The following is a 144,179-nucleotide window of genomic DNA, read 5'->3' on the forward strand; positions in this document are numbered from 1 at the left end:
AGCGCATTTCCAAAATGCCACAAGAAACTATCAAAAAATAAATAAAAAGTACTTAATTTACTCATATTTGGAGTCAGTATGAATAAATCGTACCCACTGACTGTGCAGCTAATTTTTTTTCCTCAGCGGAGCATGCGAGACAAAAACAAACATGGCAGACTTGCTGAAGTTTGATGACACGGAGATGTAAAGAAATTCAACTTTGCTGTCGGAAAAAATGATAAATAGAATTTTGTGAATATTTGTAGTGGCCCAAGCGGGCCATCATTTTATAAATTGTACTGGCCTGTAGTGGCCTGACAGTGGCCATATCACCTCCAGGCCAGCGGGCAAATGGCAATGCCAAACCCTGAGTGGGTGGTTTGTGTCTGGGTTCATAGCTACAGCACCCTACCAGAATGTTATTCTTGATTTGCAGGTTCCGTTTGACATAACCTCTTGAAAATGAAAATTGCCTTACTTTAGGACTGACATGCCCCCAAACATCAATTAGGGAATTGTTAGTGCAGAATTTTGTAATATTTACATTATATTCATGGTCCACCTAACTGGCAGAAATTCGAATCAACCATTCATCAGGAACACATATAAAGCTCCCAACACCCATGAAAATTGGGTCCTTTGCTTTAAATTCTCTTGTATTATTTGAAAATTGATCCAGCAACTTTTTGTTCTTCACAGCTACACCCATGAACAATTATAAAAATTAACTAGGACGTTGGCCCATGGGGAACCACTGGTTTTAGATGTGGTCATGTGTACTGTATACGGAGGACAGCTGATTTTTTTTGGAGAAAATTTGTTTACAGTTGTGCTACATTTTTTTAAGTATTAACATAGAAAATATTCTTGGCTTTTATGAAAGTCTTTATTGAAGGTTTAATCTGTTTCCAGTTGTGCTAAATTTTCTAAAATGAAATTTTGTCATCAATAAGCTTTTCTGAAGCTGCTTAACCAGTACAATATTCCATGTAAAGAAATTACGAATAACTGAAGATTTATATTTGCATTTCGACAGTGTTCACATTAGATCAATTTTTTATTATTATTTATTTATTTATTTTTGGTGTGTGTGTGAGACACAATTCTGCTGTTTTGTCCAGAGTGTGAACATGTTAATTGTGGGTTTGGGGTCACATACATACAGAAAATGTCCAGATTTGAATCTGCTGTCTGGGATGTTAGAGGATGGACAGACTGATGAATTCTGTCAGATCTGTAGCAACCTCAACAGCTTTTATTTTGAAATGCAGGCTCTTATTGTGGAAGTACGACATAAACTTGCGTTCAAAAATGACCGATTTCTCTAAAAAAAAAAAAAAAAAAAAAAAAACTCCAATTACTTTGCTGTTTCACGACTTGAATCCTCAAGAAAAAAATAAATAAGTATGTCGGAGGAAAGTCAGCTCTTTCTGGGTTTGACGCTCAGGAGGATACACAAACGCACAAAGGCCACTTGCTCCGGATGCATAAACACACAAAGGCCACTTGCTCCGGAAACACAAACATGTTTGACTACAGTAGCAGCCACACCGCACTGGCTAACATTTGAACCGCGAAATACAACTCTGTGAGACTAAATGCTGCTAAAACAATGCTCCAACGCAGCTTACTTGTGAAAAGTTATTCCATTGCTTGCTAGACGTCTGTTCTTGCATTCCAACGCTGTATATGACGCTGGCATTTTTTAATCGCACCGCCTACAGAGTCTGCGCATGGCGCAAGCATGGACCTGAATAAATAGAGAGGACATATCGCGCCTTAATGCGTACATTTTTCTACGCCATCTTGGAAGAGGAATTACCACGGTTCTGTGACCGACCACTGTACTGACAACAACACTAAGCTCCACAAAGTTTATTTCATAAACTTTATTAGAACAAGAAGAACAGAAGAATACAATGACACTTTTCAGTATATATAGCAAAAAAAAAAAAAAGATATAATAGCAAAAAACATGATAAACACACCTCCAAAAGGGAAAAAAAATAGCATTATATCCGTTGCAGTAGCAAAGCATCAAATTGATAATGGTGATAAATAAAAAAGAAAAACTAAACATCTGAAAAATTCCTAAATAAATAAAATCAAACAAATACCCCACTGTACTTCTTCTTTGTCTTTCGGCTCTTCCCGTTAGGGGTCGCCACATCAGATCAGTCTTTTCCATCTCACCCTGTCCTCTGTATCTTCCTCTGTCACACCAACCACCTGCATGTCCTCTCTCAGCACATCCATGAACCTCCTCTTTGGTCTCCCTCTTCTCCTCCTGCCTGGTGGCTCCATCCTCAGCATCCTTCTCCCTATATACCCTGGGTCCCTCCTCTGCACATGTCCAAACCATCTCAATCTTGCCTCTCTGACTTTGTCTCCAAACCATCCCACCTGAGCTGTTCCTCTGATATGTTCATTCCTAATCTTGTCCATTCTTGTCACTCCCAAAGAGCATCTCAACATCTTCAGCTCTGCCACCTCCAGCTCTGCCTCCTGTCTTTTTGTTAGTGCCACTGTCTCTAAACCATACAACATAGCTGGTCTCACTACTGTTTTGTAAACTTTCCCCTTCACCCTTGCTGATATTCTTCAGTCACAAATCACTCCTGCCACCTTTCTCCACCCACTCCACCCTGCCTGCACTCTCTTCTTCACCTCTCTACCACACTCTCCATTACTTTGAACAGTTGACCCCAAATATTTAAACTCATCTACTTTCACCACTTCTACTCCTTGTAACTGCACTATTCCACTGGGCTCCCTCTCATTCACACACATGTACTCAGTCTTGCTTCTACTGACTTTCATTCCCCTTCTCTCCAAAGCATATCTCCACTTCTCCAGACTAGACTCAACTTGCTCTCTACTCTCACTACAGGTCACAATGTCATCTACAAACATCATAGTCCATGGGGACTCCTGTCTGATCTCATCCGTCAACCTGTCCATCACCACTGCAAACAAGAAAGGACTCAGAGCTGATCCTTGGTGTAATCCCACCTCCACCTTGAATGAGTCTGTCATTCCGACTGCGCATCTCACCGCTGTCACACTATTCTTGTACATGTCCTGCACTACCCTAACATACTTCTCTGCCACTCCAGAATTCCTCATACAATTGTTGTGGAAGTGTAGGAACACGGACCCACAACAGGGGCGCAATGAACGGACAATGGAGGAAGATAAATAACAAGTTTTACTATTGTGAAACAAGCACAATAATTACAACAATCACAATTTGGGGCCGAATCCGCTGGTGTCGTGTGGGCAGGCTCGAAGGTAGGAGACGCCCGTCTCAGTAGAACCGGAACCACCCAGATCTCCTCTGCCACCGAACCCTGGAGATGCTGGAACCGCCAAGTCCCGAATTCCCAGGTGGCCACTGCCTCCGCTCGTCGGATCCGGTACTGCTGGCAGGAGAGAGCACACACACAGGTGGGATGCGAGCACCCGATAATGGAGAGGGGAGAAGCCGCCTCCACCTCTTGTCAATGTACAACAGGAAGGTGAGTACTTATCCAAGCAATAAGCTCCTAGTAGTCAACACTCCTGAAAAGGCTTTACAAATGATTAGTCAGTTTACACTAAATGTGCATGCGGAGATTACTACCTCAGTCGTAGACGATATCTCGGCACTGAGGTGGAGACGCCGTCCTCCTGATATACCCTGGTGCTGAGTTGAAACAGCTGTGTCCCATAATGGGTGACAGCTGTCACCTTGGCTGCTCTCACCAGGTGGCGACGCCCTCTGGTGGTGGTGGGCCAGCAGTACCTCCTCTTCAGCGGCCCACACATAACAGGACCCCCCCCTCAACGGGCGCCTCCTGGCGCACGACCGGGCTTCCCCGGATGGCGACGGTAAAAGTCGGCCAGGAGGGCCGGGTCCAGGATGAAGCTCCTCTTCACCCAGGAGCGTTCCTCGGGGCCGTACCCCTCCCAGTCCACCAGGTACTGAAGACCCCGGCCCATTCGACGGACATCGAGGAGCCGACGCACGGTCCATGCCGGTTCCCCGTCGATGATCCGGGCAGGAGGTGGTGCCGGACCCGGGGTGCAGAGGGGTGAGGTGTGATGGGGCTTTATCTGGGAGACGTGGAATACTGGGTGAATCCGCAGCGAGGCCGGCAACCGAAGCCTCACTGCGGCGGGATTGATGATCTTGAGGATCGTGAAGGGGCCGATGTATCGGTCCTGGAGCTTGGGGGAGTCCACTTGAAGGGGAATGTCCTTGGTGGATAACCACACCTCCTGCCCAGGACGATATGCGGGAGCCGGGGCCCGCCGCCGGTCTGCATGTGTCTTCGCCCTCGTCCGGGCCTTCAACAAGGCAGAGCGGGCGGTACGCCACACCCGACGGCACTTCCGTAGGTGGGCCTGGACCGAGGGCACACCGACCTCTCCCTCGACCACCGGAAACAAGGGGGGCTGATACCCCAAGCACACCTCAAACGGGGAGAGGCCGGTGGCAGATGACACTTGGCTGTTGTGAGCGTACTCGATCCAGGCCAGGTGGGTACTCCAGGCCGTCGGGTGCGCGGCTGTCACACAGCGTAGAGTCTGCTCCAAGTCCTGGTTCGCCCGCTCTGCTTGCCCGTTGGTCTGGGGATGATACCCAGACGAGAGGCTGACCGTGGCCCCCAGTTCCCGGCAGAAGCTCCTCCAGACATGTGAGGTGAACTGGGGACCGCGATCGGAGACGATGTCTGATGGTATACCATGCAGACGGACGACGTGGTGGACCAGGAGGTCCGCTGTCTCCTGGGCCGTCGGAAGCTTCGGGAGGGCCACGAAGTGGGCCGCCTTGGAGAACCGGTCCACTATCGTGAAGACGACGGTGTTTCCCTGGGACGGCGGGAGACCCGTGACGAAGTCCAGGCCGATGTGGGACCAGGGGCGATGAGGCACGGGCAGTGGCTGTAGCTGCCCTGAGGTCTTCTGGTGATTGGCCTTGCCCCTGGCGCAGGTGGTACAAGCCTGGACGTAGTCCCGGACGTCGGTCTCCAGGGATGCCCACCAGAAGCGTTGCCGGACGACTGCCACGGTCCTTCGCACCCCTGGGTGACAGGAGAGCTTAGAACCGTGACAGAAGTCTAGGACTGCGGCCCTGGCCTCTGGTGGGACGTATAGTTTGTTCTTTGGTCCGTTTCCGGGGTCCGGGACACGGGTCAGGGCCTCCCGGACGGTCTTCTCCACGTCCCAGGTGAGGGCGGCCACGATAGCGGACTCCGGGATGATGGGATCCGGGGGATCCGACGGTTCCGTTCTGACCTCCTCTTCGTGCACCCGGGACAATGCATCCGATCGCTGGTTCTTGGTCCCGGGGCGGTAGGTAATCCGGAAGTCAAAACGGCCAAAGAACAATGACCAGCGGGCTTGCCTGGGGTTCAGACGCTTAGCGGTCCTGATGTACTCCAGGTTCCGATGGTCAGTGAAAACCGTGAATGGCACGGCTGTTCCCTCCAACAGATGTCTCCACTCTTCGAGGGCCTCTTTCACAGCAAGGAGTTCCCGATTGCCGACGTCATAGTTCCGTTCAGCGGGGGTCAACCTGCGGGAAAAATAGGCACACGGGTGAAGGACCTTATCGGTCTTCCCGCTCTGGGAGAGCACCGCTCCTATCCCTGAGTCCGAGGCATCCACTTCAACCACTAACTGGCGGCTAGGATCGGGCTGCACCAGAACTGGTGCAGACGAGAAGCGCCGTTTCAACTCCTTGAACGCGGCCTCGCACCGGTCCGACCAGGTGAAGGGAACTTTTGGAGAGGTCAGGGCTGTCAGGGGGCTAACTACCTGACTGTAGCCCTTAATGAACCTCCTGTAGAAATTCGCAAAGCCGAGGAACTGTTGCAGCTTCCTACGGCTAGTGGGTTGGGGCCAATCTCTCACCGCCGCAACCTTGGCCGGATCCGGGGCGACGGAGTTAGAGGAGATGATAAACCCCAGGAAGGACAAAGAAGTGCGGTGGAACTCACACTTCTCGCCCTTCACAAACAGACGGTTCTCCAACAACCGCTGCAGGACCTGACGGACATGCCGGACATGAGTCTCAGGATCCGGGGAAAAGATGAGTATATCGTCTAGATATACGAAGACAAACCGGTGCAGGAAGTCCCGCAAGACATCGTTTACCAACGCTTGGAAGGTCGCGGGAGCATTAGTGAGACCGAACGGCATGACCAGGTACTCAAAATGACCTAAGGGGGTGTTGAATGCCGTCTTCCATTCGTCTCCCTTCCGAATCCGAACCAAATGATACGCATTCCTAAGATCCAGCTTGGTGAACATCTTGGCTCCATGCAGGGGGGTGAACACCGAATCTAACAAGGGCAACGGGTATCGATTGCGAACCGTGATCTCGTTCAACCCCCTATAATCAATGCATGGACGAAGCCCGCCATCCTTTTACCCACAAAAAAGAAACCTGCGCCCATCGGTGAGGTGGAATTCCAGATCAACCCGGCAGCTAATGAGTCCCGGATGTAGGTCTCCATGGATTCGCGTTCCGGCCGTGAGAGGTTGTACAGCCTACTGGACGGAAACTCACTGCCTGGAACCAAATCAATGGCACAATCATACGGGCGGTGGGGAGGTAGCGTGAGGGCCAGATCCTTGCTGAACACGTCAGCGAGGTCATGGTACTCCGCTGGCACCGCCTTCAGATTGGGCGGGACTCGGACCTCCTCCTTAGCTTGGGAGCCAGGAGGAACCGAGGAACCGAGACACTCCCGATGGCAGGTTTCGCTCCACTGTACCACTACCCCGGACGGCCAATCAATCCGGGGATTGTGCTTCAGCATCCATGGAAACCCTAAAACCACACGGGAGGTGGCCTGAGTCACGAAGAACTCGATCACCTCCCGGTGGTTACCTGACACCACCAGAGTTACTGGAGGTGTCTTGTGCGTGATTGGTGGGAGTAGGGAGCCATCTAGTGCCCGAACCTGCACAGGCGAGGTAAGAGCCACCAGAGGGAGCCCTATCTCCCTGGCCCATCTGCTGTCAAGCAGATTCCCCTCAGAGCCCGTGTCCACCAGTGCTGGGGCCTTCAGGGTAGAATCCTCATACAGGATCGTGACTGGGAGTCGTGTAGCAATGTGGGTGTGTCCCACGTGCATGTTTTGGCCCACCCCTGGCCCAGTCTCTAGGGGCGGGCGTTGGAGTTTAACCGCTCGGGGCAGTCGTTTGCCATATGCTCACTCGAGCCACAAACATAACAAGCTCCGTGGGCCCGCCTCCTTTGTGCTCCAGGTGCCCTAAATGTTGCCCTGCTCGTGTCCATAGCTTCGTCAGCAGGGGGAGCCGTAAGCGCACGGAGCGCCGGAACAGAGGAGCGTGGGGACGGCGGAACTCGACCGGACCCGGAAGGGAGAGGGACGACCCGTGCCTGGCCACGCCCTTCGCCTCGCTCCCGGCGACGTTCTTCTAACCGGTTGTCAAGCCGTATGACCAGATCAATGAGCCCATCTAAATCCCGCGGTTCGTCTTTAGCCACCAGGTGCTCTTTTAGGACCAGAGACAATCCATTTACAAAGGCAGCGCGGAGGGCAGTGCTATTCCAGCCGGATCTCGCTGCCGCGATGCGGAAGGCGACTGCATAGGCAGCTGCGCTCCGACGTCCCTGTCGTATGGACAGTAATGCGGTTGAAGCGGACTCTCCTCTGTTGGGATGATCGAACACCGTTCTGAGCTCCCGTACAAACCCGTCGTATGACTGAAGGAGCCGTGAGTTCTGCTCCCAGAGCGCTGTAGCCCAAGCGCGTGCCTCCCCGCGAAGCAGATTTATCACATAAGCTACCCTGCTAGCATCAGCTGCGTACATCACGGGACGCTGAGCGAAGACGAGCGAACATTGCATAAGGAAGTCCGCGCACGTCTCCACACAGCCGTCGTACGGTTCTGGAGGGCTTATGTATGCTTCTGGGGACGGAGGAAGGGACCGTTGAACGACCAGAGGAACGTTACTTTCGCGCGCAGGGTCCTCAGGAGGGAGAGCCGCAGCGGCGCCCGAAGGGCACGCTTCCACTTGTGCGGCGAGAGCCTCCACCCTGCGGTTCAGGAGTACGTGCTGCTCGGTCATCAAGTCGATCCGAGAGGTGAAAGCGGTGAGGATCCGCTGCAACTCACCGAGTACCCCTCCCGAAGCCTCCGCCGCGCCTTGGTCTTCCATTGGCCGTTCAACAGCCGGTTGACGCCCCTCGGAGTCCATGACGCTGGCCGAGATATCCTGTTGTGGAAGTGTAGGAACACGGACCCACAACAGGGGCGCAATGAACGGACAATGGAGGAAGATAAATAACAAGTTTTACTATTGTGAAACAAGCACAATAATTACAACAATCACAATTTGGGGCCGAATCCGCTGGTGTCGTGTGGGCAGGCTCGAAGGTAGGAGACGCCCGTCTCAGTAGAACCGGAACCACCCAGATCTCCTCTGCCACCGAACCCTGGAGATGCTGGAACCGCCAAGTCCCGAATTCCCAGGTGGCCACTGCCTCCGCTCGTCGGATCCGGTACTGCTGGCAGGAGAGAGCACACACACAGGTGGGATGCGAGCACCCGATAATGGAGAGGGGAGAAGCCGCCTCCACCTCTTGTCAATGTACAACAGGAAGGTGAGTACTTATCCAAGCAATAAGCTCCTAGTAGTCAACACTCCTGAAAAGGCTTTACAAATGATTAGTCAGTTTACACTAAATGTGCATGCGGAGATTACTACCTCAGTCGTAGACGATATCTCGGCACTGAGGTGGAGACGCCGTCCTCCTGATATACCCTGGTGCTGAGTTGAAACAGCTGTGTCCCATAATGGGTGACAGCTGTCACCTTGGCTGCTCTCACCAGGTGGCGACGCCCTCTGGTGGTGGTGGGCCAGCAGTACCTCCTCTTCAGCGGCCCACACATAACAACAATGCCACAACTCTTCTCTTGGCACCCTATCATAAGCTTTTTCTAAGTCCACAAACACACAATGTAACTCTTTCTGTCCTTCTCTGTACTTTTCCAATAGTATTCTCAGAGCAAACATTGCATCTGTAGTGCTCTTTCTCGGCATGAAACCATATTGCTGCTCACAGATCTTCACCTGTTTTCTAAGCCTAGCTTCTACTACTCTTTCCCATAACTTCATGCTGTGGCTGATCAGCTTTATGCCTCTGTAGTTACTGCAGCTCTGCACATCACCCTTGTTCTTGAAAATAGGAACCAGCACACTTCGTCTCCACTCCTCAGGCATCCTCTCACTTTCCAAGATTTTATTAAACAATCTGGTTAGAAACTCTACTGCCATCTCTCCTAGACATTTCCATGCCTCCATTGGAATGTCATCTGGACCAACTGCCTTTCCACTCTTCATCCTCTTCATAGCAGCCCTCACTTCTTCCTTGCTAATCTCTTTTACTTCCTGATTTACTCTCACCACATCATCCAGCCTTTTCTCTCGCTCATTTTCTTTATTCATCAACTCTTCAAAATATTCCCTCCACCTTCTCAGCACACACTCCTCACTTGTCAGCACATTACCATGTGCATCTTTTACCACCCTAACCTGCTGCACATCCTTTCCAGCTCTGTCCCTTTGTCTGGCCAATCGGTACAAGTCCTTTTCTCCTTCCTTACTATTCAACTTCTTGTACAGCTCGCAATATGCCTTTTCCTTTGCTTTTGCCACTTCTCTTCTCGCCTTATGCCGCATCTCCTTGTACTCCTGTCTACTTTCTTCATCTCTCCGACTATCCCAACAAAGATAAAAAAAAATAACCAAAGTAAATAATAACATTGAAAAGATAAACAGATACAAGGGGCTACAACAAGTAGTATTCACATACAAGAATACAGAATTGATCAACTTGGGCAGTTTCAACATTTTTCATACATTTCAATAAAAAGTTTGTTTTTAGTGCAGATTTTGACATATGAGATTTATGTATATACGATCCACAAACTAGAACCCGTCTGATTTATTTATTGCAGAAAACTCACCATCTGGTGGCTGTGGCAAATACTACTAAACTCTAAACCAGTCCTTCAGCAAGGTTGGGGGGGGGGGGGGGGGTGTTTAATGTGACTTTTACAAAAGGCTTTCAACATCATTCTTTAAAAAAAAGCACCATAGACACTTCTTTCATTCAGACATTCATTTTCTATATTCCAATCAAGGGTAATGGGAATACTGGAGCCTATCCTGGCGGTCACTGTACGAGAGGTGGGTTACACCATGGACCCGCCAGTCTACTGCAAGGCCACAAATACATTCACACCTACTACGGTCATTTTACAGTCACCAGTTCACCTAATCTACATGTCTTTGGATGCTGGAGGAAGCCAAAGCCTCTGGAGGGAACCCAAGCAAACTTCACACACACAAGTCATATTATTAAGATATGTGCAATAAAATACTCAGAAATGACAGGCAAAGTCCTCCACAACAACTAGCATACATAGCAGCAGATTTGTGCAACCAGGATTCTGAGCTGGGCTCAAGACAACACATGAGCTATCACTCAAAGTGACTATGCCCCAATTACGCATAACTTTATGTCTTAAAATGTCTTCAACTAATGAGTTATATTAAAAAAGAAATGCCCTGTACACTTGTTGTGGAGGGGGAAACTAGAAATAGACACCAAAACTGTGGGTTTTTTTTTTTTTTTTTTTTTTTTTTTTTGTAGCAGGGTGTAAATACATGTATCTTTGCTCTAAACATTGGCATTTTAACATGGGCTTCTATAGCCATCTGCTCTTTTGCTGGAAACAGCCTCAAGCAGCCATTCAAGGACCTGCGCCTTTTTCTTCTCCTGGCTGTGAGCTTGGGTAGGGTTAAACCACTTGGTGACTGTGAATCAACATTAATACTATGAATTAAACTTGTGCAACAAGAATAAAATGCTTTTATGTACTCTAGTCTATTTTATTCTGGTTTAGTTCTTTTTATTCTCTAAATGTTTTACATCTCTGTGACTTACTCTGGTATTTATTTGTATTTATTTATTGTTTTGTTTTTTTTGTTGTTTGTTTGTCTGTTTGTTTTGTTTTACTAAGGACCACATCGGAGATAAGGATTATTTATTTAATTATTTATTTATTTTAGCTTTCATGCGTTATCCTGTTTAATGTTTTTTATTTGTATGATTCTTTTTTCGTGTTTGTCAATAAAGTTTTTTTACAAAAATTCTGCGAATGACGTCTGGTCTCTCTAGCGTTTTGCAGCTTTAATGCGCATGTGCTCAAAGTGCTGCTACTTCCCGATAGTGTTTGATTCTTTCTACTGATTTACAGCGTTAATCGTTAAAAACTAAAATTATCTCCAACGTTAATCGCATAGATCGAGTGAAATCGAAACGGCATCTTTAAAGGTAATGATCGAAATCGATTTTTAAAAGAAACATAAAAAGTACTGGTCGTTAGCTAAAAATGTCTGAGTTACAGAAAAACAGTAGTTACATATTTTATGTATAAGTTCATAAAGTTCTCGAAACAGGATTTAATTTCTAAAGGATTTGAACAGAAATGTGTTTTTTTTGTAGTTATTAATAGTTTTGGTTGTGTGTTTAATGCGCAAATGCAAAGTGATTTAGTTTGAAACGGGATGCTGCATTAACTCTTGATAGACTCATTTAGTTTAAATTACATTCATACTAATTTAATCTTTTACTTTCAACGGAGAATTGTTCCTCCTTTTAAAGGACACGCACGTGCACAGAATCCATAACAACTCAGTTTTTACTGCTAGAGGTCATGTGATGATATACATTTATTCATCTGTGTACATTGTGTAAGAATATGTCAGTCAAAATAAACCGCTAAGCGCTCCTGTTGTGGTTACGTCACTCTGAGCAAACGTCCCAGCTGTTGAATGGAATGTAGACAAACTGCTGCTAACCTTAAGAACAGTTTTCAAAAGTTTCCAAAACTGTAACTTTGTATCACGATGACTTGTTTTTAAAGTGATAACTGTGTTCATTTTAATGCAGTTATGTTTTTAAAAAATAAAGAGTTGGGGATGAATTGTGTCATCTCCATACGGATCACTGAACCGGGCGGTGTGCCATGCTCGTGCATATCCTCCAGCTGATACAAAGTCCATATCTTCTGAAAATAACTTCTTCTAGACTTTTTCCTAATGTAAGAAATTCAGCTGAATTTTCAGTCAGCCTGTAAAAACAGCCTGTCATGGCGGAGTTTCAGATACACTTACACACAGCCAGGTTAAAAGAACGTAGTAGTCCTTCGGTACAGAGAGCAGACTCGGCACACATCTGCATCTGAAATCCAACAGACTCTCAAAAAAATGAAAAGTTTGGAGTGAAGTGTGTCATCTGCTCTCAGTGCGGAGCACTGAACTGGGAGGTATGCATGAGGCTCGTGCACATCTGTAGTCTGTTAGGAAGTCCTGAAGCTCCAGAAAGGAACATATTCCCAACTTTTTCCAAGCATCTGCTCACAGGTCCACTAATCCAAATGACTGATGTCGTATGAATGATCAATAGTTTCATGATCTGATGTTCTAACGTTCTTTTCTCTATCTGGTGGCTATTGTGCTTGGATACTGATCTGATATGGTAGCAAACTGGAAGTGGCGTTGGCACAACCGAATCAGTTTTTCCCCCACGCTGTTTTAGATCATATCATGTGACCATTCAAAATGGTGGCGCCCTTTGGTTCTGGGGTCCTCCATAGGTTGGATATAGTGAAGCTAGAGTGTGCACTCCCTATACTGCTAACGTAACGCTGCCTTGACTACACAGGGGCACGGCCACCGTGGATGTGCAATGTAGCATGAGTGTTGAGTGAACAAGATTTATCCCACTACGTACATAAATGTCATTTTTCCAAGACAAAACCAACCTTTACTCATTGGAGAAATGAGTTAAAACTTTATGTCTTTATCATTCATTGATTCCAATAATGCTTCAAAATTAGTTTCTTTTATAGACAAATTTGATCTATAAATGTTCAGTTGCCCTATTTTTTATTTTCTTTTATTATAGGTAAATAAAACACAGTAAGCCCCTTATGTTCTTTTACTTTTTAATTTTATGTTTGCAGCTATTTCAAGATTTTGTACAGTACCTATTTTATTTGTATTTGATGCATTAAAAAACCCCAAAATGGGCTTACATGGACCATAAAAGCCATACCTACCTGTTTTTGGTTTGCTTTTTACTTAAAATAATAATGTTAGAACAAAAGAGTTCAATTTCTTACCTTTCTGGCAGAAATAGCGGGCCTTTGGGATCATAACACCCGGGCATAACACTGACGCGGAAACACACTTGTGACTTGATCATCGTTAAACAAGCATGGTGCATCATGCAATGTAAATAAATCCACAAATAAATTCTTATGATGTTGTCGTCCCAAGATCCTAATGACATGAAATTTCCAGATTGGCACAAAATAATGCTCAAAGCACCCTCTGTAGTTAACCGTGAGATTAAAGGGAGTGAATGCAAACATGCATTCAAGTAAAATCCAATCCAAGTAAAATCTATCCAGATAAAAGTAAAATATGTTTGAAAACATGACACCACTGTGCAGTAAATTGTCAATTCAAACATCCCTTTTTGCCCTCTTTGGCAATGGCAGCATATGCTCCTTGACGACACACAGCTAGACATGACTCCGCCCTCTAGCTTTGCTATATCCAACTCTATGGGGTCCTCATGGCGGATGAGGTGAATACTGATCTGGCGCGAAAGCAAGCTGGAAGTGACGTTTCTGCGACCGAATCAGGCGGATGCCACATGTGACTATTCAAAATGGCAGCACCCTCATTCAAATTGGCGGTGCCCTTCGGTTCTAGGGATCCTCATGGCAGATGAGATGGATGGCCGAGGAAGATTTTTTTTATTTTTTGGGCATCACCCGATAATTTTGATAATAAAATAAACACATTCACTAAATAATATTTATAGTCTTAAAAGGTTACTGAATGTGGCAGTCACCGTTGTATTTGATTCATGAATGTTATTACCAGATTGATCATTTTCAAAGTTTAAGGGTAATTACCGGCAGAATTTGGTGCATTGTTTTAATATTTTTATGTGACTTGTTCTTTCAGTTTGTTGTTTTTTGGTAAAACATCTGTTTTACAGAAAAGCAGTGTAATCTGCCCTGTGTTTGTTGTCTGCAGACCTTCCAAAGTCTTCAGTTTTAGCACAGAAATGGTAAAATCTTTTCTAAAAATTGTGAAATGCTGCATTTTTGGACAAGAAGATGCGCCTATAAGCTTTTACATTGCTAAAACAAAAGGTGTCTTAAGACGGTCTCCCGTTGGAGATTTTTGCTTTTCCGATTCTAAAAATAAGGAAATCAGGTCAGACTGTCCACAAGAGTGGTCTGATGTATGTCAATGTCATACATGATTATGCACCAGGTTACTGCAAATTATAAGTGACAGTGAAAGCAGCATCATGTCCGTACAATGGTACTGTGTACAGTCTATGTGCTAATGTCTGTGGTTACAAAGCTAAAATGTATTTATCATCGGAAAACTGAAGAATGTGGCATGCTTTTTCTGAGACTGTAGATGTGTATTATACTTCCAGAGGAGATTGGGCAGTTAGTCTGTGAACTTTGAACACACACACAGAGACACACTCACTGCTCCGCTGAGCTCTGCTGAAAGCACTCTGCTCCAAAACAGAAAATAATCTGCATTTTAACATAGCATCAAAGTGATTGGGCAGCCAAATCCAAATTCAAGCAGAAACGATTTATTATGAGATGTACTAATGAAATAAAATTGAAAAGCAGCCAGTAAAATTAAAGTAAAAGATGCACATCGCCCCATCTACACAGACGACATTGATTTTTCACTTCTGTGGATGATTGGCTGTTTTATTATTTTTATTTATTTGTTTGTTTATTTATTGTAAGCCACTAAAGTAAACAATTGGGTACCAGAAACCTGCATTTGTCATTAGCCAATTGCTGTTGAGCAGATCTGCTTATTGTATTTAAAGGCCATTGGGGTGGGGGCGGAGGTGCTGCAGCCTATCCCAGTGGCCATTTGGGAAGAGGTGGGGTACACACTGGACAGGACAGCAGTCCGTCACGGGGCTGACACTTATAGACATACTCAAACTGTTGATGTGAATGGTTCCATCCATCCATCCATTTTTTTCCGCTTTATCCGGAGTCGGGTCGCGGGGGCAGCAGCTCAAGCAAAGCCGCCCAGACCTCGCGATCCACACACACCTCCCCCAGCTCCTCCGGGGGAACCCCAAGGCTTTCCCAAGCCAGCCGAGAGATGTAGTCCCTCCAGCGTGTCCTGGGTCTTCCCCGGGGCCTCCTCCCAATGGGACGTGCCCTGAACACCTCTCCAGCGAGGTGTCCAGGGGGCATCCGGAAAAGATGCCCGAGCCACCTCAACTGACTGCTTTCGATGTGGAGGAGCAGCGGCTCGACTCCGAGCTCCTCACCCTATCTCTAAGGGAGCGCCCAGCCACCCTGCGGAGGAAACTCATCTCGGCTGCTTGTACTCGCGATCTCGTTCTTTCGGTCATGAGCCAAATCTCATGACCATAGGTGAGGATCGGAACGTAGATCGATCGGTAAATCGAGAGCTTTGCCCCCCTACTCAGCTCTCTCTTCACCATGACGGCCCGATACAGCGACCGCATCACTGCAGATATTGCACCGATCCGTCTATCTATCTCACGCTCCATCCGTCCCTCACTCGTGAACAAGACCCCGAGATACTCCTCCACTTGAGGCAAGGACACTCCACCGACCTGAAGAGGGCAAAGCACATTTTTCAGGTCGAGAACCATGGCCCCGGATTTGGAGGTGCTGATTTTTATTCCGGACGCTTCACACTCGGCTGCAAACCGCTGTAGTGCACGCTGAAGGTCCTGATTTGATGAAGCCAACACAACCACATCATCCGCAAACAGCAGAAACGAGATTCTGTGGTTCCCAAACCAGACCCCCTCTACACCCTGGCTGCGCCTAGAAATTCTGTCCATAAAAATAATGAACAGAACCGGTGACAAAGGGCAGCCCTGGCGGAGGCCAACGTGCACTGGAAACAGGTTTGACTTACTACTGGAAATGCGAACCAAGCTCCTGCTGCGGTCGTAAAGGGACCGGATAGCCCTTAGCACAGGACCCTGGACCCTGTACTCCCGGAGCACCCCCCACAGGGTGCCCCGAGGGACACGGTTGAACGCCTTCTCCAGATCCACAAAACACATGTGGACTGGTTGGGCGAACTCCCATGAACCCTCGAGCACCCGATGGAGCGTGTAGAGCTGGTCCAGTGTGCCGCGACCAGGACGAAAACCACACTGCTCCTCCTGAATCCGAGGTTCGACCATCAGTCGAATTCTCCTCTCCAGTACTCTGGAATAGACCTCACCAGGGAGGCTGAGGAGTGTGATCCCCCTATAGTTGGAACACACCCTCCGGTCCCCCTTCTTAAACAGAGGGACCACCACCCCGGTCTGCCAATCCAGAGGCACAGTCCCTGATCGCCATGTGATGCTGCAGAGGCGTGTCAGCCAAGACAGTCCCACAACATCCAGAGACTTACGAGGGTAGGCTGAAAAGTTCTAAGGCTCACCAAGAAGGAGAAATGCCATTTCAATAAAACTTGTCATGCATTAAGTTCAACTGTTCCTATGAGTAACTGTGTTATTTTCTTCCAGGTTGTGAGGTAGTTTGTGGTTCATAGCCAAGTTTGAATGTTCGTGGTAGAGGGAAATGGCAAAAATGAACAAAATCTGGCATCGCGGTGTGATTAAGTACCTGCATAAGAAGGGGTTAAAGCCCAAGGACATTCATGCAGATATGGTTGCTACATTAGGGGATGAAGCTCCCTCCATATCTACAGTGCAGAAGTGGGCAGCTGAATTTAAGAGGGGCAGAGAGAGCCTTGAAGATGACCCAAGGTCTGGGCGGCCTGCAACAGCCACAACCCAGAAAAACATTGACCTTGTTCATGAAATGGTGATGGACGACAGATGATCGACGATTAATAAGCTAGCAGATGCTGTGGGAATATCCCGTGAGAGAATTGAACACATTCTGCATGAAGAAGCTATATCGAAGGCAAACTTGGCACAATTTGAAGAGGATCCAGCCAATTACATGGAACGTTTTCTTACCCAGGATGAGTGTTGGGTTCACCACTTTGAACCAGAGACAAAAAAACAATCAATGCAGTGGAAACACCCAAGGTCACCACCTCCAAAGAAGGCCAAGGTTGTTTAATCTGCAGGGAAGGTAATGGTTTCAGTTTTCTGGGATGCCAAGGGCATTGTGTTCGTGGACTATCTTGAAAAGGGACAAACCATAAGTGGACAGTACTATTCTAACCTACTGAGACAGTTACGCGAGGCTATCAAAAAGAAGCGACCAGGAAAGCTGACGAAAGGGGTGCTGTTCCATCAAGACAATGCCCCAGCTCACAAGTCAACAGTGGCCTTGGCCATTATCCACGAGTGTGGATTTGAACTGGTAGATCACCCACCATACTCCCCTGACTTGGCACCCTCGGACTTTCATCTGTTCCCAAACCTGAAAAAAAATTTGGCTCGGAAGCACTATCGGAGCAATGATGAGGTGATGGCTGCCGTTGAGGACTATTTTGACTCTCAAGATGAAAGCTTCTATGCCAAGGGAATCGAAGCACTCAAGCACCACTGGAAGAAGTGTGTGGAGTTACAGGGAGACTATGTAGAAAAATAACCCTGAATTTGTTCAATTCAACAACTGCATCATAGTCAGCCTTAGAACTTTTCAGCCTACCCTCGTAAGGTACTCAGGACGGATTTCATCCACCCCAGGAGCCTTGTCACCGAGGAGCTTTCTAACCACCTCGGTGACTTCGGCCTGGGTAATGGATGAGTCTCCCTCTGAGTCCCCAGTCTCTGCTTCCTCTTCGGAAGACGTGACGATGGGATTGAGGAGATCCTCGAAGTATTCCTTCCACCGCCCGACAACATCCCCAGTCAGGGTCAACAGCTCCCCACCCGCACTGTAAACAGTGCCGGTGGAGAGCTGCTTCTGCCTCCTGAGGCGCCGGATAGTTTGCCAGAATCTCTTCGAGGCTGACCGATAGTCCTCCTCCAATGTGGAGGAGGTGAATGGTTAATTAAAATTTTAATTACTATATTAATCAGTGTACCAAAATCTTGCATGTGAAAAGTGACTGAATGTTCCCTTGAATATTGGTGACATAATGTAGCAAAAAACAAACAAACAAAAAAACACCCCTAAAAACAAAACATGTCTACCCCTTTTGTAAGTTATACAAGTAAAAAATACAATATATTACTTCAGTTGGTGGTCCAATCAAAGTATCTCTTACATTGTTTTAACCTAATGAAGACTAATCTGGATTAACATGATAGGCACAAACTCTAAACCAGAGCTAATCATTCCGTTTCACATATAATTATTTTGTGTGTTTCCTCTGGATTGTCAGACACATTGCAGCCTTTATTGACTCGGGATCCTGGTCTGAGACAACAGAACGAGACCTTGAGGTATGTTTTACCTGTTGGAATTCTGTAAAAATATTGAAATGATCTCTGCATGCTTTTCTTTCATTTTCTTTGTCTTGCAGTCTCATATATGGAAACATCCAGCAGGATCAATCACCGAGAAGGTAAAGATGGTGCACGCCATCTGGTTTTACCACAGTCATACACATACATTTTATTTACTTACAGTGGGGAAAATAAGTATTTGATCCCCTGTCAATTTTGCAGGTTTTCCCACCTACAAAGAATGGAGAGGTCTGTAATTTTTATCATAGGTACACTTCAACTGTGAGAGACAGAATCTAAAAAAATCCAGAAAATCACATTGTATGATTTTTAAATAATTAATTTGCATTTTATTGCATAAAATAATTATTTGACCCCCTACCAACCAGCAAGAATTCTGGCTCTCACAGAGCTGTTAGTTTTTCTTTAAGAAGCCCTCTTATTCTGCACTCTTTACCTGTATTAATTGCACCTGTCTGAACTTGTTACCTGTATAAAAGACACCTGTTCACACACTCAATCAATCACACTCCAACCTGTCCACCATAGCCAAGACCAAAGAGCTGTCTGAGGACACCAGGGACAAAACTGTAGACTTGCACAAGGCTGGGATGGACTACAGGACAACAGGCAAGCAGTTTGGAATAAGACAACTGTTATGATTATTTATTAGAAAGTGGAAGAAACACAAGATGACTGTCAATGTCCCTCGGTCTGGGATTCCATGCATGATTTCACTTTGTGGGGTAAGGATGATTCTGAGAAAGCTCAGAACTACACAGGAGGACCTGTTCAATGACCTGAAGAGAGTTGGGACCACAGTCACAAAGATTACATTAGTAACACATGATGCTGTCATGGTTTAAAATCCTGCAGGGCAGCAAGATCCCCCCGCTCAAGCCAGCACATGTCCAGGCCCATTTGAAGTTCACCAGTGACCATCTGGATGATCCAGAGGAGGCATGGGAGAAGGTCATGTTGTCAGATGAGACCAAAATAGAGCTTTTTGGAATCAACTCCACTTACCATGTTTAGAGGATGAGAACAACCCAAAGAAAACATCCCAACCATGAAGCATGGGGGTGGAAACATCATACTCTGGGGGTGCTCTTCTGCAAAGGGGACAGGATGACTGCACCGTATTGAAGGGAAGATGGATGGGGTCATGTATTGCGAGATTTTGGCAAACAACCTCCTTCCCTCAGTAAGAGCATTGAAGATGGGTCATGGCTGGGTCTTCCAGCATGACAATGACCCCAATCACACAGCCAGGGCAACTAAGGAGGCGCTCCGTAAGAAGCATTTCAAGGTCCTGGAGTGGCCTGGCCAGTCTCCAGACCTGAACTCAATAGAAAATCTTTGGAGGGAGCTGAAACTCCAAACGTGAAAGATTTGGAGAAGATCTGTATAGAGGAGTGGACCAAAATCCCTGTTGCAGTGTGTGCAAACTTGGTCAAGAACTACAGGAAATGCCTGACCTCTGTAATGGCAGACAAATGTTTCTGTACCAGTTGTTAAGCTCTGTTTTTCTAGGGGGTCAAATACTTATTTATGCAATAAAATGCAAATTAATTATTTAAAAATCATACAATGTGGTTTACTGGATTTTTTTTTAGATTCTGTCTCTCACAGTTGAAGTGTACCTATGATAAAAATTACAGACCTCTCCATTCTTTGTAGGTGGGAAAACCTGCAAAACTGACAGGGGATCAAATACTTATTTTCCCCACTGTATCTAAACATTTATTAGTGGTTGCTGCCATGTGACTTGACTTGATTTGATGAGGAATGAAAGGTGAATGTGAATCAAAGAGGCATTATATTTCATGTTGTGGAAAGTTGTGGAATGGAGCACCTGGAAGGGAGAATATGGGGAGAACATGCAATCCCATGACCTTGTTGCCATGAAGCTAATCACTAACTCACTGTGCTACCCTATTCACCTTCATGAATATGCAATTTGGGATTTGACGTACTGAGTTGTGTCCCTGTATATTACATCTGGATAAAGATGTGCCTTGTACCTGCATCCAGGAACCTAAAACTGACTGATTTAAATTCATTGTGCACTTACAGCCATTAACACACACAGTACTCTCATTTACATGCTGCTTTCTACATCACATTGACACCCACTATCAGTTGCACATTTATTCTTACTAAATCAACCACAAAACTTTCTCCACTTCAAATTGCAAAAGCTTGGATTGCCCATGTAATTTATCTGGGATCATAATGAATCAAGCCCTCTGTGTGTTACAGCTGTCTTTGTAATTCATACCATGTTTATCTATTTTCATTCCACATTTGTTGGGTATTTTATGACATATACTGGTGCCGTGGCCAAGTGGTTAATGTGCTTGGTTTCAGATCAGAAGGCTCCAGGTTCAAATCCCACCCCTGCCACATTTCTCCATGTAACATGGAGTTGCATCAGGTAGGGCATCCGGCATAAAACCTGTGCCAATTCAACATGCAGATCCACCTTGGATTTGCTGTGGCGACCCCGAGTGCAAACCAAGGAGAAGCCAAAGGGACTTACTTACTGGTGCCCATGTTTTCTGTCTTTGTTTTTTTTTGGGGGGGGGGGGTGATATAATGAGGTTACTTCCCTTTGTGATGTAATTTTTTACCAAAGACCAGCGATGTGCTAACGACATTATGATGATAAGCAAATGCTAGAAGATGATTATGTTATGCATTACTGATAACATTTATCAGATGTTTGCAAGGATATATATATATATAAAAACTCTTTTGGCACAGATTAGGAAATAATATTAAGAAAAACACACCTGACATGTTCAAATGTTGTGTGCAGAAATATATGTTGTGCTTTTTCTAAAAAGCCATGAGGCAGGAAATTGGCATTAAGGGTGAAAATGGAACATTGAATTAAATCAAACATGCCAGTGGAAAATTCTGATAATTTGGGCTTTTCTATGACCCAAAGTTGAACTCTCAAGACCTGGTTACTTTCCAGAAAAGTGATCTCACCAAACCTGGGTACTTTCTGTGTACTGTTTTTATTGGTGTAAGATTTGCTATTTTTTGAAAAGACCACCCTTTGGGGTGGGGAAATTGCCTTTTTCACAGTATTTAAGATGACTTCAAATCAGTGTAAATTGAAGCTGTTCCAGTGTTTTTTGATGGCTCTGTGAGTTTTGTTTCTTTTGCTGGCATATAAAAACTTTTTCGGAATTTCTGGACACCTTTTATGAGATATTTTTTGAACAATTAAGCACAGCTAACTCTTCTGGTGATCAAGGACTCTGTCCAGTGTCTCCACGACACCTTCAGAAATAACATACATTTACCAGCCACTTTATTGGGTATGCCTTGCTAGTACCGGGTTGGACCCCATTAGGTGTACCTAATGAAGTCACAGACATTGATGCCAAATGTGCAGTGATGTGCAACAGCTTTTAATATTGTCACATTGTTTATCATAGGTGTGACCTAAATGTGTAGATTCATGTGCAAAACAAAAACATAGGGCCTTTAAAAAGTTAGAAAGCACAAGATTGCGACATTCGAGATTGGAGGTAGCGTAATGTATTTGGCATGACCATCCATCCTAACAACATGACCCACCAACCAAAGCTAGTTTTTGATGACAACACACTCGACACTCTGTAGCTTGGCTTCAGTCAGGTTGTCCATGTTGGTACAATAGTCTTCCCACGTTATGCGGAGGATAGTCCTCAGGCAACATTGGTGGAATTGCTCATGGGTCTTTAGATGGTGGTGGTAAGTGGTCCAGCTTTCAGATTCATACAACAGGGTGGCATGATGACAGCTTTGTAGACAAGGATTTTGTAGTACTGTGCCGAAGGTCTCTGTTGTTGAAATCATGTTTGCGTAGCTGGCCGAAGGCAGTTCCTCCACACTTGAGTTGGTCATCGATGTCAGCGTCTGATGATGCATGACTGCCCAGGAATGGAAATTGGGTCACACAAGACTCCCTCATTGTTCCTGATGTGTTTTTGAAAAAGAAAAATAAGTCTTGTATTAGGATAAGTGTAGTACATGCTCCTGAAGGTCAGTCACACACATTGCTTATGGTGACGCAATGTCTATTATATCTGTGGTGTATAGAAGGATGTTGCATCTGTTTTGTTGTTGTGCTAGAGCTACAGTAATAAACACAATGCACAAACTGTTAGCTTCATTCATTAGGTACAGTTAATACACGATTACAGAGAAAATAAAAGCCACATTACTTTTAATGCACTTAAAGCAAACCATTGTGAGAACCATCACCCAGTACCCAAACATATGATTTAATAAACACCCTAACTGAGGTTAGCCTATTACCTTGGCTGCTCCACCTCTTCATCCATTTATGGGTTCTTCATGACATTGGTAGAGTCAACACTGCCAACATGGCGATGGCCATTCTGTGATCTTTCCACTGTATCGATTCCATCAAAACAGTAACTTGTATTTGACTCATGCTCACAACTCCTATGCCTTATTTTCATGACTGTTGCTCTTAATTTTAATACCAATTTCCCTGTTTCCTTGCAGAAATGCAGCATCCATCAGTGATTAAAGAAGAAAATTTTCCTGAGGAGCAGGAGTGGTATCTAAGTCTTGACCAGAAGGACATTAAAAAGGAACAAGAGAAACTCTGGACACCTCAGGAGGGACAGCAACTTCATCAGCAGGCAGATATCAATAATATATTTTTGACTGCCGCCACTGTGAAAAGTGAAAATGATGAAAAAAAACCACACTCGTCACAGGTTTATCAAAGCCAGAATGATGAAAGCACAACGGCAGAACTTCCAGCCAGCACCTCAACTTCACACAGAACACTGACAGCACAAGCTGATGGAGTTGATTATGGAGGACTACCAGCCCGCCACTCAGGTCCGTGTAATAATTTACAACAACATATGGCTGGCAATAGTTCAGACAGTTCTGAAACAGAGACTGATGACAGTTACGAATGGAAACAGACTCCTGAGCTTTGCTCAGGTTTAAACTCTCTGAACAATAGTGATAGCTCTACTAGCAATAGTGGGTGTAACATTGCTGGAACACAATTTAATTATGATGAATCTGGAAAAGCATTTTTTCACATTAACTATTCAGAGCAACACAAAAGGATTCAAGCAAGTAAAAAACCATTTAGCAGCTGTACGCGTGGTAAAAGGAGGCGGCAAAAGGTCAGTTTGAAAACACACACAAGAATTCATACTGGAGAGAAACTATTTGGTTGCTGTGATTGTGGAAAAAGATTTGGTCTAAAGAAGAATCTTAACAAACACATGAGAATTCATATGGGTGAGAAACCATTTGGTTGTACTGAATGTGGTAAAAAATTTGGTCAAAACAGCACTCTCAATGACCACATGAGAATCCATACAGGAGAGAAGCCATTTGGGTGCTCCGAGTGTGGTAAAAGATTTGGAAGAAGAGACAATCTAACCGCACACATGAGAATTCATACCGGAGAGAAATCATTTGCCTGTCCTGAATGCGCTGAAAGATTTGGACGCAAAAACCATCTTATTGAACACATGAGAATGCATACAGGGGAAAAACCATTTTGTTGTTCTGAGTGTGGCAAGACATTTAGACAAAAGAGCCAACTGAAAACACACATGAGAATTCATACAGGTGAGAAACCATTTGACTGTTCTGAGTGTGGTGAAAGATTTGGAAGAAAGGACAATCTAAATGCACACATGAGAATTCATACAGGAGCTAAACCATTTAGCTGTTCTGAATGTGGTGAAAGATTTGGAAGAAACGACTACCTAAAAACACACACGAGAATGCACACAGGAGAGAAGCCATTTGGCTGTTTTACATGTGGCAAAACATTTCGACGAAAGAGCAGTTTTAACTCACACATGAAAATTCATGAAGAGAAACAACTTGGCTGCTCTGAGAGTAGTAAATGACTTGTACAAAGCAGCAGTGTTCCAGATGCAAGAATTCTTTTAGGTGAGAAACTGTTTCTAAAGCCAAATCTCACATTGCTGATTTCTTTCCCCCGACTGACGTCCTGATTTCAAAATTCAGAAAATTGTGTTGATTGTCCACAACAGTCATTTGGACTTCTGTGTCATAGTATACATGATTACACACCATTGGTATATTCTGTTAACATGGATAAAGTGAAGTCTTTGTTGCAGGATAACTGTGAAGCTTAAGAAGAAGAAATAGCTTTATTAATCCCAAAAGAAATTATTTAAATACCAGTGAAATTAATTCATTGGTGTTGACTCCTTCTGGAAACATATTCTCAAAAATTAGTTCCATTGACTTTCATCACACTTGCATCATCTCCAGAGATTACAGAGTGACTTGAAAAACATAAATTAAAGCCTTTTTTTTCCAAAGCATGGATTTACATATGCATTTCAGTTCCAAAGAATGTTATTTAAAAAACAGTAACAAATCATATAATGTTACTGTCACTGTCTTTAAAAGCTTTCATACAGTGCCTCCGGAAAGCATTCACGGCACTTCACTTTTTCCACATTTTGCTATGTTACAGTCTTTTTCCAAAATAGAGTAAATTCATTTTCCCTCAGAGTTCTGCTCACAACACCCCATAATGACATGAAAAAGGATTTTTTATTTTTTTTTTTGCAAATTTATTAAAAATAAAAATAGGTTTCTTTTTTGTTGGGAAGAAGGACGGGACCTTACGCTCCTGTATTGATTTTTGTGGGTTCAATGCGATCACCATGCGCAATAAGTACCCAGTACTTCTACAGGATTCCGCATTTCATTCCTTCTATGAGGCCTCCATCTTTACCAAACTTGATCTGCGCAACCCTTATCATTTGGTTAAGCCCCCGTCACACATAACAAGAATGTGTAGGAACCATGCCTGACATGGCAATCCGACGCTGTCAGGAGGAAAAGAGGCGTGGTCAGCAGTGTCAGAACGCATCCAGATTACCTCGTCCACACCTACTCGATGGCATCCAAAGCGCATGTAGGCAACAGGTGTATGACACAGACTGCTGTCAGACGGCCATAAAAGGCGCTGTAGACTGCCTGATGTCCAAATGTCTGGATGGCAAACACGAGACCAGAGTGGGAGGGAGCACTGTGTTCCTCACATGCATGTGCACGTGAGTGCGCAGCACGCATCTGCGTGGCGCTGAAATGATCATGGGAGGGAGCACTGTGTTCCTCACATGCACGTGCACGTGAGTGCGCAGCACGCGTCTATGCGTGGCACTGAAATGATCACTCAGCTGTGTGTGTGTGTGCATAACACTGCATGAGCCACTAAGCGTACCTGCGGGGCGCACATGTGCAACTGGACAGGTTCCGTGAAAGTTTGCTGGCAGTCAGCCATGCTGTCCCATGTGTCAGATGCAGCCTTTCCAGGGAACTTTAATTTCTCTTTTTGTGTTTTGGCTCACTTCAGCAGCACAATGCAACTCTGGACACTGTGATGGTTGGATTATCACATGGGATTTATTTTTGAAGCACACAGCAGCCGGGTGAGAGGATTTTAACCACAGGCTGTGGTTCGGCTCCACGTTCGCGCTGTGAAACACTCCTGGACCATTGTTGGAGGTGAGATTCATGTTTGTTAATGCTGTCACGGCCTGGTACACCAGTTTCATGTCATATCTCCTACAGAGTTAGAAGGTGATCATTTATTTCAGTGGTGAGATCTGTTCAGCTCCGAGCCTGATGCACTACTGCACACCACGGACAGGTGCAGCTGCCTGTGTTATATACAGATATGATGGAGACAATAGTTCACATTATTTATGTAGCCTATGGGAAGGAATGGACAAATATCTGTACTGTAAGGTCTATTGTGGATATAACAATCTCTACAGATTTGTGGCGGCGTGCGCACTGTGCTTTCAGTTTGATAGCCGCTGTTAACATTCACTGTGCATCATAATAATTATTATAATGATGAAGCGTGCCACCTACCTTTCAACTGTCCCTTTGCGCTCCAGGGGGTGGACATTATTATACGTGGCACATGGAGGTCATACCGGCTGGCTTTGCCTTGCCAGATCCATCTCGAGGTTCCCCCGTATACGCTCAAATCATTTCGGATCCCGTTCTGCCGCCATTGGAATATGTAAATTGCGGTCAGATGGTCCACAGACTGCACATGTACTGCCGTCGGATAGGTGTCCCATCTCGACGGTGCCCTGAGGGTTTTGAACATGTGCGTCACACTTGGGGCTACTGGCCAATTTTGACCAGCTATGTGGAATCTCGCAGATGGTTCTCAGAACATTTTGGAACTGAAGCTCGACACGTTTCGGATGTGCGCCGATTCGTCATTCTGACACCGTTCTGCATAATTCTGGCTATGTGTGATGGGGGTATTAGAGTCAAGGAGGGAAATCAGTGGAAGATTGCATTCAACACCCTTTTAGGTCATTTTGAATATCTTGTTATGCTCTTCAGTCTCACAAACGCTCCTGCCACGTTCCAGGCCCTGGTTAATGACGTTCTCCATGACTTTCTCAATCATTTTGTTTTCGTGTATTTAGATGACATCTTCATATTCTCCATAGATCTCCAGGAACATATCTGCCACATCCGTTTGGTGCTGAATTGTTCATTAGCAAACTCTCTGTTCTTGACAGCAGAAAAATCTGCTTTTCACCAGAAGTCCATTTTGTTCCTCAGTTACATCTTTTAATGCATTCAAATAAAACCTGACCCCTCTAAGATCAGTGCATTGTCCAATTGCCCCACTCCTACTAACATCAAACAACTTCAGCAGTTTTTAGGGTCCACCAATTTCTATCGCCGGTTTATCTGAAATATTAGTCAGGTGGCAGCACCCGTCCATAAACTAACCTCCTTCAAAACACCTTTTCACTGGACCTCTGAAGATGACCATGCCTTCCAGTCACTCAAACACCAGTTCACCACTGCACTCATACTCATACAGCCTGATCTGGGTCACCAGTTCATCATGGAGGTCGATGGCTTCAACATCAAAATCGGGGCTGTCCTTTCCCAGCGGGTTAAGGGCGATCAGTACTTGCACCCTTGTACTTTTTTCCCAGCGTCTGTCTCCCACTGAGCGGCATTATGATGTGGGGAACCAGGAACTCCTGGTGGTGAAGGAGGCATTCGAGGAGTGGAGACACTGGCTTGAAGCTAGGTCTGTTCCTTTTATTGTTTGGACTAATCACAAGAACTTGGTATATAAACAGTCTGCTAAACGTCTCAGTTCCAGACAGGCCAAGTGGTTGTTGTTGTTGTTGTTTTTTTTTTTTTTTTTTCAATCACTTACAGACCCATATCAAAAAACACCATACCAGATGCTCTTTCTTGTCAGTTTGCTCCTCAGAATCATACACTAGATCTGGATAGCATTCTTCCCTACCAGATGGTCATTGGGGCTCTCACCTAGGACATTGAGAGGGTCATCCAGGAGGCCCAGAAAAACTACCCTGATCTTGGAGGTGGACCTCCTGGGTGGCTCTTTGTACAGCCTGCTGCTGGACCCTCAGTTTGACAGTTCATCCACAATTCCAAGTTCACCTGTCATCTACTATTCAGAGAACCATCCATCTGCTCCAACAACAATTCTGGTGGCCCTCAGTCCAGGCAGATGTGCAGGACTACATCAAGGCTTGCACCATCTGGGCCAGAGGTAAGACTTCTCGCCAGCTGCCGTCCAGGCTTCTCCATCCCCTGCATACTCATGGTTTCCACGGGTCACACATCACTGGACTCTCCACCTCCAAGGGCATGAACACCATCCTCACTGTAGTGGACTGATTCTCCAAGGCAGCACACTTTGTGGCCCTGCCCAAGCTGCCATCTGCCCAGGAGACCACCAACCTCCTACTATACATGTGTTTTGGCTGCATGGCATCCCATTGGGCATTGTGTCGGACAGAGGACCCCACTTTACATCACAAGTCTGGAGGAAATTCTGCTCAGCGCTCGGTGCCTCAGTTATCCGCAGACCAGTGGCCAGGCAGAAAGCACTAATCAAGAACTGGAGTCCACCCTCAGGTGTGTTACGTCCTCACACCTGTCATCCTGGAGCATTCAGCTACCGTGGATGGAATACCCTTTTAATTCACAGGTGAGCTCTGCAACTGGACTTTCACCTTTTGAATGTTCATTGGGTTATTAACCTCTCTGTTCCAAGCTCAAGAGTCATATCTTTCAGTGCCATCTGTTCAGGCCCACCTACGGCAGTGTCGACAGGTGAGGAGGACTGCCCATTCTGCTCTGCTCCAGATGACGGACCAGACTACACGCAATGCAAACCAGGACCGACTACCAGGTGGGCCAGGAGGTGTGGCCCTAGGCCAAGGATGTTCCGCTCAAGGCAGAAGCTAGGAATGTGATGCCAAGGTATCTCGGGCCCTTGGTGATCAACTGTATCATCAACCCCACCATTGTCAGACTCCATCTGCCTCGGTCGCTTCAGATCCATCCTGTGTTCCATGCATCTCGGATGACGCCTGTCCAGACCAGCGCTCTGTTCTCTCCGGCCAATTCTCCCTCCTCCAACCCAGCTCATAGATGGCAATCCAGCGTGGACTGTGTGCCGGATTTTGGACGTGCAGTGCCGGGGGGAGTGCTGTTGTGCCGCCTTGGTGTCTACTCTGCTCCCCCTCCCTTCTGTGTTTCCAGGCGGCTACGTCATGGAGCTGATTGACTCACCTGTTTGCAATCAACACCAACTGTTATATACCCTGGTCCTGGCTCTCCACAATTGCCAGAAAAAAACTGGCCTCAGTTTGTTTCTCTGAATGACCCTCCATTTTTCCTTGCGACCCAGTCTGTCTCTGTGTTTTTGACAGCTGTGTTTCTTGTGACTTCAGCTTTCTAACCTCCTGTCAGTTCCATCACGACTGCCTGGTCCTGGTTCTGGTTTCACCCACCATCTGTTCCTGAAACTCAACCTCTTCAATCATTCTGGTCAAGTCAGCATCTCCCCGCTCTAGTGTCCTTCCACCAATTTATGCAATATGCAATTCCTCTGTTCATACAGTAAATTATTTGACTCCCTGCATTTGGGGTCCTAACATTGGTTTCTGGTCTAACTGTAACAGTCAACTGTGGAGGACCTTGTGTGTGTGTGTGTGTGTATATATATATATATATATATATATATATATATATATATATATATATATATATATATATAGACAGGTGTGTGCCTTTCCAAATCATGTCCAATCAACTGAATTTAGCCCCAGGTGGACTCCAATTAAGCTGTAGAAACATCTCAAGGATGATCAGTGAAAACAGGATGCACCTGAGCTCAATTTTAAATTTCATACCAAAGTGTGTGAATACTTATGTACATATGATTTCCTTGTTTGCATTTTTATTTTATTTTTTATAAATTTGTAAAAAAAAAAAAAAAAAAAGAACTTGTTTCACACGGTCAATATGGGGTATTGTGTGTAGAATTTTGAGGGGAAAAATGAATTTCATCCATTTTGGAATAAGGGTGTAACCTAACAAAATGTGGAAAAAGAGAAGTGCTGTGAATACTTTCTGGATGCTGTGTGTGTGTGTGTGTGTGTGTGTGTGTGTGTGTGTGTGTGTGTGTGTGTGTGTGTGTGTGTGTGTGTGTGTGTGTGTGTGTGTGTGTGTGTGTGTGTGTGTGTGTGTGTGTGTGTGTGTGTGTGTGTGTGTGTGTGTGTGTGTGTGTGTGTGTGTGTGTGTGTGTATGTACAACCCCTGGCAATAATTATGGAATCACCGGCCTCGGAGGATGTTCATTCAGTTGATTAATTTTGTAGAAAAAAAGCAGATCACAGACATGACACAAAACTAAAGTCATTTCAAATGGCAACTTTCTGGCTTTAAGAAACACTATAAGAAATCAGGAAAAATAATTGTGGCAGTCAGTAACGGTTACTTTTTTAGACCAAGCAGAGGGAAAAAACATGGACTCACTCAATTCTGAGGAATAAATTATGGAATCACCCTGTAAATTTTTATCCCCAAAACTAACACCTGCATCAAATCAGATCTGCTCGTTAGTCTGCATCTAAAAAGGAGTGATCACACCTTGGAGAGCTGTTGCACCAAGTGGACTGACATGAATCATGGCTCCAACACGAGAGATGTCAATTGAAACAAAGGAGAGGATTCTCAAAGTCTTAAAAGAGAGTAAATCATCACGCAATGTTGCAAAAGATGTTGGTTGTTCACAGTCAGCTGTGTCTAAACTCTGGACCAAATACAAACAACATGGGAAGGTTGTTAAAGGCAAACATACTGGTAGACCAAGGAAGACATCAAAGCGTCAAGACAGAAAACTTAAAGCAGTATGTCTCAAAAATTGAAAATGCACAACAAAACAAATGAGGAACGAATGGGAGGAAACTGGAGTCAACGTCTGTGACCGAACTGTAAGAAACCGCCTAAAGGAAATGGGATTTACATACAGAAAAGCTAAACAAAAGCCATCATTAACACCTAAACAGAAAAAAACAAGGTCACAATGGGCTAAGGAAAAGCAATCATGGACTGTGGATGACTGGATGAAAGTTATATTCAGTGATGAATCTTGAATCTGCATTGGGCAAGGTGATGATGCTGGAACTTTAGTTTGGTGCCGTTCCAATGACATTTATAAAGATGACTGCCTGAAGAGAACATGTAAATTTCCACAGTCATTGATGATATGGGGCTGCATGTCAGATAAAGGCACTGGGGAGATGGCTGTCATTACATCATCAATAAATGCACAAGTTTACGTTGATATTTTGGACACTTTTCTTATCCCATCAATTGAAAGGATGTTTGGGGATGATGAAATCATTTTTCAAGATGATAATGCATCTTGCCATAGAGCAAAAACTGTGAAAACATTCCTTGCAAAAAGACACATAGGGTCAATGTCATGGCCTGCAAATAGTCCGGATCTTAATCCAGTTGAAAATCTTTGGTGGAAGTTGAAGAAAATGGTCCATGACAAGGCTCCAACCTGCAAAGCTGATCTGGCAACAGCAATCAGAGAAAGTTGGAGCCAGATTGATGAAGAGTACTGTTTGTCACTCATTAAGTCCATGCCTCAGAGACTGCAAGCTGTTATAAAAGCCAGAGGTGGTGCAACAAAATACTAGTGATGTGTTGGAGCGTTCTTTTGTTTTTCATGATTCCATAATTTATTCCTCAGAATTGAGTGAGTACATATTTTTTTCCCTCTGCTTGGTCTAAAAAGTAACCATTACTGACTGCCACAATTTTTTTTCCTGATTTCTTATAGTGTTTCTTAAAGCCAGAAAGTTGCCATTTGAAATGACTTTAGTTTTGTGTCATGTCTGTGATCTGCTTTTTTTTCTACAAAATTAAACAACTGAATGAACATCCTCCGAGGCCGGTGATTCCATAATTTTTGCCAGGGGTTGTATATATACACTCAACAAAAATATAAACGCAACACTTTTGGTTTTGCTCCCATTTTGTATGAGATGAACTCAAAGATCTAAAACTTTTTCCACATACACAATATCACCATTTCCCTCAAATATTGTTCACAAACCAGTCTAAATCTGTGATAGTGAGCACTTCTCCTTTGCTGAGATAATCCATCCCACCTCACAGGTGTGCCATATCAAGATGCTGATTAGACACCATGATTAGTGCACAGGTGTGCCTTAGACTGTCCACAATAAAAGGCCACTCTGAAAGGTGCAGTTTTGTTTTATTGGGGGGGATACCAGTCAGTATCTGGTGTGACCACCATTTGCCTCATGCAGTGCAACACATCTCCTTCGCATAGAGTTGATCAGGTTGTCAATTGTGGCCTGTGGAATGTTGGTCCACTCCTCTTCAATGGCTGTGCGAAGTTGCTGGATATTGGCAGGAACTGGTACACGCTGTCGTATACGCCGGTCCAGAGCATCCCAAACATGCTCAATGGGTGACATGTCCGGTGAGTATGCCAGCCATGCAAGAACTGGGACATTTTCAGCTTCCAAGAATTGTGTACAGATCCTTGCAACATGGGGCCGTGCATTATCCTGCTGCAACATGAGGTGATGTTCTTGGATGTATGGCACAACAATGGGCCTCAGGATCTCGTCACGTATCTCTGTGCATTCAAAATGCCATCAATAAAATGCACCTGTGTTCTTCGTCCATAACAGACGGCTGCCCATACCATAACCCCACTGCCACCATGGGCCACTCGATCCACAACACTGACATCAGAAAACTACTCACCCACATGACACCACACACGCTGTCTGCCATCTGCCCTGAACAGTATGAACCGGGATTCATCCGTGAAGAGAACACCTCTCCAACGTGTCAAACGCCAGCGAATGTGAGCATTTGCCCACTCAAGTCGGTTACAACGACGAACTGGAATCAGGTCGAGACCCCGATGAGGACAACGAGCATGCAGATGAGCTTCCCTGAGACGGTTTCTGACAGTTTGTGCAGAAATTCTTTGGTTCTGCAAACCGATTGTTTCAGAAGCTGTGTCCGAGTGGCTGGTCTCAGACGATCTTGGAGGTGAACATGCTGGATGTGGAGGTCCTGGGCTGGTGTGGTTACACGTGGTCTGCGGTTGTGAGGCTGGTTGGATGTACTGCCAAATTCTCTGAAACGCCTTTGGAGATGGCTTATGGTAGAGACATGAACATTCAATACACGAGCAACAGCTCTGGTTGACATTCCTGCTGTCAGCATGCCAATTGCACGCTCCCTCAAATCTTGCGACATCTGTGGCATTGTGCTGTGTGATAAAACTGCACCTTTCAGAGTGGCCTTTTATTGTGGGCAGTCTAAGGCACACCTGTGCACTAATCATGGTGTCTAATCAGCATCTTGATATGGCACACCTGTGAGGTGGGATGGATTATCTCAGCAAAGGAGAAGTGCTCACTATCACAGATTTAGACTGGTTTGTGAACAATATTTGAGGGAAATGGTGATATTGTGTATGTGGAAAACGTTTTAGATCTTTGAGTTCATCTCAAACAAAATGGGAGCAAAACCAAAAGTGTTGCGTTTATATTTTTGTTGAGTGTATGTATATATATATATATATATATATATATATATATATATATATATATATATATATCTCCATCCATCCATCCATTTTCTTCCGCTTTATCCGGAGTCGGGTCGCGGGGGCAGCAGCTCAAGCAAAGCCGCCCAGACCTCCCGATCCACACACACCTCCCCCAGCTCCTCCGGGGGAACCCCAAGGTGTTCCCAAGCCAGCCGAGAGATGTAGTCCCTCCAGCACGTCCCCCTCCTCCAACCCAGATTAGTCCAACCCGATCCTATGAGCATCACACAGATTAAGGAGCGGTACATCCGGTTTAAAGACGTCCGCACAATGGTGGAGAGTGAGCCACGCTCCGGTCGGTCATCAACACGCTGAAATGACCAGATCATTTCCAAAGTGAACGCTGTGGTGATGTGGGACCGTTGTGTGACTATCCGAGAAATTGCGGAAGAGGTGGACATCAGCCCTTTTTTTGGAACATTCCACTGTGAAAGAAGATTTGGCCATGAAAAGAGCGGCGGTGAAAATCATACCGATGGCTTCGGCACGAAGCTGACAGCGGAGCAAAAGCGCCTTTGTGTTGAAGTCTCACAGGACATGCTGTGACATGCCCACCTCTTCCACAATTTCTCGGATAGTCACATGACTGAAAAGTCACCGAAAGCCACCTGAAATCCACCTGGCTGTCGGCCAGTTTCTGGCAAAATTTGATGCGGCGCTGCTCCAGTCGTTCCGTCTTTTTCCTTGGAATGAAAAAAATGCCGAGCGCACGACACACATCCCACACAAAGGCTGCTTACCAGAAAATGATGCAATTGACAGGCGTGAAAAAGTTCACGCATGCGCACAAAGGTTCAAGGTTTGCTCATGCAAGCACACGTGATTCAAATCCATCAGGTTTTTGGAAAAAATAAAAAGGTCCGATACGTTTCTAACAGACCTCGTATATGCTGGATTTTGAGCGGTTTGAGGTCATATTTCCTCACTGATCATGCACACTAGGGTTATGCAAATCTCAAATTTGTTAGCCTGGGGTTATAAATGATGAACTTTTACCTAAAACTCACAAAAATCACTTTGGTTTTGCCAGACCTTGAAAAAACCTCCCGCACCTAAGACAGTTTCATATTTCACATTAAAACACCTCGCGGCTCAAACACTCTTTATTATAACATGTCAGTTTTACATACAATACACATGAGGAATACATGAAAATGAGTACATATAGCATTTGTCATGTTTTTAATAGTGTTTCAGATTTGTGTATTAGTGTTAATAAATTTGCTGCTAAGATATTTGTCTGTTTTGCAAGTAGAACAAACCTCCTCCATCAACCTTACAGCTCTCTCAGCTACTATGAGTAGAGAAGCATTTCACAGCTTTGGGACACTTAAGTTTGGATATTGATGACAGCAGGACTTCATAATCTGTCTCTGAATAGTGTTGGTTAGAAAACCAGGCCCGCGACCATGTAGTTGCAATGAAATCGCAAGTTACCCTCAGCTGTTCTCGCCACATTGCAAGAAGGAAAAATGCAATAAGTGCTAAAATTCCTCGTGAGTTCCACCTGGCACTGTGAAGTGATGGCAGCTTGTGCCATTTGATGTGAGGCCATTTTTCCTCCATTTTGTAAAACTTGTATGCTTCACAAAGCTCAAAAAGGAATTTAAAATCATGTCTCCAGCCAAGGTTCTCATATTCTGGTATCATTTCTGTACCCATGTGTGCATTTTGCAAATCATCATACTGTTCCAAAATCTCATCAATAAACTCGTAGTTAATGTTAGGTGACCGTGACCGTATAGGAAAAAAGAAGTCCAACACGTCGCAGAACAAGATCAAGAATGTGGTGTTGGCAGCCGATGTATTGAGGTTCATCAAATCCCTTGTGTCGAAATGTTCTCTGAAGCCTGGCTACAACACCATTTTTGTGACCAGTATTGACTGCTGTTTTGTCAGAGATGATCATCTGAATACTGTTCCATGCATTGTACTCATTAAGCAGGTCCTATCTTGGTATATAGATGTCTGCAGTGGTTCTACTGTCACAAGCCAAAATGCCAAGTTGTAATGTTCTTCTGTCATTTTTCAAGTACACAACTTGGTACTCCTTATTGTCAATTTTTTTACCATCAAAATGCAAAAAAATTTCTCTTCAGAGATCAGTTCCATGAGGCGGTTCTTAACTTGTTCTGCATCTCTGATTGTTCGATGCCAGACAACAGACTGTGATGGTGTTGGGACACTAACTCCATCTTCAGCCAGACTTTGAAGGACCTGTGATGCTTTTCTGGTTGACAAAGAGTGTTTAGACACCAGTTTGGCAGCAGACTTTGTTGAGTGGCATGTTCATGTTTATCTATAAATGGACTGCATTTATATAGCACTTTTCCATCTGCATCAGACGCTCAAAGCACTTTACAATTATGCCTCACATTCACCCCAGTGTCAGGGTGCTGCCATACAAGGTGCTCACTACACACCGGGAGCAATAGGGGATTAAAAGCCTTGCCCAAGGGCCCTTAGTGATTTTCCAGTCAGGTGGGAATTTAAAACCATGATCTTCTGGACTCAAGCCCAACACATTAACCACTAGACCATCACCTCCCCCATCATCTATTTTACCTTTATTTTTTATTTCTTTTAATTATTGTTTAATAATATATTTTAGCAATATTTATTTGTATATATTTTCTTGTTAATTCTTTTCTTATTACGTTATTTTTAAATAGTATTGTGTAAACTCGTGTATTTTTAAAAGTGATGTGGTGCTAGGTGCGGGAGGTTTTTTCATGATCCAATGAAATAAACTTCAAAAAAGTGATCTATGGGTAAAAGTTCATCAAATGCAACATCAGGAAAATGAAAGTTTTGAAAAACGTTTTGTAGTCATAACCCTAATGCGCACTGAGTGAGAGAGCTGACAAAAAAATATTAAATGGTTAATTTTTCAGGCTCGTCAGTCTGGATTTATCTTGTGTGTGTGTTCGCGTGCATTTCCCTGTCATTCATGGGCAGCGTCAGCTAAATCTGTAGAAAAATGATATCACTGGAGAAATAAAACCTTTTGCTGGACTTTTTGTGGCTGGAAAACAACTGACAGCCATGAAAAATAAAAACAGATTTTAAAAAAAAAAACATTGTAGGGACTTAAAAATGGAGCCTGACTGTTGTCCTTTTCAGAAAACACAGTTTTTTTTTTTGTCTTCTTGGTGCTTTATGAGTCAACTTCTGGTTATACAATTCATGGAAAAATGAGCTTAATGTACCTATTTATATATTAAAATGTTTCACGTGAGGTGTTTCACGCAGGTGCTGTCAGGCACACTGCAGTGAGGGGAAAAAACATGCATAATCCAAACTGAATATACAGAAATATGGAAGAAGGATTAATTTAATTAGGATTAAACGTAGCTCTTTACTCCATGTATACTACACGATGCAGGACGCGGGATTAACCTGAAACTCGGCGCAATCCAAAAAATTCTCGCACGAGTGGAAAATCGGCTGGAAAAGGGCAAAAACTCGCACAGTGTAAGCCCAGCTTAAGTACTGAACGTCTGGCACCAGTAGATCATGGCAGTGTTCTGTTTATTTTGACACCAGTTATATCAGACGGTTATCTAATTACAACTTGGCTTTTTTTGAGAAAATGCCTTTTTTTTTTTACACAAATAAAAAAAGGCATATTTTACAAAAGCACATTTATCTGTAAACACTAACACACGACACACCTCACATTAACGTGTTGGTGTTTACATAGAATGAATGAGTCAACCAATCAGTATGAGTGGAGGCACATTTTACCCATAATCCTTTTCCATCTGTCTGTGTGTGTTATAAAACTTCAGAATTAGTGCATTATTCAACATTAAAAGATATATGTTATATTTTAACTTTGTACAAATGACAGAATTGACATTAATGGAGTTATTCAATCAGTATTAATTTTATTTATACACCAAACCATAAGTCAGCACTGCTTTATTTTCCAAGACCTCCACCTGACAGCAGTGCTGTTATTGAATCGAGAGTTGCGCTTCGCTGCTCCTCTCAGCTGCTTCTGTGCTGGAAGCCTTGTAGTAAACAGGACCTTCCAGCCGGTGGCACCGTGCACAAAGACAGAAGTGCTGACTGATTGTTTGGTCTGTAGACTCCTTTGATGCTCCCAGAAGCGATCGTGGTGTTAAAACTCAAAATCAGCTTGTTAGTAGTTTCAAGTGTATCAGAGACAATACTGGAATTTATTGGTTATCTGTAGCTTCTGATAAACGTTTTGGTGGTTTATCGGTTTAGCTTTATAAAAGATAACTTTTCAGTTAGCTCATTATCTGTTATCGAAGCAAATTTTTTGGTTAGCTGTGCCCACCACTGGCTGAGTTCAGTGTGTTTGTGGACTTAGAAAAAGCTTATGACAGGGTGCCCAGAGAAGAGTTGTGGTATTGTATGAGGAATTCTGGAGCAGCAGAGACGTATGTTAGGGTAGTGCAGGACATGTACAAGAATAGTGTGCCAGCGGTGAAATGCGCAGTATGACAGACTCGTTCAAGGTGGAGGTGCGATTACACCAAGGATCAGCTCTGAGTCCTTTCTTGTTTGCAGTGGTGATGGACAGGTTGACGGATGAGATCAGACAGGAGTCTCCATGGACTATGATGATTGCAAATAACATTGTGATCTGTAGTGAGAGTAGACAGCAAGTTGAGTCTAGTCCGGAGAGGTGAAGATATGCTCTGGAGAGCAGGGGAATGAAAGTCAGTAGGAGCAAGACTGAGTACATGTGTGTGAATGAGATGGAGCCCAGTGGAATAGTGTGGTCACAAGGAGTAGAAGTGGTGAAAGTAGATGAGTTTAAATACTTGGGGTCAACTGTCCAAAGTAATGGAGAGTGTGGTAAAGAGGTGAAGAAGAGAGTGCAGGCAGGGTGGAGTAGGTGGAGAAAGGTGGTAGGAGTGATTTGTGACCAAAGAATATCAGCAAGAGTGAAGGGGAAAGTTTACAAGACAGTAGTGAGACCAGCTATGTTGTACAGCTTAGAGACGGTGGCACTAACAAAAAGACAAGAGGCAGAGCTGAAGATGTTGAGTTTCTCTTTGGGAGTGACGACAATGGACAAGTTTAGGAATGAACATATCAGAGGGTCAGCTCAGGTGGGATGGTTTGGAGACAAAGTCAGAGAGGAGAGATTGAGATGGTTTGGACATGTGCACAGGAGGGGCCCAGGGTATATAGGGAGAAGGATGCTGAGGATGGAGCCACCAGGCAGGAGGAGAAGAGGGAGGCCGAAGAGAAGGTTTATGGATGTGCTGAGGGAGGACATGCAGGTGGTTGGTGTGACAGAGGAAGATACAGAGGACAGGGTGAGATGGAAACGATTGCTCTGCTGTGGCGACCCCTAACAGGAAGAGCCGAAAGACAAAGAAGAAAGAAGAAATGCTACAAGTTGTCATCGTGACAGCCGCGCTCCATGTCCACTTGTGCTGAATTGACACTGGAGCTTTCAAAAGCCCAGAATGAACCATCAGGTGCAGAAAAAGTAGAAGACAAAGCTCTCTGCCTGGTCTTTTCGGATTTGAACACACACAGACGTTCTGTTGAACTCTGCGGACATCAGTTGACAAGGAACTCATTTGTGCTTTATAATAGCGCTTTTTAAAATAAACTTTATTCATCAAACTCATGGCACACAGCCCCGATCACTGTGCACCCATTGGCTGTGGCATTTAAATGATATTGCTCTTTTTTTCCTGAGTTCGTGTCTAAACTCGCATTACTCTGGTCATGTGTCAGTGGATGATTTGCTATTGCCGTGCGCTGGGTGGCATGGAGTGCTGTGTGAGGTGTTTTTGCGTGGCCTGTTTGGTTGTGCATCTTCCCGGCTTTGGGACTTTCCTGCAGAAATCAGGTGCAGCTTCATAATTGCGATCCTTTGCAATCACGGCGGTTTGTGAGAGGATACTGAGCTGACCTTGGAGTCTTGGCGGCTGCTGAGCACCTCTTTGGCATCATGGGGCGTTTGCTGCGATTTCATGACCGCACAAGGGCTCCTGGAAGGACCTTGTTCCTGTGTAAAGAGGGTTTAACGTGATACATATTTAAAGAGCAACTACGATTTAATTAAAGTTAACATTACTTTATAGGCTATTTACAACCATGCATTATATTTAAGTTGTCACTGCGTTCAGCAGTGCCACTGTTATCCCCATTTACACACATCTTCATGTTCCAATTGGGTATCAGATTTTTAATCTATATTTATATATTTAGCCAAGAACGTACACAATGAGGTGTGAGAAAGTGGCGATGGGAGCCATTAGACATATGTAACTTCACTATTGATGGCTTTGAGACAGCCAGCAAGGTGCGACTTATGCGAGCGTAGTGGAGGGAAGGGAGTCAACCATTTTTGTATAGAACAACAGATGTAAACCCTTACTCATTTGTTTTGATTTGATTTTTTTTTGTTGTTGTTTTTGTTTTTGTTCAAAACAAATTAAATACATCTTATTTTTTTCTGAACGGACCAACTTTTGTAATACCAATTGTATTCCAGATTTCAAAAAGTGAAACGATACCTGTTTCTCTGTTATGTGTATTTACTAATATTAAAGCACAGTATTTAGGGTTTGTTTTATGTATGTGTGTGTATGTCGGTGGTTTTGTAAAATCACAGATTTCCCATGGTGGCCAAGTGGTTAATGCGCTTGGTTTCAGTTCAGAAGGCTCCGGGTTCAAATCCCACCCCTGCCACATTTCTCCATGTAATGTGGAGTTGTCAGGAAGGGCATCCGGCGTAAAACCTGTGCCAATTCAACATGCAGACCCACCTTGGATTTGCTGTGGCGACCCCAAGTGCAAACAAGGGAGCAGCCGAAGGGACTTACTTTACTGTGCTCCATAATTGGCTGCTAACATGAACAAGGGCATAATAATCAGGTTAGGAATTTTTCCACTAACAGTTGTCGTCACAGTACAGCCAGAGCACAGTGGATTAGTGGTTAGCACAGTTGCCTCACAGCAAGAAGGTCATGGCTTCGATTCCCACCTGTGGCCTTTATGTGTGGAGTTTGCATGTTCTCCCTGTGTTTGCGTGGGTTTCCTCTAGGTGCTCCAGTTTCCTCCCACATTTAAAAGACATGCAGGTTAGGTGGATTGGAAACTTTATAATTGTCGGGGTCTCAATATCAATGGGACTAACCTGGTTAAATTAAATAGAGCTGGGCCAACCTATACTCATTACATGCATTGCTTAGGACCCTATTAAAATATTAGAGACTCAATGGTGAAGCCTTTGATGTAAGTATCTATCATATCAACAATGAGAGTGAGGTGTTAGAACCGCGGTCAGATAAACATGTTCTCTCTCCACATTTGATGAGCAGGCAAATGGAACAGAGTAAACATACAGGGGGTTTTGACAGCTGGGACATGGGTGCTGAGGCTTCTTTTGGCGGACACACTCTTTTACCAAAACTTAGATTTAATAGCAAAAGCCAAGTGAAAATTGTGAACTCTGTCCCTGTTGCTATTGGTATCAAAGTTACGTGGCTTGCAGTGATGCCTCCCAGCAAGAAGATCATGGGATCGCTTCCCGCCCTTTCTGTGTGACCTTGCACGTTCTTCCACTGTCTTGTTTGGTTACTTCCCGGCACTCCGGTTACCTCCCACAAACATGCTTATTTAAAGTCTTTACCAAGGCAGTGTCTGTACATCTGGAGCTGGTTGCCGGACTGTTGCTGCCCACCGCTCCTATCGGCTGGATTGTGAATGTTGCAGCATCATTGCACTATGTGACCGTTTAATTTCACAGGTGTGAATCGACGTAAGCTAAAAATCTGTTTGCATAAAAAAATAAACAAGAACATGATTAGAAATTTTCCACAGGTTTGAATCATAATCATTCAGTATAATTGGTTGCACTGAAAAAAACTTTCTAACAGTGTTTTTAGAAGCGCATCAACAGCGAGGGAACTGGGTGCTAGTGTTCTGTGATTGATTGCTATCTGCAGCCACACCACTAGATGGTGTATAGAATTTTGTGTCACCTAGTGGTGATATTGCAGATTACGTTATATCATTGCCAGTCACAATTTTGCTTCCCTTCATGTTTTTGGTAATTGATAAAAAGGATATATGCGTCCATGACCTCTAGTGATTAGTAATACGAGGTCTGTCAATAAAGTAACGGCCCTTTTTATTTTTTTCAAAAACTATATGGATTTCATTCATGTTTTTACGTCAGACATGCTTGAACCCTCGTGCGCATGCGTGAGTTTTTCCACGCATGTCGGTGACGTCATTCGCCTGTGAGCACGCCTTGGGAAGGAGTGGTCCCGCCCCCTCATCGGATTTTCATTGTCTGGAAATTGCGGAATGAAAAGGACTTTTTTTTCCATCAGAATTTTTTCAGAAGCTGTTAGAGACTGGCACCTGGAAACCATTCGAAAAATTGATCTGGCTTTCGGTGAAAATTTTACGGGCTTCACAGAGAATAAGGACTGTTATTACAGCTTTAAGGACCGCTTTAAGGACCCCTTTAAGGACGCTCGGCGCTCCGAGCTGCGACAACGCGGCACAAGCCACCGGACCATTTCTAAACGGATGGCTCTGTGGATACGAGACCGTCGTGTGCTCTTTCTCTGGTTATCACAAGAGCTGGACGTCAGCCATTTTCCGGCAGATTTTACTTTTAACAAGAGATTTTGTCATGAAAAGCCACGCGGAGGCTTCGCGCGTAAAGACCGATTCGCTGATGAAGCAAGACAAAGGAACACCTCCATTTCGGCGTGTCAGAGGACAAGTTTGGACATGCCTATCTCGGCTTTCAATGCTTACCAGTCCAGTAAGTATCAGAGAAATTGTGGAGAGCTGGACATGTCCAAACTTGTCCTCTAACACGCCGAAACGGAGGTGTTCCTTTGTCTCGCTTCATCAGCGAATTGGTCTTTTAGCGCGAAGCCTCCGCACGGCTTTCCATGACAAAATCTCTTGTTAAAAGTGAAATCTGCCAGAAAATGGCTGATGTCCAGCTCTTGTGATAACCAGAGAAAGAGCACACGACGGTCTCGTATCCACAGAGCCATCCGTTTAGAAATGGTCAGGTGGCTTGTGCCGCGTCGTCGCAGCTCGGAGCGCGGCGCGCCGAGCGTCCTTAAAGGGGTCCTTAAAGCTGTAGTAACAGACCTTATTCTCTGTGAAGCCCGTAAAATTTTCACCGAAAGCCAGATAAATTTTTCGAATGATTTCCAGGTGCCAGACTCTAACAGCTTCTGAAAAAATTCTGATGGAAAAAAAAAAAGTCCTTTTCATTCCGCCATTTCCAGACAATGAAAATCCGACGAGGGGGCGGGACCACTCCTTCCCAAGGCGTGCTCACAGGCGAATGACGTCACCGACAGGCGTGGAAAAACTCACGCATGCGCACGAGGGTTCAAGCTTGTCTGACGTAAAAACATATGAATGAAATCCATATAGTTTTTGAAAAAAATAAAAAGGACCATTACTTTATTGACAGACCTTGTATGTATGATTCTGCATTTCACAAAAACAAGAGTTCTCAAAGTTGTTAGTCTGCAGTAGCAAGCAGCAGAGCCACTACTGATTCCCTTTTCCTTCAGTCTTCCAGCCACACTGCAATATGCAAAAAGCAGAGGAAGGGTGTCCCTTTTGGGCTACTGAATGAATTTGATGGTGAAACACGGCACCCTCCATGAGGGGTCCCACTTCCATTTAGCTATGAAGTGCTCATTCTGAGTTCATGAACACACATCACTTTGTTGTTGCAGGTAATTACACTCAAATGAAGAGATGGTTGTGAAAGCTATATTCTATTTCTGCCTGAAAATAAAATCACCGAAATCATCCACTCAGCTTTTAACATGGGAAATCTGATGTAATTAGAGTGACATGGCTGAACAAATTACAGCAGCCATCCCTATGAAGTTAAATTTGTCTCATTAATACCTGCAGTCTCATGGCTTGCTGCAACGTAATCCAGCGTTGCCGACATATTGGATATGTCTCTTCACAATAGGCTCGCACCTGAATCAACTGGAGTCAATGGAGAATGAGCAAATATGCCAGTGTTTTGTACTGCTTACGGTTGCAATAACCGGCACAGTATAGAAACCAGATCACGTGGGATTACCTTTCACAAATAAGATTGAACAATAATTTTGGTTATTTTATCATTTGTAATATTATGTCATCATAACAAACGGTACTTACGTGTAACGTTATTACAGCAGGAACTGGTACACTCTCTCATTAGCTGTGTTTCCATCTAACTAGTATTGCAACTCTTAAGCGAATTTTCGTTCATGCAGCAAAAGGAAGAGTGCATTTGTGTGCATTTCCATCAACTTGCTATGCGCTTTTGTGCAAAACAAAAGGGTTTCAAGGGTTTTAGCTCCCCAGCCCCAGTTGCAAGCCTAACAAAGTAGTTCTAAACCATGGAATGACCTGGAATTATATTGCTTTCTTTTCCTGGCCTTGAAAAAAAAGTTCATCTTTGTAACAAAACCTGGTGATGTCGTGTGTGTGTGTGTGTGTGTGTGTGTGTAGGTGATTCTTTAACTACGGGCACTATTGGCTTTGTAAATGTAATTTCCACCACACCATTGCCTTGCAATATAAAGTGCCTTGGGGTAACTGTTTGTTGTGATTTGGTGCTATATACATGTGCTCTGATGTCACTGTTAATCTCCATAGAAACTACCCAAACAATCTTTCATACAAACTGTTTAAAGGGACATTAGTGTTGTGGTGGAAATTACAGCAGTAGTGTGGGACAACTACATTTTGTTTAAAAAAATCACAACAGTTGTATGACATTGAATACCCCAATTATGTTTTGATTATTTTACTGATATTTTATTCAGAGATATTTTAAAACATTAGAAAAAAACGTTTCTTTACCATTCATTTTTATCATTGAAGATCAGAAGTCTGGGTGCGGGACAAGCACAAAACGGCAATATTTGCATATAATGATGCTGAAAAAAGGTGAAAAAGTCATCATAGACTACTAGAACAAATTTTTTAACACACTTTCATTGTAAAGATAACTATAAAAGTGTGAAATTTCCCCTTTTTTCTGTTTTTCATACAATATGATCAAAGGACATAATAAGTGCCCGTAGTCTAAGAATCACCCATGTGTGTGTGTGTGTGAGAGGGAGAGAGAAAAATAAATTCAAATAAGCAATCCAAACTTGTTTCTTTACGAAATTATAAAATTAATTCATTTATACATTTATCTATATGCCACACCATATGTATTTGTTAAAGAGCATAAGACAGTCTTTCAGCATGAAAGTACATATTTTGATGTATGACAGCATCCTATATCGTAACTGAATCTCTGTTGTTTCTAACAAACCAAACCTTGGGAAAATCGGGTAAAAATTCTGGTAGTTATGGATTATTGTAGTTGGGGATACACTGCCATCTGCTGGATGCCAGTGTTGCTTTGTGGGAATCGCGAGGTATTTGTTTGTGGATGTGTGTGCAGATTTGCGGTAAGAATATCTCAAAATTATGTAGCTGTAGCTGAGCAAAGCGATGAATGTGTGTGATCGCTGATCGACAAATGCTGAATCACACTTCACAAACACAGTTTTCAGTTTTGCAAATGCCTTTATTTTATTTTTATTTTTTTATTTTTTATTTTTTTTACAAATAAAAAAATACCATATTTGGGTGATTCTTAGACTCGGGCACTTATTATGTCCTTTCATCATATTGTATGAAAAACAGAAAAAAGGGGAGATTTCACACTTTTATAGTTATTTTTTACAATGAAAGTGTGTTAAGAAATTTGTTCTAGTAGTCTATGATGACTTTTTCACCTTTTGTCAGCATCATTATATGCAAATATTGCCGTTTTGTGCTTGTCCCACACCCAGACTTTTGATCTTCAATGATAAAAATGAATGGTAAAGAAATGTTTTTTCTAATGTTTTAAAATATCTCTGAATAAAATATCAGTAAAATAATCAAAACATAATTGGGGTATTCAATGTCATACAACTGTTGTGATTTTTTTAAAACAAAATGTAGTTGTCCCACACTATTGCCGTAATTTCCACCACAACACTGTAATGTCCCTTTAAACAGTTTGTATGAAAGATTGTTTGGGTAGTTTCTATGGAGATTAACAGTGACATCAGAGCACATGTATATAGCGCCAAATCACAACAAACAGTTGCCCCAAGGCGCTTTATATTGTAAGGCAATGGTGTGGTGGAAATTAAATTTACAAGGCCAATAGTGCCCGTAGTTAAAGAATCACCCATTTATAAATACACATTTAGTAAAAAAAAAAAACGCACAAGTTACAAATCGGAAATTTGTGTTTTTGGATCGCAAAATGTGCAAATCAAGGAATATTTGTTGATTATCCTCTGTGCTTTTGCAGGTATTAATGATACAAATTTAACTCCATACGCCCCCCCCCCCCTTCCCCCATGACTCTTGATTGGAGTAAGTGGGTATAGAAAATGAACAAATGAATTCCTTTGTTTAACTCCACCTTGAACCTGTGACTGGTGGATTTTTAAGTCTCGAGTTAAACTCTATTTTTATTCTCTTTCTTATGAATAGCTTTTATTTTATCTGTTTTATTCTTTTACTTGTTTTTAATTATGTATTTGATGTTTTTCATTTTTACTTATTTATTTTACATTTTATATTGAACTTTTCTGTGTGAGTCACTTTGAGGCAGCTTTTGTTGTGATTTGGCGCTTTATAAGCTGATTAAATTGAACTGAAGTTGAATTGGTGGTCCACAGACAAAAGTTGCATTTTGTACATTTTCTCCAGTCACAGCGTTGAGAGTTGTCAGGGGCATTATGGTGGTTTCACTCACTAGTCTCCCCACACTCATTTTTCAGGCCGACCTACTGCAGACAGATGTACTATATTGTTTGTATTTCTTAATGATTAATATAAATGAAGTTCAAGACATATATAGTGACTTGGAAATGTTGATGCGTCCATCCTCTGAGTTGTCTAAAGAAAAGTGCTTGTAAAGGTGATGATTTGTATTCACAATAAACCCTATAGTTAGTTTGTCAGATTACCAATGGGTTCTAAAAAGCTGTAATTCCTAAATGATTAATGCAATATTTTTGTTCAGCCCCTGGATTAAAGTTGAAAGTCTACACTACAAGCACATTTTGATTGTTTTATTTCAGCTCTGTTGCAATGGTGCAAAATTAACTAATGGGCTTTACTGTAATTATGCAGAACTTGAAAAATATTAAGATTTAGTCTTAAGTGTTGAACAACACTTCAAATTTTACTAGTTGAAACAGTAAAGTTTGAAGTCCCCAGATTCAAGCTTGAGGGTGATTCTTTAACTACAGGCACTATAGGCCTTGTAAATGTAATTTCCACCACACCATTGCCTTACAATATAAAGCGCCTTGGGGCAACTGTTTGTTGTGATTTGGCGCTATATACATATGCTCTGATGTCACTGTTTATCTCCATAGAAACTACCCAAACAATCTTTCATACAAACTGTTTAAAGGGACATTACAGTGTTGTGGTGGAAATTACGGCAATAGTGTGGGACAACTACATTTTGTTTAAAAAAATCACAACAGTTAAAAACATTAGAAAAAACGTTTCTTTACCATTCATTTTTATCATTGAAGATCAAAAGTCTGGGTGTGGGACAAGCACAAAACGGCAATATTTGCATATAATGATGCTGAAAAAAGGTGAAAAAATCATCATAGATTACTATAACAAATTTCTTAGCACACTTTCATTGTAAAGATAACTATAAAAGTGTGAAATTTCCCCTTTTTTCTGTTTTCATACAATATGATCAAAGGACATAATAAGTGCCTGTAGTCTAAGAATCACCCTTGAACACAGTTCACAGATTTGTCTTTTGCACTGGATAAGACTGTTATTCTTGGAATACATAAGTGTAGACACAAACGAGGCAGAACAGTTAACAGACTTTATTAAACAATCACCGTAGTGAAGTGGGTGCTGGTCCAGGATAGAGAGGTAGTCAGGAGGCAGAACAGCAGGTAACATCCAGTGTCGGCATTGCAACACTGGAGTCGGGATCATACAGCGTTGGTGGTGCTGAGTACAGTGAATACTGTGCACTTGGAGACTCTGCACTGATTCCTGAACACCTGCAGAAAATCAAAAACCAGAAAGAGAGAGAAAGCTGACCCACCACAGTCGCCACTCACTGAATCTTTAAATTTTCTGCTTTTGTCAACAAAATCGTGTAACATCCATATGGATTCCTGCACACGTGGAAATTGAGGGAAATTAAAATGTGGATACACTTGACTGGAAACTAAGATGTCTTTTCTCAAAATTTGATTCCTGACTCCCCCCCCCCCCCATCAAAATGTGATAAACCAGACTTCCGCTCACCCCCACCCATCCCAAGTGTAGATCTTGTCAAAATCAGATTGAGGACCTTGTGGCATCTTTTAAAAGAGCAGCGTAATCTGTTGCCTTAACTCTGTTGTGATAAAAATCAATATGTTTTATCCCACCTGTGTTCATTATACATTGATCCAAATCACAGACACGTGACACAGAACATTCATGATTATTTATGAGCGACACCATTCAGCTGCTATTCAACCAACCAGATCCATGATTTATTTTATTTTATTCTTTACGAATAATCAATCAATCAATCAATCAACTTTTTTCTTATATAGCGCCAAATCACAACAAACAGTTGCCCCAAGGCGCTCCATATTGTAAGGCAAGGCCATACAATAATTATGAAAAACCCCAACGGTCAAAACGACCCCCTATGAGCAAGCACTTGGCCACAGTGGGAAGGAAAAACTCCCTTTTAACAGGAAGAAACCTCCAGCAGAACCAGGCTCAGGGAGGGGCAGTCTTCTGCTGAGACTGGTTGGGGCTGAGGGAAAGAACCAGGAAAAAGACATGCCGAGAAGGGGGGCAGAGATCGATCACTAATGATTAAATGCAGAGTGATGCATACGGAGCAAAAAAAGAAAGAAACAGTGCATCATGGGAACCCCCCAGCAGTCTACGTCTAAAGCAACATAACCAAGGGATGGTCCAGGGTCACCCGATCCAGCCCTAACTATAAGCCTTAGCGAAAAGGAAAGTTTTAAGCCTAATCTTAAAAGTAGAGAGGGTATCTGTCTCCCTGATCTGAATTGGGAGCTGGTTCCACAGGAGAGGAGCCTGAAAGCTGAAGGCTCTGCCTCCCATTCTACTCTTACAAACCCTAGGAACTACAAGTAAGCCCGCAGTCTGAGAGCGAAGCGCTCTAATGGGGTAATATGGTACTACGAGGTCCCTAAGATAAGATGGGACCTGATTATTCAAAACCTTATAAGTAAGAAGAAGAATTTTAAATTCTATTCTAGAATTAACAGGAAGCCAATGAAGAGAGGCCAACACGGGTGAGATATGCTCTCTCTCCTGCTAGTCCCCGTCAGTACTCTAGCTGCAGCATTCTGAACCAACTGAAGGCTTTTTAGGGAACTTTTAGGACAACCTGATAATAATGAATTACAATAGTCCAGCCTAGAGGAAATAAATGCATGAATTAGTTTTTCAGCATCACTCTGAGACAAGACCTTTCTGATTTTAGAGATATTGCGTAAATGCAAAAAGGCAGTCCTACATATTTGTTTAATATGCGCTTTGAATGACATATCCTGATCAAAAATGACTCCAAGATTTCTCACAGTATTACTAGAGATCAGGGAAATGCCATCCAGAGTAACGATCTGGTTAGACACCATGCTTCTAAGATTTGTGGGGCCAAGTACAATAACTTCAGTTTTATCTGAGTTTAAAAGCAGGAAATTAGAGGTCATCCATGTCTTTATGTCTGTAAGACAATCCTGCAGTTTAGCTAATTGGTGTGTATCCTCTGGCTTCATGGATAGATAAAGCTGGGTATCATCTGCGTAACAATGAAAATTTAAGCAATACCGTCTAATAATACTGCCTAAGGGAAGCATGTATAAAGTGAATAAAATTGGTCCTAGCACAGAACCTTGTGGAACTCCATAATTAACTTTAGTCTGTGAAGAAGATTCCCCATTTACATGAACAAACTGTAATCTATTAGACAAATATGATTCAAACCACCGCAGCGCAGTGCCTTTAATACCTATGACATGCGCTAATCTCTGTAATAAAATTTTATGGTCAACAGTATCAAAAGCAGCACTGAGGTCCAACAGAACAAGCACAGAGATAAGTCCACTGTCCGAAGCCATAAGAAGATCATTTGTAACCTTCACTAATGCTGTTTCTGTACTATGATGAATTCTAAAACTTGACTGAAACTCTTCAAATAGACCATTCCTCTGCAGGTGATCAGTTAGCTGTTTTACAACTACCCTCTCAAGAATCTTTGAGAGAAAAGGAAGGTTGGAGATTGGCCTATAATTAGCTAAGATAGCTGGGTCAAGGGATGGCTTTTTAAGTAATGGTTTAATTACTGCCACCTTAAAGGCCTGTGGTACATAACCAACTAACAAAGATAGCTTGATCATATTTAAGATTGAAGCATTAAATAATGGTAGGACTTCCTTGAGCAGCCTGGCAGGAATGGGGTCTAATAAACATGTTGATGGTTTGGATGAAGTAACTAATGAAAATAACTCAGACAGAATAATCGGAGAGAAAGAGTCTAACCAAATACCGGCATCACTGAAAGCAGCCAAAGATAACGATACATCTTTGGGATGGTTATGAGTAATTTTTTCTCTAATAGTCAAAATTTTGTTAGCAAAGAAAGTCATGAAGTCATTACTAGTTAAAGTTAATGGAATACTCAGCTCAATAGAGCTCTGACTCTTTGTCAGCCTGGCTACAGTGCTGAAAAGAAACCTGGGGTTGTTCTTATTTTCTTCAATTAGTGATGAGTAGAAAGATGTCCTAGCTTTATGGAGGGCTTTTTTATAGAGCAACAAACTCTTTTTCCAGGCTAAGTGAAGATCTTCTAAATTAGTGAGACGCCATTTCCTCTCCAACTTACGGGTTATCTGCTTTAAGCTACGAGTTTGTGAGTTATACCACGGAGTCAGACACTTCTGATTTAAAGCTCTCTTTTTCAGAGGAGCTACAGCATCCAAAGTTGTCTTCAATGAGGATGTAAAACTATTGACGAGATACTCTAACTCCCTTACAGAGTTTAGGTAGCTACTCTGCTCTGTGTTGGTATATGACATTAGAGAACATAAAGAAGGAATCATATCCTTAAACCTAGTTACAGCGCTTTCTGAAAGACTTCTAGTGTAATGAAACTTATTCCCCACTGCAGGGTAGTCCATCAGGGTAAATGTAAATGTTATTAAAAAATGATCAGACAGAAGGGAGTTTTCAGGGAATACTGTTAAGTCTTCTATTTCCATACCATAAGTCAGAACAAGATCTAAAATATGATTAGATCTTGAAATAATTAGAAATAATTAATTTCAGAATAATTCATTCGGGAATATGAACATAGTGCACAAGATTTATAGAGGCCCGCAAAGCGAAACAGTGATCAGCTGATTCTGTGCTTATGAATAGACACGTGTCACTTTCCTGGATCACGATTGATGAGTCGGGAAAAAACCTGAATTTTCAGTTCGTGTGCAGCATAAGCTTCAACTTTTCTGCCTTGGACCACATTTCAAGGAATTTTTCAAGGAATCGACGCTCTTGACAGAGTTGTTCAGAGTTGGACCTGAAAAGAACAACTCAGTTAACACAGAAAATATTCACGCAGGAGACACTGAGTTTCTTTTCCTGATCAGGAGAGAGCAAACGAGCGTGACCCGTCGCCAACAACTGTCCTCGTCCGCTCTGAAGGGCCCCGCCCATCTGCTTCTCCTATTTATTGAAATAAAGTTACATACAAGCATATGGAAGGACAAAATAACAAAACACGTTAGCGACACAAAGTCTGGTCAAACATCGATATGAAATTGTTATGGCTTTAAGCCTCCAGTCTCACGAAGTAAACAGCGTAACCCTGAACTAATACACAGGTCACACCGCTCCCTGCTCAAGGCTGGACTGTTAATTAGAGACGCACATCTGCGCTTAGCAAAAACATAGCTTTAGCAAAACAGTCTGCACATTCACTAAGCCAAAGAGAAAATGTTCACTTTCTCGTGTGACAGTTTTAATGATTACTTGAACAGTTCAGTGTATATGATTGCTTTGACAATGAGTGATTAATTAAAAGAATAATGGTACATGAACCCTCACAAATGCATATATGTATATATGTAAAAAGAGAACAGAATCAAAGACAAGATCAAAGACAATAAGTACATCAAAGTAAAGGCATTAACAATCAAAGTAAAGACATTAATATTTGATAATAATATTGCTAATATATAGAAAACCCTGTCAGCTCTAATGGGAAAAATAATCAAGGTCTCTGTCATTCTGTGAAAAGGCTTATTACAGGAAACAACCCTGCATGAGCAGAACAAAGGACCGGCGATCGTTCAGTGTGTGAAACAGCCAGACAGGAAATAGCATTGTCAACTAGCAGACAGGCCAAGACGGAACCACATCAAAAGAGGCCAAAAGGCTTTGTTCGCATGTAATACACATTACACCTCGGCGGGTGTGGGACGTGAAAGAGCATTAGCACATGTATAAAACAAGAGTTCAGACATTAATATGCATGGTAAGCACATTATGTGAGCACAGGACATGTCTGCTGGAGAGGAGTCAGCTGAGGCTGCTTGTGGTGAATGTGTCCAGAAGGTGGAGCCAGAGGTGCCGCTAGGGATTTTGGGCCCCATAACAAGAAATCTTACTGGGCCACCCCCATATTGAATGGCAGAAGAGAGGCCTTTCTGCACAAGTGAGGCCCCTGATACAATTCTAATAACTGACAAAATAATATGGGGGGTGGCCCAGTAAGATTTCTTTTCACAGGGCCCAAAATCCATGGTGGCACCCCTGGTACCTGGTGAGGTGACACGTCGTGAGCCTGCAAGAGTTTAAAACTTGAAAGTATTGTGATCTGAGGACTGTCACCAGTGTCACCGACACTAATATGTTTGCCGTGGGGGGCTTTAGGTTATTATCAATAGAATGAAAATATATTGAACGATTACCATTAAAAATGTACTGAGAAAATTTTTTTTAAGAATTCTCTCTTGGCGTGGGCAGTCTGTGGTGGAGGTTTCGGAGAGGAAGATGTTGATAAAACTGCTCACCATCCATGACAACACCTCCCACCCCCTGCACGCCACACTGGTGTCCTGTCAGAGCACTTTCAGCCAAAGACTGAGGCCACCGAGGTGCACCACAGAATGCCAGAGTGGGTCCTTCCTACCTGTGGCAATCAGGCTGTATACAGGTGATTCTTTAACTACGGGCACTATTGGCCTTGTAAATGTAATTTCCACCACACCATTGCCTTACAATATAAAGCGCCTTGGGGTAACAGTTTGTTGTGATTTGGCGCTATATACATGTGCTCTGATGTCACTGTTAATCTCCATAGAAACTACCCAAACAATCTTTCATACAAACTGTTTAAAGGGACATTAGTGTTGTGGTGGAAATTACAGCAATAGTGTACATTTTGTTTAAAAAAATCACAACAGTTGTATGACATTGAATACCCCAATTATGTTTTATTTTACTGATATTTTATTCAGACATATTTTAAAACATTAGAAAAAATGTTTCTTTACCATTAATTTTTATCATTGAAGATCAGAAGTCTGGGTGTGGGACAAGCACAAACCGGCAATATTTGCATATAATGATGCTGAAAAAAGGTGAAAAAGTCATCATAGACTACTAGAACAAATTTCTTAACACACTTTCATTGTAAAGATAACTATAAAAGTGTGAACTTTCCCCTTTTTTCTGTTTTTCATACAATATGATCAAAGGACATAATAAGTGCCCGTAGTCTAAGAATCACCCACACAGTGAGGCAAATAAGTATTTGATCCACTGTCGATTTTGCAAGTTTTCCCACCTACAAAGAATGGAGAGGTCTTGTAATTTTTATCGTAGGTACACTTCAACTGTGAGAGACAGAATCTAAAAATAAATTCAGAAAATCACATTGTATGATTTTTAAATAATTAATTAGCATTTTATAGCATGAAATAGTAAGTATTTGACCACCTAACAACCAGCAAAAATTTTGGCTCACACAGACCTGTTAGTTTTTCTTTAAGAAGCCCTCCTATTCTGCACTCTTTACCTGTATTAATTGCACCTGTTTGAACTTGTTACCTGTATAAAAGACACCTGTTCACACACTCAATCAATCACACTCCAACCTGTCCACCATGGCCAAGACCAAAGAGCTGTCTAAGGACACCAGGGACAAAATTGTAGACCTGCACAAGGCTGGGATGGGCTACAGGACAACAGGCAAGCAGCTTGGTAGAAGACAACTGTTATGATTATTTATTAGAAAATTGAAGAAACACAAGATGACTATCAATCTCCCTCAGTCTGGGGCTCCATGCAAGATCTCATCTTGTGTGGTAAGAATGATTCTGAGAAATCAAATCAAATCAATTTCATTTATATAGCGCCAAATCACAACAAACAGTTGCCCCAAGGCGCTTCATATTGCAAGGCAAAGCCATACAATAATTACAGAAAAACCCCAACTGTCAAAACGACCCCCTGTGAGCAAGCACTTGGTGACAGTGGGGAGGAAAAACTCCCTTTTAACAGGAAGAAACCTCCAGCAGAACCAGGCTCAGGGAGGGGCAGTCTTCTGCTGGGACTGGTTGGGGCTGAGGGAGAGAACCAGGAAAAAGACATGCTGTGGAGGGGAGCAGAGATCAATCACTAATGATTAAATGCAGAGTGGTGCATACAGAGCAAAAAGAGAAAGAAACACTCAGTGCATCATGGGAACCCCCCAGCAGTCTAAGTCTATAGCAGCATAACTAAGGGATGGTTCAGGGTCACCTGATCCAGCCCTAACTATAAGCTTTAGCAAAAAGGAAAGTTTTAAGCCTAATCTTAAAAGTAGAGAGGGTGTCTGTCTCCCTGATCTGAATTGGGAGCTGGTTCTACAGGAGAGGAGCCTGAAAGCTGAAGGCTCTGCCTCCCATTCTACTCTTACAAACCCTAGGAACTACAAGTAAGCCTGCAGTCTGAGAGCGAAGCGCTCTATTGGGGTGATATGGTACTATGAGGTCCCTAAGATAAGATGGGACCTGATTATTCAAAACCTTATAAGTAAGAAGAAGAATTTTAAATTCTATTCTAGAATTAACAGGAAGCCAATGAAGAGAGGCCAATATGGGTGAGATATGCTCTCTCCTTCTAGTCCCCGTTAACTCTAGCTGCAGCATTTTGAATTAACTGAAGGCTTTTCAGGGAACTTTTAGGACAACCTGAAAATAATGAATTACAATAGTCCAGCCTAGAGGAAATAAATGCATGAATTAGTTTTTCAGCATCACTTTGAGACAAGACCTTTCTAATTTTAGAGATATTGCACAAATGCAAAAAAGCAGTCCTACATATTTGTTTAATATGCACATTGAATGAGATATCCTGATCAAAAATGACTCCAAGATTTCTCACAGTATTACTAGAGGTCAGGGTAATGCCATCCAGAGTAAGGATCTGGTTAGACACCATGTTTCTAAGATTTGTGGGGCCAAGTACAATAACTTCAGTTTTATCTGAGTTTAAAAGCAGGAAATTAGAGGTCATCCATGTCTTTATGTCTGTAAGACAATCCTGCAGTTTAGCTAATTCGTGTGTGTCCTCTGGCTTCATGGATAGATAAAGCTGAGTATCATCTGCGTAAACAATGAAAATTTAAGCAATGCTGTCTAATAATACTGCCTAAGGGAAGCATGTATAAAGTGAATAAAATTGCCCAGAACTACCTGGGAGAACCTGGTCAATGACCTGAAGAGAGCTGGGACCACAGTCACAAAGATTACATTAGTAACACATAATGCCGTCATGGTTTAAAATCCTGCAGGGCAGCGAGGTCCCCCTACTCAAGCCAGCACATGTCCAGGTCTGTTTGAAGTTCACCAGTGACCATCTGGATGATCCAAAGGAGGCATGGGAGAAGGCCGAGTGGTCAGATGAGACCTAAATAGAGCTTTTTGGAATCAACTCTACTTGCCGTGTTTGAAGGATGAGAACAACCCCAAGAACACCATCCCACCCATGAAGCATGGGGGTAGAAACATAATTTTTGGGGGTGCTTTTCTGCAAAGGGGAAAGGACGACTGCACCATATTGAAGGGAGGATGGGTGGGGTCATGTATCGTGGGAATTTGGCAAACAACCTGCTCCCTTCAGTAAGAGCATTGAAGATGGGTCGTGGCTGGGTCTTCCAGCATGACAGTGACCTGAACACACAGGCAGGGCAACTAAGGAGGGGCTTGGTAAGAAGCATTTCAAGGTCCTGGAGTGGTCTAGCCAGTCTCCATACCTGAACTCAATAGAAAAATCTTTGGAGGGAGCTGAAACTCCAAACCTGAAGGATCTGGAGAAGATCTGTATGGAGGAGTGGACCAAAATCCCTGCTGCAGTGTGTGAAAACTTGGTCAAGAACTACAGGAAACATCTGACCTCTGAAACGGCAAACAAATGTTTCTGTACCAAATAAGGTCTGTTTTTCTCTGTAGGGGGGGAAAACTGGCAAAATTCACAGTGCATCAAATACTTATTTTCTCCACTGTAACTCCTCCCCCTCCTTCTGCAGGATGAACACATAATGATCGGTTTTTCAGTTACTAAGAGCTATGAGCAATACTGTCAACATCTGTTGCAAGTGTCTTCAGTCATTTTGCATAAACATGTTGTACTCATTGATTTCACTGTAAAAAAATAGACAATGTTTACTGTTTCGGCACTGGCAAAAGAATTTCCTTCAAGATGAATAAAGTTCTACTTATTGTAATCCAGATCTCATCATCAAGTGACCTGCGCATTAAAAAAATCATTTTGATCATTTAAAATGTTTAAAAATCATGATTCCGTTACAGAATTTGTCATAGAAACAAATATATTATTATGTTTCAATGTGCTGTGTAAGACCTAAATATCAATGTTGTGAATATTGTTTGTACACTCCATGCTTCTCACAGGGCTTGTAGGCCAGTAATCTGAGTGTGTGGATCCACATTCTTCCACACATAATTCCAAATCTCAGAATGCTGACATCTTGTTATTTATGGTGTCACACTTTATGTAAGCGATGATGTGATACATCCTTATTATTAGCGTACCTTAATTGAGAGAGTGGCGACATGATGAGTTAGAAAAAAATGGTGACGTGACTCATGTTGCCATCTTGGTTCCAAAATAGCATTTGCTGTTAATCTGTCTGCATGGAAATCCAGCTATTTTATTTATTTATTTGCTGAAAATGAAAAGAAAGTTCTGTAAATTTGGGGTCGTGGTTGCTTTGAGTGACAGTGGCCAACCTAAACCCATTAAAAATCACTGATTATGCACTATGCTCTGTGTCTGATTATGTTAAACTGATTCCTCTTTGCCCTTGCCCTCTCTCAATCCCCCCCCCCCCCCCCCCCACACACACACCATCTTGAATAAGCGGTCGAAGATGTGTGTGTGTAAGAGATTCCTATTTATAGTGATTCTTCAAGGACACCAGTGCATGTACATGTCCTGCTTTAGACTTGTAAAATCTTGTACTTAGACATTTGCCCTTGTGTTGATTCAGACGAGTGTTTATGTGTGATAGGCCCAAATGAACCCACTGGGGCACATACAGACACGCAATGTGTAGCTAACCAGAAACGGTCAAAGCGAAATTATTTTTATCTTTTTAGCTGAGGCCTACACTTCTTAAATAAAGAATCTGAGCAATTTTTATCCTTATCACAGTCTCATTAAAAACACCAGTGTTGTGAAAGTAACTTTGACAAGTTACTTTTTTAGTTGCTTTATGCAGTTATTTCATTAGCATCTCTATTACTTTATTAGAATCTGCTGAAAACTTGCAACTAATAAGGTAACTAGTAATCTAACGTGGTTACTCTTAAGATTGAGCAATCAGCAAAGTAGAGCTGAAACAACTAATCGAGTTAATCGATTAAAATCGATTATTAAAATAGTTGTCAACTAATTTAGTCATTGATTAGTTGCTAAATAACTTTGCTTTACCGCAAATGTTTCGTTTCTTCCATATCAACTGAGCTTTGCTTTGAATCTTGAACCAATGAAGGAATGCTTCGAGCTGCTGCTTCGTTGGTTTCATTTGTTTTATTTTGCTTTATCTTAATTTTCCCCACTAAAACCCTAAAGAGCATATGTCTGTGAGGAATATTTACCTTTTTTATGTTAAACTGACCTGTTATGGTCTTCTGAAACAGTTGATAGATGTATTTTATGCTAACGCCGATGCTAACGTGTTAACATGTCTATGGCGTTTTCAGTGTTGAAGTTAGCATTAAGCTGCTGGCATTTCAGCATATTTGTGTATTTGTTTTCTGTATAATAATTAATGGCTCAGCATTTGTTGTTGTAAAAGAGTCAAGTGTATTACAAATTATAATTTTTTAAATTTATTTTTATTTATATATTACTAATAGCAACAATAAAAATGGTAATAACTAATAATGCTACAATACAATTTTAGAGAAAGAGACATGAGTCACATGTCATCGCGAAACGACCACATAGTTCACAAGTTATACAGAGAATGTTGCACATATAATGAGTCAGGCTACAGTTTTTGATTTAGGTTTTATGGTTAACTGGTTATACTAATTGCTCATTTGCAGCAACAAAAATACCTCTTTTTTTCACCATATATTTTATAACATTTATATGTTTCAATGTTGTTTTATGGCAACTCAGCACTTTGATAAAGCAATGCCATTTGAAATAATTATTTTTGTTCTTTATTATAAACTGTTTTATTCTTTATTATTTTATATTTCAACAGCCAAGGGACATTTGACAATTTGTTGATTTTCAAGTATTTTAAGTTTTCGAATAATGTTCTGTTGTTAAATAAAAAGATGGAAGGAGAGAAAAATTGTTTCCCTGGCACATTTAAAAAAAATTCCCCACTAATCCGATTAATCGATTAATCGTGTCAAAACCCCATCAGATTCAAATAATCGTTTGTTGCAGCCCTACAGCAAAGTAACTAATAGTTACTTTGCTGAGTGACTAATACTTTGCTGAGTACTAAATCTTAAAAATAACCAAATTAGATGATGAGTTACTTTATTAATTACATTCAGCAGCTGCTGACAAGTTGTCCACAGCTGCTAATGAAGTAACTGTATGAAGTAACTGTAAAATATAACTGTATGATTGCCTAGCTATGGTGGCTTTGTAGAACAGCTTTGTGTACTTTTTAGTAAATGCCTCCTTCTCTGTGTATTATTGTAGCGTCTGTGAGAAAGGCTTTCTTTTGTCCCCCATCAGGCCAAAATTATTGAAGTATTATATAAATATAATATAGAGAGAATGAAACATTATAACATTATTGTCGCCTGTCATCACTTTTAAGCACATTTTGACACTAAATAAGGTACGTGGTTATGTTTAAAATAATAAATTGTTAAGTATGGCCTCAACATTTTTATTAAGAAATGAGGGGGACTAACGGAAGTCTTACCCAGCTGACCTTGTAACACAAACACCTATTGTGCACAATATCGGACTAGCATTTCTCCTGTTACACCATATATCTCCCAAACTAACAACGGACAGACCGGGAGTGCGACGAGATTGTTTTTCCAATTCAGTGAATTACTGGGGCTGCTTCAGCGACAGTTCAAGGTGGAATGCGAGAGTCTCTTGTCATTCGATCACTGACCTACCCCCTGGACTAGAACTAAAACAGTTGTGAGAAGTGATGCAGCTCCTCCTGACCCTGTCACATGGACAGGCAGCTGTGGAACGTGGATTCTCAATCAACAGTGACCTGCTTGCTCTAAACCTAAAGAGTGATCTATGACACTGTCGCGCTTTCAGGACTGCCTACTGGTGACTTTGAGGTGACGCCAGGGCTACTGTAGTCATGCAGTCTTGCCTATGCAAGGTACAGAAGGCAGAACTAGAGAATGAAAAGAAACTGAGAAAGAGGGCTGCAGAAGAAAATAAGCTGAATGATGCAAAGAAGAAGCTAAAAAAAAACTGGAGCAGACTTACCAATCATTGACGAAAAATGACAACAAGCATGCTCTACAGGCTGAACAAAAGAGCAACTTCACACTGCTGGCAAACTCAAACGCCTTGAGGTAGAAAGCCAAAGAAGTGGAAGATGACATTAAGAAGCAGAAAGATGTCAGTGTGCTAGCTGCTTCTCTGCAAAGAGTGTGAGAACATCCTGAGATTGAAGTACATGTATATAACTGATGTGTCTCAGGTATGACGAACCCATTCCCTTGGCTTTGTATGGCCACAAATTGCCCTGCAACAATTTCCAAGTTAATACTGTTGGGAAAAAAATGTTCAAATTACTGTTGACAAAATGTTACAATTATTTTTGGAAAAATAAAATAAAAAGGTGAGGAAAGAATGGCTGTGTGGGGAGAACGTTTTAAAATTACATACTGTAAATATAATACATGTTTATCAGAATCAGAATCACCTTTTTTGTCATTGTAATTTACATTGCAACGAGGTTTGAGTGCAGCTCCAAAAGGTGCTTTTCTGAGGTGCGAATAATTATTAGCCAAATAAAAGATAACAACTAAAAATAAAATGTGGACAAAATATAAAATGTAAAATGAGAAATTATGTACAACTGTGGAATGATATTGCGTACAGATATTGCATGTCTTAGGGCCTCCAATTGCTGTTTATTGAAGATGTTTAAAGCATGAAATAGGTCAAAATTATTATCCTGGAATTTTTAACTTCCATCATTGAAAAATCAGGGAATTTTGTTCCCATAAAATTCTGGGAGCCCTGAACACAGTTTGAAACTGGAATTCCTTGTGTTATGTTTAACAGTTAAAGGACCTGTTGCATAAAATTTATAACAACTCGTGATGATATACTTGTATTAATTTGTGAACAGTCTGTATATCCCAGTCAAAACAAACAGCTATGGAGACTGATGAAAACAAAGTACTTATTTGTACTCCTTTTTCAAAGTATTTCCGACCACGCTTACATCACTCTGAGCAAACGTCCGAACGTACTGTTGAATAGAATGTAGACAAACAGCTGCTAACATTAAGAACGGAGCCACGGCTTTCCGTGTGAGACACAGCTTTGTGCACGCTCAGAAGTGTTGTTGATGCAGTAACTGTGAAAGGTGTAAGAAATAAGAAGAAATTCCCCAGGCGCCTAATGGCGACTTCTGCTCCTACTGGCAATTAGGATGGGTTAAATGCAGTAGACACATTTCATTGTGCAGGGAACATGTTCTTCTGTGCATATGACAATAAAATTCCTTTGAATCCTTTGAAATACATCTGTGTTCAGGCAGCCTGTAAAAACAGCGTTGTGGAGAGTTTCACGTGCATGTTCAATCAATCAATCAATTTTATTTATATAGCGCCAAATCACAACAAACAGTTGCCCCAAGGCGCTTTATATTGTAAGGCAAGGCCGTACAATAATTACGTAAAAACCCCAACGGTCAAAACGACCCCCTGTGAGCAAGCACTTGGCGACAGTGGGAAGGAAAAACTCCCTTTTAACAGGAAGAAACCTCCAGCAGAACCAGGCTCAGGGAGGGGCAGTCTTCTGCTAGGACTGGTTGGGGCTGAGGGAGAGAACCTGGAAAAAGACATGCTGTGGAGGGGAGCAGAGATCAATCACTAATGATTAAATGCAGAGTGGTGCATACAGAGCAAAAAGAGAAAGAAACACTCAGTGCACCATGGGAACCCCCCAGCAGTCTAAGTCTATAGCAGCATAACTAAGGGATGGTTCAGGGTCACCTGATCCAGCCCTAACTATAAGCTTTAGCAAAAAGGAAAGTTTTAAGCCTAATCTTAAAAGTAGAGAGGGTGTCTGTCTCCCTGATCTGAATTGGGAGCTGGTTCCACAGGAGAGGAGCCTGAAAGCTGAAGGCTCTGTCTCCCATTCTACTCTTACAAACCCTAGGAACTACAAGTAAGCTTGCAGTCTGAGAGCGAAGTGCTCTATTGGGGTGATATGGTACTATGAGGTCCCTAAGATAAGACGGGACCTGATTATTCAAAACCTTATAAGTAAGAAGAAGAATTTTAAATTCTATTCTAGAATTAACAGGAAGCCAATGAAGAGAGGCCAATATGGGTGAGATATGCTCTCTCCTTCTAGTCCCTGTTAGTACTCTAGCTGCAGCATTTTGAATTAACTGAAGGCTTTTCAGGGAACTTTTAGGACAACCTGATAATAATGAATTACAATAGTCCAGCCTAGAGGAAATAAATGCATGAATTAGTTTTTCAGCATCACTCTGAGACAAGACCTTTCTAATTTTAGAGATATTGCGTAAATGCAAAAAAGCAGTCCTACATATTTGTTTAATATGCGCATTGAATGACATATCCTGATCAAAAATGACTCCAAGATTTCTCACAGTATTACTAGAGGTCAGGGTAATGCCATCCAGAGTAAGGATCTGGTTAGACACCATGTTTCTAAGATTTGTGGGGCCAAGTACAATAACTTCAGTTTTATCTGAGTTTAAAAGCAGGAAATTAGAGGTCATCCATGTCTTTATGTCTGTAAGACAATCCTGCAGTTTAGCTAATTGGTGTGTGTCCTCTGGCTTCATGGATAGATAAAGCTGAGTATCATCTGCGTAACAATGAAAATTTAAGCAATGCCATCTAATAATACTGCCTAAGGTAAGCATGTATAAAGTGAATAAAATTGGTCCTAGCACAGAACCTTGTGGAACTCCATAATTAACCTTAGTCTGTGAAGAAGATTCCCCATTTACATGAACAAATTGTAATCTATTAGATAAATATGATTCAAACCACCGCAGCGCAGTGCCTTTAATACCTATGGCATGCTCTAATCTCTGTAATAAAATTTTATGGTCAACAGTATCAAAAGCAGCACTGAGGTCTAACAGAACAAGCACAGAGATGAGTCCACTGTCTGAGGCCATAAGAAGATCATTTGTAACCTTCACTAATGCTGTTTCTGTACTATGATGAATTCTAAAACCTGACTGAAACTCTTCAAATAGACCATTCCTCTGCAGATGATCAGTTAGCTGTTTTACAACTACCCTTTCAAGAATTTTTGAGAGAAAAGGAAGGTTGGAGATTGGCCTATAATTAGCTAAGATAGCTGGGTCAAGTGATGGCTTTTTAAGTAATGGTTTAATTACTGCCACCTTAAAAGCCTGTGGTACATAGCCAACTAATAAAGATAGATTGATCATATTTAAGATCGAAGCATTAAATAATGGTAGGGCTTCCTTGAGCAGCCTGGTAGGAATGGGGTCTAATAGACATGTTGATGGTTTGGATGAAGTAACTAATGAAAATAACTCAGACAGAACAATCGGAGAGAAAGAGTATAACCAAATACCGGCATCACTGAAAGCAGCCAAAGATAACGATATGTCTTTGGGATGGTTATGAGTACTTTTTTCTCTAATAGTTAAAATTTTATTAGCAAAGAAAGTCATGAAGTCATTACTAGTTAAAGTTAAAGGAATACTCGGCTCAGTAGAGCTCTGACTCTTTGTCAGCCTGGTTACAGTGCTGAAAAGAAACCTGGGGTTGTTCTTATTTTCTTCAATTAGTGATGAGTAGTAAGATGTCCTAGCTTTACGGAGGGCTTTTTTATAGAGCAACAGACTCTTTTTCCAGGCTAAGTGAAGATCTTCTAAATTAGTGAGACGCCATTTCCTCTCCAACTTACGGGTTATCTGCTTTAAGCTGCGAGTTTGTGAGTTATACCACGGAGTCAGGCACTTCTGATTTAAAGCTCTCTTTTTCAGAGGAGCTACAGCATCCAAAGTTGTCTTCAATGAGGATGTAAAACTATTGACGAGATACTCTATCTCACTTACAGAGTTTAGGTTCATAGAGGCAGTTCTGGATTAAAACAGGGTCATGCTCCCATACAGACAGTTGACTCTGTACACACCTGTATCCTAAATCCAACAGAGTTGAGAGCGAAGTGTTTGTCTCCTCTTTGGACAGAGCACTAAACCTGCCGGTGCGTGTGACAACCCAGTCTCACAGCAGTTAAAAGTCCTGAAGCTCCTGCAGATAACTGACTTTTTCCAAGCGTCTACTCACAGGTCTACTGGTCTGAAGGAATGCTGAGCATCACTTTTGTATGAATAGTCATTAGTTTTATGATGTGAACCTGCAACGTTTGTTTCATGCACTATGTTTGATATCGTGCTGTGTTGTTGAACGGCATGTTAAATAACATGCAACATGTCCTTTAAGCAGAAGAAAGACTGGCAGATAGTCAATTTGACAAGTCGAACTAATAAAGCAAATAGTGTCCCTTGCATATATTGTGATGAATATTAATGTGTCCAAATGTTTTCCCCCACAGTCTGCTGTTTCTATGGCCAGGCTGTGTTACACATTAATAACTTTCTTTATGTTCTCTATTTTTCATCAGACAAGATGGGTTCTAACACCAAACGGTGCCCTAATTGCCCCCAGGTCATGCCGTGTGCCACTAAGGTGTGTAAGGCCTGTGGGACAGAGCAGCCAAAGAAGGCCCGCCTGAAAAAGAGGCTGCAGGCCCTGGATGAGAAGAAAGAGGAGTGGCTTGGCAACCTTAAAAGAAATCATAACGAGGCGGCCATGTTGGATGAAGCCATCATTTTGGTGTGTACAATTAATTGTACTACTTTTAATAGGATGGAAACATTTGCATGGATCATTTCTGACTGAGTGATGATGTTATTGCTCTAAATTTTTGATGGCACATCATCTCCATAATTTATTTTCAAAATGCTTTATGATAGTTATGAAAACAGATTTCAACCATACCTTTTATATTATAGTTTTCAAAGGAATGCTATATGAAATGATAGTTAGGTTTGTTAGTGTTTCAGACACATGAAAAAGCAGCAGAGGTCATTTTCCTGTAAACGTTCTTAAGCCACCTTGACACTTGCACACATTTGATTCCCCCAATGCTGCGCAATTACTTGTGCCAATGCGACCGCTTTGTCGTGCTGGATGCCAGGCTTTGTCCCGTTTGACGTCACCTTATATAAAATAATCATTTTGTAGCCAATGATGCATTTGCTCTCAGAACTTGGCTGAAGAAACCATCTCTCATCACTCCCACAATCACAAAGAAATTTTCTGCAGCTACTCTTGTGCACGCCGTGCGATAGAGAACACATTTGGAATCATCTCAAAGGTAATTATTTATAATATTTATATTGTTATGGACTGGTAAAACAGTTGCATTGTCATGCCTTCTTATGTGTTAGATAATGTATCTGTAAAATTATGTTTATCATACAGTTGTGCTCAAAAGTTTACATACCCTGGCAGAATTTTTGCTTTTTTGGCCATTTTTTTAGAGAATATGAATGACAACACAAAATTTTTTTTTTCACTCATGGTTAGTGGATGGGTGAAGCCATTTATTGTCAAACAACTGTGTTTCCTCTTTTTAAATCATATTCAGCGGCAGCTTTACCATCAGAGAGCCTCGTCCAAAACTACCACAAAAGACTCCAAGCTGTCGTTGATGTTAAAGGGCCAATATACAGTATTAAGAACAGGGGTATGTAAACGTTTGATCAGGTTCATTTGGGTAGTTCTCTTGTCGTTTTGATTTAAAAAGAGGAAACACAGTTGTTTAATTAACAATAAATGGCTTCACCCAACGACTAACCATGAGTGGAAAAAAAAGTTTTTGTGTTGTCATTCATACTCTGTTAAAAATGGCCAAAAAAGCAAAAATTCTGCCAAGGTATGTAAACTTTTGAGCACAACTGTAGCTGTAACATGTTGTTCAGATGCACTATGCTGCGCTACACTGTGCTGCACTGCAGCAGTGAGACGTATTGACTTGCAGTGACACACAGTGTTTTCGTATAGGTTGGGAAATGTTCATGTCTAGTGCACAACATTAAGGAGTGCCAGAACAACAGTTTGAACATTTCAAAATTTTCTTTGTGAACCTGCACACAGCCATGCACAGCTCATGCGCAATTTACAATGGCTTTACTCACTGGCATGCCAGTGCAGAATCAAATTCGTGCAAGTATCAAGGTACCTTTACATATATTGAAACATGTGGTGTTGGAGCTGTGTGTATTTGTGCAGAATTTTCTTGTAGAAATGTAACTCCAGCCAGAAGTTTATACACACACACACACATTTAGAGCACTGAGCCTGCCAGGTGCACTGTTCAATCACAATCACTCCCCCCTGCCCATAGTTTGCAAACTATGGGCAGGGGGAGTGATTCACAGTCAGCCACCTCCCAGTCAATAGTCCAACTAGGGTGACCAGATGTCCCACTTTGTGGGAGCCAGTCCCACATTTCCATTACCTTTCAGAAATTGCGATGGAGTTTGACATTGTTATTGACAGTCAGGCTTCAGGTTTGACCTGCGTGTTTTATGATCTGACAAATGGGCCATTTGTCAGGTCAAAGTGGGACATCTGGTCACCCTAAAGGTGCCCTGACACTTGCACAACTTTGATCCGCACACTTGCACACACCTCGTTGTGACGATCCCACCCGCTGTGTTCCCAGCTGTATGCTGTGCTTTGTTCCACTGACTGCCACACGCTGTGTGCTGGATGCTGCGTATATAAAATAATTATTTCATTGCGGAGTAGTCATTTTCTCTTCAAGTTGGCTGCTGAAAGTGGCTCTAATCGCTTCCTGAATCACAGAGAACCACTCCAGTCAGAGGCGTTTGCGCGCACGCTAAACGAGCTGGAGAAAGCCTTTGGAGCCATCTAAAAAGGCAATTATTTGTCATGTTTACATTGTCATGGCTCGGTAAAACAGTTGCATGTTCTTTCCTTCTTGTGTGCAGCTGTAAAAGTACTTTTATGATAGATTTAACATCTTGTTATAATCGTTCAGACGAGCTGCGCTTTGATGCGGTTCGCTGATGCAACCGCTCGCTCTGTTCATTTCTTTACTCGACGTGATGAGCCATGTTGCACGACATTTATGCATGAAAAAGTTTTCGAACATTTCAAAATTCTCTTTGCACAGTTGCACGCGCCGGCGCTCCTCTCACGTTCAGTCTACAGCCATTAAAGACGAGTTTACTCTCCTGCATGACACAGGGCGTGTAAGTGCCTGCATCAAAGTTGTGCAAGTGTCAGCGCACCTTAAGTCCAACTCTCTAACCAGTAAACTACAGATGCTTGTGGGTTGATTTTAAGTTGGTTTACAATCACACAATAGAGGCCTAGGAATAGGTTGTGGTCCACCAAAGTAATGAAACAACCTATGTTATGTGCTTTTTAAAACCTATAGAATGTAGATCTGATAGACTATCACTGGCGACATTCCTTCCACCTTCCTCCCTGGAGGCCTAGTCCTGTAATTTATTTGCAATGTATTGAAATGCATTGATTTTCAATGTAATCATATTTATTGGGACATCAAATTCCAGCTGGAGCCTATTTTTTGCTGTTCACCAAATAGACAATTCTCTCTGGTTGTTACACTTTTTCTGGCCATAAGTGCATTCAGTTTCTCACAATATGATTACAGGAATATACATATATATATACGAGGTCTGTTAGAAAAGAAAACGGAGGTATTTTTCCTGTGCCGCTGCGCCGGCTGCGTCCCGACGTGCAGACCCGTCCGCACGTCTTTCATTAATAAAATCTCCTTTAACAGTGGAATGTCCGGATAAACTGCTGATCCCGACCTCTTCTGAAAGTTCTCTGTTCTCTCACGATGTCCTGGGTCAACAGAGACTTAAATTTGGAAGCTTTCAGCTCGAAACAGGCAGACAGTGGTGGCTCAGGTCGCGTCACGACGTCCCGCTCCGTGGGCAGTCCTTAAAGCGACAGCAACAGTCCATAATCTCTCATCAGCCGTTAAAATTTTCACAGAAAACCAGCTGAATTTCTCGAATGGTGTCCACTTCGATGTCCCTCACAGTTTTTGAAAAAATTTTGATCAAGCAAAGCGCCAGTCTCTCAGGAAGTTGTCAGACAAAGAGATTCTGACGGGAGGGGTGGACCACTCCTCACTCAAAGCCAGCCCACAGGCAAATGACGTAACCGACAGGAGTGAAAAAACTCACGCATGCGCACGAGGGTTCAAGGTTGTCTGATGTAATCGCACGTGATTCAAATCCATATAGTTTTTGGAAAAAATAAAAAGGTACATTAGTTTTATCACAGACCTCGTATATATATATAATTTTTGTTCTTTACAAATAAATGTCTTTGCAGCTTGAGAAGCTCCATGCTTTGGGCTACAAGCCACTCCTTCTTCTTCAGAAGGACCCACGAAAAGGGAGAAGGAAGCCACAGCTCCAGGCTCTCATGCCTAGGTGTGAGCTGGACGATATAGCCACAAAGCAGCTGTCAGAAATCACTGCTTCCTTTGAGCTACTTTGTACAGGTCAGATGTACAGTATCTTTCTTTTCAGTCACCATACAGTACAGATACTTTACTTTAAATGTACAGTTGATTGAAAGTTCTCCAAATTTTTTTCAGCACTGAGCACATAAAATGTTTTCTAGTTCCTTTTCTTATTTATAGCACTTGGTAACCTCAGTCAACAGGGCTATAGGTTGAAAAATGGCCGGAATTCTCCTGGCAGCACAGTGGCTTAGTGGTTAGCAGTGTTGCCTCACAGCAAGAAGGTCATGGGATTGATTCCCACCTGTGGCCTTTCTGTGTGGAGTTTGCATGTTCTCCCCGTGTTTGCGTGGGTTTCCTCCGAGTGCTCCGGTTTCCTCCCACATTTAAAGACATGCAGGTTAAGTGAATTGGAAACTTTATAATCGTCTAGGTCTCCCTTGGAAAAGAGATCTCGATCTCAATGGGACTAACCTGGTTAAATAAAGGATAAAAAATTAGTTGGCAGTAGAATTGTGTAAAAGCAATATAGCACTGGTGATGGTGGGTATACCCATGGTTGTTACCTGCACTACTCGGCCTCCAGACTCGTGGCTGTGGCCGAATAACACCCGTGAGTATATCCATTGCCAACCCCACTCTCACTTGTTCTATATTTAAATGAAGAGTGGTTGTATTGCTTGAGTGTTTTAAAATGGGCATAGAACATTTTTAACTTATTGTTTTAACACAACAGTAAACTTGAGTCTTAGTGATGTCTTGCTTGCTCCCAATTACTTCGCCATTAGTCTGGACACATTATTCACGCCTTAGCCAAAGTTATGTAAACTTGCATCTAGTCTGACAAATAACCTATAGCCCATTTTTGAACTGAGAAATATTCTGATCTGAAATTGTTGTGTGTGGGAATGTCAAATCACCTGCCTTTCTCAATTTTTATGTTACAGTTACAACTCAGCCTCACTTTTTCTTCAAATCCAACTTGTATAGGTTGGAAGCAGGTTGGAACCGTCATCACCATGAGCTTCACCCCCTATGAGAAGCAGGGCACCTCAGGGGAGGAGGCACCAGGAGGCCTGGTGAAGGAAGCGGGGCCAGAAGGCCTCATGAAGGATAAGGTGCCGGAAGAACGTGTTGTGGAGGTGGTGCCGGGAGGTCTGGTGAAGGAGGAGGGGCCGGAGGGCTTCATGGAGGATGTGGGGCCGGAAGGCCGTGTTGTGGGGGTGGTGCCGGGAGGCATGGTGAAGGAGACGTGGCCGGAAGGCGTCATGGAGAAGGCGAGGCTGGAAGGCCTTGATGTGGGAGAACCCAGTCAACTGCTTCCTCTACCTAAGAAAGGTAACTCTCACAGCTAACTCTTAAAACTCTTAAAGGAACACTACGCATGCCCAGTTTTACACTGTTAGCTCTGGTTAGTGTAATCAACTGAAAGTCTATGGGGCCGTTAGCAAATAGCTCTCCTTCTTGGCTATGGGAGCTTAATGCTAACGGGCCCATATACTTCAGTTATTGTGGTAAGCTAGGCTAATAACGTCAAACTAAGTATTGCACACAGAGAAGAGAATGTTATGGATTTTCTTAAATAACACAGCCACACTTAAAATAAATTAATTTCCCAAAACACTGGTATCCTCTCTTAAAGCAACATTATGCATTCTTTGGTTAGGATGCTTCAACACAGAGCCCTACAGGTGCCCACAACTGCAGAGGGAAGGGCTAAAGAACAACAACTTGTCCGGAAAGCCCTCACAGTATGTGGGTACCCACGATGGTCCCTGGACAAAGTGCAGAAGTCCCAGAGAACAAAGAGACCAGATAGACAGGAGACGGAGACAAGAAGAAGAGGAGTGTCTCTCCCTTATTTAGCAGAAGTAGGGGAAAAACTACAGAGGATCTTCAGACAGCACAAAATCCCAGTTTACTTTAAACCGGTTAACACCTTGAGACAGAAATTAGTTCACCCTAAGGACAGGATCCCTAGTTACAAACAGAGCAATGTAGTGTATTCTATCAGATGTCAGGAAAACTGTAACGAACACTACATAGGTGAGACTAAGCAACCTTTACACAAAAGGCTATACCAGCACCGCAGAGAGGGCGCCAGTGGACCTCAGTCTGCAGTTCATCTCCACCTTAAAGACACTAACCACACGTTTGAGGACAAGGAAGTTAAAATATTAGCCAGAGAGAAGAAATGGTTTGAGAGAGGGGTCAAGGAGGCATTCTTTGTGAAACGTTTGAAACCTAGCCTTAACCGGGGAGGGGGTCTGAGACACGCTTTATCCCCTGTTTACAATGGGGTACTCAGGTCAAAGCAGTTTCAGTCTTTTGTTCATGGTAATGAGTCATTCACGTCATCAGCAGAGTCATCAAGGGAGCCATCAGGAGAGGGACAGCTGTCCTGTCATTAGGAGGGTGTTAACTAGAGCACAATAGGTGCTAATTCGAGCTATTGTTTAGTCAGCAGCCTATAGCAGTCTGCCTCTCGGTAGGAGGGGTCTGGTTAGGTTTAAAACTCCAGCTTTTGTGACTTCTTGATTATTCTTCTCTACAAGAGTCAAGACAGAAGTCAGACCACCAGAGCAAGAATTTTAGCTGAGGAAGCTTCTGCGATTTGAAGCGAAACGTCCTCGCGTCAAGCAACCCAGTCCAGTCGAAGATTCAAGCTTCTCTACTATTCTCTGGTTACTTAGCTCATTTTGCTGTCTACCGCACAGTTAGATTAGTGTGTATGTACCATTTTTTTTGTTTCCTATTTGCATGCAACAACCCAGCCTGATACCACTTATTTGCCTCATTCAATGGAAACCAGAATGTCTGACTAGCATGTAAGCTAAAGGCCTAATTGGCCCTAAAGTACTTCCTGTGATTGAGCTAAGCTAAGCTAACAGTTTCAGTTGTTTCAGTGTTTCAGGCACAAGGAAGACGAGGGTATGTGTCCTTTTATCTAACTCTGGAGTACAAAAAATGGATTGTTCCTTTAAAGCTCATTAATTTCTCTACATCCTCTCTTCTAGTCGTGTTACTGAGTGTGTTTTTGCATTTTTAATGGATGCCAGCTAGCATAGCTGTGCGTGTGGGGTGCCAGGGATCAGAAACATAAAAAAAAGCTATGCAAGGTTAGAGTACTTCAGAAACGTTGACGGATCCAAAAGCCAAATATTTGACTTATCAAAGATGTATTGTTTTAGGTTTAATAAAACATTTTGAATTTGTGTCTTTGGTTATAGATAGTATTTTGTAATATACCAATTTTCTATCCATGCAGAGGAAGCATACTTTAAATGTATTGAAATTATAAGGAATCTTTGAGTCAACTTCGAGTATCATTTGAGTATCTCATTGAGTGTCCTGGTTTTCAGTAATCAAAATATGGTCACCCTATGTATGGATATGTGAATGAACATGCATCAAGAGACATAACTAGAGATTCTTAAATTGTGTCACCAAGGAATTGTGCGGATTGTGGCATGATTCTAAGCTTTGTTTGTTTGACATTTGATATCTTCAAATCCACAGGGTCAACGGGTAAGAGGAGGAGGAAGTCAGGTGTGTATCGCATTTGTCAGTTGTTCAAATAATACTGAGCATTTGTAAGAAATGTTATGATGAGTGAGACTGTTTTTTGGATTGTTTACCTTTTTTTAAAGTGGATATATGTCTGGTTTCTCAATCCCACAGAAGCACCAATGCGGAAAAGTAAGTTTAAGTGATTCAATACATTTGCATTCAAACAAGACATTTGATGACTTGCAGGTGTGAATGTGTGTGTGAGAGTCATTGTCTCTACTGTACAACGAATGAAACCACCTGACCTGGATATGCTGCAGGGATGTTGTTGTGTTCTTAATCTGAGTTTTGATGCCTTCAGATTGTTCCTACCACACAGGCCTAGTGGTTTTTCCCGATTAGGAGCGTTCTGCAAGAAAGAGGGAGAAAAGTAAGACGTGCATGACAGAACTTCACGCTTCTCTTACTCTAGCAGCTATCTCAGATCAAATTATTATCAAAATGTTAAGTTCAAATACCTGTCATTTAATCCATGAGCCAGTAGTCAATTTTGACCTAATCACTATCAGTTAGGGGAACTAAACAACACTGACAATCCAGGCTCAGTGTACCATGGCTTCCGCAAAAATGTATGCTGCCATCTGGGTGGTAGCTGTAGCCAGGTAGGGGTCAATAAAGAAGGCCAAAATTTTATTTAATTTGGACTATCTATGACGGAGTGTTATGGTGTTACAGGGTAATAACAGCAGAAATGGTGACAAAGGTCAATTTCAATTTGACAGGGGATCCAAATTTAAAGCAGGGGTGGCCAAGTTCGGTCCTCGAGAGCTACATTCCTGACACTCTTAATTGTCTCCCTGCTCTAACACACCTGAATCCAATGAAAGGCTCATTAAAAGTCTGCTAACAAGTCTTTCATTGGATTCGGGTGTGTTGGAGCAGGGAGACAACTAAGAGTGTCAGGAATGTGGCTCTCGAGGACCGAACTTGGCCACCCCTGATTTAAAGTTTCTCCAATTTTGGTAAAATGTGATGCAAATTATTGATTTAACTAAAATGGATTAATAAATGTAACAGTTTTGACAGTGTTGAATGTTTGGTCTTCAAATTAAAAGGTCATATAAGGTTGACGTCCATTACATTGTAAGAAAAAGTCTGAAATTAACAGGGAAATCCTGTAAAATCATGACATAAAAAAGCTGTGAAAAGAAAAAAACAATGTAGTATTTAATTGACAGCAACAATTTGCAAAATGTAGAACAAAACTGAACTGTGAATCTAAGTACAAATATGTTAAAATAATCATATGTCATTGTAGAATTTAAAAATGACTGTGGTTTAAACACAGAAAAGTGTAATACCAAAAACTGTACCATACAGTTAAAATTACAGCATGACAATATTAAAATAATGTTTTATTTTCTGATAATATGAATTTTACTATTGTTTTAGACTGTACAGATAAGAATTTTCACAAATACAGTAAAATACTGTAAATAAATGGTGATATGTCTGTCTAAACTACATTTTGAGGATATTTAAACATAAGGTGACTGTTTTGTGGAGATTTTATCTTCTAAATAGACAATAACTTATATGTTCCATATATTTGCATTGTAATTAGTAACATGCAAAAATAAAGATTGGATTCATTTTGCTTTGTAATAATAATCAATAAGATAGAGATAGATAGCAGGGGTGGTGGCCAAGTGGTTAGTGCACTTGGTTTCAGTGTGGACAGTTCCCTGTTCAAACCCCACCCCTTCCACATTTCTCCATATAATGTGACGTTGCAGCAGATGTAAAACTTGGACCTTGGATCTGCTGTGGTGACCTTGGATGAAGAAAGGGAGCAGCCGAAAGGACTTACACTCAACAAAAATATAAACGCAACACTTTTGGTTTTGCTCCCATTTTGTATGAGATGAACTCAAAGATCTAAAACTTTTTCCACATACACAATATCACCATTTCCCTCAAATATTGTTCACAAACCAGTCGAAATCTGTGATAGCGAGCACTTCTCCTTTGCTAAGATAATCCATCCCACCTCACAGGTGTGCCATATCAAGATGCTGATTAGACACCATGATTAGTGCACAGGTGTGCCTTAGACTGCCCACAATAAAAGGCCACTCTGAAAGGTGCAGTTTTGTTTTATTGGGGGGGAGATACCAGTCAGTATCTGGTGTGACCACCATTTGCCTCATGCAGTGCAACACATCTCCTTCGCATCATCTGTGAAGAGAACACCTCTCTAACGTGCCAAACGCCAGCGAATGTGAGCATTTGCCCACTCAAGTCGGTTACGACGACGAACTGGAGTCAGGTCGAGACCCCGATGAGGATGACGAGCATGCAGATGAGCTTCCCTGAGACGGTTTCTGACAGTTTGTGCAGAAATTCTTTGGTTATGCAAACCGATTGTTTCAGCAGCTGTCCGAGTGGCTGGTCTCAGACGATCTTGGAGGTGAACATGCTGGATGTGGAGGTCCTGGGCTGGTGTGGTTACAAGTGGTCTGCGGTTGTGAGGCTGGTTGGATGTACTGCCAAATTCTCTGAAACGCCTTTGGAGACGGCTTATGGTAGAGAAATGAACATTCAATACACGAGCAACAGCTCTGGTTGACATTCCTGCTGTCAGCATGCCAATTGCACGCTCCCTCAAATCTTGCGACATCTGTGGCATTGTGCTGTGTGATAAAACTGCACCTTTCAGTGGCCTTTTGTTGTGGGCAGTCTAAGGCACACCTGTGCACTAATCATGGTGTCTAATCAGCATCTTGATATGGCACACCTGTGAGGTGGGATGGATTATCTCAGCAAAGGAGAAGTGCTCACTATCTCAGATTTCGACTGGTTTGTGAACAATATTTGAGGGAAATGGTGTATGTGGAAAAAGTTTTAGATCTTTGAGTTCATCTCATACAAAATGGGAGCAAAACCAAAAGTGTTGCGTTTATATTTTTGTTGAGTGTACTATATGTGTAAATATAACAAAAAAATGTTTTAATAACAGCATGGCCATGCTAATTCAACAGGAAAGGACCATTACAATTACAGTTTTAAAATGTGTTTTCTTTTTGTGTAAGTTACAGGGTTTAAACTGTAAAATTCACATATTTTATATAAAACCATTTACATATTCATTGTAATTTTTACAGCATTCCCGTGGTAAAGACAGTTGCCAAAATTTTTCCATGAAACAATGGAATTTTTTTTCAGTGTAGATTCGATGACATGTGGCATATGTTACCCCGTAATGTGATAATTAAGCATGACACATGGTGCAAACTATTTCTTTTTAAAACTCTATTAACTCAACCAATAATTTACATCACTTTTCACCAAAATTGGAGCACCTGAAATTGAAACTGAAATTGACCTTTGTCACAAATTCTGCTGTTATTACCCTGTAACACCACAACATTCAGTCATAGAAAGTGCAAACTATACCTTTTTGGAATTGATATGATCACACAAGTAATGTGGTATAGTTTTCAATATGATCGGAGCATTTTTAAATTTTGACCTCTGTGTAATACTTCATTAACCCCTACCTGGCTACAACTCACCCTGGGATGGCCAGCATACATTTTTGTGTAGGTCAAAGTGCACTGAGCCTGAATTGTAAGTGTTTAGTCCCCTTAACTGATACCGAAAACCTGCTTGACCCATGGACTAATTTACAGAAATCAAGCTGGCAAATGCTAAAATACTTGTAAATATTATATTAAGTATAAAGTACAGTTTCTGTACCAAAATACTGTAAATAAAGAACAAACGATTGCATATGTATGAAACATGGCAGCTATTACCAAACACTAAAATATGCAAGCATTTCATTTATGTTCTGTTCACAGGGTTATGCAGAATTGCTCATAGACTGGGAGCCCTGTGCAGCATGGTATGTGTTTTATGATAAAGACAGAAGTAAACTGGCTTCTCTCTCTGTCTGTCTGTCTGAGACAAATGGAGTAGGAGTGGAGCCTTTTAGATCATTGGCAGATAGATGTGTTCTGTAGAATGTACAAATGTGTTTGAAGTTAAACAGAATAATTTAAATGTTACTTGTAATGTAACTGTCTCACTTCTGTTTTCAGTGGGAAGGATTAGACTCCTGCGTGGGAGCCCAAGAAGACATTTTGCTGATTTTGTTCTGTCTTTTTGTTTTATTGTTCCTGTTAATAATCTTAAGTAATTGTTTTATTGTTCCTGTTTCTATGGTAAATAAATGTTTATATTTTTATTGTAGTAAAATATTTGTTTTGTGATATTTCTATACCAAGTAAAGAGTTGTCTTCAAGCCCTGTGTTGAAGACAATAGTGTTGGGAAGGTGTCGTAGCACGGACCCACAACAGGGGGCGCAAATGAACGGACAATGAGTAAGCCAAAAGGTAACAATTTAATGTTGTGATATTACACAACGAAACGTGTCTTAATTTCACAGTCAATAAACACCAGGTGAAGTGTGGGCAGGCTCGAAGATAGAAGACGCCCGACGAGAGAGAAGCCGCGTCCCACACGGCTTCCACCACCAACGGCCTGAAGAACACCGGAGCCGCCAAGTCCCGAGTCCCCAGGTGGCCTCTGTCTTCGACTGTCGACCCTGGTACTGCTGGCAGAAAGCAGAAATATGATGTGTGAGTGTGAGTCCGCACACTCAGTAATCTATAGTCCAGATACCGTTAGGAGGGAGCACCTCCACCTCCAAATCACACACACTCGTGCAGCTCCTGTTTGTCCCTCTTCTGGGTCTTCACAGGAATGCGACTGCACACAGAACAAAGTTAGACAGCGTATTAGTCAGCAGAGAAAATACCTTGGTTCTGGTAGTCGATTTCTCGGCGGGGAGGTGGAGTTGCAGTCCGGCTTTTATGGTAGTGATGATAACGAGTGACAGCTGGTGCAGTGGATGAGTGACAGCTGTCACTTCTTCTGGGTCTGGCGCCCTCTCGTGCTTGGAGCCCGCACTCCAAGCAGGGCGCCCTCTGGTGGTGGTGGGCCAGCAGTACCTCTTCAGCGGCCCACACAACAGGACCCCCCCCCCTCAACGGGCGCCTCCTGGCGTCCGACCAGGCTTGTCCGGATGTCTTGTGTAGAATTCGGCCAGGAGGGCCGGGTCCAGGATGAAGCTCCTCTTCACCCAGGAGCGTTCTTCAGGTCCATACCCCTCCCAGTCCACCAGATATTGGAAACCCCGGCCCTTACGACGGATGTCCAGGAGCCTGCGGACTGTCCAGGCAGGCTCCCCGTCAATGAGCCGGGCAGGAGGCGGCGTAGGTCCCGGAGTACAGAGGGGCGAGGTGTGGTGTGGTTTGAGACGGGAAACATGAAAGACAGGGTGAATCCGCAGTGAAGCCGGGAGTTGAAGCTTCACTGCGGCCGGGTTGATGATCTTGAGGATACGAAAGGGTCCGATGAATCTGTCCTTTAGTTTTGGGGAGTCGACACACAAAGGGATGTCCTTGGTCGAGAGCCACACCTCCTGCCCGGGCTGGTATGTTGGGGCCGGGGAACGTCGGCGGTCCGCATGGGTCTTGGCCCTCGTCCGGGCTTTTAACAGGGCAGAGCGGGCGGTCCGCCACACCCGGCGGCACCTCCTGAGGTGGGCCTGGACCGAGGGCACACCGACCTCTCCCTCCACCAGCGGGAACAATGGGGGCTGGAACCCCAAACATGCCTCAAAAGGGGAGAGGCCGGTAGCAGACGAGACTTGGCTGTTATGGGCATACTCGATCCAGGCCAGATGGTGACTCCAGGCCGCCGGGTGCGCGGAGGTGACGCAGCGAAGGGCCTGTTCCAACTCCTGGTTAGCCCGCTCTGCCTGGCCGTTGGTCTGGGGGTGGTACCCGGACGAGAGACTCACGGTGGCCCCCAGCTCCTTACAGAAACTCTTCCACACCTGCGAAGAGAACTGGGGACCACGATCTGATACAATGTCCGATGGTATCCCATGCAGCCGCATGACGTGGTGGACCAGAAGGTCTGCCGTCTCCTGGGCTGTCGGGAGCTTCGGGAGGGCCACGAAGTGGGCCGCCTTGGAGAACCGGTCCACTATCGTGAGAATAACGGTGTTGCCCTGGGACGGCGGGAGGCCCGTGATGAAGTCCAGGCCGATGTGAGACCAGGGGCGATGAGGCACCGGCAGGGGCTGGAGGAGTCCCGTTGTCCTCCGATGGTCTGCCTTGCCCCTGGCGCAGATGGTACAGGCCTGGACGTAGTCCCGGACGTCGGTTTCCAGGGACGCCCACCAGAAGCGCTGCTGGACTACTGCCATGGTCCTACGCACTCCGGGATGACAGGAGAGCTTGGATCCGTGACAGAAGTCCAATACGGCAGCTCTTGCCTCTGGTGGGATGTACAGTCTGTTCTTGGGGCCAGTCCCCGGGTCCGGGCTCCTTGTCAGGGCCTCCCGGACGGTCTTCTCCACGTCCCAGGTGAGGGTGGCCACGACAGTGGACTCGGGGATGATGGTCTCGGTGGGGTTCGACAGCCCTGCTTTGGCTTCTTCTTCGTGTACCCGGGACAATGCATCTGGTTTTTGGTTCTTGGTCCCGGGGCGATACGTGATCTGGAAGTCAAAGCGCCCGAAGAACAGAGACCAGCGGGCTTGCCTGGGGTTCAGCCGCTTGGCGGTCCGGATGTACTCCAGGTTCCGATGGTCAGTGAAAACCGTGAAGGGCAACGATGCCCCCTCCAAGCAGGTGTCTCCACTCTTCAAGAGCCTCCTTCACCGCAAGAAGTTCCCGATTGCCGACGTCATAGTTCCGTTCAGCTGGGGTCAACCTGCGGGAATAAAAGGCACAAGGATGGAGGACTTTATCAGCCTCCACGCTCTGGGACAGCACGGCTCCTATCCCTGAGTCAGAGGCGTCCACCTCTACTATGTACTGGCGATCAGGATCAGGCTGCACCAGAACTGGTGCAGTCGAGAACCGGCGTTTCAACTCCTGGAACGCGGCTTCGCACCGATCCGACCAGGCGAAGGGGACCTTGGTGGAGGTCAGGGCAGTCAGGGGGCTAACTACCTGACTGTAACCTTTAATGAACCTCCTGTAGAAATTTGCAAAGCCTAGGAACTGCTGTAGTTTCCTGCGGCTTGTTGGTTGGGGCCAATCTCTCACCGCCGCAACCTTAGCCGGATCAGGGGCGACGGAGTTGGAGGAGATGATGAACCCCAGGAAGGACAAAGAAGTGCGGTGGAACTCGCACTTCTCGCCCTTCACGAACAGCCGGTTCTCCAACAACCGCTGTAGGACCTGACGTACATGCTGGACATGGGTCTCAGGGTCCGGGGAAAAGATGAGTATATCGTCCAGATATACGAAGACGAACCGATGCAGGAAGTCCCGCAAGACGTCATTTACCAAAGCTTGGAACGTCGCAGGGGCGTTAGTGAGGCCGAACGGCATGACCAGGTACTCAAAATGACCTAACGGGGTGTTGAATGCCGTCTTCCATTTGTCTCCCTTCCGGATCCGAACCAGGTGGTACGCGTTTCTAAGATCCAATTTTGTGAAAATTTGGGCTCCATGCAGGGGCGTGAACACTGAATCTAACAGAGGTAACGGGTATCGGTTGCGAACCGTGATCTCGTTCAGCCCTCTGTAATCAATGCATGGACGGAGTCCGCCGTCTTTCTTGCCCACAAAAAAGAAACCAGCACCCATCGGGGAGGTGGAGTTCCGGATCAGCCCGGCAGCTAAGGAGTCCCGGATGTAGGTCTCCATTGATTCGCGTTCCGGACGTGAGAGGTTGTACAGCCTGCTGGACGGGTACTCAGCGCCCGGGACCAAATCGATGGCACAATCATACGGTTGGTGCGGGGGAAGAGTGAGTGCCAGATCTTTGCTGAAAACGTCAGCAAGATCGTGGTACTCCTTTGGCACCGCCGATAGATTGGGGGGAACTTTGACCTCCTCATTAGCCATAGTGCCGGGAGGAACCGAGGATCCTAAGCACTCCCGGTGGCAGGTTTCGCTCCACTGCATCACAACCCCAGACGGCCAATCAATCCGGGGATTGTGCTTCACCATCCATGGAAAGCCCAAAATCACTCGGGAGGTAGAAGGTGTTACATGGAACACTATCTCCTCCCTGTGATTCCCATCACACATCAGACACAACCAGTGACTTTGGTTGTGTCTGATGTGTGATTAATGGAAGCAGGGTGCCATCTAGTGCTCGCACCTGCAATGGTGCCGGCAGAGCCACCAGAGGGAGCCCTACTTCCTTTACCCATCTGCTGTCCAGCAGATTCCCTTCAGACCCTGTGTCTCAGTGCTGGGGCATGAAGGGTTAAATCCCCACAAAGGATTGTTACTGGGATTCGTGCAGATTTGCGGGGTTTTCCCGCGTGCGTGTTATGACCCACCCTTAGCCCAGTTTCTAAGGACGGGCGTTATAGTTTGACCGTTTTAGGGCAGTCCTCCTGCATGTGCTCGCAAGAGCCGCAGACGAAACACTCCCCGTGGGCCAGCCTCCTTTGTCTGATGTTTGACTTTAATTTGGCCCTACTCGTGTCCCTAGCCTCCTCAGCAGGGGGAGCTGTAGCCACACGAGCTCTCTGGCAGTGAAGCGTGGGGACGACGTCACCTTGTCGGAACCGGAAGGGGGAGGGACGACTCGTGCCCGGTCATGCCTCCCGGCCTGCTCCCGACGATGCTCGCTTAAACGGTTGTCTAAACGTATAACCAAATCGATCAGCCCGTCAATATCCCGCGGTTCCTCCTTGGCCAGTAGGTGCTCCTTGAGGACCGGGGACAGTCCATTTAGAAAGGCGGCGCGGAACGCAACGTTATTCCAGCCAGACCTCGCTGCCGCGATGCGGAAGCCGACTGCATACTCGGCTGCGCTACGACGCCCTTGTCTCATAGACAGCAGCACGTTCGAAGCGGTCTCGCCTCTGTTGGGATGATCAAACACTTGTTTGAATTCCCGTACAAACCCAGCATAAGACGTTAGGAGCCGTGAATTCTGCTCCCGCCTCTCCTCGAAGCAAATTAATAACATAAGCCACCCGGCTAGCGTCTGATGCGTACATGACAGAGCGCTGTGAAAAGACGAGCGAACACTGCATGAGGAAGTCCGCGCACGTCTCGACACAGCCCCCGTACGGTTCCGGAGGGCTTATGTATGCTTCAGGGGACGGTCGGGGGGGTTCGTTGAACGACCAGTGGAACGTCTAATACGGGCCCAGGACCAGCCAGAGGAGCGGCTGCAGCAGCGCCCTGATCGCGCGCTTCCACCCTGGCGGTGAGAGCCTCCACCCTCCGATTAAGGAGGACACTCTGCTCGGTCACAAATTCTAACCGGGCCTTGAAGGCGGTTAAGATCTGCTGCAGCTCACTCAACCCGCCTCCTGCTGACGCCTGCGCTCCTGGCTCTTCCATTGGCCATTCAAGCTGGAGTTGACGCCCCTCGGAGTCCATGACGATGGCCGAGAAATCCTGTTGGGAAGGTGTCGTAGCACGGACCCACAACAGGGGGCGCAAATGAACGGACAATGAGTAAGCCAAAAGGTAACAATTTAATGTTGTGATATTACACAACGAAACGTGTCTTAATTTCACAGTCAATAAACACCAGGTGAAGTGTGGGCAGGCTCGAAGATAGAAGACCCCTGACGAGAGAGAAGCCGCGTCCCACACGGCCTCCACCACCAACGGCCTGAAGAACACCGGAGCCGCCAAGTCCCGAGTCCCCAGGTGGCCTCTGTCTTCGACTGTCGACCCTGGTACTGCTGGCAGAAAGCAGAAATATGATGTGTGAGTGTGAGTCCGCACACTCAGTAATCTATAGTCCAGATACCGTTAGGAGGGAGCACCTCCACCTCCAAATCACACACACTCGTGCAGCTCCTGTTTGTCCCTCTTCTGGGTCTTCACAGGAATGTGACTGCACACAGAACAAAGTTAGACAGCGTATTAGTCAGCAGAGAAATTACCTTGGTTCTGGTAGTCGATTTCTCGGCGGAGAGGTGGAGTTGCAGTCCGGCTTTTATGGTAGTGATGATAACGAGTGACAGCTGGTGCAGAGGATGAGTGACAGCTGTCACTTCTTCTGGGTCTGGCGCCCTCTCGTGCTTGGAGCCCGCACTCCAAGCAGGGCGCCCTCTGGTGGAGGTGGGCCAGCAGTACCTCCTCTTCAGCGGCCCACACAACAAATAGATGTTCCAAATGTCCTGCGATTTCAGAACAAGGTAATTCAAGAACACTTCATTCTTTAGAGGAACATGTTCTGCTTTTGATACATGAGGTGAGTAAATCATTCAACCGAGCAAAATAGGTGCACAAATGGAGGCTGCACTCTGTGGAGGCTGTAAGTCAGATGCAACCTATTGTAAATTCAAACTTTTTTCCACACAAATGTCTTGTCACAGCATTAATAATTTATATGGTCACCACAAACATGTTTCCATGAGTAATCCAACCTGCCAGTTTCCAACAGCCATACAGTAGAAGATGATGTAATTTGAATTATTTGCCTTTTTATTCAAATTGGGGGGGGGGGGGGGGGGGGGGTGTAATTGCATTGGGTTTGTTGTACTCTACTTCTGATTGGATTTGCCCCCACCTTCTCTTTTGTGTGTGTGTGTGCAATTGATTTGGCTGAGGATTGTTCTTCTTATTGTGTTGTTGGTTTCTTTGATGACCCCTTTCGTAATGTTTTACCAGCCACTGCTCCTGACAGCCTGATGTACTCCCACTCCATTGTTGGTTGCAGTGATAGGTAAGAGCTGTACTGTTTTTGGACATCATCAGATTTTTACTTTGGTAACTTTTCTACAACCACTTGAAAATGTGAACTGAATACTATAAATTTGTCTCCACTTCCTGAAGCAAGCTGAGGAAACATGATGCCTCGTACCCGGTCTCCCTGTCGTAGTCCCACTCTACGTAGTTCTTCTTAAAGTTTTATTATTTGCCATATGTACTGTGTTAGAGGCAAACCTTTCAATGAAATGTATTTGATGTCACATCTTGTATCTGTCTCGTCTACTTATGTGTTACAGGTCCCAGTTTCTGATTTCCTGATGTATGGCTCTCATGTCCTTAAATGACCAGAAAACATACAGAATGAACCACCCCATTATGAATGCCTGCTCATCTGTGATTGTCCTGACCCCTACCCTGAAAGTAAGGACTCCAACATCTGACTGCTCCTCTTAGACCTTAGTTTCACCCTTTCCACAGTATAGCGAAAACAGAGCCACAAAATGTCATCATAAATCAACCTCCTCCTCACCCCCTTCCCCCATGTCATCATAAATCACACACCCCCTCCACCTCCCCCCATGTCATCATAAATACCACCCCCTTCCCCTCTCCACCAGGCCCACCCCCTGCTCCAGCCCCTCCCACAAGTGTTTAATTTTTTAATAGTGTTTTATGTTTTTTTAATTTCTTAATTATGTTAAATTAAATAATAATTTGCCTTACATATTAATTAAAAATAAATGTAAGTATTTTAAACATTGATTTAATTCCTCAGTTGTAAGTATTAAAAGAATGAACGTAATTATTTTAAACATGGGCTAATTCGTCTTTTGGAATAATTAAAAGAAATAAACATAATTATTTTAATTATTGGTTGATTTGTATTATGGAATAATTAAAGAAATAAATATAATTATTTAAAACAAAGTCTTTTGGAATAAATAACAATTAATTAATAAAAGCAATTCTTTTAATTTGCTTTACATATTAATTAAAAATAAATGTAAGCATTTTAAACATTATTTGATTTAATTCCTCAGTTGTAAGTATTAAAAGAATGTACGTAATTATTTTAAACATAAAAAGAACTTCATAATCGCGTCCAGTTTGAAGGGGATTTTAAACCCTATGTTGGGGGTGGCTGTTGTCTGGCACCTGCTGTTAAGATTAAAAAAAGCCACCAAGGGCAGGTCCCTGTTTTAAATTCATCGTTTAACAAGTCCATTTGAGGTCAGTTTTTTTAAGGTTATGAACTCAGCCCATTTTGTGCCGTGGGAGTGTTTACTGATAAACATAAGGAGCCGCTTTATTTATGCAAGTGATTTGTTTCCTGGCAGAAAATGACGCCACCTGATAAAACACACACATGCACACACACCTCCCCCCGTGGGTGCTTGTGTGTGAGGTCTTTGCCTACACAGAGGTTTTTGGGTGGGGGTGTGGGGGGGGGGGGGGGGGGGGGGGATTTATGATGACATTTTGTGGCTCCGTTTTTTTCTCTCACAGTAATAAATCCTTGAGACTGTGAACTTTTGGGAGACCTGCACAGCACCTCCCACTGACCATAAAGTAAAATAATTATTAGGTATGATAGAAAATAAAATAATTATTACACAACTTCACTTTTCATTAGAAAGAAAGTTTTTATGAATGGAGGGTAATTTTTAGCCAGCACCTCTTCTTCAGGCTTGAATTCTAAAAGTGAAGAGAGAGAGAGAAAGAATTATATGCACTCCTCAAATGCTAAAAAATAAATACATACACAAATAAATACATAAATAAAGAAACAATCTGAGATAATTTGCAAAAAATAAATACATACACAAATAAATAAATAAATAATCTGAGATAATTACCTCTCCCGGCTGGTGCACGTCCGAAACAGGTTTGTAATGTCCGCGTAGATTTCTCTAAACCCAGAGCAGACATACCGATTTTATTTACACAACTCGCTTTTAAATAATCTGTAATAACATATAAAATAATTATTAAGCTAGACAGTATATATATATATTACACAGGTTGTAATAAAGATTATAAACCAATTCATAACATATAAAAATAATAATTAGGTAAGACAAAAAAACAAGATAATTATTACACAGGCTGTAAAAACTAATTTAAAACTAATTTACAAATATACTCACCGCAGACTTCGCTCACGCTTGAAGCTTCAACTTCTAGTTGGAAGAGATAATTATTAACATTTTGCAAGTATACATCCGCAAATATAACCAAACTTTGAAAATACCCATTTTGACGCGGATGTGTGGAGATCTCTCAGAGCGACTGCTTCAACCCTGTTTTCCAGCTAAATGAAGATTATATATGTCCCTTAAGCCCCTTTCACATTGGCGTATTCGTAGAGCTGCTCATTGTGGCGTATCGTCTACGCTGAGTTGAGCAGCTCTACGCCCACTTTTAGCAGGTCTACGTCGCGTTTTTGCTCCCTGCACAGCAGTATGTTGAGGGCTATGCGCGTAGGATGGAAGAAATTAAACATGTTTAATTTTCTTCGGTGTAGAGTGCTGGACACAGTTTGAAGCAGGTCTGCGCAGCACAGCGTTACTGCATGTAAGTCTGTGCAACACTGCGCTCCTGTACACAACCAAAAACTGAGTGCGTCAGCTGGAGAACATGAGAACATGATCACACAGCCCACAGCACCTGTGTGTTCAGAACAGGGAATTGAACCTCAACTCAGAAATCCAGAAACACAACAGAAACAGCAGGTCAGTCGCTCTCTCTCTCTCGCGCGCACTCTCCCTCACTCTCACACTGTCTCTCTCTCTCTGTGTCTGATCGAACCTGTGATTTTAAAATAAAAGTGCACTCGCTGCATGTCGGTGCGCTCATCAAACGCCCTGATCGATCAGTCTGATCAAAGCCGAAAAGAGCTGTGACTCTTTGAAATAAAAGCGCACTCGCTGCATGTCGGTGCGCTCATCAAACGCCGTGATCGATCAGATCTGATCAAATCAGCAGACCTGATCGGAGCAACCGGAAGTTTAAAAGTTTAACGAGTCACAGCGTTTCATTCAGGGCAGCCTTTACCACAGCCAGACTCAGCAGCATCTGGACGCAATGAAAGTGATCCACCAAGACAAAAAAAAAAAATTAAAATAATAATAATAATAATAATAATAATGTTAAATGAGTGTTTTTGAGCCGCACCACACCTGCAGTAGAGAACAGAGTGCACTTCCACAGAGGCAGAAAATAGCACTGAACTGGTTTAATAGCGGCATGGTACACGCGACTGTGTGCACACATTAAAACACGAACACACGCAGCTGCAAGTATGAATGAACACTGAAAAAGGCTGCGTACGCACGTATTTCGGGCGTATTTAAATGAAACACAATGCTGCAATGAGCAGCTCTACGAATACGCCAGTGTGAAAGGGGCTTTACCCTCTTACAGGGAGCTAAAACGTTTATTCGCTCCAGACAGGTCAGAGCTGTAATCATCACACCCCGGTACTGTATGCATGCGACACCCTCAGATCAAACAGTGCTACTCGGATCTAAAACGTTTATTCACTCCAGACGGTTTTGCACTTATTCAAAGGTCACTTTATACAGAGAGCTGGCGTAACCGGTCCATGTAATCTGAAAATGTTTTTTCTTCTCAGCATGGATTGTCTGAGGATCCGCTAAAACATCCCCTCTCAAATAAGCAGCGACCACGGTGGACATAATGCTCCAGTCATATGTGCACAAAGTCACTTTCGGATTGGGGCTTGAACAACAAACCGGAGGGTAACATAAAAACTCAGGGTTGGTTTATACGCTTCGAAAATATACCCCAGACAGCCTCCTGACTCAAAATTCACTACCCCAGCCAGGCGGTCGAGCGGTAGAGGTGGTTTTACATGATTTATGTATAATTTTATCTTCTCAGGCGCTGCCCCATCATTAGAGACCGTTGTAATATTTACCGGGATTTCGGCTATGCAGCGTGAAGTTAAAACACGTCAGGCCATCGCGATTTGAAAAGCTAGATATTCCACCGCACCACCTTTAAAGGGAGACGCACACACGTGCATGTGTGCGCACACACAGCACCTGCAATGAGCGTTTCTGTCAGAACCATTTTTTAAAGGGTTAATCCCCACAGGGCTCCCAGACTACACAATTGTTTAATGAATTAAACAATTACATGTTATAAAGAATTAAATAATTACATTTTATAAATCTTTATTTTCTATATAATATTATAGCGTCAGAGACTCATGGAAGGGGTGAACCCCACTCAATGCAAATTATGGTTTTCATCCAAACCTGTTTTCATGGAAGGAAGTCAGCATTTGGGGAGGGGTGACCCCAGTCGATGCTTATTGGACAGACATGCCCATACATGCACAGACTAGCATTCAATGCAAATTCGGCTGATATGACACCTGTATATGAACTAATTATGGATGGACGGAGCTCATTATGCATGGGTGGGACTCTGGAGGCGGGCTCACGCTGATTGGCTGTGACACGTCATGGGGCGGGATTAGGGGAGAGGTTAGGGGCGGGGCTTAGTGACGTTGATTCTGATTGGCTGTGACGTCATCCGTCAAACTTTTGACAAGAGGCGGGGTAGTATTCTCTGACCATCAACGGTAGTGGCGGCGCCAAGGGGGGGCTTAAGCTCCCCCAATAATGAGCCAAGCCTCGCCTCAGCCCCCCAATAATTCTGCCAATAATGTGAATAGCGACTGACATATTTGTGGCTCTCAACTGCAGTTTTGCTCTGAGAATGTCTCAATATTTGCTACCAACCACCAGAACAGGCGCATAGTTTTGAAGTAATGTGTTCTTTGGCTGTTTGCCTTACATGTAACTTGGGCTAGATTGTATACAAACTTCATAAAGAATCAGTTTTTTGTATATTGTTTACTACTAAGTTTCTCGGGCTGTATCTTTTACTTACTTTTATTGAATGGCTATAACCTTGGTGTTAAATTGGCAATAAATCTTTGATATAGTTGATTTGTGTAAGGTTGATTCCATGCATTGTCTTGAGCACCATTTCAATGAATTCAGTTTGTATACCTATGTGCAAGTTTACTGAACTTGCAATCATTCTATGTGTGTGTGTGCATTGATACCACACTTTAGAGGAGTATTTATGAAGCAGTTTACTATATATTGTTCATATATATTGTTCATTTCGACGACAGTTTGTGGAGCCCCTCCAACTTTTACCCCAGCTCCCCCTCAGCCCCCCCAACAAAAAGTTCCTGGCACCGCCACTGATCAACAGCCTGGCTGTAGAGAGGGTCCATGGTATAGAATTCCTGTGTGTACACATCACTTCTCCTTGGACAACCAACACCATAACACTGGTGAAGATGGATCAGCAACGTCTCTACTTCCTTCACCCATCATGTTCACCTTCTAGCAGCGGACCATCAGAAGCACAACAGAAAGAGCTTGAAGCGAATACTGAAGTCAGCCAACAGGATCATTGATGCTCCACCCCCATCCCCTGCAGATATCTACACCACCTGCCTCACCAGGAAAGCTGTCAGCATGACTTCAACATTGTACCCCCACCCCAGCAAAAAAAAAAATAAATAAAAATTCATGTGGCTAAATCCTTTTTTTAAGGACTTCTCAGGAGTTATTATACCAAATTTGGTGCTTGTATTTTCAACTGAACAATTCTTACACTTTAGTTGCTCTAAAAGACAAAGAATAGATCTTGATAACTACTTTTTCCCCAGGTCACAGTCGTTAACCCGGGTGGAATCTGGATATTATGCAAATGTTAGTTAACCAAACCATTAACCAAAGTCAAATGGTTTGTAAGCAGACAGACATTGTATTAAAACTACATGTGGTATTGCTTTTAAATAGTTTATTGTCGTGTGAGTGACACTGAAGCTGTAATTTAATACTACATGCATGAACATTTTGGATGGTTGACTTTGCAAGACACTGTTCTTTAACACCTAGTCATGTGTTTCTACAGTCATTTCCCCAAAAAGCACACTCTTTGTTTTTTTTTTTTTTGTTTTTTTTTTTTTTGGTCTTTCCAGACAAGAACGGAGCCCAAACCAAGACAGAAAACAAGTTTCTCCATCTTAAGGCCGTTGTTGATTAACCTCCAGGTATAATTTCTGCTGCAGTGACTTACTTTGTAATATGATAGTTCTGCCTTGAGCCATTGATAAGTCCAACGCTACTGATAACAAATGCTAACCTTATATTACAACTCTTCTCTTTACAGCTTCCCTCATGTCAGACGGTTCAAAGGGTAAATCCAGTGGACAATATATATGGAAATGTAGATTATTCACAGTAACAGGAACGCTACTGTACATCGTATGCACCATTGGAGCTTAAAGTGGCAGAGGGGCGAAAGTTATGAAATAATATTGTCTGTCTGCAAGAAGGAATGATATCTCCAAAAAATGGTGGATGGATTTTCATGATGTGCCTGAGTAGAGAACAGTTGAGTAAATGTTGCTGGTGATCCAAGTCTGCCTCAAATTTATACATTTTACAGTGCGTCCAGGAATTATTCACCGTTTTTTCAAAAGAGGCCCCATGCTCTAGTCGGGTGTGGTTGGAGCTCCCCATTCATTAAACACAGCTGTGATGTTTACGGGAGCCTCGGCTATGTAGTGCATCCTTAAAATGAGTCTCGCCGTTGTCCTGGCTGTTGCACTGAGGTAAAGACAAAAACTTTATGGTCGCGTCATAAAGCAACTCTTTAAACTCAGCGTCTAGGGGAGGAGTTAGGACTTCCTTTCGAAAACATGGACTTAATGCAAAACACGCACACACACACACACACACACACACACACACTAGGATTTCCTTTCGACGGCCTTCACACTTGTTTTTTTGGGAGGGGTGGAGGCGTTTGAGGTTTAATCAATTGCAACAGACATAGAGTCTGCTGTTTTTTGGGGGGCGGGGGGCACAAAACACACACACACCGTTGGAGTCTCACTTGGGTCTACAGGAGAGGTTCAGAGGTGAGGGCGGTATATAAAGTAATCTTAAATGCAGTCCTTTTTTAATGATTATATTAAATTTTTATAATAAATATAGATTTTCATCAATAATAACATTACTGCATCAGAGGAAAAAAAATAAAGACTCCTTCACTCAAATGATGACCATGATGATGCAATAGTGATGGAGTAAGTAAATATAACCCAAACAGCTGGGCTCTGTAAATATTCTGTTATCTGCTGCACTATCATATGAGGGGCGATTGAGAAGTTTGGATCCTGACAGGGAAACTGGTATAAATGCTATATGTTATAAAAAACAATTCCTTGCAGTCTGAAAATAAATATGAGACAGTCTGAGTTTTATTCCAAAAGCAAATTTGTAACAGTTTGAGTTTTTGTTTTTTTGTTTTTTTTTTTCAAAAAATACAACTGCTTGAACAAATTTTGTAAGCTTTTGACTTGTGAAATCAATAAAATGGGAACCTGTTTGTTTAAGTGCTTTGAAAATATCTGTGCACCTTTGAGCGTTTGCACATTTGAAGTTTTTATTACATTAAATATGAATAATAATAATATAAAACAGGCTTCTTTCAAATTTCAAACATAATACTCTTTAAACTGACAGTGAAAAGTAATTTCTACAAAATGAAAACAAATAAATGAATACAAATATAAAAGCCAAAACAATGGTGTGCATACAAAGGACAACTTTAAGTATTTAACGCAATCAAGTCATTAGTTTTATAGCCAGTTGTGTTTTTCTACAAGTCAGAGGATGGATACTGGAACAGTTCCAAGTTACTGAATATGTCTTGCATATTATAAGGGTACCATCTGTTTAGAGAAGGTAGTTATCAAAAAGTGAGTGATTGTACAAGGTACTAGTGAAAGAAGTCACCATGAAGCACCATTCTTGTGGTTGTGATTGGAGAAATTGTGCAGAACCTGAGGATCCTTCACAGAAGCTTAGATCTTGTACCAAAGAATCCAGTCTTCACCTTTGGGCCTTATTGGGAAAGCAGTAAGAGCCTACAATAAAATAAAGATTTCAAGTGTTTTTTTAATTGTTCATTACTTTTGTTAATAAATACCATAGAAGTACTTATCTAATATTATCAATTTCAAACTCTCTAAACTCATGTTAATATACTGCTGCATTTCTGCTGGGGGTTATGTGAGGTTAAGTGTGATGATGGTCAGCAAGTTTGCCCTGGGTCAATATGTTCCTGATATCTGCACAGAAAGTTACTGTACTCTTGTTAACATATTTGTCTGCACCAAAAGTATGTCTTGTAAAAGCTACTGTCTTTCATTGTGTTGGTCTCATGTGAAAAGATGTAACAGCAGCCAGTGGTTCCACTAACACAAGGCCCTGTTTTAACATTTTTTCAAGGTTGACCCAATTAGCCACATGGTCTAAACATGACATGGAATTTTTTTAATCACGTAAACACACACACGGGAAGGACCACTTCTTTATCAGTGATGTCAATGGATGTCTATAAAAACCTTACTGTAGACTTTGTTCGGGGTCTCTTTCCTGAACGAGTTCTTGCGTGACCTTGGGACGGTGAGAACCCCAGACCTGGTATGATTAACTTCACATGAAATTAATAAATTGTACTTTTTGTAATAACAGAGTCTCTTTGATCCAGTACAGACCAAAAAAACCCAGGATCTAACACTTTCTTTTCATTATACCTTTTCAGACACATTTTGTGTGTATGTGTGTGTACACACATACGAGTATATATATCGTATGGTTTTAAAAAGTATAAAAAGGAAACGTACAGCTGGGCTTAATTGTTTAAACTTTAAACAAATGTAAATTTTTGACGTGAGATCAATAAAATGGGGCAGTAACTAATTTAAATAAACACGCCCCCTGCCTGGTCGAGGAGGCGGGGACCAGCCAGAGACTGTGAGACTCCCACACGTGGACGGACTTAAAACGTGGGCTGGACCGTCGACACTAAACGGAAACAGAAGCGACAACTGAGCAGGACGACAAAGTGGAGCTGCGACGTTTGATGTTCACGTGAAACTTCAGGAAAGGCAAGTGAATTTCTGCACGGTAACAAAATGCTATGCTAACCAGCGTGAACAACTGTCTTCTTCTGTGCTGTTCTTTGTGGTAGTATATGTGGCACTGCCCCCCAGTGGCTAAGAAAAACTGAGGGAACCCTTGGAGGGTCACGGCTGTATGAATGGAGTTCCAGTTGGAAGTGATCACTGTAGTGTTGTGTGTACAATGATCAGAGGCACGATCAGAGGAAGAACAGTGGTTCTGAGTTTTAATAGCAAAGAAACATGCAAGTACTTTGGATAGCGCGGTTACAAAAGGCAATAAAGGCGCAACATGTAATACTCAGAATATTGAGGGGGAAAGAAACAATAAATAAGTAATCTTAATACATTTTAAAGGATCACAGGCAAAAACAAGCAAGGAAGGAAGGAAGAGGGAGGTGATTTAACTTCTGTAAATAGGAACTTGAGATTTCAGCATGTAATGCACCATACTTGGGTGCAGCAGGTGCAGGTCCTGTTCATAGCAGTAAAGGCCTACGCTGTAATATACCGACAGTTACATCCCGTTTTGCAGTAAACCAGCCTACACTTAAAGCATGGGGTAACGGGAGGAAGGCTGAGATCTAAATACTCTCTGGCTGCCCTGAGGGAAGTTTGAACCCTCTGTCACTGGGGGATGGTACTTTGCATTTCCTGTGTCACTACAACAATCTACTTTCCCGACCAGTCGGAACTGCTACCATAAAACCCCCTTCCCATAACCTCAGGTTTCACCAACATGAATGATTACGGGCCAATTGCTGTCATCCCTGTGTTTATGAAATGCTTTGGGAGGTTGGAATTGCCCCACATAAAACTCACTAAATGATCATATTGTTCAGATGTTGGTGCTGTGAGGTAAATGCAAAGCAACCAGTTAATTAAAACGAAAACGGTAGGGGTATAACACTGGCCTTGGCTGGGGAAGTAAATGTGAGGCATCTGTAAAAGAGCTAACTTAAAATGCTTATTATTATAATAATAATAATAATAATATTTTTGGTTAGTATTTGTCTGTTTTAATTGATTTAGTTATTTGTATTTAAAGATAATTGTGTGTGTGTGTGTGTGTGTGTATATACACTCAACAAAAATATAAACGCAACACTTTTGGTTTTGCTCCCATTTTGTATGAGATGAACTCAAAGATCTAAAACTTTTTCCACATACACAATATCACCATTTCCCTCAAATATTGTTCACAAACCAGTCTAAATCTGTGATAGTGAGCACTTCTCCTTTGCTGAGATAATCCATCCCACCTCACAGGTGTGCCATATCAAGATGCTGATTAGACACCATGATTAGTGCACAGGTGTGCCTTAGACTGCCCACAATAAAAGGCCACTCTGAAAGGTGCAGTTTTATCACACAGCACAATGCCACAGATGTCGCAAGATTTGAGGGAGCGTGCAATTGGCATGCTGACAGCAGGAATGTCAACCAGAGCTGTTGCTCGTGTATTGAATGTTCATGTCTCTACCATAAGCCGTCTCCAAAGGCGTTTCAGAGAATTTGGCAGTACATCCAACCAGCCTCACAACCGCAGACCATGTGTAAACACACCAGCCCAGGACCTCCACATCCAGCATGTTCACCTCCAAGATCGTCTGAGACCAGCCACTCGGACAGCTGCTGAAACAATCGGTTTGCATAACCAAAGAATTTCTGCACAAACTATCAGAAACCGTCTCAGGGAAGCTCATCTGCATGCTCGTCATCCTCATCGGGGTCTCGACCTGACTCCAGTTGATCATCGTAACCGACTTGAGTGGACAAATGCTCACATTCGCTGGCGTTTGGCAAGTTGGAGAGGTGTTCTCTTCACGGATGATGCGAAGGAGATGTGTTGCACTGCATGAGGCAAATGGTGGTCACACCAGATACTGACTGGTTTCCTCCCCCCAATAAAACAAAACTGCACCTTTCAGAGTGGCCTTTTATTGTGGGCAGTCTAAGGCACACCTGTGCACTAACCATGGTGTCTAATCAGCATCTTGATATGGCACACCTGTGAGGTGGGATGGATTATCTCAGCAAAGGAGAAGTGCTCACTATCACAGATTTAGACTGGTTTGTGAACAATATTTGAGGGAAATGGTGATATTGTGTATGTGGAAAAAGTTTTAGATCTTTGAGTTCATCTCATACAAAATGGGAGCAAAACCAAAAGTGTTGCGTTTATATTTTTGTTGAGTGTATATATATATATATATATATAATGATCGTGTGTGTGTATGTTGTCGATCACGCAGAAACCAGGCAGAGCTGACATTTGCCGTTTGGTATGCTTGTGTATTTTGGGTTAAGGATGAACGCTGTGAAAACGGAAAGTTGATAGGACAGATATTTTGGAGAAATTAGAAATTTTAACTAACCAGTAAACAATGGCTGTTGTGCTGCAATGCATCATGGGAGTTCAGGATTATGGAGTTTTAAATGTTGTTATTGTGGTTCATGTTAGTTTAACAGTGTTATTACAACCGCCAAAGATGTAACAAAATCATTTATTTATTTATCTGTCTATTAGCAGGATTTCATCAAAACTACTGCATGGATTTTGATTAAATTTTCACCACCAATACATATTTGGCCATGGAAGACTGTATTAAATTTTGGAGGATTTGGATTCTGGATCAAGATTTCACTTTATATAGGTTTTAAAGGATTACATCAAAACTACTTTACACATTCTCAACAAATTTGCACCACAGATTAGGGCGTGGAAGATCCACTGAATTTTGGAGGTGATTCGGATTGGTGGATGTCAGAAAACCCTTCACTGTATGGTAAATTGGGATAAGCACAGACATCATTGGGCCTCAAGGCCTGTATATGTCTGTCATGGCTGATATGAATCCATATGTAGTAAATAGGGGTGTCATGATTCACAAAATCCAGGGTTTGGATCAAATAATTTTTGGATCTGAAAACATTAACAAAACACTGATGAATATGAGTTTGCATTCTATTTAAAAAAAAAAATAAAAATAATGGATGAAGAAACCAAACTTTTCCCTGTAGTCCTGAATGAAAACAAGGTGTGCAATATTTTACATGTATAATACTGTAAAACAAAAATATTTCATATATTAATTTGCAGTATGATGTCTGTGATATGATTTCTCCCCAGGTGTTCACAGCTCAGACGTCTTCAGTTTGTCTCAGCCATCAAGGAGCTGAAACCATCCATCTGCAAGACACCCGGCATCCAACCCATAAGTACCTCAGGTCAGCTAACTAATACTCTTCCATGTGCAGAAGTAGAGTTGTGGCAATCTTGTTTTTAGCTTTCTGGTTTGGAACAAATATGATATGCGATCCAGACTGATTGTCATGGTAATGGTATTCTTTCCCTGTTCAAAGTGAAAATTTGACACTGTGTTGTACCTCGAACCACTGACTTTTGTAAATTTGCATCACTGCTCTCTCGCAGTCTGCCGAGGGATGGGAATCGATAATCAATTCCATTTGTGAATTGGTTTTTCAGTCCATCAGAATTGTTTGCCTCAGACTGTTGATTGCACTTATCAACCCCTCCATGTTTTTCTGACAGTTGAAAAAACTCATGTATGACATCACGTCTGATGTCACAATGACAAACTCTGCATCTACAAACAGGAAACCCGCTTCAGTGATCCTGAAATAGGCGTACAGTTCACCAGACAACAGTAAGGTGGCAGCACAGTGGATTAGTGGTTAACACTGTTGCCTCACAGCAAGAAGGTCATGGGATCGATTCCCACCTGTGCCTTTTCTGTGTGGAGTTTGCATGGTCTCCCTGTGTTACCATGGGTTCCCTCTGGGTACTCCGGCTTCCTCCCACATTTAAGACATGCATGTTAGGTGAATTGGAAACTTTCTATCTGTCCAGGTCTCCCTTGTAAATGAGATCTTGATCTCAATTGGACTAACCTGGTTAAATTTAACAGGAATTGAAATAGAACTGGACCAACAAGCAAAACTGTTAAGTGCCTTGTCACACCTTGACGATTTAGCCAGTGTATGCCGATGCATGAAAAATGTGCTGAATATGCTGGATACATCGACTACGTTAATGCAGCTGTCACATCTTGACAAGTCTGCCAGCATATGCTGACAGAAATGGAGGAATATTTTGTGGACTGATGAGAGTAAAACGGTTCTTTTTGGGTCCAAGGGCCGCAGACAGTTTGTGAGACGACCCCCAAGCTCTGAATTCAAGCCACAGTTCACAGTGAAGACAGTGAAGCATGGTGGTGCAAGCATCATGATATGGGCATGTTGCTTTAATCTCTGTGTTGGCTCACAATTGAATTGAATGAATTTATTCAGCACACAGACTCAACAATAACAAAAAAACTGATAAACAAGACAATTCAACAGTGAACATGTGTGACCGAAAGGGTGTGGGCAGCAAAGCCTACAGCAAACGCCAACACAGACAGCATAAATTAATCAATAAAAAAAGAAAACACAGCCAGACACAGTGCACAATCCCCAAAAACAGCAATAAAAATCTACTTAACCTACTAAATCTGCTAATTTACTTCCCCAGCTAAAGCAGTACCCTTGTTTACAGCTGGGTGGGCTGAGACGATGCAGATTAAAGGGCCTGTCACAGTGGCGTATTCGTAGAGCTGCTCATTACAGCGTATCGTCTATGCTGTAATGAGCAGCTGTCCGCCCACTTCACGAGGAGTTTTTCTCAATACGCAGCAGTATGTTGAGGGCTACGTGCGTAGGACGGAAGAAATTAAACATGTTTAATTTTCTTCGGCGTACAGCACAGCATGGAGCCTTCACGCGAGTCCACGCAGCGCTATGCTACTGTCCGCTATTGTGAGCCCGCCTACGCATCAACACGGTACTGTGCACCACTTCACATCTCACTGTTGTTCTTCTGGAGCTACAAATACTGCAAGATCATTGCTCCACTTTATCATACAAGACTCATTATATGAGGACTGTTTCATAAAAGCGCTCTCTCTCTCTCTGTCACACAGTGAGAGAGAGAGCGCTTTTATTTTGAGGAGTCTGAGTCTCCTTAAAATAAAAGCGCTCTCTCTCCTCTATCAGACTCCTTAAAATAAAAAGCGCTCTCTCACACGCGCGCGCGCGCTCTCTCTCTCTCTCTGTGTCTAATCAGAGCTGTGACTCTTTAAAATAAACGCGCATTCGCTGCATGTCAGTGTGCTCGTCAAATGCCCTGATTGATCAGTCTCATCAAAGCTGGAAAGAGCTGTGACTCTAAAATAAACTCGCACTCGCTGCATTAAAAAAAGTAATTAATAATGTTAAATGACTGTTTTTGAGCCGCACCACAGCGCGCACTTCCACAGAGGCAGAAAATAGCACTGAAACTGGTGCAGCATGGCACACGCAACTGTGTGCACACATTAAAACGCAAACACATGCAGCTGCAAGTATGAACGAACACTGTTAAAGGCTGAGTACGCGCGTATTTCAGGCGTATTTAAATGAAACACAACGCTGCAATGAGCAGCTCTACGAATACACCACTGTGACAGGCCCTTAAATGTCTTGTCCAATAGCACAGACAGGTAGCACAATCAGACTGACCATACAGAAGAACATTTTTCCCATGCTAATCACCAGTGTTTAACATGTAATGACATTTTAGTCCATTCAGGCAACAAGAAATGTATCTTGCCCAGTATGCTTATATTGTATAGTTTGTTTGGCTAGTCACTGTTTTAATTTTCAAATTAAATACTGTACCAATCTACTATCTTTTCAGTCCTGAGTCAATTCATGACTTTCAGAACATCTAAAAATAGACCCCTGGTTCAAAAATATCATTATTCCCCTGTAATGTATTCAGGTCATGCTCAGGACTCTGCATCTTTCATTATTTCAATGAGTGTTGCTCTAAAATGTAATTGTTTCCTTGCAGACAAGCATCAGCAGCTGCCTGTGATCGAAGAAGAGAATTTCCCTGAGCAGCAGGAGTGGAATGTGAGTCTTCACCACTGGGGCAATAAAGAAGAATAGGAGACAATGTGCACAAGTCAGGAGGGACCGCAACTTCCCAGGCTGGAGAATGCAAGTAATGAAGAAAAACCACAGTCATCAAATGTTTATAACAGCCAAAGTATTAAGAGCATAGAGGCACAGCTTCTCACATCTTGTCACACAGACTATACGAAACAGCTCCAAAGAATTGTAGCCATTGATACACCATGTAGGTCTCCTCAGCATGGCAGACAGGAGAACCAAAATCAGAATCTGAACAGACACACCAAAAGTTTTAGAGGAGAAACACGATTTAACTGTAATGAATGTGGTAAAAGGTTTGAGCAGTTGATGGATCTTAAAAAACATACAGGAATGCATACAGCAGAAAGACTATCCAGCTCTGCTGAGTGTGGTTTAAGGTCTGGGCAGTTGATGGAGCTTAAAAATCTTATAAAAATGCATACAGAAGAAAAAATATTCAGCTGCATTGAGTGCGGTGAAAGGTTTGGGCATGTGATGTTGTTTAAAAAACATACAAGAAAACATACAGCAGAAAGACTATCCAGCTCTGCTGTGTTCAGTGAAAGGTCTGGGCAGTTGATGGATCTTAAAAATCATACAAGAATGCATACAGCAGAAAAACTATTCAGCTGTACTGAGTGCAGTACAGGTTTTGGGCAGTTGATGGATCTTAAAAAACACATGAAAATGCATGGAGGAATAAAACCACTTATGTGTACTGAGTGTGGTAAGAGGTTTGGGGGAAATACAGAGCTTAGAAATCACACGAGAATGCATACAGGAGAAAAACCATTTAGCTGTAAGGAGTGTGGTAAGAGGTTTGCAGGTAAGGTCACATTGGAAGCACACATGAGAAGTCATACAGGAGAGAAACCATTTACCTGTAAGGAGTGTGGTAAAGCATTTCGAAGAAAAAACGGTCTCAGGGAACACATACCAATTCATGCAGAAGAGAAACCATTTGGCTGTTCTGAGTGTGATAAAAGATTTGTTCTTAAGTCCTATCTTACCATGCACATGAGAAGTCATACAGGAGAAAGGCCATTTGGATGTTCTCAGTGTGGGAAGAGATTTCAGTCATTGGGTGGTTTAGACAGACACATGTTAACTCATACAAGAGAGAGACAGTTTACCTGTTCTGAATGTGGTAAAGGATTTGGACAAAAGACCCACCTCAACAAACATATGAGAATTCATACAAGAGAGAAAGAAAAAGAAATAAATTGAATACGTGATGTCATGAGGTTGACAGGTTTATGGGGAAAAAAAAAAAAATCCTGAATAAATACCCAGAGGCAATTGCTGGTCACCCAGGTATAATTATGTGCAGTTTAGGAAAGGGTTCACTATCTTGAAGAGAGCTATCTAATACAATGCCAGGAATGGGTAGGGTGCAACTATAGACCCTGGGTCTGGAACCAATTGCACTCTGTGAAAAAGAAATCCATTAGAAATTTAAAATCGAGAGAGGAAAAACTATTCGATTCTTAGATGTACATGTACAACCCCACGACTCATGGACTTTTGGGATGGCAGCAATTAGTCCAACCATGTATCTGTAAATGTAAATCATGACTCAATTGTTTTAAATTTTCTTTCTTCAGTTGTGACCCCCCCCCCCCCCCCCCCCCCCCCCCAAAAAAAAGCATTTTTGTTTTTGTTGTTGGATTACCAATATGTAGACCAAGGTTCAATTCCTGATGTCCACTTCACACTACATGTCTGAGTCCTTGGGCAACATATTTCATCGCATTTTCCAAGTACACCCAGCTGTAATTCACTATGTAACACAATTTTTGTTCCTGGCTTCTAAGTGTTATATTTCAACTGCTTATGTCTAAAGTCTATGGAAAAATGACTACATTCAGCACAAACTTTGATTTTTTTTTTTTTTTTAATGTTCTAGAAAGTTCTAAAAGTTTCTTGAAATTTCTACACAATTCTGGAAACTTCTAGAAAATTCTGGACAGTTCTAGCAGTTAAAGAATATTCTAGAAGACTACTCAGTAGTAGTGAAGGCGAATCGAGAATATTCTTGAAACAGACACATTTCAAAATATCATTGTCCTGATCACAGAAGCAAAGTTTCTGTGGAATAACAGCTATTTTCTATTTATTTACGGCATAACAGGTTAGGAAAACACACTGTGTACCCAGGAACACAACAAAAATAAAAATTTGTTACATAGTGTTATGTACCAGCAGTGGCTAAGAAAGCAGCATGCAATGGACTGATGTCCTATGCAGTGGGGCAATGTGTGCAGTTCCTGCATAGATCTTCTGTGCCAGCTGACCAAAAATGGAGCAGCCAAAAGAATAGCATACGGATGGGGGGTGTGTGTGGGGGTTTTTTTTTTCTTTTCTTCTTCTTCTTGGCTTTGGAAAAGCAGACATATCCTTTTTAAAATGCAGTTTGTGACTAGATGGATGGATAAGTGGACAGCTGAGTTAAGCCCCATCCATCTAGTTTAATGTGACGATTAAAAAAACAAATGCTGTCATGGTGGACTCCTTCAAATGAAAAGAGAATATAATGAAGATAAAATGGATGAGATGCTGGTCAACACTGATGCACCAAGTCAATCAAAAATGCAACATTGTTTTCTGATGTAAAGCGCCATAGAACTCTGTGCCATCTGCTGAACACTGACATTACTTGGAATAATGTTATGCCTGATAGAAATTAGGAGCAGGTGTTGTTGAAGCAAATAAAGGCCGAAACCTCATCACTGTTTCATCTGTAGATAACTGCTGTTTCTCTTCTGGAGTATTTTGTAGTGTGTGTTATTTGTTCTATTTGCATGTTGTGATTACTCAAACGTATTCATAAAGCAATAAACGTGACATATATACAGTGATTGTTTCTTTACTTTCTGAAGATGTTCTGAGATGGAAAAGATTATTTACAGGATAGATTTGGTCCTTATGCATCATTGCAATCTTCTGTCACACGTTACAAAAACAATGTTATAGAAAAGGCAGGTGTGCAATATTTCCAGACTGAATTAGAGTTTTTGATTGTCATTTCAAGCACCAAACTACTGCTGCACAGGAGTAGTGCTGAGTTGAACTAAGTCTGCATGGGGAAGAGTTTATCAAATTTGATTACTCAGAGCTTGTTCAAAAAAAATTAAAAAATGCACCGGTACACTTTTTTTTGTTGTTTTAGTCATTCTAAAACAACAGTCAGAAGAGAGGAGATTAAACTCCTTAAAAAGTGAATGGTCAGGACAGTGCATGTCACTTTAACCACCTTTGTCAGCCTGTTCTTACTCGACGTAGATTAGATGTTTTTCATGTTGCCTGGCATGATAATGTATTAAAAAAGCATTAACAGGTACTCAGAAAGCTTATTTTGATTAGCAATAATAAACATATTTCATATTCTGGGGGCATGGTGGATTAGTGGTTTGCACTGGTGCCTCACACCAAGAAGGACGTGGGACTGATTCCCAGCCTTTCTGTGAGGAGTTTGCATGTCTGCGTGGGTTTTCTCTAGGCACTCTGGCTTCCTCACACAATCGAAGACATGCTTATTTAGGGTCTGCTCCTTTCTCTATGTGATCATATGTGATAGCCTACACATATGATGAGAGACATTAAGCATCCTCAGGGTGGTATGTGTATGTAAAATCTGCATCCACCTTACATTTGTTGCATTTTTTTTCTATAGTAGGCATTAACTCAAACTCCAAATTCAGAAGAAAATTTTCTTCAGTCAAAGCTGTTCTTGAATGTTTTTGTTCCTACAAAATAAACACATTTTATTATATGGCTCATCATTTCCACTTACAGAATATCAGGACAGAACCAAGAAAATTCGAGTTTTTTTCTGTCAGACGATGACCCACCACACATAAGAAGAGAAGGACGGGTTTCATGAGTTGCTCAATGGGCGGTGGACAGGGGTATAAGCGCACACAGACTGACACTAGGTTATGGTTCTTGACTCAATACCAACTTCAGATAGCTGGGCTCACCTCCATACATACAGTTGGGTAAAAAAGTATTTAGTCAGTCCCTGATTGTGCAAGTTCTCCTACTTAGAAAGATGAGAGAGGTCTGTAATTTTCATATGTACACTTCAACTGTGAGAGACAAAATGAGGGAAAAAAAAATCCAGGAAATCACATTGTAGGATTTTTAAAGAATTAAATTATAGTGGAAAATAAGTAAAACAAACAAGCAAGATTTCTGGCTCTCACAGACCTGTAACAACTTCTTTAAGAAGTTCTTCTGTCCTCCACCTGTTACCTGTATTAATGTCATCTGTTGGAACTCCTTAGCTGTATAAAAGACACCTATCCACAGCCTCAAACAGTCAGACTCCAAACTCAACCATGGCCAAGACCAAAGAGCTGTTGAAGGATGCCAGGAAGAAAATTGTAGATGTGCACCAGGCTGGGAAGAGTGAATCTACAATAGTCAAACAGGTTGGTGTTAATAAATCAACTGTGGGAGCAACTGTAAGAAAATGGAAGACATACAAGACCATTGATAATCTCCCTCAATCTGGGGCTCCACGCAAGATCTCATCCCGTGGGGTCAAAATGACCATGAGAACGGTGAGTAAAAATCACAGAACTAGTAACAAAGGCTACACACTCAAATCCTGCAGTGCCAGGTGTGTCCCTCTGCTTAAGCCAGTACATGTCCAGGTCTGTCTGAAGTTTGCCAGACAGCATATGGATGATCCAGAAGAGGACTGGGAGAATATCATGTGGTCAGATGAAACCAAAATGGAACATTCTGGTAAAATCTCAACTCGTGTTTGGAGGAAGAAGAATGCTGAGTTGCATTCCAAGAACACCATACATACTGTGAAGCAGGGGGGTGGAAACATCATGCTCTGGGGCTGTTTTTCTGCAAAGGGGACAGGACAACTGATCCGTGTTAAGGGAAGAATGAACGTGGCCATGTATCATGAGATTTTATGACAAAGCCTCCTTCCTTCAGTGAGAGCACTGAAGATGCAACGTGGAACCTGCAGTGGAGTGATGGGGAGGAACAACATCTCTGATTGGAACCAGAGTGGTGTAGTGTTGTTGGACTTATGTGCCCATCATGGGCTGTCCATCACAAATACTTGTTCAAGCACAAGAGTCACCACAACACCCTTGGTCAAATGTCGAATGATTTGGTTATGTCATCAGACCTGTGATCATGTGTCTTGGAGACTCAGGTGAAGAGAGTAGCAGAGGTGTCAACTGAACACCACTTTGTGATGAACAGGGTCAGATGGCACAGTAAGTCACCAAGTTGACCTGGAAAACTAACGAGTTGTGAGGGTTCTCTGAGAACATTTGACGGAAGAACCTGGACAGACAGCCTTAACTTACAACTCAAAAGGAACTCATCATTTTAACAGTTTAATACAAAATGGCTAGAAAACACCTACCACATGGTACTATGCACAAATAAATAAATAAAATAAATGTCAAAGAAGCGTTCATGTGTCAGAAACAAATGTTTGGCATTGACCTCCAATAAGTTCAGGCAATATTTGATAAAAAACATTTCATGCCGAAATACCATCCTTGGCACATAAAAACTCAATTAACATTTAGTGCTACAATCAATTAAGAAGTTAGTAATTAAAAAATATTTGCCATATAAATTATACTTATGCTGGTGCTTGATGAAGACGTACTGCCCATGTTCAACCTTGCAGGCAGTCCCCGCTCAGGTGCTATAATTCTCAGTACTGTTCAAACCGAGTAGGACTGCGAGAATAAAAATCACTATGAAGGTATCTTAAAATTAAGTGGGTGCTGCAGGGATGAGTTTCGAAGTGGTGCTGATGGCGCTGAGGAGCAGCTGATAAGCATTTACCGTCTGTTGCCCTCCATCTTTGTGTTGTAGAAGTCTGTTCGACACCCTCCAGTCCTGTATGTGACAGTCACGCACTACTGAGTTGCCAACTGCCAATAAACACAAGAAAAGAAGAAGTCGACTACGTTGGCTCTAGTGTTTTGTTTATCTCTATGATTTGTCTCCATGCTACGCATACTTTAGAATCCACTCGATCTCGAACTAACTAGTTTTAATCGATAAAAAGAGTGTTTAAAAAACGCGCAGACTCTTTGGGACAGGTTTTGTTGGAGGTTTTGTTTTTTTTATTGGAAACGCACCGAATTAGCATGGAAATACACGATACAGAAAATGCTAATAGCTAAGGCCTGGTGTGCTAACAACAACAACGACGACGACGTCGAGTTCATCAAGGAACTGAGGTTTGTGTCAAATTTCCACTTCATCATTGAAGCGCCATGCTGTTAAGTGTTCTGTTGTTAGTAGGCGTTTGTAATAGAGCTAACAGGCCTGAATTTTTCTCCAATGCCGAAATTTCCCCTAAAGTCTGAACGTTTACAGATTTGAAAAGAGTCGACTGAGTGTAAGAGGCCTTAAGCTTTCCAAATGGTAAAGACAAGTGAAGCGGTGTTGGTCCTGATGGTTCAAAACATTTCGACTCCTGTAAATAGATTGCTGTTGTTGTTTACTTCCGCCTTTCCCGCGCATGCGCACACAGACTGGTAGGCAGAGGCGTTAACATCTGGAACAACTGTCCTGACAACATTAAAGTACTTGGTACGTTAGTAGGCTTTAAAAGACATTACAAGAATAACAAAATCGCATACTATAGTTGAAGACTTAGGTCTATTGATGTGTTATTACTTTCGGGTTTGTGTGTTGTGTGCCAGTATTGTCTGGTTATATTTTGTAAATTTGAGTTCATTGACTAAGTTTGCACGTTTTTTCTTTTTGGTATTGTCATTGTGTGTACGTATGTATGTATGTACATGTAGGTATGTATACATGTATATATCTGCATATGTATGTATATATATATATATATATATATATATGTGATTGTGTAGATATGTATTTCTGAAATTTTGTTTGTGTGTATATGTTTGTTATTTTTTAGTATAAGAGAAAGGTATTTATAAGCTCTGCTTCTGCCCTCACCCTTTCGGCCACACAGGACTTTTGTAAAGTTGTTTTGTTATGAGTTTTTTTTTTGTTTTTGTTGTTGAATTGTGTGCCGAATAAACTCATTCATTCATTCATCATTACATTTTTGTCCAATAATCTTTAGACCGTTAACGTGGTAAACAAAGCTGAACAGCTATAAAATTTTGAATCAGTTGAGCACCTACCTGTTAAATGTTTTGTAGCAGATGTGTGGCATTGTGCTGTGTGATAAAACTGAACATTTTAGAGTGGCCTTTTATTGTGGCCAGCCTAAGGCACATCTGTGCAATAATCATGCTGTCTAAGCATCTTGATATGCCACACCTGTGAGGTGTGATGGATTATCTTGGCAAAGAAGAAGTACTCATGAACACAGATTTAGACAGATTTGTGAAAAATATTTGACAGAAATAGGACTTTTGCGTATATTTAAAATTAAATTAAATTAAATTAATGTGTCATTACAAATAGATGGAATGGATATACAAAGGGTAAAAGAAATGAAATTTTTAGGAGTCATGATTGATGAAGATCTTACATGGAAGTCACACATAAATTACATAAAAGGAAAAATAGCGAAAGCCATTGCTGTTTTGCATAAAGTAAAATATTCATTAAATAGTTATGGTTTATTAACATTGTACAATTCATTGATTGTCCCATATTTAACTTACTGTGTAGAAATCTGGGGATCAACATATACAACCTATATACAACCTTTATTTATTTTGCAGAAAGAGCTTTAAAAGTGATTAGTAACAGTGGTTTTAGAGATCCATCTAATCCATTGTTTATTAAGTATAGGGTACTTAAATTTCATGATTTAGTTGATTTGAAAATATTACAAACGATGTACCAAGTTAATAAAAATACTTTACCAACAAACATTCAAAATATGTTTGAAAAAAGAGTAAGTAGATATAAATTGAAAGGAATAGAAGTCTTTAAAAAAACAAGATTTAGAACCAAAGTAAAGGAAAGGAGTATTGCAGTAAATGGTGTCAAATTATGGAACAATCTTAATAAAGAAATTAAAGAATTAAGGTCACTTAAATTATTTAAAAAACATATTAAATTAGATGTATTAAGTAAGTATGAAACTATGAAGTAAGTCAGTGGGCTGCAAGAAAGTCAAAAAAAAAAAAGTAAACTGTTAATAATGTTTGGAGTGTCTTAAGTTTAAATATAACCTGTCAGTGATGTAATCTATTAATTAATGGTCATAATTATGAAATGGGTCAGTGGTATGTGACAAGTTAAAGAAATGCAATCTGTTAAATAATGTTGACTATGATGCTGTATATTGAAAGATTGTATTGTTAAAAGGGGCAGAAATCATAAGACTTGTTCTTCTTTCTGCTCCTTTTCATTCTGGTATTGTGGTGCTTTTGTTTTTTGCTTTTCTGTTTTTCTTTTAAATGAATGAAATAAATATTAAAAAGAAAGAAAGAAAGGACTTTTGCGTATATAGAAAATGTTTTACATCATTGACTTCAGCTCATGAAAATTGGAGCAAAAACAAACATGTTGCATTTATATTTTTGTTCAGTGTAATTAATTTCCCTCTTTATCATAACAGCATGTACCAGTAAAAATTTCACGTTTTGTTTTTCCAGTGTAATTTCCAACATCCTTATTAAGATTTCTTTGGAAATGTAGCTCTTCCTGTATACCCAATTTGCCAGGCTTTGTTTTTCCATTATAGCAGTTTACTTTTTTTTAACAACTCCAGGTTTCCCCATGTAAATTCGCGTTCAGTGTAACAAAGCTATGAGCTGAGTTCGCTTTGGCAAATTGGGCATCACGGACTCAAATTGTCTGTGAGCCCTCATACACTTGATGTGAAAGATGAAATGGCTCTAATAACAGGTCAAATAAAGTACAGCAAAACAGGAATTGAAAAAAAAACTAGAATCAAGTTGTAGATCATTCTAATTGCCCATGCCAGTTTTTTTTTTCCTGTACTGTGCAAATGGTTCAGGCACATTTAATGCATCATAAAAGCATTAAAAATGATGAAAACCTGATATTTATTCATAAATAAATGAAATATGTGATGAATTTCAACTTTAATGATAATTAATATGAAAATGTGGTTCTATTTATGTGTGATGTGTCGGCATACAAGTCACACCAGAGTATAAGTCGCAGGACGTCAATTTTTTCCAACATTTAGCTCAGTTTATACACATTCATCAGGGTTCTCCCCAGAAAGTTTTAGTATAGCAGTCCTGTTTGCAACTATCACCCGATGTGGCACAGAACGCTTCCATTCGGGGTCCTACCCGACCTAGTGTCCTGAAGTCCTAAGAAAATTTTTTTGAATCTTTTAGTGCTGTTTCTGGTCTGACTCTGTGCTGAATTGTTGTTTAGTGAAATTAATTTAAAATGTTTGTATTTCATTGACACATGTTACAAATGTGCAATAAACTTATTTGAAAGAAAAAAAGAATATACAGAAAGACAATGGAAAATGTGGGTGATTCCAGACTTTTTACACATCATTTCCCCTGAATAATTTTCAATTTGAAAAAGTTTGAATTCCCACGTCGCAGTATCACCAGGCTGGGGTCATTGACTTCAAAGTGTGAAATTCTCACCTTATCCTTGTGATTCAGATTTTGACACCCCTTTATATTGTCCAAAAAAACAAAAAAAAAACAAAACAAAAGGTCCAGCTTTCCTCCCTGAAAAAAATGTAAGTGCTAATGATGAACTTGCAATGTAAGAAATAACTAAATTTAATACTGAAACCAATTTACACAGACTAAAATGTACTTATGCCTTTCTTCTTGCTAGAAGAATGGAAAAATAACCCAAAAATTATCCTTTAGATCTAAAAAATAAGCCAAAAACAAGGACATGTTGCACGTTATGTAACGTCCCATTGCACAAGTGGTAATAGTGGTCTCTGATGTGTTTTATTGCTAATTATTCCTCACTTTCCACAGGTCAGCAGGTGCATGAAGGTGTGTGTCTTACTCAGCATTTCTCTGCGTGGGATGTACATTTTAGGAAAAGCAGAAACATCCCAATGGCCAACAAACAGACTGAAACAAACACTGGTTCCTCTGATAACGAAGCTTCTGAGTTTTCATTCAGAAGTGAAGATTTGGTTTTACTGAGGATATACAGAGAGGAGATGGCACACTTAACCATGAAACTCGTAATTTTTTTCAGAGTCTGTTGGATTTTGGATCCTAACGTGTAGTGATGCTGCTGTTTGTGTTGCAGGATGCTATTTTAGTCCTGCCGTGAACATTCACGCGGAATGTCTCCATGGCATTGTTTTTTACAGGCTGCCTGGACACGCAGATAGATTTCTTACATTGGAAAACAGTTGGAGTACGTTATTTTCAGATAATGGACTTTCTATCTAATGTGCCAGAATCCTGAGAGAACTTTGTGAGGTGCGCCATGACACCAGCTGGCAATCGCACATGTGGGGACTTCTTTGGTGGAGTGGACTTTACATATTTGATCTTGGAAAACATTCTCCAAGTAGGTGAGTGCCCTGTTCAGTTTTTTTTTACTTTGTATTTTGTTCTCCTCAGTGGAGCTTGTAAGCTTTATTTTAATTTTAATTTGAGAGACTCTATCTTGATGCGAGTCTGTTCTGTAATGGAGCAGCACACAGTGTTGCGCACCGCACTCGCTCAATGTGCACACTCACCTCTCCACTGTTTTTCAGGTTGCCTGTCAGACAGTCTGCTGGCTGATCACACAGATGTATTTCTTAGATTTTTCACAGATATATCAATGACAACACTTATAAACATGCACAAAGCTGAGCTTCTAGCAAACTGTTTCCAACAAGTTGCATTCATGATTAATGGACGTACACACACTACATTTTCTCACAGTGGAATGCGGCTGCTGTTTTTTTTAACTGTGACAACATCAAAATTAACAGTTGTCACTTAAAAATGAGTCCTCATAACATGACATCACACTTATGGAAACTTTGTAATTAATCTGTGGCTCCGCTATTAACGTTAGTAGATACATTCCATTTAAGCACACTGCAGTTTTTCTAATTTAATAATCTGACCCCCTGAGAACATGCTGTGTAAATTTTTGTTGTTATAAATGAATTTTTAGAGGCAGCTAAAATGCATATTTTCATGCTATAGAGGCTTTGCACGTGATGTCACATGCAGGGGGTGCCCCACACAGCCAAGGTCAAGTTTAGCTGGTCATGATACACTTGCCTGTGTAAACAAGCCATCTCAACTCATCTTTCCTCTGTTTTTCACCATTTTTTCTGCTAATACACCATGTCAGACTTGTGCAGTTCACTGTCACAACAGACATGGACAGAAGGAGAATGTGAGTTTCTACAGGGTTCCAGTGGACACAGAATGCTGGTTTTTGCCCCACAATCTCACAGCAGCATACACAAAATTCAGTAAAGTTAATGACGAACATTGTCGCTAAGAGTAGGGTTAGACATGGTTAAATAAAAAAACCCTGTCATGAAAATGTTACTCATTTCGTTATGGAATCCACGACGAGACCACGGAAAATGGAATGAGACTCAGCCTTTTGCTTCACAATCTCACAGCAGTGTACACAAAATTTAATAAAGTTAATGACAAACATTATCACTAAATATTATAAATATGTAAGTCTGCAGTCCTCAATTAACTTATTAAGTCCTGAGTGCACTTACATGTGCGGTGATAATGTCACGCCATGTGCAGGCAACAAAGAAAACAACACACGTACTGTGTACAAGCACCCAAAACAGCAATTTTCTCCTTGTACCGCTGTAATTCAGTGCCAGAAAGATGCCTGGTATGTTCCCCAACTCCACTATCAGGTTTAGACATGATGAGTTTATCTCTTAAGCTTGTCCCACACTTTTCAGTATGTATGTTGTTTCCTGTGTAAATAACCCTGGAAGCACTGCGGGGAGTGGCTGGGTCATGTGACTGCATTGGGTCTATATAATCCACAGCATGTCTTTTTCCTGGTTCTCTCCCTCAGCCCCAACCAGTCCCAGCAGAAGACTGCCCCTCCCTGAGCCTGGTTCTGCTGGAGGTTTCTTCCTGTTAAAAGGGAGTTTTTCCTTCCCACTGTAGCCAAGTGCTTGCTCACAGGGGGTCGTTTTGACCGTTGGGGTTTTACATAATTATTGTATGGCCTTGCCTTACAATATAAAGCGCCTTGGGGCAACTGTTTGTTGTGATTTGGCGCTATATAAAAAAATTGATTGATTGATTGATTGATATAATGCTATACTAAACCGAAGCTTGAAAATCACATGTGGAGGCCGTCTTGAATTTCTAAGTGAGCGCCAGGAGGATTCATCAGGACTTTTGATGTGTTGTTAAGGGTGGATGGGGGCACCACTTAGCAACAGCATCATGGAGAGTTCCAGTTGCAGTTGTTGTATGGCACATCAAACAATATGAGACATGCCCCTTTATATTTTATTTTTAACAAATCAACCTTCTAAACCACCTTATTCCCATTGTCATGGTGGGCTGGTGCTTATCCCTGTGGCTATTTAAACGAATGCTGTTTTTCAGTATATTTGCTTTTTTTTTCCTCCCCCAGACATGCAGCAGCTGTCGTTTTGTAAAGAAGAAGATTTCCTTGGGCAGCAGGAATGCAGTCTAAGTGACATTAAAGAAGAGCAAGGGAATCCCTGGTTTAATCAAGAGGAACAGCAACTTCACTGGCTGAAGGATGGTACTATCACTAAGTTTCCTACGAAGACTGAAAATGATGAAGAAAAGCCACAGTTATTACAGGTTCATCACGGCCAAATGGATGAGAGCCCTAAGGCGAAACCTCCATGTGCCACCTCAGCTGATCACAGAGGACTGGCAGCAGAAACTGATGGGGAGGACTATGAAGGACAACCACCTAGCAACTCAGGTTTACGACCAGATGCTGATGATAAGAACTCAGAAACGGAGAGTGATGACAGTTTTGAATGGTATCCCACACAAAACCTTCGTTCTCGTTCATGCCGTTTGAAAGACAGTGGTTCCTCTGTTAGCAATAACAGGTGTAATGTTGCTCAAGTAAATAAAAAATCATTTAGCTGCTCTGAGTGCGGCAAAAGCTTTGGACAAATGAGCTATTTGAATATACACATGAGAATTCATACAGGAGAGAAATCATTTGTCTGCTCTCAGTGTGGGCAAAGATTTGGAAGAAAGGATTTTCACAACATACACATGAGAATTCATACAGGAGAACAACCTTTTGGCTGTTGTGAGTGTGGTAAAAGCTTTCGTGAAAAGAGTAACCTCAATAAGCACATGAAAATTCATGTAGGAGAGAAATCATTTAGGTGTTCTGAATGTGGTAAAACATTTGGATTTAAGAGCTGTTTGAGCCAACATATGAGAATTCATACAGGGGAGAAACCATTTGTCTGTTCTGAGTGTGGTAGAACGTTTCGACAAAAGAACTATCTCACCATACACATGAGAACTCATTCAGGAGAGAAACCATTTGGCTGCTTTGAGTGTGGCAAAAGATTTGGTAGAAAAGAAACACTGAATATTCACAATAGAATGCACAGTGGAGTGAAACCATTCAGCTGTTCTGACTGTGGCAGAAGATTTGGAACAAGGGAATCACTCAACATACACATGAGAATTCACAGAGGAGAGAAACCATTTAGCTGTCATGTGTGTGGCAGAGGATTTCGCCAAAAAAGCAATCTTAACATGCACTTAAGAATTCATTCAGGAGAGAAACCTTTTGTCTGTTCTGAGTGTGACAAAGGATTTCGACAAAAGAGCTCCCTTGCCATACACATGAGAATGCATTCAGGAGAAAAGCCATTTGGCTGTTTGGAGTGTGGCAAAGATTTTAGACACAAGGGCAATCTTACTATACACATGAGAAGGCATTCAGGGGTGAAACCTTTTCGCTGTTCTGAGTGTGGCAAAGGATTTCAACACATGGGCAATCTGGCCATCCACATGAGAAGACATTCAGGAGAGAAACCATTTACCTGTTTGGAGTGTGACAGAAGATTTCAACAAAAGTCCCATCTTAACAGACATATGAGTATCCATTCAAGAGAGGAATCATTTAACTGTTCTGATTGTGGTAAAGCATTTGGATCAAAGAGCTATCTGGACATACACAGAAGGATTCATGCCAGAGAGAAATCATTTAGTTGTTCTGAATGTGGCAAAATATTTGGATTAAAGAGCTATCTGAACAAACACATGAGAATTCATACAGAAGAAAAGCTGTATGACTGTTCTGTGTGTCATAAAAGATTTCGAGAAAAGGGAAATCTTTATAAACACATCAGAATTCACAGAGGAGATAAACCATTTAATTGTTTCGAGTGTGGCAAAAGATTTGCACAAAAATGCCATCTCAACAGACACATGATAATTCATTCAGGGGAGAAGTCATTTGGCTGTTCCGAGTGTGGTAAAACATTTGGAATAAAGGAATCTCTGAATACGCATATGAGAATTCACACCGGAGAAAAACCATTTCGCTGTTGTGATTGTGGGAGAAGATTTAATCAGATTAACACTTTGAAAATACACATGCGACAACATTCAGGAGAGAAACCATTTGGCTGTTCTGAGTGCGGCAAAAGATTTTATCAGCAGAGCAATTTTAACATACACATGAGAATTCATTCAGGGGAGAAACCCTTTAGCTGTTCTGAATGTTGCAAAACATTTAGACAAAAGTGTCATCTTAACAAACACATGAGAAGTCATTCAGAAGAGAAACCAGTTGTTTCTTAAACCTGAAACTATATTATGAAACTAAAATGTGCAACTTCACTCGAGTCCTCAATGTGTGATTTGTTGTTTGTAGAGTGGAACAAAGGCTGTCCAACCCTGTGTGTACATATTTAAATACAAAATGGGATGTTTGGATTTTTATTTGTTAGGAGTGTCCCAAGTGTCCCAGGTTTTTTGTGCTTGTGCCTGATCAGTATTATTATCAGTATTAACCCTCTTGAGTTTAAGGGCTTTTTCTCAATTTTACTGTATCTTAAGTAATTCCTCTTTTAAAGTACTTGCATATTGTATAATGCCCATGTATGGCATATCAGAAATGTCCAGAACAATCTCAGCTTTCTGAATGTAAGACTTATATTTGTCTGGAACACTGTGTAAAATATATAATTTCACCCTAACACTGAAAATATAAACTGTGTTTTGAGAACTTCATCATATCTTTTGTAAATATACATTCTTATTCATATGGAACTGTGTTGGTGTTAGAAATTGGTTTACCAAAGTCTTTAGATCACAAAATTATTGTCATATATTAAAAACAGTTTTGAAATAATGTACATGCAATTTAAAAAATTATTTCAGTGAGGATCCCTGGCTGCAGCCGACAGAGTGTAGCCTCACAGTCAGTGACTGAGACCATGTGACATTATAGGACTGGCTGTGAAGGAGAGAGGAGTTTACAGCTGTGTACTTTCAGGAAGTGGTCACATGACGCCTTTGTGATGTTGCATCACTAATCTATTAATAGAAACATGATTACAGTACACTGTGCCTCTGTGGACTTCATAGGGTTAAGTATCAGCTGCTAACGGAGTCTAAATCTGATCCCTACATTGTCCTAGCATAAAACACAATGAAAGGTCATTAAAGTTGATCATATGTATATGACAATATGCCTGGAATGCATTAAGAAAATTGCCTTTGATTTAAAGCGGCACATTAATGTTTCTATTTATATATTTTTGCAAAATAGACTTTATTATATGGCACATCAATTCCACTTTGTGCAGCATAGACTATTGAAATGTTAATAATTTGTTAGTTAAATGCAAAAATTCCATTAAAATTTCTCTTTAGACATGCTCTTTACTGTGTAAAGAACAGAAAACTGTGATGATTGTTCTAACTGCTTGAATACCAGAAAAAATAAAAAGCTTGCATTAAAAATGTTATGGATAATGTTTCTGTGTAGGCTCTCAGTTGTCCAGGTGGTTTCCATAGTAGAGAAGCTTGAATCTTCGACTGGACAGGGTTGCTTGACGCGAGGATGTTTCGCTTCAAATCGCAGAAGCTTCCTCAGCTAAAATTCTTGCTCTGGTAGTCTGACTTCTGTCTGACCCTTGTTGAGAAGAACAAACAGAAGCCACAAAAGCTGGAGTTTTAAACCTAACCAGACGCCTCCTACCGAGAGGCAGACTGCTATTGGCTAGTGATTAAATGACTGAAACTGCTTTGATCTGAGTACCCCATTGTAAACAGGGGACAAAGCGTGTCTCAGACCCCCTCCCCGGTTAAGGCTGGGTTTCAACTGTTTCACATAGAATGCCTCCTTCACCCCTCTCTCAAGCCATTTTTTCCTCTCTGGCTGAGATTTTAACTTCCTTGTCCTCAAACTTGTGGTTAGTGTCTTTAAGGTGGAGATGAACTGCAGCCTGAGGTCCACTGGCGCCCTCTCTGCGGTGCTGGTATAGCCTTTTATGTAACGGTTGCTTAGTCTCACCTATGTAGTGATGGATAATGCATGTAATGATTTTAACTGAGACGTAAGAGTATACCTGCAGGGCAGTAGGGGTGTCGTAGACCACAAAACCCATGGTTGGAACTGGTTCACAGTTTTTTAGTCACGGATTGAATACTTTTTGGATTTAAAAAATAAAAAGACTACTTAAAATTATTTGCATTATATTTTTAAAAAGTACATACTGAGCTGGGCAGCACGGTGACTTAGTGGTTAGCACTGTTGCCTCACAACGAGGTCATGGTTTTTATATATATATATATATATAAAAGTTAAAGTGGCAGGGGGTGAAGAGGGCGCTAGTTAGGGGGGTCTGAAGGACTGAGTCTGACAGACTGTCACACATTAATAATAATCATACATGTCAACCCTTTTGAGGGTCCACCTGTATAACCAAGTGAGAAAATCCTTATAACCTCCAAATCGCACCAAAATCAGTTTTATTACAGTACACACAACCGCATAGCGGTATCACATAACTGGGTTTTTGCCCACATATTATGAGTTGCCACAATGACATTAAAGTCAGGATCGTTAGTATTTCCTCCAGTTGAATTTCAAACAATAGAGATCTAGTATTCAAGGTTCAAGGTTTCTTTATTGTCCCCGTGGGGCAATTTGTTTGCAGCAGTAATTACAGACTCAAACAAACACAACAACAGTACAACTAAAACATTTACAAATGTGCATTGAGACAGCGAATAGCATTTGGAATCAGGGACTCTTTAAACCTGTTAGTTCTACACCAAGGGACAACATAACGACGGCCAGATGGGAGCAGTGAAAACTCATGCCAAAGAGGATGAGAAGGGTCAGCTATAATAGCCTTAGCTTTTTTAAGACATCTGACCTTAAAAATTTCATTAAGATCATTAAGTGAGCCTCTGGTGATTTTACAGCACACCTTAACAATATCCATAAGACGATTTCGCTGCTTGATGGATAAACAATAAAACCAACAAATGTAAGAAAAGATTAAAACAGATTGGGGCTCAAAGCACAGTTTATCATCAATGATGGTCCCCAAGTATTTGTACTCTTGGACCCGCTCTACACACTGGTAATTTATGACAGCTGGAGGGAGAACAGAAAGTGACCTGCCAAAATTAATAACCATTTCTTTGGTTTTGGTCACATTGATATCTAAAAAGGATGTGTGATTCATGCGTCAAGCTGAATTTTATAGAACTGAATGTGTCAAATTTAGTTATTTTTTTTACAGAAACAAGAACTGTGTGTCACTAGTGGAAATACATTAATAAAATGAAAATAAATCGAATACAGTGAACAAAATAAAACATACCTCACTCCATCAAGTGTATCGAAAATCGCCTCAACTGTGCCGATGTTGCAGAGTGGCATGTCAATGATCCTTGACTTCGCCCCTGTGTTTATTAGGGATGGGTATTGATTAGATTTTTATCGATATCGATACCATTATGGATTCCACTTATCGATCCGATTCCCTTATCGATACCTCTTATGAATTTTTTGTGTACTAAAAGTAGGCTTTACAGCTTTTCTATGTCAGCAGATCAAAGAGCTTTTTCTTATCATACACCTGCTCTGTGGAATGGTCTTCCTGTGACCGTGAGGCAGTTGGAGTCCGTGAACATTTTTAAGTCAAGACTTAAAGCCTATTTTTCATTCTCTTTCTTATGAATAGTTTTTATTTTTTTAATCTGTTTTATTCTTTTACTTCTGTTTTTAATTATGTATTTGAATTTTTTAATTTTTATTTATTTATTTTAATTTTTTATGTTGAACTGTTCTTTGTGAGGCACCTTGAGATGGCTTTTGTTGTGATTTGGCGCTTTATAAGCCGATTAAATTGAAATTAATTGAAATTGAAGAACATTTTATTGAGTCTTCAAGTAAATAAATATGAAATTGGCCACTGGATCCTTAAACTTTGGACATAATAAACTCTACATGGTGGATCCTTGATCTCTGGACATAAATAGGAATAAACAAAATCTGTAGTTTTTGTCAAATGCATTTCCTTTTCAGACATTATTGGCATGAATATCTTTCCATATAACTGAGCTGAGCTCTTGCAGCGGTTACTGTTGGCAGCTGCTGAAATTAACTAATGAAGTAACTAGTAATCTAACTGTCAAGATGTAATCAGTATTTGGATTACTTTTTTAAAGTAACTGTAGCAACACTGTATATAAGTAACATAATTGTTGATGGTGGCTAATTTTATTAATAAAAATACAGTTAGGTTTGATACAGGCCAAGATGTTAAGTTTTCTTGAACCTATTGATGCTGCTAAATCTAACTTGTGGAATATAGCTTGGTTCCTGGTGGATTTTGCTGGTATTATGTTTGCTCTTGAACATTGGAAAACATCTTAATGCAAAAAAATCGTTCAGACTATTGTAGTATGTGGCACCAGATAGAAGGAATTAAATAATGAATGTATTTATCGGTTATTAACATGAGTTGTGGATCTTTCTGTTGCTATCAGTCGAGCGGAGGGTTTCTCTCCCAAGATGGCGAACATAAATATCGCTGAATGAAGCTTCATGTCTACTCGTGTTCATTTAGCTCTATGAGACGGGTAGCGAGTCTACTGCGCATGTGCTTAAAACGCTACTTCCGGTTAGCATTTCCAGTCCTCGTCATATTGTGGATTTTTGTTATTTTTTAACTTTCTAACGTTGTTTGTATGAATAGTTATTCAAAGGCGAAATTGCCTGCGATTTTGATGGGACAGACGGAATAACATCTCAGCGGGCATCTTTAAAGGTGACGTTAAATCGATGTGAAAAGAAACAAAGAAAAATTACGCTAGTTAGCTAGAAATGTCAGTTAAAGTTCTCAAAAACAGGATTTAGTTTAGAGGTTTTTGTGCGGAGTTTTAACACAACGGTTACTTTGGTGCATAACCGTTTGGGATCTGTCCTTAATGCACAAATACAAATCGAAATGTGCGCCTTTTAAGTTTTTTTTTTTTTTTTTTGTCTTTTTGCTTTTGTACACGACCACAATGGAGTTGAAATTAAAGATTTGCTTGTAGTGTAAACTTTTAAGTTCATTTCAAGGAGTTTAATAAAAAAAATCACAAAAAATAAAGAAATTCTAGCTATTTTCATACACAGTTACTACATTTGTGGGCAGTATAGGGCCTTAGTGGTTAGCACTGTTGCTTCGCAGTAAGAAGATCATGGGATCGATTCCCACCTGTGGAGTTTTCATGCTCTCCTTGTGTTTGCGTGGGTTCTCGCTGGGTGCTCTGGTTTCCTCCCACATTTAAAGACATGCAGGTTAGGTGAATTGGAAACTTTATAATTGTACAGGTCTCCCTGGGACTAACCTGGTTAAATAAATGTTAAATTAAAAAATTAAATCAGAAAACATTTTTACAGACTATACAAATAATTTGGACAAACTTAATAGAATTATTTTAAGCAAATCACCATTTTATACTGACAGATTTCTTTAGACAAGTCACTGGCTGGATCTGTGAACATTTCCAAGTCAATAAATTCATCTTGCACTGCATCACTTATTATGAAACACAGTGTGATACTGCATTGTAAATCTGTCAGGAGTGTGCTATTCTGAAAAACAAAACAAACAAAAAAACAAACTGAGGCTGTGAGTGAAGCTACAAAGACATGCATGACAACTCTGAAGGCATTATAGGCTTCTGTGAAAGTAGAAACTATGCACAATCCAAATTTTGTAAGTTGCACCATCAGTTATAAAACTTCAGGGTTGAGTGGCTCAGAGAAGGAATTACTTTAAAGAGCTAGTTTGCCGGAAGGTACATAGAAGACTTGAGCCTGGAATTTCTGTTTTCTTGCCCATCTCTAGCCTGAGCCACGGAATCCTGTAACTCCTTCAGAATTATGGTATGAACAACAATCAGTTTGTCCAAGTACGTATGGCCTCTCAGAATGTAGGGATGGTGTATAAAATGGCTTTAACTCCTAAATGGTTAATAAAATTTTGTTAACTCTGTTAACTAAAAACACATTTTTGTTTCATGTCAGCTCCATAGTGGTGGTGAGCAAAACCAAAACTGTAAACATTATTGTGCCCAGATAATTATGTATGTACTTGATTCATTCTTGGAACTACAAATTTATTCAGTTTTCCGCCTTTTGTCCCTTAACACAGACAGCAGACTGATCAACACTAGCCCCAACAGGCAGTACATGTGGGGAGTTGGGCTCACAGAGGAAGATCAAATCATTTCTGATGGAGTGTCACGATAATCCTGGTACTGAAAATCACAACGGCATCAGAGCACCACAAACAGAGTTTTGGGCTGAGCTAAACTGATATAGAAAACAATACATTTATTATTACAGTACCTTCAGATCAGTAATTCAAAGTGCTCTAAACACCAGAATACATTAAAATACATAAAAATGCAAATACTTAGAAATGTAAATAATTAAGCACAGAGATGAGGAAAATAAAGAGTGATTAAAATTCTAAGCACCATCTAAACAGACTGAATCATAAGTAAAGCAAAATAAGGTCATAACTGGCTCAAGCAAGTAGGGGCCCTAAGCACAATATGAGAATATTAATCTTAAACTGAAAATGCAAAAGTAAAAAAAAAAAAAAAGCATTAAACAAATTAAATAGTGACATTAATTGACCCAAGGGTTCAAGGGTGGTGGCCAAGTGGCACTTGGTTGCAGTGTGTAAGGTTCCCGGTTCAAACTCCCCCACATTTCTCCATGTAATGTGGAGTTGCGTCAGGAAAGGCATCTGGCGCAAAACATGAGCCAAATCAACATGCAGATTAGATCTGCTGTGGCGACCCAAGTGAAAAAACAAGGGAGCAGCTGAAGGGACTTGTTATCAAATGACCCATGGAACCCCAACTAAGCCATAACAACATAACAATAGTGGTTCACAATTAAATATGAATAATTGCTTTTGAACACTATGAACACGTGTGAAAGATTCTGAGAACATTGTAGAACATCCCTGCAAAATCAGTGTGGTCATTGCAGTTTTCCTGAACTATCGAACTATATATATATATATATATATATATATATATATATATATATATATATATATATATATATATATATATATAATTTATTTATTTACACTTACAGTAGTGTTCAGAATAATAGTAGTGCTATGTGACTAAAAAGATTAATCCAGGTTTTGAGTATATTTTTTATTGTTACATGGGAAACAAGGTACCAGTAGATTCAGTAGATTCTCACAAATCCAACAAGACCAAGCATTCATGATATGCACACTCTTAAGGCTATGAAATTGGGCTATTAGTAAACAAAAGTAGAAAAAGGGGTGTTCACAATAGTAGCAGTGTGAGTTGGTCAATTTTGTGGAACAAAGAGGTGTGAATCAGGTGTCCCCTATTTAAGGATGAAGCCAGCACCTGTTGAACATGCTTTTCTCTTTGAAAGTCTGAGGAAAATGGGACGTTCAAGACATTGTTCAGAAGAACAGCGTAGTTTGATTAAAAAGTTGATTGGAGAGGGGAAAACGTATACGCAGGTGCAAAAAATTATAGGCTGTTCATCTACAATGATCTCCATGCTTAAAAATGGACAAAAAAAAAACAGAGACGCGTGGAAGAAAACAGAAAACAGCCATCAAAATGGTTAGAAGAATAACCAGAATGGCAAAGGCTCACCCATTGATCAGCTCCAGGATGATCAAAGACAGTCTGGAGTTACCTGTAAGTGCTGTGACAGTTAGAAGACGCCTGTGTGAAGCTAATTTATTTGCAAGAATCCCCCGCAAAGTCCCTCTGTTAAATAAAAGACATGTGCAGAAGAGGTTACAATTTGCCAAAGAACACATCAACTGGCCTAAAGAGAAATGGAGGAATATTTTGTGGACTGAGAGTAAAATTGTTCTTTTTGGGTCCAAGGGCCGCAGACAGTTTGTGAGATGACCCCCAAACAAGCAACAAGCAAAAAACAAGCAAAATCTTGGTTCCAAACCAACAAAATTAATGCCTCGCAGATGTGAAGAAATCATGAAAAACTGTGGTTATACATATATTATACTAGTTTAGTGATTCACAGGATTGTTAAAAAAGCAGTTTGAACATAATAGTTTTGAGTTTGTAGCGTCAACAGCAGATGCTGCTATTATTATGAACACCCCCTTTTCTACTTTTTTTTTTTTACTAATAGCCCAATTTCATAGCCTTAAGAGTGTGCATATCATGAATGCTTGGTCTTGTTGGATTTGTGAGAATCTACTGAATCTACTGGTACCTTGTTTCCCATGGAACAATAAGAAATATACTCAAAACCTGGATTCATCTTTTTAGTCGCATAGCACTACTATTATTCTGAACACTACTGTACACACACCAAGACTACCTATAAGTGTTCTACTTGTTACTGTAGAACTTTCCTGGCTTTTCTGGAGGCAAAAATACTTATGACATCACTGAAAGACAACTGATGACCAACTTTGTTGTTGACTTGCACTAATGTTGATTAGTGCAAGTCCATTTAGTGTTTGTTTAGACATGAACATCTAAAGACAAATGTAAAAGAGAGATCGATCTCAACCTGGTTAAATAAAGGTTAAATTAAAATTAAAACGTTACCGTATCTCAGAGTTTGCAGTGACATTCATGTCTCTCAGTATAAAGTTGTTGCACATTTTGGACTAATTTGTCATTCTCTTACTAGTTTGAAACCCATGATTCATGACATGTACAACAAGAGTAAGTCATCATCATGCATAATGGATAAATGAGACCTCACGATTCTCACTCTCAAGGTGCCGCCCTTTCCATGAGTTTCATTAGAGGTCTCTAGACAGCCTGGGCCTGCCTATAGGCAGTTGCTAAGGGCGGGGTCCATCCAGGGGGAGCGCCACAATTGAGGGGAAAAGATTAGTCAACTTTCACTATTCTTATACTGAAACTAGTTAATACAATTTATCTTTTAAGATAAAATACATGTAAGCCCATATTGCTTTATCTGCATAGTAAAGCCTATTAAATAATAATGATGATAATGAGAACAATGCATGAGAACAATATCAAAATGTTTTACATTGGTGGGGGTCTTAATGCAGTTTACCACAGGAACAGTGGCTTTTTCTAGAATAATTTCTCTCTCAACAAGCTCCACTTCTTTATACAATCATCAACCTCCAAACCAACATAATGGTTCAGTAATTTCCCTCCATGAATTGCAGGTCATTTGAGCATCCTTTTCCAAGTCTGTATTGTAAAGTTAGTCATAATATGGACTTTTCTGCCAAATGGATTTGATCCATGATTGAAATGTAATCAATGTTCGCACTGCAAAAATATTTAAAATATGAGAGGAGAGGAAGGAGTGAAAACGTAAAAATGACCAATCACAGCCCTTTTGGTCTCTGTCATTTCGACCGGGCTATGGAGAGGGTTCACAGCCATGCAGAGGGCTCTGATCTAATGCGGTTGTCTTTGGTTGGCCACATCCAGGGATGTGTGTGAAACTTAACACCATATCACAGCACAGACAGCAAGCAGTATTGTGTTAAAAATGACTGGCATTGAATAAAGGCCTGCCTCATTTAGGCGCTGGGTCTGAGCACAGTTTGAAAAAATAAGCTTTTGATCAAGGAAATATGGTACCCTGTGTGTGTTTGGGGTGGGGGCACCATTTAAAAATATGTCCTAGGGCCCAAATTGGCTAGGGCTGGCACTGCATACAAGCACCTTCCAGCACAGAGAGCATTGTAATGTGCTTGCAGCTATTGTAGTCCTGCACTCCTGATGCGTGATTCCAAAGTATTGATTTATTCAGAGCAATAATTTACTGTACTCAAGTTTCACTGAGGACTCTACTGCTTAATTTTTGTTTTTCTTAATTTTGTTCCCAATTTCTTTGTTTCTTGTAGACATGTGGCAGCTATTGGTGAGTAAAGAAGAAAATTTCACCAACCAGCAGGATTGGAATTCGAGTCTTCACCAGAAAGACATTAAAGAGGAACAAAACATACTCTCCATAAATCAGGAGGAACAGCAACTTCATCAGCTGGAAGAAGCTGGTATCATGAATTTCCCTTTCACTGTTATCACTGTGAAGAATGAAAGTGATGAAGAAAGCACACAGTCATCAGTTCATCAGAGGCAAACTGATAAGATAACAGAGGTAGAGTCCCCACCCAGCAGCTCAGCTGCATACAGAACACTGATATCACAAGCTGATGGAGAGGATTATAGAGGACTGCAATCAGCCAGCAGCTCAGGTCCATATCATACTTTGCAACAAGATACAAATGGTGGGAGTTCAAACAGTTCTGGGACTGACACTGACGACAGTTGCGAATGGAATCAGTCTCATGAAATTCATTCAGGTTTAAACTTTCTGACAAACCATGATATCTCTGTTCACAATAGTGGGTGTATCACTATGGAACAGTGTCATTCCCCTGCATCTGCAGACAGTTCTTGTCACATGAACTATTCAAAGAAACACAAGAGAATTCAAGCTAGTAATAAACAATTTAGTCTTGAGTGTAGTATAAACCGGAGACAAAAGGACAATATGAACAAACACACACAAGATAAAGTGTTTGGCTGTTCTGAATGTGGTAAAATGTTTGGAAGGAAGCAACATCTGAGTGAACACATGAAAAGTCACACAAGAGAGAAACCATTTGGCTGTTCTGAGTGTGAAGAAAGATTTGGAAGAAAGGATATTCTGAACAGACACATGAGAATTCATACAGGAGAGAAACCATTTGGGTGTTCTGAGTGTGGCGAAAGATTTGGAAGAAAGGACACTCTGATCACTCACACAAGAATTCATACAGGAGAGAAGCCATTTGTCTGTTCAGAGTGTGGTGAAAGATTTGGACAAAAGAACAATCTTAATGTTCACATGAAAATTCATAAAGGAGAGAAACCATTTAGTTGCCATGAGTGTGGTGACCGATTTGGAAGGAAGGACGCGCTGGACACACACATGAGAATTCATACTGGAGAGAAACCATTTTGCTGTACAGACTGCGGTAAAAGATTTGGACTTAAAAGCAACCTTAACACCCATAAGAGAATTCATACAGGAGAAAAACCATTTAGATGTTCTGTTTGTGGTGAAAGATTTGGAAGAAAAGACATTCTGAACATACACATGAGAATTCATACGGGTGATAAACCATTTAGCTGTTCTGAGTGTGGTGAAAGATTTGGAAGAAGAGACCTGCTGAACATGCATATGAGAATTCATAAAAGTGATAAACCATTTGTCTGTTCTGAATGTGACGAAAGGTTTAGAAGAAAGGACTTGCTGAACACACACATGAGGATTCACAGAGGACAGGAACATTTGGCTGTTCTGACTAGTAAAACTATTTGGACAGATTCATCTGCATAAACATGAGAATTCATACAGGAGAGAAATCAGTGTTTGTTAGACCTTTTGTAGACCTGCTGTACTTGTGTAATGTCATGCCTCATCACCTTGAGATGGCCAGTAATGACTTGCTCTCAGAAAGTGGTCTAATGCAATGAGTTGTGATATAAAATTTGTCTTGTTTTATGTTTTTGTTTCTTAGATGTTTACTCTTACTAAAACTACTCTGTTTAACAGAAATGCATATTTTTATGTGCCAGTGGTTGATATTTGCCATACGTTTTATATCAAAACTCTAAAAGCAAAATAATACCCATGTTTTTCTGAGTCTTAACTTGACCTGTCAAGAAAATTGCTTAATCGACTTATAGTGCATTATGTGGCTGTGACCTCAATTTTTGCTCAGCTTGAATTTCCTGTTGTTTATGTGCATGATTTACAAAAGAATGACAACACTATTTAGCTGCATGATGTGAGAACAACCTGCAGGGTTTTCACTACCATTATGGGACAAAAAAAAGTTAAGTAAATGAAAAGATGGCCAGTAATGCTCCTTGTGATTTTTCATGGCGAGTAATACAAATCATGCCTCACATGCTGAGACAAATTTTTGTCATTTCTGATTTACAGATTTGCTTCAGAGACTTCACACATAGCTCCTCAGCTACTTCCTGCCAGACACCTCATTATATTTTCTTCCTTTTTACATCATGTGACAACTGCTTGGATATGATCGCCAAAGTTCAATTTACAATCCATCCAGACACCCAAAAACTGCACCGTTTGAACTTGCATAACTGCCTGCCCATACAGTTTAATTGGAATTGATGGATTATTACACTTTTTGGAAAACCACATGGCCTGTGTTTTATCCACAGAAATGGGGAAACCCCACTTTTTGCCATATCTCTCCACAGTGCTGACAGCTGGCTGAAGCTTTTTCCAAATAAATGCAGAATGTCAACCCTTAATCCACAATGCACCATCATTTGCATACAAAGACCTTCAGAGACTGACATCTACCTCTGAGAAACTATCATTAATTGTGATATTAAACAGGACTGCACACACGCCCTTGTGGAACTCCACTGTCTGTTGGATAAATCCTAGAGTAGGCTACTCCATTTCTCACTTCTATGGTTCTGTTTTTCAAAAAAATCTAGTTAAACAGTCGAGTACATATAATGAGAAAACAGTAATGCGTAGCGTTGCATTCAAATAAGCAGGAATGGCTGCGTATGTTTTGCACAGAAGCTGAAGGTATTTAGCAATGCTCGTGCTCCCCAGAAGCATTTACTGAAAATAAAGTCTGAAGGACCTAAAGGAAATGGTGAGGATATATATATATAAAGGTTAAAGTGGCAGGGGGTTAAGAGGGCTGCAGTTAGGGGGGTCTGACGGACTGTCACACATTAATAATAATCATACATGTCAACCCCTTTGAGGGTCCACCTGTATAACCAAGTGAGAAAATCCATAAAATCAACACAAAATCCTTCTAACCTCCAAATCGCACCAAAATCAGTTTTATTACAGTACACACAACCGCATAGTGGTATCACATAACTGGGTTTTTGCCCACATATTATGAGTTGCCACAATGACATTAAAGTCAGGATCGATAGTATTTCCTCCAGCTGAATTTCAAACAATAGAGATCTAGTATTCATGCGTCGGGCTGAATTTTATAGAATTGAATGTGTCAAATTTAGTTATTTTTTACAGAAACACGAACTGTGTGTCACTAGTGGAAATACATTCATAAAATGAAAAATAAATCAAATATAATGAACAAAATAAAACATACCTCACTTCATCAAGTGTATTGAAAATTGCCTCACCAGTGCCGATGTTGCAGAATTGCATGTCAATGATCCTTGACTTCGCCCTTGTGTTTATTAGGGATGGGTATCGATAAGATTTTATCGATACCATTATTGATTCCACTTATCGATCCGATTCCTTATAGATTCCCTTATCGATACCTCTTATGAATTTTTTGTGTACTAAAAGTAGGCTTTACAGGTTTTCTATGTCAGCAGATCAAAGAGCTTTTTCTTATACACCCGCTCTGTGGAATGGTCTTCCTGTGACCGTGAGGCAGTTGGAGTCCGTGAACATTTTTAAGCCAAGACTTAAAGGCTATTTTTATTCTCTTTCTTATGAATAGTTTTTATTTTTTTAATCTGTTTTATTCTTTTACTTCTGTTTTTAATTATGTATTTGAATTTTTTTATTTATTTATTTATTTTAATTTTTTATGTTGAACTGTTCTTTGTGAAGCACCTTGAGATGGCTTTTGTTGTGATTTGGCGCTTTATAAGCCGATTAAATTGAAATTAATTGAAATTGAAGAACATTTTATTGAGTCTTAAAGTAAATAAATATGAAATTTGTCACTGGATCCTTAAACTTTGGACATAATAAACTGTACATGGTGGATCCTTGATTTCTGGACATAAATCGGAATAATTTGCTTATTCCGATTTATGTCCAGAAATCAAGGATCTGTAGTTTTTGTCAAAAGCATTTCCTTTTCAGACATGATTGGCATGAATATCTTTCCATATATCTGAGCTGAGCTCTTGCATCTGCGCTGCACGTCAGGATTTATAAAGAATACAGCACGTCTAATTTTGGGAGGGAAAATGTTTTAGTGGATTGTAGTTTCTTGTCTGTAATACGTTTGTAAGAGGTGTCATTTTATTTAAAGCGGTGATTCGTTTTGAAGTTATTAATTCCGAGTGGACTCTGTCTCGGCAGAGAGCGACGCAGCGTTTGGAGGTGTGCCAATGGAACGGAGGACGATTCTCGTTTCTTGACTACAACAAGACAAGAGTCTCAGTGACTTTAATCCACACAAAAGTGACTCAATGTATTTTAATGGCTTTGAGAGGGGTTAAGAAGCGGAATCAAAGAGCTTCAGTGGCTCACGCATCAAAGTGGAGTTGCGCTGCAGAAACGGTTGATTACAGACCCGCTGCAGACCAAACCCTGAACACTTTATTTGTACGTCCGTATGACTCTGAAACTCGGAAAAATCTGTATAATTTACAGACAATCCGTACAGGTTGACACGCCTGAATAATAATAATAATAATAATTTCAACACCTAAAAATGTTTAGAAAGAATTTAAATGTTAGAAAAATCGTAGAATAAATTTAATAGTTACATTTATAAACAATGTAGATTATAAATTATAAGACTGTAACTGTAGGAGGTATGAGGTCAGGAAAGACTGTCTGTTTTATTTTATTTTTTATAAAACAAGTATTTATGTTCATTGAAGTCAAGAAAGACTGACTTTAATCCATGTTTTACAAAAACTTTTACAAAAATGTCAGGACATACATTGTTTACTTTATGGTACTGTTAAAAATGCACCTCCAATAAAGTGAGTTTTGGAAAAAGTGTTATCATTTTCATGTTGAGGTGGCAGGGGGGTTACTGTTGGCAGCTGCTGAAAGTAACTAATGAAGTAACTAGTAATCTAACTGTCAAGATGTAATCAGTAATTGGATTACTTTTTGAAAGTAACTAGCAACACTGTATATAAGTAACATAATTGTTGATGGTGGCTAATTTTATTAATAAAAATACAGTTAGGTTTGATACAGGCCAAGATGTTAAGTTTTCTTAAACCTATTGATGCTGCTAAATCTAACTTGTGGAATATAGCTTGGCTCCTGGTGCATTTTGCTGATATTATGTTTACTCTTGAACACTGGGAAAGATCTTAATGTAAAAAAAAAAAAAAAAATCGTTCAGACTATTGTAGTGTTTGGCACCAGATAGATGGATTTAAATAATTAATGTATTTATGGATCTTTGTATTGCTGTCAGTCGAGCGGAGGGTTTTCTCCCAAGATGGCGAACATAAATATCGCTGAATGGCTCTTCATGTCTACTCGTGTTTATTTAGCTCTATGATCGCACAGACGGGTAGCGAGTCTACTGCGCATGTGCCTAGAACGCTACTTCCGGTTAGCATTTCCAGTCCTCGTCATATTGTGGATTTTTGTTATTTTTTAAAACTTTCTAACGTTATTTGTATGAATAGTTATTAAAAGGCGAAATTGCCTGCGATTTTGATGGCACAGACGGAGTAACATCTCAGCGGGCATCTTTAAAGGTGACGTTAAATCGATGTGAATTGAAACAAAGAAAAATTACGCTAGTTAGCTAGAAATGTCTGAGTTAAAGTTCTCAAAAACAGGATTTAGTTTAGAGGTTTTTGTGCGGAGTTTTAACACATCTGTTACTTTGGTGCATAACCGTTTGGGATCTGTCCTTAATGCACAAATACAAATCGAAATGTGATGTGCCTGATAAGTTTTTTTTTTTTTTTTTTTTTTTTTTTTTTTTTTTGTCTTTTTGCTTTTGTACACGACCACAGTGGAGTTGAAATTAAAGATTTGCTTGTAGTGTAAACTTTTAAGTTCATTTCAAGGAGTTTAATAAAAAACAATCACAATAAAAATAAAGAAATAACAGCAATTTTCATACACAGTTACTACATTTGTGGGCAGTATAGGGCCTTAGTGGTTAGCACTGTTGCTTCGCAGTAAGAAGATCATGGGATCGATTCCCACCTGTGGAGTTTTCATGCTCTCCTTGTGTTTGCGTGGGTTCTCGCTGGGTGCTCTGGTTTCCTCCCACATTTAAAGACATGCAGGTTAGGTGAATTGGAAACTTTATAATTGTACAGGTCTCCCTGGGACTAACCTGGTTAAATAAATGTTAAATTAAAAAATTAAATCAGAAAACATTTTTACAGACTATACAAATAATTTGGACAAACTTAATAGAATTATTTTAAGCAAATCACCATTTTATACTGACAGATTTCTTTAGACAAGTCACTGGCTGGATCCGTGAACATTTCCAAGTCAATAAATTCATCTTGCACTGCATCACTTATTATGAAACACAGTGTGATACTGCATTGTAAATCTGTCAGGAGTGTGCTATTCTGAAAAACAAAACAAAAAAACAAACTGAGGCTGTGAGTGAAGCTACAAAGACATGCATGACAACTCTGAAGGCATTATAGGCTTCTGTGAAAGTAGAAACTATGCAAAATCCAAATTTTGTAAGTTGCACCATCAGTTATAAAACTTCAGGGTTGAGTGGCTCAGAGAAGGAATTACTTTAAAGAGCTAGTTTGCTGGAAGGTACATAGAAGACTTGAGCCTGGAATTTCTGTTTTCTTGCCCATCTCTAGCCTGAGCCACGGAATCCTGTAACTCCTTCAGAATTATGGTATGAACAACAATCAGTTTGTCCAAGTACGTATGGCCTCTCAGAATGTAGGGACGGTGTATTAAATGGCTTTAATTCCTAAATGGTTAATAAAATAATTTTAACTCTGTTAACTAAAAACACATTTTTGTTTCGTGTCAGCTCCATTGTGGTGGTGAGCAAAACCTTAACTGTAAACGTTATTGTGCCCAGATAATTACGTATGTACTTGATTCATTCTTGGAACTGCAAATTTATTCAGTTTTCTGCCTTTTGTCCCTTAACACAGACAGCAGACTGATCTACACTCACCCCAACAGGCAGTACATGTGGGGAGTTGGGCTCACAGAGGAAGCTCAAATCATTTCTGATGGAGTGTCACGATAATCCTGGTACTGAAAATCACAACGGCATCAGAGCACCACAAACAGAGTTTTGGGCTGAGCTAAACTGATATAGAAAACAATACATTTATTATTACAGTACCTTCACAGTACCTAATTCAAAGTGCTCTAAACACCAGAATACATTAAAATACATAAAAACGCAAATACTTAGAAATGTAAATAATTAAGCACAGAGATGAGGAAAATAAAGAGTGATTAACATTCTAAGCACCATCATAAGTAAAGCAAAATAAGGTCATAACTGGCTCAAGCAAGTAGGGGCCCTAAGCAGAATATGAGAATATTAATCTTAAACTGAAAATGCAAAAGTAAAAAAAAAAGCATTAAATAGTGGCATTAATTGACCCAAGGGTTCAAGGGTGGTGGCCAAGTGGCACTTGATTGCAGTGTGTAAGGTTCCCGGTTCAAACTCCCCCACATTTCTCCATGTAATGTGGAGTTGCGTCAGGAAAGGCATCTGGCACAAAATGTGAGCCAAATCAACATGCAGATCCTCATTAGATCTGCTGTGGTGACCCAAGTGAAAAAACAAGGGAGCAGCTGAAGGGACTTACTATCAAATGACCCATGGAACCCCAACCAAGCCATAACAACATAACAGTAGTGGTTCACAATAAATATGAATCATTGCTTTTGAACACTATGAACACGTGTGAAAGATTCTGACACATTTTAGAACATCCCTGCAAAATCAGTGTGGTCATTGCAGTTTTTCTGAACTATTGAACTATTTTTATTTATTTATTATTATTGTTATTATTATTATTTCTTTACACATACACACACCAAGACAACCTATAAGTGTTCTACTTTTTACTGTAGAACTTTCCTGGCTTTTCTGGAGGCAAAAATGCTTATGACATCACTGAAAGACAACTGATGACCAACTTTGTTGTTGATACTAATTAATGCAAGTCCATTTAGTGTTTGTTTAGACATGAACATCTAAAGACAAATGTAAAAGAGAGATCAATCTCAACCTGGTTAAATAAAGGTTAAATTAAAATTAAAAGGTTACAGTATCTCAGAGTTTGCAGTGACATTCATGTCTCTGGGTATTTGGGCTTTGACATCCAGTCATTGCCTTCAGTCATTGGTTGGTGTCCAATTCTCACAACCTTACACTAAGCCAGGAAGATCCAGGACCCAGAAGACTTGGACCTTCATTCTCCTGTATAGATGTCAGTATCTCCAAGCATCTCTGGCCAGTGACCTCAAGACTCCATAAGCTTTTCCCAGGTGTCTCCCAGTCTAAGGCCAAGGACCCAGAGACATCAGTGTCATTGCCAAGATGCACGTCTCTACAAGTACAACACTTTTGCACTTTTTCACTAATTTAGAAGATCTTCACTTAGCCTGGAAAAAGTCTGTTGCTCTATAAAAAAAGCCCTTAAGGTGGCAGTAATTAAACCATTACTTAAAAAGCCATCACTTGACCCAGCTATCTTAGCTACTTATAGGCCAATCTCCAACCTTCCTTTTCTCTCAAAAATTCTTGAAAGGGTAGTTGTAAAACAGCTAACTGATCATCTGCAGAGGAATGGTCTATTTGAAGAGTTTCAGTCAGGTTTCAGAATTCATCATAGTACAGAAACAGCATTAGTGAAGGTTACAAATGATCTTCTTATGGCCTCAGACAGTGGACTCATCTCTGTGCTTGTCCTGTTAGACCTCAGTGCTGCTTTTGATACTGTTGACCATAAAATTTTATTACAGAGATTAGAGCATGCCATAGGTATTAAAGGCACTGCGCTGCGGTGGTTTGAATCATATTTATCTAATAGATTACAATTTGTTCATGTAAATGGGGAATCTTCTTCACAGACTAAGGTTAATTATGGAGTTCCACAAGGTTCTGTGCTAGGACCAATTTTATTCACTTTATACATGCTTCCCTTAGGCAGTATTATTAGAAAGCGTTGCTTAAATTTTCATTGTTACGCAGATGATACCCAGCTTTATCTATCCATGAAGCCAGAGGACACACACCAATTAGTTAAACTGCAGGATTGTCTTAGAGACATAAAGACATGGATGACCTCTAATTTCCTCCTTTTAAATTCAGATAAAACTGAAGTTATTGTACTTGGCCCCACAAATCTTAGAAACATGGTGTCTAACCAGCAGATCCTTACTCTGGATGGCATTACCCTGACCTCTAGTAATACTGTGAGAAATCTTGGAGTCATTTTTGATCAGGATATGTCCTTCAGTGCGCATATTAAGCAAATATGTAGGACTGCTTTTTTACATTTGCGCAATATCTCTAAAATTAGAAAGGTCTTGTCTCAGAGTGATGCTGAAAAACTAATTCATGCATTTATTTCCTCTAGACTGGACTATTGTAATTCATTATTATCAGGTTGTCCTAAAAGTTCCCTGAAAAGCCTTCAGTTAATTCAAAATGCTGCAGCTAGAGTACTGACAGGGACTAGAAGGAGAGAGCATATCTCACCCATATTGGCCTCTCTTCATTGGCTTCCTGTTAATTCTAGAATAGAATTTAAAATTCATTTTCTTACTTATAAGGTTTTGAATAATCAGGTCCCATCTTATCTTAGGGACCTCTTAGTACCATATCACCCCAATAGAGCGCTTCGCTCTCAGACTGCAGGCTTACTTGTAGTTCCTAGGGGTTTTAAGAGTGGAACGGGAGGCAGAGCCTTCAGCTTTCAGGCTCCTCTCCTGTGGAACCAGCTCCCAATTCGGATCAGGGAGACAGACACCCTCTCTACATTTAAGATTAGGCTTAAAACTTTCCTTTTTGCTAAAGCTTATAGTTAGGGCTGGATCAGGTGACCCTGAACCATCCCTTAGTTATGCTGCTATAGACTTAGACTGCTGGGGGGTTCCCATGATGCACTGAGTGTTTCTTTCTCTTTTTGCTCTGTATGCACCACTCTGCATTTAATCATTAGTGATTGATCTCTGCTCTCTTCCACAGCATGTCTTTTTCCTGATTCTCTGCCCTCAGCCCCAACCAGTCCCAGCAGAAGACTGCCCCTCCCTGAGCCTGGTTCTGCTGGAGGTTTCTTCCTGTTAAAAGGGAGTTTTTCCTTCCCACTGTCGCCAAGTGCTTGCTCATAGGGGGTCGTTTTGACCGTTGGGGTTTTTCTGTAATTATTGTATGGCTTTTGCCTTGCAATATAAAGCGTCTTGGGGCAACTGTTGTGATTTGGCGCTATATAAATAAAATTGATTTGATTTGATTTTGATTTTGCTGAGTGCAGGAAGTCATTGAAAGCTGGGATCTTAGTCTTGACCCAGAGCAGTCACAAACCCAGACACTCTGATTCATCACTCAGCTTCAAAAGTGCTGCAGTCAGTGTATCCATTGTTTCAACAAAGTTAACAACATTGTTCACAAAGTCAAGGCAAGTAAACTTCGCTGCAGGTGGGGAGAAAAAAAAACTCGAAGATATGAAGGACACTGTCTTCACTCAAATGTCCTGTGACTAATGTAGGAGAAAGTTGTGCACATTTTGGACTAATTTGTCATTCTCTTACTAGTTTGAAAACCATGATTCATGACATGTACAACAAGAGTAAGTCATCATCATGCATAATGGATAAACGAGACCTCATGATTCTCACTCTCAAGGTGCCGCCCTTTCCATGAGTTTCATTAGAGGTCTCTAGACAGCATGGCCCTGCCTATTGGCAGTTGCTAAGGGTGGGGTCCATCCAGGGGGAGCGCCACAAATGAGGGGAAAAGATTAGTCAACTTTCACTATTCTTATACTGAAACTAGTTAATACAATTTATCTTTTAATATAAAATACATATAAGCCCATATTGCTTTAGCTGCATAGTAAAGCCTATTAAATAATAATATTGACAATGAGAACAGTGCATGAGAACAATATCAAAATGTTTTACGTTGGTGTGGGTCTTTTTCTGGAATGATTTCTCTCTCAACAAGCTCCACTTCTTTATACAGTCATCAACCTCCAAACCAACATAATGGTTCGGTAATTTCCCTCCATGAATTGCAGGTCATTTGAGCATCTTTTTCCAAGTCTATGTTGTAAAGTTAGTCATAATATGGACTTTTCTGCCAAATGTATTTGATCCATGATTGAAATGTAATCAGTGTTCGCACTGCAAAAAAACATTTAAAATATGAGAGGAGAGGAAGGAGTGAAAACATAAAAATGACCAATTACAGCCCTACAGCACTGGGTCTGAGCACAGTTTGAAAAAATAAGCTTTTAATCAAGGAAATATGGTACCCCTGAGTGTGTGGGTGGGTGGGGCACCATTTAAAAATATGTCCTAGGGCACCAAATTGGCTAGGGCTGGCACTACATACAAACACCTTCCAGCACAGAGAGCATTGTAATGTGCTTGCAGCTATTGCAGTGCTGCACTCCTGATGCATGAAGTATTGATTTAATCAGAGCAATAATTTACTGTACTCAAGTTTCCCTGAGGACTCTGCTGCTTAATTTTTATTTTGTTTTTCTTAATTTTGTTCCCAATTTCTTTGTTTCTTGTAGACATGGGGCAGCTGTTGGTGAGTAAAGAAGAAAATTTCACCGACCAGCAGGATTGGAATTCGAGTCTTCACCAGATAGACATTAAAGAGGAACAAAACATACTCTCCATAAATCAGGAGGAACAGCAACTTCACCAGCTGGAAGAAGCTGGTATCATGAAATTCCCTTTCACTGTTATCACTGTGAAGAATGAAAGTGATGAAGAAAGCACACAGTCATCAGTTCATCAGAGGCAAACTGATAAGAGAACAGAGGTAGAGTCCCCACCCGGCAGCTCAGCTGCATACAGAACACTGATATCACAAGCTGATGGAGAGGACTATAGAGGACTGCAATCAGCCAGCAGCTCAGGTCCATATCATACTTTGCAACAAGATACGAATGATGGGCGTTCAAACAGTTCTGGGACTGACACTGATGACAGTTGCGAATGGAATCAGTCTCATGAAATTCATTCACGTTTAAACTTTCTGACAAACCGTGATATCTCTGTTCACAATAGTGGGTGTATCACTATGGAACAGTGTCATTCCCCTGCATCTGCAAACAGTTCTTGTCACATGAACTATTCAAAGAAACACAAGAGAATTCAAGCTAGTAATAAACCATTTAGTCTTGAGCGTAGTATAAACCGGAGACAAAAGGACAATATGAACAAACACACACAAGAGAAAGTGTTTGGCTGTTCTGAATGTGGTAAAATGTTTGCAAGGAAGCAAAATCTGAGTGAACACATGAAAAGTCACACAAGAGAGAAGCCATTTGGCTGTTCTGAGTGTGAAGAAAGATTTGGAAGAAAGCATATTCTGAACAGACACATGAGAATTCATACAGGAGAGAAACCATTTGGGTGTTCTGAGTGTGGTGAAAGATTCGGAAGAAAGGACACTCTGATCACTCACACAAGAATTCATACAGGAGAGAAGCCATTTGTCTGTTCAGAGTGTGGTGAAAGATTTGGACTAAAGAACAATCTTAATATTCACATGAAAATTCATAAAGGAGAGAAACCATTTAGTTGCCATGAGTGTGGTGACCGATTTGGAAGGAAGGACGTGCTCAACGCACACATGAGAATTCATACTGGAGAGAAACCATTTTGCTGTACAGACTGCGGTAAAAGATTTGGACTTAAAAGCAACCTTAACACCCATAAGAGAATTCATACAGGAGAAAAACCATTTAGATGTTCTGTTTGTGGTGAAAGATTTGGAAGAAAAGACATTCTGAACATACACATGAGAATTCATACGGGTGATACACAGAACACTGATAGCAGAAGCTGATGGAGAGGACGATGGAGGACCACTGCCAGCCAACAACTCAGGTCCAAACAGTCATTTACAACCAGATGCCAGTGGCAGGAGTTCAGACAGTTCTGGAACTGAGACTGATGAGTGACAAAAGCTCTAAATATGGAAAAGCATCTGGTCACATTAACAGCTCAGAGCAACAAACGAAGCGGCAAACAAGAAGAAAACCATTTAGCTGTTCTGATCAGAGAAAAATACTGAAACAGAAGGACACTGTGAAGCCACAAAGGACAAACCATACAGGACGACTCTCCTGTGTAAGCACTCAGCTTGATAATCCACCAGATCAGCATAGTTCTGATCCTGGACTCCAGCAACAACAGCATCAATGGCCCAAAAGAAACAAACAAAACTACGCCACAGTAAATTGGACCATTGAAGAGAAGAAAAAGATTTTTCACTGCTTCACTTACTCAAGGCATAAGAAGTGGGGCAGAAAGACAAAGGCAGTATTTGAGGAGCGCGTAAAAAAAAAAAAAAGCGGATCTACCATCAGAAAAGAAAGAAGCCACCACAACTGCAAAACTGCAATCGATTGCATCTCAAATCACAAAATATCTGACAGCACAGGAAATACACAAAATAAAGGAAGAAGCCCAAAAAGAAGTGATAAAAGATCATCAGTTGATGGAAAAAGGGAAACAACTTCAGTTTGAAAGGAGTCAGTGGAAGAGGGAGGAAGAGTAGGTACTCCGGTGGGCAATGGAATACGCCAAAATAAAATACACCAACAGCCAGAGAGACAGAGATGTGGAGAATAGCAAAGAATATTCCACCACCACTGCCCAAGTAAAAACGACATCCCAAGAGGGCGACTCACGACCCAAAAATACAACTTTATCACACAAAAACATTTCTTGGATGCTGAAATAAAAGCGATGCAACAGGAGGTTGGGCACATGATCAGAGAGACGGCATCTGCCCTCTGACACAACCCATTGCACCACCAAGAAATGATTGTTCTCAAAAAACATACACCAACAAAAAGCACCAGACCAAGCCAGTCTCTCACACCAAAGAAAAAGTAGGTGTCAAACACAACCCCAACAAAAAAGAAATCAGGCACTGCCCCTGAAAAATGAGCCATTCACTGCTCCCCCCAAAAATGAGCTATTCACCAGCTCATCTACAAAACAATATACAGGTGCACACAGACCCAGAACAGCAGGAACTAGAAGAGGAATTGGCAAATAAGATTGAAGAAACAAGAAAAATGGACATGAAAGAGCGCCCAAAGCTGACTAAACTAAAGGAGAATAAAAAATTCAAAACTATCCTGCAAAAAGTTAACATAGGACTGGCTAAATTGGCCCCAAAAGGAACCACATTGACAGAGTTAAACTCTGTAAATTATGGAGCGGCATGGTACATACAAAGTAAATTAGCCCCACAAGATTTGGAGAGAAACGGAACCACAATTAAGAAAAAGAATACCATGCCACGATGGAAAAGGAAATTACAACAAAAAATCAGCCGCCTAGGAGCAGAGATCTCCCAAATGGCCACATTTTTGGGAAGCCAAAACCACAAAAAGAATCTTCTAAAATTAGAAAATACAATGTTGAAGATAAACAGCTGGGTGGGAGGCTGGCTGAACATCAAGCCTTAGTGAAAGCTTTTGCGGCACAGATTAGGAAAAAAAAAACAAGAAAATACAAGCAAAACAGATAAACAATTTGCAAAAAAAAACGAAAAAAAAAACCCAGACTAGTGTACAGGAAGTTGGCAAATGACAAATAGAAGTACAACAGCCACCCGAGAGAGAAGAAATTGAAAAATTCTGGAGACCACTCTTTGAAGACCCAAAACAACACCAAGAGGCCTAGTGGATTGGAAAAATAAAACAGAAAAACAAACAGCAAATGCCAGCAATTGTAATCACTGAAGAGTAAATCAGAAAGAAAATGAGTGAATACAGTAACTTCAAGGCACCTGGCATCGACAAAATCCCAAATTTTTGGCTGAAAGGACTAACAGCATTGCACCACCATTATGCTGTGGCTTTCACAAAAATATTGAATGGAGAAGAGGACACACCAGACTGGCTAACGACTGGGAACACAAGCCTAATTCCAAAGACCAAGGAAACACAGCTTCCCAACAAGTACAGACCCATCTTGACACTGGTGGCTACCTGGAAAATGAACAGAAAGGTTGTTCCAGAAGAAGATTAGGAGCTAAAGACCAGTTACTGATAGACAAATCTATCCTGGAGGATTTCAAAAAAAGGAGGAGGAACCCCAGCATGACTCCTGGATCATGAGGTGCTTAGAGCTCTACAACATCAATGAGGAAATAAGATCTTTCCTGAGAGCATAAATGAACAAGTGGAACACCACCATCACCCTCAGTCACACAGAGGGACAAATAATCCCAGACGTACGAGTTCAGAGAGGGATATTTCAAGGAGACAGCCTTTCGCCTCTTTTATTCTGCTTAATCATGGACCCGCTCAGCAAAATCCTGAAGGAGCATGACATTGGATATGACTTAAGTAGAGACAGAGGAAAGAAAAACCAAAAACTTGTGAACCATCTGCTGTTCATGGACAATTTGAAAATCTATGCCGACACAAAAGAGGGACTCAGTCAGCTCGTGGAAAATGTCCATAAGTTCTCAAAAGACATTGGTATGGAATTTGGACTGGATAAATGCTCAAAATGCAGAATCACAAAAGGTAAAAAGACAAAAACCGAAAACATACAATTGGATGAAGGGAGCTACATTGAAGATCTGGCTGTAGACTCCACATACAAATACTTGGCAATTGAACAAAATACTACAATTGAGCACAAGAAAATGAGAATGAAAACAACACAAGAATACCTAACCCGCTTAAAAAAGATCTGCAAAACAGAGTTGACACCAAAAAACAAGATCACAGCCATAAACCAATTTGCAATACCAGTGGTGACCTATGGGTTTGGCATAGTGGACTGGCCACAGCGTGAGCTTAATAAATTGGACACAAAGACCAGGAAGATGCTCACCCTCCACAAAGTCACATACAGAAATCAGTGCATGGACAGAATATATCTCCCTCGCAGAGAAAGCGGTCTGGGTCTCACTGAAATCAACCAGGCCTACATAGCATCGATAATAAGTATTGGACAGTAACTGTAATAAGTAACTGTAGCAACATTGTATATAAGTAATATAATTGTTGATGGTGGCTAATTTTATTAATAAAAATACAATTAGGTTTGATACAGGCCAAGATGTTAAGTTTGCTAAATCTAACTTGTGGAATATAGCTTGGCTCCTGGTGCATTTTGCTGGTATTATGTTTGCTGTTGAACATTGGAAAACATCTTAATGCAAAAAAAAAAATCGTTCAGACTATTGTAGTATTTGGCACCAGATAGATGGATTTAAATTGACATGAGTTGTGGATCTTTGTATTGCTGTCAGTCGAGCGGACGGTTCTCTCCCAAGATGGCGAACTTAAATATCGCTGTATGGCGCTTCATGTCTACTCGTGTTTATTTAGCTCTATGGTCGCACAGACGGGTAGCGAGTCTACTGTGCATGTGCTTAAAACGCTACTTCCGGGTAGCATTTCCAGCCCTCGTCATATTGTGGATTTTGTTATTTTTAACTTTCTGACGTTATTTATATGAATAGTTATTAAAAGTCGAAATTGCCTGCGATTTTGATGGCACAGACGGAGTAACATCTCAGCGGGCATCTTTAAAGGTGACGTTAAATCGATGTGAAAAGAAACAGAAAAATTACGCTAGTTAGCTAGAAATGTCTGAGTTAAAGTTCTCAAAAACAGGATTTAGTTTAGAGGTTTTTGTGCGGAGTTTTAACACATCTGTTACTTTGGTTCATAACCGTTTGGGATCTGTCCTTAATGCACAAATACAAATCGAAATGTGCGCCTGATAAGTTTTTTTTGTTGTTTTTGTTTTGTTTTTTTGTTATTTTGCTTTTGTACACGACCACAGTGGAGTTGAAATTAAAGATCTGCTTGTAGTGTAACATTTTAAGTTCATTTCAAAGAATTTAATAAAAAAAAATCACAATAAAAATAAAGAATTTACAGCAATTTTCATGCACAGTTGGGTGATTCTTTAACTACGGGCACTATTGGCCTTGTAAATGTAATTTCCACCACACCATTGCCTTACAATATAAAGCGCCTTGGGGCAACTGTTTGTTGTGATTTGGCGCTATATACATGTGCTCTGATGTTGCTGTTTGTCTCCATAGAAACTACCCACACAATCTTTCATACAAACTTTTTAAAGGGACGTTATTGTTGTGGTGGAAATTACGGCAATAGTGTGGGACAACTACATTTCGTTTAAAAACATCACAACAGTTGTATGACATTGAATACCCCAATTATGTTTAGATTATTTTACTGATATCTTATTCAGAGATATTTTAAAACATTAGAAAAAGCGTTTGTTTACTATTCATTTTTATCATTGAAGATCATAAGTCTGGGTGTGGGACAAGCACAAAACGGCAATATTTGCATATAATGATGCTAAAAAAAGGTGAAAAAGTCATCATAGACTACTAGGACAAATTTCTTAAAACGCTTTCATTGTAAAGATAACTATAAAAGTGTGAAATTTCCCCTTTTCTCTTTTTTTCATAAAATATGATCAAGGGACATTTTTTGGCAGTATAGGGCCTTAGTGGTTAGCACTGTTGCCTCGCAGTAAGAAGATCATGGGATCGATGATATATGATACATTTAACTGAAATTGCAGATCCAAACAACCAATGATTTATAAAGGAAAATCATGGAAATCAATAGGGGTGCCCAAACTTTTACATACAACTGTAGCTGTTCTTCACTGAGGGCTTTATTTAAGTTGAGAACCATTTTTCTAGGGCACGGGCATGTCCCATCTGGAAGAGGCCCCAGGGCAGACCCAGGACACGCTGGAGGGACTACGTCTCGCAGCTTCCTTGGGAACGCCTCAGGGTTCCCCCGGAGGAGCTGGGGGAGGTGTGTGTGGATCGGGAGGTCTGGGCGGCTTTGCTTGAGCTGTTGCCCCGTGACCTGACCTCGGATGAAGCGGAAGAAACTGGATGGATGTTCAACAGTTTTTTGCCACAGAATCAATATGAAGCAATTGTGTTGAAATCGTTTTTTGAAGCGTTTGATACAATAAATATGGCGACATCTACTGACCAATCTTTAACATAGCACTTGTATGGAACAAAGGGCAAGATGTCATGAAACAGTAAGGCACTGCTATGTATGTTTAATAATATTTTATAATATTTAAGATTCTATGTGCATCTTTTTCACAATTTTTATTTAAAGACACTAATAATTGTGTTATAATGTGATTGTGCCATCATAAAATACTGTATGTAACAGAGATATAAACTGTGAAATGCTTAATCAGCTAGGGTCTGTTATGACCATAGTTTTACAAAATGAAGGTGATTTGGGGCTTCAAAGGTTTTTATTTAAGAGCCAGTGTTTATAAGAGTCAGGCAGGTTTCTATTAGAGGTTGATTCATGACCCCTTCAGATTTGGCCCCCAAAAAATTGTTTATGGGTAGATAGATACACGTTAGAAAGGAACAGAAATCACATTTTGTATCCTTGATAGGGTCCGTTGTTTTTTTTTGAGTGGGGTGTTCCTCTTGCAAAGAAGACAAGTTTGTATTGTTAGTGTATGATTAGCTTAATATAGTGAAACCTCAACATCACACGGACGTCAGTACCAGAAAAAGCATCAGTTTTGTCTCGCCCACCACAACTTGGGTCAGACTAAGAAATCCAGTGTCACCCATCCATCTGTTTCACTAAGTAATCATTAATAACTTTTCCTATCATAGGCCGTTTACAACAAAACTTGGATGGGACATGCAATTGGGACTTTGGGAACATTTGCGAACTTTGTGGTGGCATCAGCCATACTTTACGCTGTGGACTGCTGGGGCAGTGTAAGCTTTGAGAGGGACAGGAAGAGACTCGGTATATTAGTTAGAATGGCTGGCTCTATCCTGGAATGTACTCTGGACACAATAGAGGTGGTGGGTGAGAGGAGGATGTTAGCTAAGCTGACATCAATTATGGACAACCCCTCTCACCCCTACATGAAACTGTGGGAGCCTTAATTAGCTCTTTCAGTAATATACTGCTGCACACTCAGCGCAAAACAGAACGCCTCCACAGGTCATTCATCCCAACTGCTGTTAGATTGCATTATACGGTCTAACTGCTGATTTTTGCACTATTGACCATATATACACACACATATATATAATGTCTGTGTGTGTAAAATATGCATCCTTTTTATATTTTTTGCATTTTTTTTAATATAGTGGGTGTTAAATCTAAACCTGGTTTTTGTCAATTGAACTACTGTGCAATGAATTAAGAAGAGAATTTTCTTCCATCCAAGCTGTTAATGTTTTTATTTGTATGTTTTGACAAAATAAATGTTTTATGTGGCTCATCAATTCCACTAGTGGAATATTGGCACAGCGTCAGGACAATACCAGTTTTGCTGTAGGGTGGTCAGGCCAGCCCGAATAAACACTAGTGTCTCCATGTGGACCCACCTACCACAATGAAAATACACAAGAAAGGGTCTGGTGTGCTGCTGAGCAGGTGACAGTGGCCAGGGAACTTGAAGGAGAGTGATTGGGAGAAATGGCTTCCCTTATCTTTCAGAGTCCTGAGATCAGAGGTGTTTGACGATGCCAACATCTTTACAGGAGAAGGTCCCAGTCTTTGAGGTCCTGGTGCTTTCTGTCTTACTGCATGGTTGTGAAACTTGGAAGCTAAATGTGACCTAAGGCAGTGAGTACATGCTATTGGTATTCGTCTCTTCAGTAGATCCTTGGGTACTGCTGGAATGACGTATCAAACAAATGTTTCCCCTTGTTCCCTAATCCCCTAGTTGCTCCCTGTGTGTAGTGAGTACCTTGAATGGCAGCACGTTCACATTGTGGTGAATGTGAGGCATTAGTGTGTAAAGTGCTTTGAGCGTCTGATGCAGATGGAAAAGTGCTATATAAATGCAATCCATTTAGTCCATTTATCTGAATCGGAATGGTGTATTGTTGCTGGACCCTTGTGCTTGTCATAGGCTTTCCATTACAAACACCTTGTTGGAGCACAAGGACCACCAGAGCACCCTTGGTCATAGGTCGATGATCGATTGCGTTATCATGTCATCAGACTTGTGACCATGTGTCTTGGACATTCAGGTGAAAAGAACTGTCAGCTGAGCATCACCTGGTGATGACCCGGCTCAGATGAGATGGTAAGCCACCATCTGACCTAGATGGAAAGAACCTGTAGTGTTAAGTTTTGAAGTGATGTTGACTGCAAATCCTTTTGTTGTAGGAGTCTGCTCGACTCACTCCATTCCTGTATGTGGCAGTCGCGCACCACTCAGTTACCAAATGTCAATAAAGACGACAGAAGAAGACGAAGACGTCCGCGCTAGTGTTTTGTCCATCTCTGCGCATACTTTAGAATCCAGTTGGTCTCCAGGTTAACTGGTTTGTAACGATTAAAAAAAAGTGTTTAAAAAAGGGCAGACCCTTTGGGATAGTTTTGTTTGGCGCTTTTATTTGGGAACGCGCTGAATTTCAGGCAAATTATCACGGAAAACACGACACAGGCTATGCTAACAGCTAAGGCCTGAAATGCTAACAACAACGCCGAGTTCAACAAAGAACCGAGGTTTGTGTCAGACTTCCACTTCAACATCACTGAAGCGTCACACCACATGGTGCAGTGTACCGCGAAGTGCTGTTCTGTTGTTTCAATAGGTGTTTTTAATTCTCAAAGCTAAGCTAACGCTTAGAGCTAACAGGCCTGAAATATAATCCAGTGCCGAAGTTTCCCCTACAGTCTGAACATTTACAGATTTGAAGAGTCAACTGAAAAGTGACTGTAAGAAGCTTTAAACTTCCCAAATGGTACAAGCAGAAATATAACGCCGCCTTTTGACATTTCCATGACGACGTCGTGCACTCAAATTATTTGATAACAGGTCAGAACGTCCACAAGCAAAAAAGTCCACACTCTACTATAGTTATTATATAAAGTACGTTCTCTAAGCGTTTTCCCACGGAAAAAAATACACAGACGACTGTAACTCCTACATGTACTTGCCCTCGCACATTGGAAAAAATAGCTAATTTTTAAATTAACTTTTCGGTAAGTACAGTTTGACTGAGTGGTGCCACCTAGTGTCACCTGGTGAAAAGTCTGAGGAAATGATTCAAATATTTACGTTTAGGATATAGAGCTAAAACACACAAACTTACTATTCAGCCAAAATCCTTTATTTGTGGATTCTAATATCACAATACAGCAAGCGTATACAGAGTATTTACAAACAATACTACTGAGTAACCATGAATACAGTATACTTACAGATTTAACTTTGCCTGGTTATTACTACAGCCATGAACCGTGCAACATGTTCCCGAGCTGCGCAAGGACATTTTTAAATGCTACGGGAGCTGATCATTGTTTAGACAAGAAAACAATAAACTTTAAAATAAACCAGTACGGGAAACGTAAACCGCTAGTAAACAGTGCCTAACTGCTACTTCCGGTGTCTAACAGGAAGTTGTGCTTCTGCATCGCTTCTACAGCAGCATCCTCAGGAATAAGGTGGATAGAGCTATCTCAAATTTCAGATATGCATGAAAATTCAGTAAGGTGCATCTTATGTATTCCAATTCTAAGGTGGAACTGTGCTAGTATATAAAGGTATACCTAATATCTAAAAAGGAAGAGTAAAATAGGAGAGGAGAAAAGAGTAGAGTAGAGCCACTTAGGTGCCTGGTCTTGAGAACCAGGGATGGTAGGTTGAAAAGCTTTTTTATCCCATGGGAACTCTCCCCACCCACCCAAGCGGCTCAAGAAAAAAAGTATATATAATATAATAAATGATAAGACATAAGAAAGATAAGACATCACAGGAGAAGACTGTAGTATAGGTAATTTAGTATGTAGACTAGTAGTAAAATTAAATATAGTTAGTAGGCTAAGCTATAAATCTGGTATTTTATTATAGAAACAGAAGCTATGAGTGTACAGTAGTGTTCAGAATAATAGTAGTGGTATGTGACTAAAAAGATTAATCCAGGTTTTGTGTATATTTCTTATTGTTACATGGGAAACAAGGATTCAGTAGATTCTCACAAATCCAACAAGACCAAGCATTCATGATATGCACACTCTTAAGGCTATGAAATTGGGCTATTAGTAAAAAAAAAAATAGAAAAGGGGGTGTTCACAATAATAGTAGCATCTGCTGTTGACGCTACAAACTCAAAACTATTATGTTCAAACTGCTTTTTTAGCAATCCTGTGAATCACTAAACTAGTATTTAGTTGTATAACCACAGTTTTTCATGATTTCTTCACATCTGTGAGGCATGGAGTCAACCAACTTGTGGCACCTTTCAGCTGTTATTCCACTCCAAGATTCTTTAACAATATTCCACAATTCATTCACATTTCTTGGTTTTGCTTCAGAAACAGCTTTTTTGATGTCACCCCACAAGTTCTCAATTGGATTTAGGTCTGGGGATTGGGCAAGCCACTCCAAAACATTAATTTTGTTGGTTTGGAAGCACGATTTTGCTTGTTTACCCGTGTGCTTGGGGTCATTGTCTTGTTGAAACACCCATTTCAAGGGCATGTCCTCTTCAGCATAAGGCAACATGACCTCTTCAAGTATTTTGACATATCCAAACTGATCCATGATACCTGCTATGCGATATATAGGCCCAACACCATAGTAGGGGAAACATGCCCATATCATGATGCTTACACCA

General features: G+C 41.3%; 4 protein-coding genes and 1 long non-coding RNA gene across 11 annotated transcripts in view; all 5 read left to right on the forward strand.

Moving 5' to 3' along the window:
- The first annotated feature begins 11,216 nt into the window (after positions 1–11,216).
- On the forward strand, positions 11,217–75,705 carry LOC117502901 (zinc finger protein OZF-like). Of its 5 annotated transcripts, XR_004558432.1 has the most exons (12): positions 11,225–11,345; positions 18,425–18,485; positions 18,566–18,607; positions 23,019–23,363; positions 63,994–64,205; positions 67,779–67,950; positions 68,902–69,249; positions 71,431–71,460; positions 71,593–71,610; positions 71,783–71,851; positions 75,285–75,328; positions 75,525–75,705. XR_004558432.1 is itself a non-coding variant. In XM_034162042.1 (11 exons), the coding sequence occupies exons 3-10, from the start codon at positions 18,574–18,576 to the stop codon at positions 71,821–71,823; spliced, it is 1,200 nt and encodes a 399-aa protein (XP_034017933.1). In that variant the 5' UTR covers positions 11,225–11,345; positions 18,425–18,485; positions 18,566–18,573; the 3' UTR covers positions 71,824–71,851; positions 75,285–75,705. The 5 variants fall into 5 exon arrangements, 4 of the variants coding, with proteins under 4 accessions (XP_034017932.1, XP_034017933.1, XP_034017930.1 ...); XM_034162042.1 differs by having other exon boundaries at positions 75,285–75,705; XM_034162039.1 differs by lacking the exons at positions 63,994–64,205; positions 67,779–67,950; positions 68,902–69,249; ... (3 more) ...; positions 75,285–75,328; positions 75,525–75,705 and having other exon boundaries at positions 11,232–11,345; positions 23,019–24,627.
- Positions 75,706–81,474: 5,769 nt separating this feature from the next.
- On the forward strand, positions 81,475–89,442 carry LOC117503012. 2 transcript variants are annotated; one of them, XR_004558452.1, is made up of 4 exons: positions 81,475–82,156; positions 82,440–82,563; positions 88,178–88,249; positions 88,369–89,442. It is a non-coding gene; the product is annotated as an uncharacterized LOC117503012 (long non-coding RNA). The 2 variants fall into 2 exon arrangements; XR_004558453.1 differs by lacking the exons at positions 88,178–88,249; positions 88,369–89,442 and adding an exon at positions 87,317–87,750.
- Positions 89,443–103,193: 13,751 nt separating this feature from the next.
- LOC117502554 (zinc finger protein 260-like) lies at positions 103,194–112,315 on the forward strand. Of its 2 annotated transcripts, XM_034161590.1 has the most exons (3): positions 103,196–103,383; positions 109,688–110,286; positions 110,344–112,315. In XM_034161590.1, exons 2-3 carry the CDS (start codon positions 109,690–109,692, stop codon positions 111,865–111,867), a joined length of 2,121 nt encoding a protein of 706 aa, XP_034017481.1. In that variant the 5' UTR covers positions 103,196–103,383; positions 109,688–109,689; the 3' UTR covers positions 111,868–112,315. The 2 variants fall into 2 exon arrangements, with proteins under 2 accessions (XP_034017480.1, XP_034017481.1); XM_034161589.1 differs by having other exon boundaries at positions 103,194–103,383; positions 109,688–112,315.
- A 3,925-nt stretch (positions 112,316–116,240) lies between these two features.
- Positions 116,241–134,610, forward strand: LOC117503567 (zinc finger protein 569-like). The gene is made up of 5 exons (XM_034162826.1): positions 116,241–116,360; positions 117,738–117,840; positions 121,470–122,918; positions 128,474–128,563; positions 133,078–134,610. Exons 2-5 carry the CDS (start codon positions 117,819–117,821, stop codon positions 134,361–134,363), a joined length of 2,847 nt encoding a protein of 948 aa, XP_034018717.1. The 5' UTR covers positions 116,241–116,360; positions 117,738–117,818; the 3' UTR covers positions 134,364–134,610.
- Positions 134,611–141,830: 7,220 nt separating this feature from the next.
- LOC117502559 (gastrula zinc finger protein XlCGF8.2DB-like) overlaps positions 141,831–144,179 on the forward strand; it is a 19,666-nt gene continuing 17,317 nt past the window's right edge. Inside the window, exon 1 of the mRNA XM_034161597.1 lies at positions 141,831–142,065. The gene's annotated coding sequence lies outside the window, so the exon portion shown is untranslated. The remainder of the gene's footprint in view (positions 142,066–144,179) is intronic.

The sequence above is a fragment of the Thalassophryne amazonica genome, chromosome 21, assembly GCF_902500255.1.
Source record: "Thalassophryne amazonica chromosome 21, fThaAma1.1, whole genome shotgun sequence".
NCBI lineage: Eukaryota > Metazoa > Chordata > Actinopteri > Batrachoidiformes > Batrachoididae > Thalassophryne > Thalassophryne amazonica.

What these genes read in the sequence shown, in the direction of transcription:
- LOC117503567 (XM_034162826.1), top strand. Translation starts at nt 117,819, where the DNA reads ATGGAGTGTCACGATAATCCTG. An exon ending in GGAGTGTCACGATAATCCTG is followed by an intron (nt 117,841 to 121,469) that starts GTACTGAAAATC and finishes TGTTTCTTGTAG; the next exon opens with ACATGTGGCAGCTATTGGTG. An exon ending in GGAGTGTCACGATAATCCTG is followed by an intron (nt 128,564 to 133,077) that starts GTACTGAAAATC and finishes TGTTTCTTGTAG; the next exon opens with ACATGGGGCAGCTGTTGGTG.
- LOC117502554 (XM_034161589.1), top strand. Translation starts at nt 109,690, where the DNA reads ATGCAGCAGCTGTCGTTTTGTAAAGAAGAAGATTTCCTTGGGCAGCAG.
- LOC117502901 (XM_034162039.1), top strand. Translation starts at nt 18,574, where the DNA reads ATGGAAACATCCAGCAGGATCAATCACCGAGAAG. An exon ending in CAGGATCAATCACCGAGAAG is followed by an intron (nt 18,608 to 23,018) that starts GTAAAGATGGTG and finishes GTTTCCTTGCAG; the next exon opens with AAATGCAGCATCCATCAGTG.